This window comes from Achroia grisella, unplaced genomic scaffold, assembly GCF_030625045.1.
Source record: "Achroia grisella isolate CSIRO2021 unplaced genomic scaffold, CSIRO_AGI_Agris_v1 utg241, whole genome shotgun sequence".
In the NCBI taxonomy this organism is placed as follows: Eukaryota; Metazoa; Arthropoda; class Insecta; order Lepidoptera; family Pyralidae; genus Achroia; species Achroia grisella.
In genome coordinates this window covers 122,560-235,814 of record NW_026712734.1, presented here as the reverse complement: position 1 = coordinate 235,814, position 113,255 = coordinate 122,560, and the positions used below count along the sequence as shown (strand labels likewise).

At 31.6% G+C, this 113,255-nt stretch overlaps 5 protein-coding genes across 5 annotated transcripts; 3 read left to right on the top strand and 2 right to left on the bottom strand.

Moving 5' to 3' along the window:
- Window positions 1-4,696: 4,696 nt before the first annotated feature.
- LOC131842674 (phospholipid-transporting ATPase ABCA1-like) lies at window positions 4,697-24,472 on the top strand. The gene is made up of 31 exons (XM_059191245.1): window positions 4,697-4,929; window positions 6,915-7,240; window positions 7,449-7,622; window positions 7,940-8,187; window positions 8,829-8,939; window positions 9,030-9,174; window positions 9,501-9,674; window positions 10,636-10,842; window positions 11,262-11,353; window positions 11,712-11,841; window positions 12,037-12,266; window positions 12,713-12,878; window positions 13,749-13,982; window positions 14,065-14,206; window positions 14,874-14,986; window positions 15,337-15,553; window positions 16,083-16,248; window positions 16,634-16,846; window positions 17,125-17,229; window positions 17,318-17,489; window positions 17,992-18,117; window positions 18,193-18,316; window positions 18,873-19,000; window positions 19,658-19,782; window positions 20,830-21,010; window positions 21,811-21,972; window positions 22,393-22,550; window positions 22,647-22,769; window positions 22,925-23,090; window positions 23,338-23,458; window positions 23,650-24,472. The coding sequence occupies exons 1-31, from the start codon at window positions 4,697-4,699 to the stop codon at window positions 23,846-23,848; spliced, it is 5,211 nt and encodes a 1,736-aa protein (XP_059047228.1). The 3' UTR covers window positions 23,849-24,472.
- A 3,174-nt stretch (window positions 24,473-27,646) lies between these two features.
- Window positions 27,647-51,634, bottom strand: LOC131842471 (phospholipid-transporting ATPase ABCA3-like). Its single transcript, XM_059190995.1, has 31 exons — window positions 51,254-51,634; window positions 50,506-50,726; window positions 49,860-50,119; window positions 48,534-48,707; window positions 48,068-48,312; window positions 47,583-47,693; window positions 46,880-47,021; window positions 45,004-45,183; window positions 44,406-44,618; window positions 43,511-43,611; window positions 41,751-41,883; window positions 41,069-41,298; window positions 40,372-40,537; window positions 39,667-39,900; window positions 39,137-39,278; window positions 38,511-38,617; window positions 37,363-37,751; window positions 36,765-36,974; window positions 36,424-36,528; window positions 35,534-35,705; window positions 34,926-35,051; window positions 34,725-34,848; window positions 34,444-34,565; window positions 33,850-33,974; window positions 33,343-33,535; window positions 32,366-32,527; window positions 31,545-31,702; window positions 31,128-31,224; window positions 30,403-30,594; window positions 29,786-29,888; window positions 27,647-27,958 (listed from the first exon to the last, which is right to left on the bottom strand). The coding sequence occupies exons 2-31, from the start codon at window positions 50,715-50,717 to the stop codon at window positions 27,778-27,780; spliced, it is 5,109 nt and encodes a 1,702-aa protein (XP_059046978.1). The 5' UTR covers window positions 50,718-50,726; window positions 51,254-51,634; the 3' UTR covers window positions 27,647-27,777.
- Window positions 51,635-52,823: 1,189 nt separating this feature from the next.
- LOC131842534 (ubiquitin carboxyl-terminal hydrolase 15) lies at window positions 52,824-69,223 on the top strand. Its single transcript, XM_059191102.1, has 14 exons — window positions 52,824-53,253; window positions 60,568-60,759; window positions 61,079-61,213; window positions 61,441-61,575; window positions 62,292-62,395; window positions 62,735-62,855; window positions 63,226-63,373; window positions 64,287-64,433; window positions 64,949-65,133; window positions 65,440-65,546; window positions 66,004-66,129; window positions 66,551-66,646; window positions 66,861-67,906; window positions 68,362-69,223. Exons 1-14 carry the CDS (start codon window positions 52,915-52,917, stop codon window positions 68,400-68,402), a joined length of 2,922 nt encoding a protein of 973 aa, XP_059047085.1. The 5' UTR covers window positions 52,824-52,914; the 3' UTR covers window positions 68,403-69,223.
- A 1,688-nt stretch (window positions 69,224-70,911) lies between these two features.
- Window positions 70,912-76,220, bottom strand: LOC131842690 (major royal jelly protein 5-like). Its single transcript, XM_059191267.1, has 5 exons — window positions 76,012-76,220; window positions 75,023-75,170; window positions 73,970-74,166; window positions 71,817-72,037; window positions 70,912-71,195 (listed from the first exon to the last, which is right to left on the bottom strand). Exons 1-5 carry the CDS (start codon window positions 76,218-76,220, stop codon window positions 70,912-70,914), a joined length of 1,059 nt encoding a protein of 352 aa, XP_059047250.1.
- A 1,972-nt stretch (window positions 76,221-78,192) lies between these two features.
- Window positions 78,193-112,203, top strand: LOC131842473 (protein yellow). Its single transcript, XM_059190997.1, has 8 exons — window positions 78,193-78,326; window positions 89,150-89,428; window positions 97,060-97,257; window positions 103,727-103,871; window positions 107,033-107,219; window positions 108,380-108,574; window positions 109,256-109,388; window positions 110,159-112,203. Exons 2-8 carry the CDS (start codon window positions 89,159-89,161, stop codon window positions 110,258-110,260), a joined length of 1,230 nt encoding a protein of 409 aa, XP_059046980.1. The 5' UTR covers window positions 78,193-78,326; window positions 89,150-89,158; the 3' UTR covers window positions 110,261-112,203.
- Window positions 112,204-113,255: the final 1,052 nt, after the last annotated feature.

Genomic DNA, 113,255 nt, shown 5'->3' with positions numbered 1-113,255 from the left:
TGTTCACCTCACATACATTCCATACGGGGTATCGTAGTCCTCAGAATGTGTTTTCTTCCTACTAACCGCCATTGCACCACCTCGTTTATTTCTGAAAATAACCACTGCTGATTCCCGAGCGTAGTACAGTGGCGCCCCCATTCAACTTTCTTAAGATAAAGGCAAAAACAGTTCAGTTTCGTCAATACAACAATATTTATAAAAAATCATCACATAAATAATTATTACTATAATTAAATATATTATTTCATGAACATGAAAGTTCTCGACTAACTAAATACGAGTCTTTGACTTTATATTGATAAAGACGTACATCTATCAAAACTGAATGTCCCACTGATTAATTAATTAATATTATTAATGTTAATGATCGATTTTGCAATTCTTTTACTCCCGTTTAGGGTTCAACCCCCTTAGGTTAAGTTTCGAAGATTTCAAAATCGATTGTTTGTGAACAAAATCTTAAAGTAGGTAACATATATTATATGAAGCAGGAAATGTACGAAAGTACGTAAGTTACGTAGAACTGTATGTAGACATACATTGTGGCGAATCTACTGACAGCGCGCGGCAACACCGTTGCCTAGCTAACGTTTATAAACAACAATCAATAAGCCAGTCATTGCGGACGGAATCTCTTCTATTCTTTTATTTTAATATTTTAACACAAACAATGGAATACGCAAATAATAGAGACCATCGTAGCCGCTAACCACGTTTTAAAAATCACATTTCAATGAGTAAGCATCACATTTATATTAAAACTTCATATTACTTATGATTCATAGATGCTTAGTAAAATAAACAGTCATACCTATCATATCTTCGCTATCTTAAAAACAATAATGTGCAAAGTATCCCGTACATTCATTATTGATGACAAAAATAATTAAATGCCTTCAATATGCACTATGTAAGAAAATTAAATTAACTCTTATCCAGAAGCTATTCTTTATATTATCTATCCACACAATGTCATATTTTCGTTAAACTTATAAAATACGGGATAAGAGATATTTTCTCCCCGTAAAAACTACACCGCTGCATAGAATGAGATGAGACCCCTACAGAGTTTTAGAATATACTATCACTCTATAAGTTGGTCATAATATCATATTATAAGAATATATATAATACTTATGTATATTTCACACAAAATATAGAACTATAAGAAATACTACGCACGAAATTGTTCAATGTTTAGTTATGTGCTCAAGATATTATTAATTTGAAGACGATCTTTCATAAGAGCAGTATGTCAAAAAAACGCTATTTATTGTGCTTATGCAGAAAGTAAAGCAGTATGTTAAGCAGGTATAGACGTCGAGTTTGTCATGTATCCATACAGATATAGACACTAATGCCATCTTCTAGCTGACGTATTTAGAAATGTTCATATCTACATATTAACTGATAGCGTACTTTAGTGAAGTAGATATAAGTGATTCACAAGAGTCGTATAGTAAACTAACATATTGGCCGATACGGACATATTATTCGTATACAGGTAAGTAATTTTATTAAAACTTGTTGGAAACTTCAAATTTATTAATTAATATTACCGTATATTTTGTACGAATACATGTAAATTTGTTATATAAGAATTAAAATATTTTAACTGTTGTGATTTAGGAATATGTAGGTAGATTATATTATTTTTATAGCAAATAACGACTTGAGGTAGATGTAGAAAATGAGTCGTCTCAATGGACCTCTGTCCAGGGCTAGCGCTAGGGTCCTCAGCGCCCGCATGCAATTTTTATCCCAGAGCTCCCAATTATTTTAAAACATTTTTAATAGTTTCTTATCATTAAAATTATATATGAACTTACATTAATCTTTTTAATTACTATTTAATATATCTGGATTTAGTACACAATGGTTTTAACATCTAATTCTGCACACATATCATTCTCAATGCTAATTAACGCGAAACTATTTAGCCTATCTTGTGACATATTTGTTGTTAAGTAAGTTTAAATCAATTTCAATTTAGAAAAACTACGTTCACCACTTGTTACACTAACAGGTAAAGGTTATGTTCATCTTATCATCCTTCACTGGTGCCCCTCTAGCGTAAATCGCAGGCGTAGCGCAGGCGGGAGCACCATTCCATTATCATCCATAAAAACAGGTAAAGTTCTTAAGAAAAGCTAAATTATTGGATATAATATAAATAGGAATATCAAGGGTTTTTGAATATTAAAATATTTCTTCTGATAATATCCCGGTAAGCACAAAACTCATCAAATAACTCTATTGCATTTATATCTTTACTGTCTATCGTTCTAAATCGTTACAATATTTTCTTAAAGATTCATTATTAATTTCCGGTAATTTATCAAAAAAAATCGAATTTTTCAAAATATATCTTTAATTTAATTTTACAAAATGATCGTTTGTCGAACACATTGCAACATCTAAAAGCGTATAAAATACATTGATTTTAAATTTGTCTAGTGGAGATCGAGGCGATTCGTCGTGTCATGTCTTCTTTCATTATCGCACATCCGAACTATTTTTAAATTCGTGTTCTCCATCCATCTCTTCGCACAGTTCTTTTACTGTTTTTAGAACATCCTTAAATTTTAGATCTGATCGATAATCTTGCAAAAATATTTTTATATTTTTTATTACAAATAATATTAATATTAATATCTTGAAGCATTTTACTTACATTCTATTGAGCAAGTCATGCCAAATTATAAAAGACCAAAGAAATTTGTAGTCTTTCATTTTTAAGCATAATACTCGTGCTTCATGTTGGATTTCTTTATTAAAATTTTCATTATTTACAATATCAAAAAGTACAACGTAAACTTCTCCTAATTGAATCGTAGGGGCCGAATTGCATTAATCTTACTTTCCCATCTGTGGTATCTACTGATATCAGATTACAAACAAAATATGTATTTTATGTCTCGTGATGGCGCCCCCTTCGACGAGGCGTCCGCATGCGATGCATGCCCGTTTCCGCCGGCCCTGCCTCTGTCTAGGTAGACAACAACTAAAAAAGCACAGACAACTAGGTAAAACGGGTGTTTTAGATCATTATTCACTCCCTTTCTTACTATATGTATTATCATTCATACAATCCATTTCTTTTTCGGCATTCCTGTACCTTTATATACGCAATCATATATTTTCATTACAGGGTAATACCAAAACAAACGATTACTATTCAACCTACCGGACGCACCTGTATCTTTTTTACTTCCTCTGGTATATTTATTCTTTATCTTGTCCATTCATGTCATAGCATGTACATATATATCTGTTTTTGTACTCGTATTTCAGTTGTATGTCTCTCATTTGTCGTCATTATGGGCACGCACTCTGATTCACGCAAGATAACAGGGCGGATCATGAGAACACGATCTTTTGTCTAGTTATATATAAAAATTTAAATTGGGATTTAGTCTCTTAGTATTTATTTATTTTTAGATAAGGGAAAAATGTGTAACTTTATCTATATATCTTAAATGTAATCATTTATATTATTGGGGAGATTATTAAGATACTGAATTTTAATACTCAACTGGGCAACTTATGACTTTGAACTTCATAAATACTTTGTGCTGCGTGTCGTTTACTCGTCATCTAAGTATCTAACAATTTGTTCTTCTCTTCCATTTTTGGTAAATCATTGACTGACAGTTTTTCTACATTTATAATGTTAATATAGTTTTCATATTTTATTTTATTGCGGACGTTTTGATTATTTTATTACAGCTCTTACGGCTTAAGGATGAATATGGAGTGATGATATAGGTATTCTTATTCCTCATTCTGCTGAGGTTATTTCTTATTTACAGTTAAGAATGTCTGTTTTACATTTTATAGTCCATCAATTCGTATAATTTGCGTTCATTATTACCCGTTTTTCCTGCTATAATTGAATTAAATATTATCCCCAGTATTCAAAAAGGAGAAGGATAGATTTTAGCATAACTACTAAATTTTGTACTGGATTGTAATTACTTCATATTTAGGTAAGATGGCTATGGTGATCTTATTCCGTATTAATATGATACCATTGTGTGATTCTGCCATGAAAGCCTTTCAAACTTTAGTTTTATCTCAAATATTTTTTCTTTACCACCTTATGGGCCGTATATTTTGTTACCACCATAGTGGTATCAAAAATCGGAGATAAACAGAATCAAAAGAGGTAAACAGTAAATAAGTCTGTTAGTAAAAGGCGTGATATATATATATACATAGGTAATCGCTAACTCATTACACTTCAACCTAGTAGTGATTTATAGTTAGGAACAGGGTAATATTTTACACTATTACACAAAATATGTCTATTAAAATATTGAACATAAGATATGTTCAATATTTCAATATTCAACTTTATAATTATATACCTATATATGTATTTGTCCGTTTGTTTATTAATTTGTCCATTTAGGTGTATATATATATATATATATATATATGCGCAAAACCTACTTGTAAAGTAAGTTGTTAAACTGCTCCTTGTGGTCTTGGACCATATACCTAAGACATACAGTGACTAGAATATACTTTTATTTATTTTCAATAAAAACAATTTAATAGTACCTATTTATTCTATGGTATAAGATAAAGTAATAGCATTCAATAAACACTGATGCTACACTGTGCTAACTGAATTACAATTACTTCATGATATAATTACAGAATTCTTCATAGTTATAGAATGTTCAATATGGAACACAAGCGGGACGCTAACTCCTGGGTAAAGTTCCGCTTGTTGATGTGGAAGAACTTTCTGCAGCAGTGGAGACACCCAGTGCAGACTGCAGCCGAGCTGTTAATACCAGTTATTACTTTGTCGCTTATTCTTATTATACGTTGGCAAATAGTGCCTTATGATATTAAATTACAGGCTTTTGAACCTGTACGGGCACAATCCCTCAGCAACTCGTCTTTGATGATTTTGTAAGTAATATTTTTTATTGTAATTGGAATAGCAAACACGTTGACAGTACACCTGATATCAAGTAGTACCTAACCATCGACTGTATACATGAACTGATGTCGATCATGCCACGGACATCATGTTAACAAGTTACGCCCATGGTACCCGTCATCCAAATGCCATCCCAAATATATCTTACAAAACAGAAAACTTTGTGGCTTAAATGGTTGAGACAGAAGTAATATCTAAACGTCAGTACAAATTACCTTACAAATTAAGAGATAATAAACGAGAAGTATGTAGAAAGAGAGTAGACGAGAAGACATTTTGTATCGATTATTAGGTTTTCTATTTTCTGAACTAAATTGAATAGACTAGAAAAGAATAGAATAGAATAGAAAATCATTTATTGAAATAAACTTAATTTTAGCACTTTTGAATAGTCAACACTTTTTTAAATCTATCTCTTATTCGGAAAGCTGTCTCATCACAAGAAGAATAAGCAAGAAACTTGTGTGTTGCTCTTTTAAACGATTCTTGTAAGTTCACATTTTACAAGTCCAAACGTGTGAATACAAACTACCAACCAGCACTAATTTATTTAGGCTCAAATATAAAAACACAATAAGATTAAATCAGTCTAGTGATAAGAGCAGACCAGTCCCTACAAGCAGCACTCGTTCACGAGTATGACGGATGAGCCAGCCATCACTGCGCTCGACCATATTTTAGCCCATTGGGCTAAAATATGGTCGACGAATACCCAGCCCACCACGCCGCCACATGTCTGGACATTTTAGTGAGCATGACTACGACCACGTCAGAGCTGCAAAAATTACTATATGGTAGTTACCGTATTCGCACTTCACATGAGGATGCATGCGGCAATCAATACAAAAGCTGCTACGCTATCATATATCAAGAAAGCAATATGAAAAATAAATTATAACGTTGTCCGCAAATAAACTTATACTTGCTATATATTGCTATCATCTATAAATTCATCTATCCTATAATAGGCTTTTTTACATAACATTTGTTTAATATAAAATTTGAATTGCCTCTCTGTCAGATTTAGCGTAGATTCTGACAGTTTATTATAGAATCTTACGAAATTACCATAAAATGAACTAGACATAACAATGACTTTGTGTAGACGGCATTTAGGTAAAATTAGCTTATTTTTATTGCGTAAGTTTCTACTTGTACAGTCTTTAAGTTTCTTGAAACGATCTAAGTTTTTCCTTGTATACATAATATTACTAGAAATTAAATCTAAGAAAAATATTTTTATTTGAATAATATTGTAAATAATATAATAATAAATATATATATGTTCGGAGTGTGGAGGTCGTTTTTTCTAGGCCAAATCGTATTATTCCTTCCATTTACAAAATATATTTTTCTTTTAGTACGGACTATACGTAATCCAATAAGGACCATTCTATGATCATTTTTTCTCTATCGATGCGAGTCCTACTGATACAGCCATTTGATAAGATAACTCATTATCTAAGTATAATTTATGACGTTTCATATTTTAGGTTTTCGGTACACATTTTATTTTGAGTAATATATTGTCATGAGTAATAGATCACGATAGTGATGTCTTAACGCCTAGTAGTTAGTTATAAAGTTAAAATTTCAACTAAGGGGTAAAAGGGCACGATGTGTTAATATTCTGTTTTATGTAATTATCAATGGTTTGTATTTAGTTTCGTTTTGAATTTAGCTTGTAGTTATTTTAAAATATAAAAGATAATATGTAGGTAATACAAGTATTTTTACCGCTTGTGAGATAAAGTCTGACGAATCAGTTTGAGACCTATACCGATCAAATAATTTTACAATATGATCTTACATCTTTCTCTTGATTTCGATTTCATTATGTACTTGATGATATTGGGTTATGATCACTGTCATAATCGATTTGTAGTTGATACCTACTGCTTATCTATCTTCTGAGTATAATTAAAATTAGAGTATACCTATATTTTATTTACAGGAGTGAAATGAACCTAACTGATATATCAATTGCCTATTCACCTCAAAGTAACATATTAGAAGATATTGTAAGAAGAGCTATAGGAAATTTATTAATAGACAATGCGCAGTATCTCATGCCTATAATATTAGAATCATTAAATTTAACAAATATAACAATTCCGTCAAAATTGGGACTGAATTTAAACGAGATCAGTGAAACTATATCATCACCACTAATTAACGTTCAAGCATTTAATAATAGTGCTGATCTAGTGGGAATTTATTCTGATGAACTTTATACTCGGAAAACATTGGCTGCAGTGGAATTTAGTGACTCATTACTTGGTATGTATAACAATATAGATATCTTTATATTGATTTCTAAAATCATCTAAAGTCTGTGAATGTGTAGATAGCTATTTATATAAACTACCTAGTAGGTGAATCGTCTTCAGAGAATATATTTATCTAAACAGCAATGTCAAATAATTCTAAAGATTTATCCTGTCTTGCCTAGTATATTTATTTAATGTAGTTGAAATATTTTTTACAGGAGCAACTGATATACCAGATAAAATAAATTATTCGTTAAGATTTCCTGAGAGGCCACGATTAAACTCGTTTTTTTTAACTGGTAGTCGAAGTTGGCGTACTGATCTCGTTTTCCCGGCATTTGAACAACCAGGGCCTAGATTCCCATCCTCACCAGCAGGAGGCGATGATCCAGGTAATTATTGGTTTCCATTTGATAGGTAGATGTACCTAATATATAAAATAATTTATTTTTAAGTATCTACATAGGATTTGTCTTAACCAATATTAAATTCGTCGACATACCGTTGCTTTTTAACTTTGTTTGTCATGATTGTCGGAAAGTTATTAATGATTTTTATGACATGTTGAAAATATTACTTGGATTAATATTACTTAAATTCCATGTAAACAGTAAAAGACAGTTTCGACTCTAACCTGTATGTATAAAGTAAAAAACATCCATTTTCATTATTTATATTATTTTATTTCCATAGTTTATTTCTTTTGCAGGTTATGTATATGAAATGTTTATCATTCTGCAACACTATATAACAACAGAGTTAATACATACAATAACAGGCCAGAATTTAAGAAGTTTTAATATAAATTTGCAAAGGTTTCCTCACCCAGCTTATTCAGAGGATTTGGCTGTAGATCTGATGCAAGAACTTCTTCCACTATTTGTAGTTATAAGCTTTACTTATATAGCTATAAATATTACTAGAGCAGTTACACTTGAAAAAGAGTTACAGTTAAAGGTTTGTGTGTATTTTATTCGAACTTAGCTTGTGAAAACAGATATATTATTATTGCAGCGCAAGAGAAACCTACGCTAATAGTGTACGCTAATAATCTATACATCTATACATATAAATAAAATTGGAGTGTCTGTTTGTAATATTGAAATAACCATTTTTTACTACATGCATATGAATATAAATACGGTACAAACGACAAAAAACCACTTTTTAATTATTTTAGAAAAATAAAGTTTAATTCTACGCGGACGAAGTTGCGGGTGCAGCTAGTGCTGAATAATAATGGTATAGTGTACCTTGCGTGGATGGTGTACGCTGGTGGGACACCAGTGGAGAACGACAGGATGAGTATGCAATCAAGTCAGTTAGCCTATCATGACGAATTCCACCCTGGAACCACCGTAGAGTACTGCGTGGTAGTAGACTTGTGTGGTACATTGCTAGCAATACTCACAACTCTCCATTACTTACGATCCCCTCCCATGCTGACGGTATTCATTGCAGGGCAGAAAAATATATTTTTCCTTCCTGTCCTTTTCCCTCTGAAGAAAAGGCAAAACCTTCCACATATGAGGGGAGAAACTAGGTATATACATTAAGGAAAATCTAAAATTCTATAGTAATAAATTTATTTTTTACAGGAAACTTTGAAAATAATGGGCTTACCGACATGGATTCATTGGATGGCGTGGTTTTTCAAACAGTTTCTTTTCCTTTTACTTGGCTCCATACTTATCGTGCTTATCCTAAAGGTAAAACTTATTGCCTACATCCTAAGTATTCAGGTATATTCTCGCATTATGTTATAAATGTTATAATACATGTATACTTTTGTTTTCTAGATATCTTGGTTTTCATCTGAAGATGGTACTGGGAATACTGCATTATTAACATACACGCCTTGGCATGTTCTATTTTTTTTCTTGAATTTATATTTTTGTTGTATGATATTTTTCTGCTTCATGATCAGTGGATTTTTTTCAAAAGGTAAGAGCACTTAAATAACTTTTTTTTATTAAGGCTCGGCCCTTAGGCAACATAATACTTTTTAAACCTATGTACATATATCGTGGTGACATGTACATATGTTGGAATATTCCACAAAGGTTCTAATAGAATGTTATCACCACTATATCTGTTTAATGCCTCACAATATACACGTCTATTGATGATATGTGTGCAATGTATAAGTAACTGTATAAAAACAATATTGGAAGGTATCCAGTCGATCAACAGACAAACATTAAATTCGTTTAAATACCTATATGTACTACGTAACTTAACAATAATTAGATGTACAAAACTGTTTGCAGGAAGTACCGCGTCATTATTCATGGGTATTATTTGGTTTATAACATATATTCCTGCGATGTTGCTGTCGATGGATATCAACTTGTCAACTGTAGGCCAAGCTTTCACATTCCTCAGCGTAAATACAGCAATGTCATATGGATTTCAACAGCTGTTAGCCAAAGAAAACTCAGGAGGTATGAATCATTACTTCGCAATCCCTCATATCAATATTACATCCATAAAAAATATCTTATTTATTACATTGTAATGACGATAATCCCATCGTTTGCTTACTCACAATCTATTTTTATTTTATACTACCTGCGACTTCGTCCGCGTATCTATTAACATTTTTTTATTAAATTTATAAAGTAAAAGTAATAGTAGTAGTAACTTAGTAACTCCTTATAACATTAGCTATCTGTGAGTGAAAAAAGTCCCATCAGACCCTTAAATTTTATTTATTTCTAAAGATTTTGAAACTATTTTTTACAATGCGAAAGTAACTCTGTCTGTCTGTCTGTCTGACTCGCTTTCACGCCAAAACTACTGAACCGATTTAAATGAAATTTGGTACACAGATAGTCTAGACCCTGAGAAAGGACATAGGCTACTTTTTAATGCGAAAAAAGGGTTGTAAGGGGTTGAAATTGGGGATGAAAGATTGTATGGAAGAATAGTCATTTTTAAAGCCCTAGCCGTTTCAGAGATTAGCAAAAATGAACAGATAGTCTGTTTATTTTTGCTAATCTCTGAAAACCGGTAAAAAATATAATTAATTTGTTGGTATATAAGTACCATATATACTTTCATATTTTTAGTCACATTTTACATTTAGTGAAAAGCTGTTAATTTGAAATTACAAACAGACCCTTAAATTTTATTTATTTCTAAAGATTTTGAAACTATTTTTTACAATGTGTTCATGCACAATATTTAATGTACGGCGGTCATGAATATTATATATACTTTTTGTTACATGTATTTTAATGAAAATACGGCGGTCATGATCATACCAATACATATATTCTTTTCTGAGAGAAATATATTTCTGTATATTTATATACATATATATACATAATTTAATGGTCAGAGTATAAAACAATTTATTTCAGGGAATTAAAATATAATTAAGGAAGTACATCTTATTTTCAGGCATGCAATGGGGTGAATTTATGTCGATGACCGATTTAGACTCGACACGTTTAACATTTGGCCACGTGGTCATATTTTTAGCTGTGGATTGCGTGTTATACATGTTAATTGCACTTTATTTAGAACAAGTTCTACCAGGGCCATACGGGATACCTAAGCCATGGTATTTCCTTTTTCAAAAAAGCTTTTGGTGTTCAGGAAGAAAGCGTGAGTAACTGTTGCATTTTTAAGTACACATATTTATCTTTCGTTATATACTTTTTCAATTTAATAAACACACATACATATAAATAGTCAAAAATGATTAATAAATAGCCATTAATAAAACATATCTCGTAAATAAAGAATTTATTTGTAACATTATCATTTCCTTGCTTATAATTTTCGCTAAAATACTGAATACATACATAAATAGCGGTAGGTTTTACCACAGGACAGTATAAATTTATAAAATAAAAATATTCTCATAACTAATTTTCCGGATGGGATAGTCAGAATATAGTATTATCGATTGTTGATGATATGGTGAATTTAACACGTTACAGAATATTACATAATACATATTAATTATATATTTAACATTTGGTCGATATGGTACATTGATTAATGATAGTATTTTTTTGCAGAAAATGAAATTCTTGAAACAGCAAACTCTAGTAACCGCGAAATAACTATGGAACAGGAACCGACAGATCATACAATTGGCGTAAAAATTATAGTAAGTTAATAAAAATAGACGAATGACTCAGTGAAACCAAAAACATAGAAGAGGCCGAGGGAAACGATGTTTATATATAAGACGGTTTATGAAGGTGGAAGATACAAGATACATGAAATAAAAAGGTTCCTTGCGACTCGAATGAAAGCAATGACTTATTTAATATGTAACTAAGTGTAAAAGTGCATTATGAAAACTATGGATGCCTTGTTACATTCATACGTACTTATCATCCATATAGTGTGTAAACGTGACCATTTAGAAATTAATTCGTATGCCATGAGCTGGACATTAAAATATAGATTACTACAATACCTCTCGTTATTCTATTTATTTATAAAATAGTTTTACTTTTTAGAATCTGACAAAAGTATTCGGCTCTAACACCGCCGTGAATAACTTGTCTCTAAACATTTATGACGATCAAATTACTCTTTTACTTGGTCACAATGGTGCTGGGAAGTCTACCGTTATATCAATGCTTACAGGTATGAACCAACTTTATTATTCTTAGTCTTAGCTTAGATATAAATTTCTAGTCTTTTCCTTGGTCTGCAATTGACGCTGTGTAAACATTGTACATCGTAAGGTATTCCTTCTTTCTTTTAAAGAATATTAATCTGCAACAAAAATTAAAGTAAATTAGGTTTATTTTTAGTTCTTATTTATAATCCTTTTTTAAGGTAACTTGCCTGTGACAAGTGGCTCGGTGTGGGTTGCGGGCTACGACATGAGCTCACAATTAACCTCAGCTCGAAGCCACCTTGGACTCTGTCCACAGCACAACGTTATTTTCGATGATTTAACAGTCAGAGAACATCTCGAATTCTTTGCTAGACTAAAAGGATTCCAGGGCGTGGAACTGGATAAGGAAATAAAGACGCTCATAAATGATTTAGAATTGCAAGACAAAGTATGTTCTCATTTTATTATTCTAGTGTAATTTAACTGGTACCTAACAGCTATGTATTAGTGAAATGCGTCCATGTATTTGTACGTTCTATACGTTTTGATTAATAGGTACATTTTAATGCTAGTAGATGGAATCAGTAAATTAAGTAAATAATTACATTTTATATCAATTACATATTAATTACGAAAATAGGAATAATCACAATTATTTTATCTTTTTATCATCAAAAAAGAATCAATTTGTTTAATAAGAGAATTCAAATTTTGATAAAATGGTTCCTCATATGATATAGATTTTCTAACAATATTTAAAATTCCCATGAATGGGAAAATTTAGGGCTCCTTAACCGCGTATAAAAGTAAAATAAAATAAAAAAGAACCACTCCAGCTTCACTGCAGTTTAAATAGTGGATAACTAATAACTATACATTCTTCGATTTTATTAGCGAAATGATTTAGCCCGCGGTCTGTCTGGCGGACAGAAGCGCCGCCTGTGTGTGGGTATAGCTTTGAGTGGGCAAGCGCGCGTCGTTTTACTGGACGAGCCCACCTCGGGCATGGACCCGTCGTCGCGCCGAGCACTTTGGGACCTTCTGCAAAAAGTTAAAAAGGGCAAGTCATCCAGTAATTCTCTTACTGACTTATGTACAAAAAATAAAACTATCAAACCCATCAATTGTACAGAATTAATAGTACAAATTAAAGAAACAATATCACCTCATATTTTTACTGTTCAATTAAACAAAAAATAAAGGACAAGTCTTTTAATATACGTAAACAAGCTTATTCATTAATTAAATCTTTACAAATAAATAAAATTGTATTATCTGTTTGTACATATATTTTTAGAGATAAAAGGTATCTTATGTTCGTTCTTATAGTAGAATCTATCTTTACCACAAATTTTATTAAAATCCGTTTAGCCGTTAACTCATGAAAAGGTAACAAGTAGACTGATTCACTTTTGCTTTACAGTATTAAATATGAATTATGATGCCAGTAGTTACAATTACATATATTTTGTTTGAACATATACCTTGTATAAACAGTGTAAAGATATGAACTCTATTTTTAATACAGTAACCTATGTACAATAAATAGCTGATATAGCACGCAACAGTCGGATTATAATATAATAAAAAAAAACATTATTAAACTCGGCACATTTGTTTTCGAACCTTAGTCACGCTACCTAGCTATTTTATATCTATAGATAACTGATTATTACTAACTCATTGATTATTCATCAATTTTCCCTGCCTATCTCATAAGACACTTGATAAAGCTGTACAAATTTCTTTATTTGCTTAAGTAAATCAGGTAAATCAGGTAATCAGGCGCATTGTCAATCACTAATATGCTTGTTAATGCGCATATTTCACATGAATTTACTCTCTCAATCATAATGATGGGATAAGGACATATCATAATAATTATATACTGTAGGTATGTATAATAATAACAATGTTTTGTTTACTTTAGGTCGAACGATTATTTTAACGACTCATTTCATGGACGAAGCCGATTACCTGGGCGATCGTGTGGCAATCATGGCTCATGGACAACTGCAGTGTGTCGGCTCTCCATATTTCCTAAAACAACATTATGGTGTTGGATACACTTTGGTCGTAGTAAAGGATGAAGATTTTAGAAACGATGAATGTACTGCTTTACTAAATAAATATATTTCTAACACCGAAGTTAAAGATGATCGCGGTACGCTATTTTTTGTTTTGTGAAACCAGAATTATGTTTCAGTAAAACGAAAAGATTATAATAATATAACAATACATTTTAGGTACTGAAGTAACATACAGTTTATCAAATGACTATTCTTATATATTTGGTGATATGTTGAGTGAATTGGAAAGCAAAATTGACAGCATAAAATTCAAAAATTACGGTTTGATTGCAACCACATTGGAAGATGTGTTTTTGTCGTAAGTGCCATTTACATAATATTTCTTTTTTTTATTTGAAAAGTATATAGAGACAATCTGGTTATTTAAAACATCAATACTTTCTTCATATGATAAAACTATTTGGCTCATTTACGTACTTTGATACAATTATATTTAAGGATCAGACACAAAAAGTAAAACTATTAGGTATTTCAATTTATTTTCGGGTTTTTTTTACCAATCATAAAAGCATTCAAAACAAATTTAAACTTCGTATCAGTAATCAAACATTACTTTGTAAAATATAGCATTTTGCTCTGTTTGCTCTTTTCAAAATTATTAATACAATCCTGTACAAGTCACACAGCTCCATCTAGTCCCAAGCTACGCAGAGCTTGTATTATGGGTGACATAAATACTTAAATACATTTTTTTTTAAATAGATACATATAATATAAATAAAAAATACCCAGATCGATACAAACAATCATACTTATGTATAGAAATTTCAGTATTGTTCGAGGAACCCAACCTGAGATTTTCTGAAGTAAAGCATATATTGAGTTTTCTCTTTATTTCTTCTCTTCTTACTTATACTCAAATGTTTAAATCAGTCTCATTTAGTTAGTCACGGCATTACTTCTCTACATGTTGAAAACGTAAAAATAAATGAAAACCTTCTTCAATATTATGTTTGCTTTTTCAGAGTGGGATCTAGTTCGGAATCAATAAAATATTTATCAGAGGACACTGACTGTAATACAATTAATAATAATAATATAAATCAACATGATATGCCCACGTCCTCGATTGAACAGTGTAAGTATTAATTAATACGAATCGTTAGTCATAAAATAAATCCTTATACCATTATTGATTTTAAGATTAAGAACTAAGTTGAAACAATAATATCTTCGAAGAGTACTTAATATATTGTATATATGTAAATATTATATTTGGTCTCGGCAGATTTGAACCTTTCGCTTTTATAAAATAAAAATCGGGGTAATATTAAGTTTGGCCAAGACGCTTTTACATTTGTTTAAAATGTTACTTTGAATAACTTAGTGGCTGTAAATGATGTATTTACAAAGCAATAGAATTATTTACCTTTAAGTTTATCAGTTAGAAATATAGTATATAGGCTGGCATTAAAACAACAATTTCAGTGGACAAAGAAGAGATTGTAACGGGTGCCCAAGCGATATGGTTGCATGTTAAAGCAATTTGGATTAAACTGTGGCTGACGAAGATACGGTCATTTTCTATACTATTATTACAATTTATATTTCCGTTATTCGATATAGTATTGACACTTATTATTATGGAATACTCAGTGTCTTTAACTAATGCTATACATTCTCGACTGCTCTCATTCACTGAAGGGTGAGTCACTAATAAGTTAATAACATGACTTAATACTTTCTATTTAGTTTAAATTTTACACTATATCTACATTTAAGTAGCTATTAATTTTTAATAATGTTACCTAAATTCAAAGTAATTTATTGTCAGTAGTGCCCGCGATTTCGTATGTCGTACATTTGTACCTACATCGCCGTGGATGATAGTTAAACGACTAAAATAAATAAAATATGGTATAAATACAACGCCATCTATTATTTGATTAATAAATTCATTATTAAAATATACGTGTATTGAATATTTTTAAAAGTTAATTATTTCAGTAGATGTACTTTAGTACTCCCTTTTGGATTTGTTAGATATATGTATTAATGGTTGCAATACCAACGATCTGGTCAAGATCGCTGGAAGGCATTGTTGACCGATCGTCGTGGAATACCCAGCAGTGGACATCTTCCGGGCTGCGATGATGATGATACCATTGATCTATGCACTGAAGATACTTTCTACCTGAACCTATCGACTGATTTTTTTTTTTATTAATTTGTAGATATGCTAGTACAGAAAGTCTTTTGGCTTTCAACGGTACGAATTCGACATCCGTCGGAGCATTGGCGAAGGTTGCGTATGAAGATGTGTACAGCTTGTTAGATAACAATAATATCAATCTCACTGTTGTTGATGGACAGCCAATCGATACCTACTATTTAAAAAGGGTAATTATACAATTACGCATTATGAAATATATATTTTGATCCTTTTAATATCTACATATATAAGCATATGTTAAATCCTAATATGCTGAATAGTTACATAACTTATTCAACTTTCAATATATTATTTGTGTTAATTTTGTAAAGGTAAAAGATGTGTCTGAAATTATTTGTCTTATAAAGTTGACGTGTTTTGTATATATTAATTTAACGTAAAGTGATAGAATTTAGTTAATTTCATGACAAAAAGAAAAATTAATATTTAATGTGACTCCTTCAATTCTCGAAATAGAATCACAATTTCATTGTTAACAGACAACTTTTGTACACAGCTAAATAAATTTTACTAATTATATTTTATTATCTATCTACTTTATCTATGATTCAGGCTGAAGAAGGCAACATGGGACATCTAAGGTACAGCTTACTGGGCGGGGCTACTTTCAATGACGAGTCAGCGACTGCATGGTTCAGTAATTTTGCATACCACGACTTGCCCACCTCACTTGCTGCCCTCCATAATGCCGTGCTCAAGGCTTTCCAACCAAATGCTGAAATCAACGTGGCCAATCATCCTCTCGAAGCAAATTATGAAGATCAAGTAAGTATACCAATTGTAATACGTTTATAATTTTATTTGTGAGAGATCTATATGCGCAGTACGAGATAACACAAGATAGTAATTTACTCATAAACTGGGTACTATTTTACATTCAGTTTCATATTTTGTCATTAATTGATTTTTTACCAGAAGTTTTAGTTTATATATAAATATATGTACCTAAACCAAATAAAGCATACAAAGTTATGGTATAAATATTATAAGAAAATACATAATGTAAATTAAACAACCTAATTAAATTATTGATTTCCTTTCAGAGAGATATGAACATAATGCTGCTGATACTGTCCTTTCAGATATCATTTTCGATTGGGAATGGTATGGGAATGGTCACTGCTGTTTTTATTATGTTTTACATCAAAGTAAGTTGGTATCTACTAAGTCAGTTAGTGATCTTAGGGTGTAGTACTCTTTTCGTAACGATATCGAAGTGCATGTATGTAATTTCAGGAACGCGTGTCGCGTGCCAAGCTGTTACAAAAGGCAGCCGGTATAAAACCGATCGTGATGTGGGGTAGCGCTGCGATTTTCGATTGGTTTTGGCTTCTTGTTATTTCCATCACTATTGTCATACCATGTGTCGCCTTCAGTGTTATTGGTCTCTCTAGTGCAGCTGAAATAGGTAGGTTATCTTTAACATTTGCAACAATCGCTGACGCTTGTTTTCTATATTGATCTGTACTTAACTGTTTAATACACCACCATAGTTATCATGGTCATTAGGCTGTTTTTCAAATTGGTGAACAATAAATATTAATTCAGAAAAAATATACATTTCTACCTTATCTTAATAATATAAATACGATAGTTTGTAAGTATGGATGTTTGTTACTCTTTCACGCAAAAACTACTGAACGGATTTTGATGAAACTTTATAGTAATATAGCTGATGCATCAGAATAATATATAGGCTATATTTTTTATTGAAATTTAACGCCAGTGAAACCGCGGCCACAGCTATATCTAGCACCCATAGAATTTAAATTATTCTTTGCGCCAAGTGTTAGAAAATTATAGAGTTTATAGTACAACTTACAAGGTTGTGCTTTAACCATACTATAATGTCACTAATAGTTATAAAACGGCTTTATAATCTAACGACGATTTATTTTATTCCAATGCAGGTCGCTTGTACTTGTGTATCATGGTGTATGGTGCGGCTGCTCTGCCGCTGCACTACTTAGTTTCTATGTTGTTCAATGGGCCGGCAATAGGTTTTGTCGTCATGTACTTTATTAATTTACTATTCGGTAAGTGCTGTTTTCATTATACTCATATTATATATGGTTTCAATAACAATATTTTAATGTAGACATACATGACAGGTCTCATGGGATCTCAAATCGTGGAGGTACTGGCCAATCCATTACTGGATACAGAGAATGTTGCGAATATTATGGATGCCATTTTGCAATGTTTCCCGCTCTACTCCTTCGTTACAGCAGTTCGGTAAGTACATTAATTATTACTATTATAAATAGTATTTAGTTTCAATTATGGCTGCGATTAAGCGACAAGCAGAAGATATGTACCTATTAGACATTGTTTATGTCTAATAGGTACATATCTTCTGCTTGTTTCTAAGTAAATACATCTAACCTTATATACGCTTTTATACTTAATGTCAACGCATGCGTGACGACACATGCGTTGACATTACGTATAGAATCGTATTCTTCTTGACATTCCAAAAGACTTGATGAAATATGTGAGACTTATATACCCACACAGACGACTTTTAAATGTCTGCTTCTGGACCGACAACAAAACAAGCGAAGCAGAGATCATATTATAGGTACTAGACAACTGATATAAATAAATTGGTATATCTTTAAAATACATATATGATGAACATACATAGCAAACTTTGTTTGAATGTAACAAAATTACATTCTTTGTATCGGTATGGGTATACCGATACAAAGAATCATACTTATAAATATAAATGTTTGTATCCGAATAAAACCCGCAACCATTGGAAGTAAAATTTCTAAATTCTTTACAGTTCCATGATTTCGGTCACGATGGCAGAACATTCGTGTCTGGATAGATGCGAGCGTTTGTCGCATCTGGCACATATAGAGGAATGCAACATGCAGGTTCTTTGTCAAAACTATCCTGACGTCTGTTGTGGTAGTTAACATTTTTATTATTACTTCTTTTTAATTAGGTATTGGATATTTGTTAGTATAGAATTATTTCTTTCCTGTTCCTTTACGTTCAGGTATTTTTTTTTGTGAAATTAGTATGGTAAATAAACAGGATGCCCACCTGTTTGGGCTGTCTGTTTGGACGTAGCAACGTCTTCTATGAACAGCATCACGGTTATCACATCATGTGATGCCAGTTATACGCCTCATGCGTTGCATTCCGAAGGACTAAGAAGTAACGCTTCTGTACTCTGTAATTTAATCTTTATATCGAAATATAGCTTACGAAGCAAACTGCTTGGCAACAGAAATATATAACCCACACATATCTACGCAGAGGGCTTTGTTCAAAGTCGAAGTAATTTTCTAATATATTGTTAATGCTTATTACTGGACTTATTTTATACATTATATTAGAAAATCTTGTACAAAATATTATCTCTCTAGGTTCAGGTAGGTACTGCATCCTGAGTATAATTGTAGCAACATAATATTGCCTTGTGTTAAATATGTTATGTGATAAATAGTATCCTTATTGGAGTTTAATATAAGGACGTAATAGTTTTTTCAAATAAAATCTTCTGATACTAATATTTGAAGAGTAACCGTTTTGTACTTAAAAATATAAATTTCATTACAGTTTCCGACTCCGCTCACTTTAACTGGGAAAAGCCTGGTATTCTGCGATACTTGGTTGTTTCATTAATATCATGTGTCGTACTATGGATCATTCTTATGGTTATCGAGTACCGGCTTTTACATAAGGTGATTTTTTTTCTAATATTCCTTTACGGCTGTTTTCTCAGATGGAGTAGGGAGAGCACGGTAACCGTAACTTGACATGCCCAAATTTTGCTTATTATATTTGAATCAACAACCATCTGGCGGACACATAGAAACATAAACAGCTTTGTGTATCAAATTTTAATCTGACTGACTCACCAGCTTAGGAGACACCGTTACCAAAACCAAAAAAGTCGCTGCAGTAAAGTCGTTTAAATATATATAAAATGAGAAATTAACATAGCAGAGAAACACATATAATATATAGAAAAAGGAAAATATATTCTAACATACAGTGGGAGGATTGTCTCTGTCACATTGGATTCCAATAGTTATACCTAGCGAAACAAGGGCATCAAGTGTTGCATTCACTATGACGTCGACATTTGACAATGCCTCGGTATTTATATCACGTGCCACGTGATATGGTGTAAAATCCTCCACGTATGAAGCAGTGAAAATGCAGTTAAGAATCAAGTCGAATCGATATTAATTGTTGTGGTAAAAGGTCTCCACTAGAATAGTCGCCATCAGCAGATTGAATTTTGAAATACTAATTATATTAGAATTGATTAAAAGGAAACTTTGTCAGTCTGTCTGTTATCTTTTAACAAGTAAACGATTGAAATATTTAATACAATTCGCTGGAAAAAAATAGTAATATATGTAATTGCAACTTTGCTTAGAAACTAGTTCGCCTTTAGTGTGGTCATGTCCAGTTAGTCTAATTACCTACATTTTTATGTAAAATGCGAATAACATAGTCCTTTTCAGATGAAAAGGACAATGGATCTTCATGTAGCTCAATGTGAATATACGTTGATTGACGAGGACGTATGTAGGTATAGGCCATATTTTAAAAATGTAGACAAAGAATATAATTAGTACTGCATTTTTAATATATGTAATTGCAGATTCAGTGAATAAATACCTCTTACGTTTGACAGAACTTAACCCATATCATTACATAGTAGGTTACTAGGTACCTATGTAGTCAATTACAAGTCGTTTACTTATTTAAATTTACAGGTATTCACATTTACAAAAAAAGCACTGCCTGTAGATGAGAACACATTAGATGAAGACGTAGCCAACGAAATTCAACACGTGAAGCGCGTAAGGAACTCTGGTCTTGGAGATGACAGCTTGGTGGCGAGCGAGCTCACCAAATTTTATGGAAAACGACTAGCTGTCAATCAAGTTTCCTTCAGTGAGTATGCCTAGGTCTTATAGGTATGTCTACAAATGTTATCCATGCCTGTTGTGGTGGCATAGTGCCGATAACATATGACGTTTATTAAAATGGATCTTAGTCAAGAACAGGATGATAATCAACAACAAGCTGCGCCGTAGTTGATGAACCTATATTGAATTTATCGCCGAAACATTTACAGACAGATACAGTCCTGTTACAATATGCTATAATATACCTATATGTTATGTAAATCTTATTAATCTTGGAAATAGGTGAGAACCAAGAGGAGACCATAGAACGATATTAGAGAGTGTAAAAAGGAAGTCAGAGAGTTAACAAACAAAACTATAGACTACTCACTAAGGAGAGTTTACATTATACAATAGTTTCCATAAAGAATATCATTTAAAAAGCTAATTAATTACAACAACGTTTTGCTATTTATATAATAGAAGAACACAAAAGAGAAAGAAGTTACCTATTTACATATAAAGTTATATATTTTAGATATATTATAGATTTTTGGAGTTCAAGTTATTAAATATTTATGGCAAATAACAATCTTATGACGAGTTATGTTTTCTGTAATGGGTGATAGATTAGACAGTGGAAAATGCTAGAAATAACATGACTTGAGGTTTGTTAGCCAATTGTGACGACTAATTCACCAGTAATGAAATGGTTTCCAAGGGAGACCATGTGGTAGTCGACCTGGCATGCTACTCCGTGCTCCGCACCGCATAGTTTCAGTTAGCTATCTATATATATACATATATAGATACCTATCTACGTATAATTATATTGTTTATTTGTAGCTGTGAGCGAATCTGAATGTTTCGGACTTCTGGGTGTTAATGGTGCAGGCAAGACTACTACTTTCAAGATGCTGATGGGAGACGAGACAATGTCATATGGAGACGCTTTCGTTGGTACTCATTCAGTAAAAACGGATATCACTAATGTCCATAAAAACATAGGTGAGTCGATATTACAGTATATGTTCATGTAAATAAAGCTATCTCAGTCCCCTGTAATGACAATGTATGCATAAGTGGTATTACGGGTGTCACATGATAACGTGATGCCCAGCAATGAGATATGAACACACAGCGGTTTTACTAGATAAGAATCCCACAGTATCAATGGTTTATTTTTGAATAATTCCGCTCTTTAAAAAGAGTTGCTTTTTCATTACAAAGACATTTCTCCTTATATAGTTGGTTGTACTCATTATTATGATTATACATGAGAAGTGGAAACGACGGACAGCCGAGCAAGTAAATGTATTCAACAATATTATTATTATTCTATAAGTGTATATTATTATTGGGTGGTTTTCACCCAGATTATAATAGTCAATACCAAGATAGCAAGTGAATAAACTTTTTGGTTTGCAGGCTATTGTCCACAATTCGACGCAGTATTTGGTGAGCTGACGGGTCGTGAGACATTGTATATATTTTCGTTACTGCGCGGTCTCAAACCAGAAGACTCCTCCAAAAGGACTAATATTCTCTCAACTGCATTAGGTTTTACCGAACATTTGGATAAAAGGGTAATTTTGCGTGTTATGTTTAATGAATATCTACGTTAATTAAACATAAACAGATATTTAATCTTCACAATAACCGTATACGTTCCGTACGCACAGGTCCACCAGTATTCCGGCGGTAACAAACGCAAGCTGAGCACGGCTGTGGCGCTGATGGGCCGTACGCGGCTCGTGTTTGTGGACGAGCCCACGACCGGCGTGGACCCGGCAGCGAAGCGTCAGGTGCGTATGTGCGCAGTAGTAGTGGCAGTGGTATAACGTATGTGAGCAGTAATAAGTAAGATATATATAATAATATAAGATATATATAATAATATAAGATATATATAATATAATAAATAGTAAGAGGCAGTGGTGTAACGTGCGTATGTTTATAGGTTTGGCGAGCACTACGCGGCGCGATGAACGGCGGCCGCGGCGTGGTGCTCACGTCTCACAGCATGGAGGAGTGCGAGGCGCTATGTTCGCGACTCACCATCATGGTCGCCGGCGGCTTCCGTTGCATAGGCACGCCGCAGCACCTTAAAAACAAGTTCTCACAAGGTATTGGATTACATATACCAATGGCAGAGTTAATCATAGCATATCATAAAATGGTCGAACAATTTCGATCATTATAGGTTATATATATGTACTGTATATATGTATCTGTACCGGTGTTATTGCATTTTTTACATGAAAAAGTAATTATTGCCTGACAATATTTTCAATAGTCTTTACAAATTACCTTAATTATTAATTAAGAATTATTTTAACATGTTTACACATATTCAATTCCTTTTTATTCTAGGTTTCACTTTAACTATTAAACTTCGTTTCGTTGAATCGAATGCAAATGTCTCTTCAAACGCTACGGCCGCAGATGGTGTAAAAGATTATGTACGCACAAATTTCACAAATCCTACACTGATGTAAGTTAAATCTTTCAATATTTCTTTTTGCATCATCCCAATTTAAGTAAAATTGTGTGCTAGTAGCTATATATGTTCCCCATAGAAATACATATAAATAGTAGGTACCTAAATACCTAATTGGGGTCACTTGTCCTTACATTGCACATATATAGAAAATAGTCGTATTAAATTCTGTATATCTATTACAGGGAGGAATACCGAGGCCTACTAACATATTACTTACCAGATCGCAATGTAGCTTGGTCTAGTATGTTCGGAATAATGGAGAACGCAAAAAGGGAATTGGACATCGAAGATTACAAAATTTCGCAAACCACTTTAGAACAGATTTTCTTGCAGTTTACAAAATATCAGCAAAACCAGATTTTACAGAGTACAGAATTATAAATATACTAAACCTTGGTAAAACTTCCCAAAGCCAGAGTTCCCTTCAAGCTCTTTATCCTATAAAAAGTTATAGAGAGGGAGATTACATTGTGGGTACTTTCTACTGCCGATTTTGAAATAAGATCAGTCGTATGTCATCTAATTGCTTTTATAAAGATAATGGTAAACGATACGGTTAAGTACCACTAAAAAGAAATGTAATTGATTATCTATGTTTAGAATTATTGATACACTAAATATATATGGCTAATGAAGCGCAAGTGCACATTGATTATCATAATTATCTATGTATTATGTCTAGAGGGACAGATTACAATTATGTAATCTCTCCCTCTAGACGGTTTACTTAGCACGCATTTGTCACGTTTAATACTTGTACTTGAGGGTATAACTTTCATTGAACAATGCTTTAATTAAGAAGTTAACTACAGGCGCGACTTAGGTTTCTGGGTCTGAGTAATTATTTTAGAAGCTCTAATCATTTTGTGTCCAGGCAGAATTGAATGTCTAGGACTATTAGGAATGTAAATATCTATCCTGAATCTATGATTATCATGGATGTCATGGACGAGATCTGGAGGAGATATCATGGACTATATATGTATGTCTCCTTGAGTTTAGTTAGAAATAATAAAAAAAAAATAAGTAGATTATTATTTATAATTAAAATTAAGTAGAACAATTTTTTTACGTTGCTGAGATAACTTTTGTAAAATATATAATTCTTAGATAATAAACGCTTGATTATCGATATAATTATATTTTTATACATAAACATAGTATTTTATACATAGACAGTGGTAGTTATTAAGTAATTATATAAATTTTGATAAAATATTCATTTATTTCCAAAGCTACATGGTAGAAATGTACATATTTTAAGTAAAAATGATGACGTAAAACAAACAGTGAATAGTAGATAGTAATAATACACAAAGGCCATTTTAACCAACTCAATAAAATAGTTGATTTTGAATCACTGGCAATACGTACGTACAAGATTATTATCTCATTACATAAAATAATACTTTAATAAGTACTTTGATTGCGTAAAGGTTTCACAAATAAATTATATTAAATAATAATAATACAAAAATAATATCTATATGGCAATGTTTGTTAAGTTATACAAATTTAGATCACATGATATCACACGCTTATGTTCAACTAAAATATAACAATCTGCTAATTTAAATAACAGCCGATAAGAATGATCTTACATCATAAATAATATTTTTTGTTCCGCCTTTATATATGTGTGTATATATTATATTTTGTGTTGAAGATTATAATCACTAAGTGATTTCGTATAGACAAAACATTAGACGAAGTTAAATTACTGTAAAAATGCATATAAAAAGAAACAGCTACGCTAACTAACGGCTACTATTTAAAATTCAAGACTTGCTGATATTGTAATTATCTACTTGGTAAGCCTTGCCAATATCATGAATATAAAGATACCATTGTACCTTTGGCCTCATGTACAGTTTATCCAATCAGGAAACAACCTGTAGTATTTAGAATTAAGGAAAAGCTTAATTTGCATTCGAATTAGATTATCCAATTTAAACTGTCATCAATGTTAATATTTTGGCTTATGTAATAATTTTGCACACACTTTGACATTTTATAGAATAAAAACATAATTTTCGTCAAATCCTTGCCCGTTGTTACTTCATTATTATAATAATAATAAAATAAATATTACGTCACGCAACAATGTAATTTTATTGCTAATAAAATAAAATTTTACTAATTTAAAACATGAACAAATATTTTTTTTAAATTAAAATTTATTCTTTGGGTCTTTCCTGCGCATAGTCCTGGTACCTAGTAACAGGTCATCCTGGCTCTCAAGTAGTGTAAGGTTGACGACTACACTATCTTGGAACATAGAATATTATGTGGCAAAAGTAAGTAACCTTGTTACTAGTAGTTTACAATACCCAATATCATTGGGAGATTAACAAGTATTACAGTTTTACAATGGACTAAAAGATTTCTAAGAATCGGTACACAGTTTACGAAAATCAAACAATTGATGAATATACATAGGTACATTTTTTAAGTCGCTGTTTTAAACGACTTCAAAATGTATGTATGTATATTGCGCTTTAAGGAGGAATGTACAATTATATTAGGTATATTATACCAAATGCGCTGTAGCATGGTGCGGGTGACAGTTTCAGTAACATATGGTTTCACTCTTGAATGTTGCCGCGATTTACGAATTATGACTTAGTATTTCAGCTGTACTACAATCGTAATATTCATTAATAACTGTAGTAACTTAAATTTAACCCAGCTAGAATGTTCTAGTCTACAAATACAGACAATTGTTACCCGCACCATGCTGCAGCGCACAGAGTAGGTATATTTGGTATAAGTTGATTCAACTAATTCGCTCCAGATTTCATAGTTATAATTCGTTGTTTATATATACATATATAAATGTTGTAGTATATCCTACAATGTGATTACGTATTTCTACAAATATTTCTCTTAAATAAAATCATCAAAATTTAATTAATCATCACTGAAGTTATCACATAATATTGTTTTCCCTAGAATATACAACAGATTCTACGTGTTCATTTATGTTAGTAGATGTATACATATTATTTTCATACATAATAATTATTAAGAATTTTATGTAGAGAAATAAAGCTGCATAAAGCACGATCGTACATAATATATATGTATATATGTACAATACATTTTATACAATACAAAAAAGCACCAATGATGACTATTTTATTTTTAAAGATAACGTATTTGTACACCTCTTACCGTTAATAATATTACATTCTTTATAATTTGAGAAATGATTGTTAAGATTTAATTAGACAAAAATATTATTATATTATATTATTATATTAAAATATTGATATATTGGTATAATCTGTGCATATGTTACTATATTTTTAAAAACAAAGCGGTACAGTCTCAAGAGATCTATTTGAATAAATCTAACGATATCAAAGTACTATAGTCTGTTTTTTTTATTTCGGGGGCTTTTTGCGATTCTTAAATAGTGTAATAATTACCGATTTTATAGGTTATTCAGAAATAATGTGTTTATTTAAAACGTATTAACAAAATATAGTGTTCTTGTTTAAAAATATTATTTTCTTATTGGTAAAGTATATTTCAATAAAACATACATTCACATTTTTATTAAACAAATGACCTTAGTATTATAATAATATATATATAATATTGAATTATCATATAGCTGCAATTGTAATTCCATAAATATTGAAAACACCTATTATTTTTATGAGGTACTATAATATAAATATTAAATAACACTACTTGTTATTTCAATATATATTTAGTACATCGTATAACTAAATAGTACCAAAAACCATACCCACATACGTGAAAATCACACATTAAACATTTAAGGCGCAACGACGTATATCGTACTAATTAAGCATAACATGAAAACAACTTCATATATTAAGAATACCTACTAATACTTTTAAAATCAAACGACGTAAATACTCGTACTTAGTAACAAAACCGTTAATGTAGATTCAAATTTGCCGATTTGTTCGTTTTACACTAATATACGTATATTGTGCACCGAATTACACATTAGGATAGGATAAAATAAACTTTCAGTCTTAGAAAGTTTTCATGTCGTAATACCAATGGCACTGGTTATCGTAATAGATATTATTGGTATTAAATAATACACATTCTTGTAAAAGATCAAAAGAGATTCAGAAGGCAACATTAGCTACAGATAGTATCAATAAATATAATACTTACAAATGCAAGTACCATGTAAACATATAAACATTGAGTATTCGTGTAAAAATACTGAACAATTGATTATTCCAATTGAGAAAATTAAGTACTTTAATAGACTACCTTTTTAATATTTCTAGTTGAGTGGTTTATTATTCGTTGGTTGTCTGCTATTCGCTGGTGGTATGGATTCTTGTAAATCTCAGAAATACTTGTTCGAGCGTGGTCTGCGAGACGGAGTAGTCCTCTATTGGGAATTGTTTGCGCGCCTCCTCCATTACATGGAAAACACGCCACCACGGCAAGCCCACGTCGTTCAAATAGTAAGTACTGATGCCGAGATATGTTTCACTAGAACAATTTGTTTTCAATTCAATTATATAGCATACTAGCTGTACCCGCACCTTCGTCCGCGTAAATTAGTGACCTTGACCAAATAATGAAAAAAAATATTTATTGACCTAACCTAATAAAAGCTAAATGAAAAAGTTTCATCCTTTTTGTTTAAAAAATGACGACACTTCCATACATAACTCTTTCAACTTTTAATAGGCTAAAAATTAAACTTCAAGCTTCTAGCTTTAAAAATGTCAATATTTCCATATAAACATTTAACTCTCCTTTAAATTCTTTACAACCCATTTTTCTTTATCAACAGCCTCAAAAATAAGTTTCTGACTTAAAAAATGACGAATTTACTTAAAATCTTTCATTCCTTACTTTATTTTACTCTCATAAGGGTACATTTTTAAAAACTTTGAATATCATATTTAATCACCAACCTAAAATATAAGTTTCAAGCTTCTATCTTTAAAAATGATGATTCTTACGTACAACCTTGCATCTACCATTTTAACCCCCTTACAACCCTTTTTTCGCATCCAAAAGTATCCTATGTGCTTTCTCAAGATCTAGACTAATTGTGTACCAAATTTCACTTAAATCTGTTAAGTAGGTAGTTTTAGCGTGTAAGTGAGACTGACAGACAGACAGAGTTACTTTCACAGTTATAATATTAGTAAGGTATTTAATAAACTAACTCAAAAAGCCAATAAAAAGGTTTCATCGTTCTAATTTCAATAATGACGAATTTACATAAAAACCCTATTTTATTTTACCCCTTAAGGGTAATTTTTACAAACTTTGAATGTCATATTCATTTATATTTAATCAACAGCCTCAAAAATAAGTTTCAAGCTTCTGACTTAAAAAATGACGAATTTACATAAAAACTTTCATTCCCTATTTTATTTTACCCCTTAAGGGAACATTTTTATAAACTTTGATGGCTTATTTATTTATATTTAATCAACTGCCTAAAACAGCAGTTTCTAGCTTCAAAAATGACGAAATTACATAAAAACTTTATCCCCCTATTTTATTTTACACTCCTAATGGTACAATTTATACAAACTTAGAATGTCATATTTATTTATATTTAATTAACAGCCTAAAAAATAAGTTTCAAGCTTCTAGCTTCAAAAATGACGAATTTACATAAAAAAATTATCCCCTAATTTATTTAACCCCATTAAGGATAATTTTTTTAAAAACTTTGTATGTCATATTTATTTATATTTAATTAGCAGCCTCACAAATAAGTTTTAATCTTTTAGCTTCAAAAATGACGATTCTTCCATACAATCTTTCACCCCCAATTTCAATCCCTTACAACCCTATTTTCGCATTAAAAAGTAGCCTATGTCCTTTCTTAGGGTATAGACTATCTGTGTACCAAATTTCATTTAAATCGGTTCAGTAGTTTTGGCGTGAAAGCGAAACAGACAGAGTTACTTTCGCATTTATAATATTAAGTAAGGAGTAAGGATTTCAGACCTCTTAAAAATTCAGTAATCATTTTATAGGCGTTCTCAATTACAGTTTATTTTTATATATCTTGGGCTATTACTTTTTTTTTACTGAATAAGACTTCATTCCGTTAATATCATGCATTACACGGTATACTTCATAAAATTTCTTTTTAGATGTTCGAGACATGATTTCAAACAATTAGATAAAACATTCGAATCCTGATGAAGAGCCTGTCTCTAATATACATTTCTAGATTCGTTTGTATGTTCTTTTATAATTATTGTTGACTTCATTTTACTACTAACTATAAGATTATTATATACGTGGAGACATCTAAGAATAACAGTTATACTTATTCATACTCACACAAACTTCGCGTCTCTGAAATTTTCTATTATAAATTGATTAATTATTCGTATATCGGCCTCTCTGTTTGCTCCTGCTTTACACTTCACAACGAGAGTATAACCTGAAAATTCGTAATAACATTAAACATAATTTGTCTCTATATTTCCGGCGATATATTTCTTATTTCTGTGGTTTATTCACATACACCAGAGATTTCAGAAAACTAGCACAATAGAAATTGTGAGGTGGTGGTGAGGCGCGATATCGTCGACAAATTTTCATTATTTTTTTGACTGATAAATTATTAATACGCAATGACATTGACGTTCTTAGGGAGCATAGCGATTCTATTTATATTTTGGTGTATTTTACATTTCTTTACTATATTATCTTCAAATATCAGGAGATATCTTTTTTTTTATATTATTTAAATATAAGCGTGGGCCAGTACTTTCACGTCACCCAATGAACCTAAGTTTAGAATAAATTTAATAAATTATACTGTGTATTCTGTATGCCAATTTTATAGAATATCTATATAGTATCACATCTGTATCATCTTGTCACACTTTCTTTTACAATTATTAATAATAATATATTATAACAAGACCGAAAAATCTACGTATGTTCTTTACCTTGCGAGAATTTGCTTTTGAGGTGTTGTAACGGACCGAGGCAGTAGAGGCGACCGTTGACCATAATAGTGAGGCGTGAACACAATGCCTCGCACTCCTCCATACTATGAGAGGTGAGTACAACACTGCGGCCTGAAGCCACCGCCTCGCTTATTGATGACCATACTAGGCGCTTCGATGCCGGATCCATTCCTGTTTCAGTCATTACAAAAATAGATTCCATTTGATTTACGTCCTTGTATTGATTATATTAGAGTTGAAATCGTTTCCTATGTTACATATAATAAATGTGACTAACTGCTGTCTATCACGTTAAAGACCGCTTACCCACCGGTGGGTCACTCCGCAACGAAACTAAATTTAGGATTGATCACCCGTGGGCACTTTAATTGAAATAAATCTAAAGGTTAAATAATGTTTACCTCAAATTATTGTACACTATAACATATATAAAAAATAATATACGTAATTAACAATAAATAAAAAAATGCCAGTTCCTATGTGAGAAATAAGATTTTTCAATGCGGTCTTCAACGTGCTATACGTGGACATTATATGGAAAAAACTAAAAAATTTGGGGGTCTCTACCAACGTAATACGAAAACACAACAATTTGATAAGGTAATAAGATTACTAGATATTCTAACTCCGTCCGTTCGTCAGTCCGTCCGTGATTGGGACTCGTCATTTTACTCAACAATTAGATTTTGTTTTGTTTCGTATACCTGTGGTAGGTTCGTCCAAAAATACCAGCTGGGGATCACCAAGGAGAGCAATAGCTGTGCTGATCTTTCTTTTTGTGCCGCCACTGCATTCATGTACCTGTTAGAATATATATATATATAATTATAGTATTACATTTAATTTAGTATTACAAACTTAATTAACACATTTTACAAAGAGATTGTGAAATTTACTTTTTTAATGTAAACGACTATGAAATTTTAAATAATTTGAAGAAAATTTAAATTTATTTATATATAAATATCAGTGAATATTCAAAATAATTTATATCGTCAGGTAAATAATTAATAGCAGCAAGCATTATGAAAACCCACAAATCAATAAAGAAATTAATATTATAAAATTTTATCAAGAGAGCTTTAATATTACTACCCCACATATTTTTGTAGATCACAAACCTTTTTATCAAAATGTTTCAAGAAACCGAGACTTTTGGCGAGTTGTATAGCCCTTGCATTACCCACACGGGGTGGAATGCCGCGCAACAGACAAAATATACGCAGTGTCTCTCGTGCTGTCAAATTGTCTAATAGAGCATCGAATTGTGGACAATAACCTGCAAGAAATATCAATTCATTACAATATTATATAACTAAGGTTCATTTGTTTAATTAAATATGAAGTTTTTGCTACCAAACGCATGAGTTCTCGTTCTATACGAGAAAGCAATATTCAGCACCTTCCTCCTTCATGTGTTATAATAAAATTATCTCGTGTCGAGGGAGTGATCTAGCATAACGACGGCGTCAGGCAGTTTCTAAAATGCAAATCCATGAAAATCTGATGTCATCTGCACGCGTTTTCAATCTATAACCAAGTTTTCAAAGCTAGAACAAACATGAAACGGCCTCGGTAGTCATTTTGGGGCATTATTGCCATAGTCGCCAGGCTTGGCATGCGGGTTGGCAATCGCAGTATGGTGGTAGTTACTCAGTAGAACGCTGCTACCCGTCCTCTGGTCGATAAATACCTTAGTAGCGGTTTACGACACCCACGCGAAGAGATGAGGTGCTGTTGTTCTAACGGCGGCACCACACGTAGGTACTACTCTGATACTGGTACTATATTCGGACGTTATTACAAAGTAAAAGTAGGTATACTTTTTGTGTGCCAATATGTGTTCAAAGCTCTTCCATTATAAGTTCAAACTTTCTAAGATGTCTGGAATCGCAGTAAAATTCGTGATTTGAGAGCACTATTACAGCGTGAAAGTTCATACCGATACAGCGATGCACGTCCCGTATCTGCGTCGTGATGGAGAGGCCGTGAACGTGAGCGACGCCGGCGGAGACGGTTGTATCGCTCGTCAGCATGCGGAACGCGCTCGTTTTGCCAGCGCCGTTGATGCCCAGCAGGCCGAAACATGAACGTTTCTGCACAGCTGTTATTGAGTATTTATTAGTGAATTATAATTATAATGATAATAATAATTTTATTTATTTCACCTCACAAATATGGATGATAACAAATACATGTGGTATTTTGGATAATACCATGAATAATTTTACTTTTACAATTTCAAAACTGCTGTCTGAAATAGGTACAACTTGTAATACAGATCATCAGGCTCCCAACCGAATGAACATGTAATAATAAATTACAATATGTATATTACTACAAATAAACTATAATCGTAATATTTAGAGATAATTACTACAACTGATAGTATATATTCTTTATTATGTATAGAGTGAATCAATTATTGTGACTTTAATATTAAGCTTTAGAAAGATAAATGAAACAATAAGCGGTCATTGCCTCTCGTTTTATTATAAATATGTATACGATAAATCAATATATATCTACTTATAATAATCATTAAATCATACTTGACGACCTCTGTGGTCTAGCGGTCTAGCACACCGCTTTACGTCCGATGGTCGCGGGTTCCATTCCTCGCACGGCACAATCATTTGTATTCATGAGTATCATTGTTTGTATCGGTCTGGGTATTTTCTATGTATAATATGTATGTATTTAGGAAAAAAAAATATCTACGTATATGTATCAGTTGTGTAGTACCCATAACAGAAGCTTTAGCTAGTTTAACTTGGGCCTAGATGGCGCTGTGTGATTTGTCCTGAGATTATTATATATATAATATTTTGATAGCCTATAAATTGCAAATTATACAAACAGACAGAAACAACAGGTTTTTTGTATTTGTATCTATAGTTATAAATATATACCACTTACCGAACGTAAGTCTGTTCACAGCTAGAAAATTCTTGTAGTACTTAGTCAAATCTTTGGAAACAAGACTGTACTGCGACATTTCGGACTTCGTCAGCCCTTCAACTAAGCGCCGCTCGGTCACCACGTCACTATCCTCGTCTGAAGGGATAGAAGACCAGCGCTCTCGCCTTCGGCATCCTTTCAAGAATGGTATCTAAATTCACACATTGAGTGTTATTTTCTTTACCATCTCTTCCCAAAAGATAATTAATTCATATCCAAATAACGCTAAAAATATACTGCTCAGAGCCAGGTGCAACAAGAGTTTTATTTATATTAGACAGTATGGATGTAATGTAAGTATATGTCACAGTCATCTTGAATTCAGAGAAACTGTCACTGTGTTGTATTTATTATATAAACCCTTGCTTTAATATGTCTTACATTTAAAAAACTGTATATTTCACGAATCCAGTCATGCTAGTTTAATTTACTATAAATATTATTATAAGGTCAAATATATCTTACCTTTTTTATTAATTCATACTCTTTGATTAGGAGCAGAGTGAATGATATGACCCCAACGAGAGTCATTATAAACAAATATCGCCCTATACCGGGTTCACTCCATTTAAGGTAGGGGTCGTCCTCAACTGAAAACAGGTTGACATCTTACTAATTTTGTGATTAATACTTTATATATGAAAAATACTAATCGAGGTTTCTTAATTATGTTATAGACAGGCGAACAAGCTTGGCAAACAGACAGTTTAATTCCGATATTTACACCTAGAATATTTTTTTAACTTAGGGTAATTTATAGTTATCAGTAGTCAAAATAACTGGTTAATAATACTTATAAGAAAATTATTGCTGATCACAGCCTGACTATAACATAAACTGCCACCAATGTTTTGTTGACGTTTTTTTGGAAGCCTGTAGAACAAATTCAAGTATTGTGTAAGTACTGGACCCTATACAGGAATGTTTACTCACTAACTGAGCATTTTCAAAATATTAGATCAGAATTTCACACGGTAATGGTATATAATAGTTTCATGCAAGTCAAGAGTTGGGAAATAGCTATTAGAACAGTGACCCGAAAGTGCAAGACTCACTTACTACAACAGACGTCGATATGAAGTTCGGAGCAAATAGTATTCCGCGTGCAGTTTGGTATGTTCACGTACTGTTCGCACAGCCCATCGCACGCTAGCATCATGAACGACGACATGCTTAGGTCCCTGTTTGTTAAGAGAATTAAATTAAATATATATCTTTAAATATAACAAAGTTGTAGTAATTGTGATCGATATTGATATAATTTTATTATTAATTTTTGTTTCAACTATAGTCAATATCGATCGGTAATTATTAATACCAATATTACAATATATCTTTACCTGAAACTTCTGCTTATACAGTAGATAGGTAGAGGAGAGAATATCCAATCAAATAAATGGGCATAATATGGGTTTCCTACTTCAGGTAGTCTCAATACTTCAGTTATTAAGAAAGGCATGCATCCTAAAATTAAAAAAATATAGTAATAACTGTTACGTGTAATTTATAGATGGACTTAAATATATAACAGTAAGACTTACCACTGAATATATTAATGAAACACATTTTGGAAAAGCCGCTCGCAGCCGCTTCAAAATAAAACGAAGCGAGATAATGCAAAGGTATCGTCGCTATAGAGTATATTATGAGAACCAACATAACTCTACCTGCAAATAAAAGCTACATTCAGATAGTTTAGAAACGAACATTTAATAGAATATTTATTATATATGACAGAAAAAAAATGTTGTAACTTTGTATTACAAGTATACTTTTTAGGTAAAACTCCATAAAATAGGAAGACTGTTCTATATATAGGTAAACTATTATTTTGACAGTAATGTGAATTGAAAAATGTAACTATATAAATTTTAAAATATCTGTAAGTTAAAAACTCCAACGGCACTAAATATTTATATTTTAAACTGTATTAAAGGACGCACTGAACAGCTGTAATTGACTTATTGACATAATCTGAATAAACAACGATCTGAAACACACAACGAACACCTCCGCTTGAGAGCGAATAGGATGGTTATTAAACATCAGTCTATTCGCTCGAATATTATATTACACATTTGTCCAAGAGATGAAGTAAATATTGAATCAGAAAGAAAAAAAATTTTTTAACTATTCTTCTCTATATTACCTAATTCAGCAGGTGTTGAAAGCGTATTTTCTTGAAAGCAAGCAAGTGTGAGTACAATGGACAAGTAGACCATGAATAGCCATATCCAGTCCCATACAAACGCAGAGATCCACATCACAGCCGGTCGCACCCCAGATACTCTTTGTAGAAGTTTTGCACCGCTTATTCTTTCCTGACAAGTTTCGTACAATTAAACGTAAACAAACGGCATGATTTGACCGATTTCCTAGACCAATTTTTGTATATGATCGGCGAGCCGATTAAAAATAAATATAAAATGTGGTATTCGATAGGTTGATGTGCGCATGAGTGGAACGTTGCGTTAAACAGAGTGTGTGCGAGAGAGAAAGAGGTAGAGAGAGCAGGAAAAACAAAAGAAGGAAATAGGACGTAAAACAATAGAATAGAGACGGAGAAATAAATGGAAGATTGCAGACATAAGTAAACGCTATTATTTGTTCCCACTTAATCCTATATAAATATAATCGCCTCGTCGATTATTGTTTACATAAATATGACGTAACTTGCCTCCCCATATGGCTTTAATATAGCGCTTTATAAGGAAATTAATAAATACATTTAAATCATAATTTAAAGTTTATTATACAGACAGTAGTACATGAACTATATACTAGAAGCCACACTGTCGATTTGTAGTTTGTTTATAACTCATAGACGTTATTTGTTATTAACAGCCAATATAAGATATTACTTTTAGCTTAAATTTCGACATCGTGTTTGCGTGTTTGACAATATAAATTAGTCAACACATTGTAAGAGGTACAGTCTTCGAGAGAGAATAATCTGTCATCTTACTCTTCAAACTCAAACCTAATTTAATTGACGTATTTATTACAATGTACAAAAATTATGATACATTGTACCCTTACCTTTATGATAAATAGTACAATGAAAGAAGTGACGAAAGCCATACAGAATCCAATATTGAAAGCGAACTGAAATCCCATACTACTTCCAGAGGCCATTACTCGTACCTAAAAACAAATATTATATATTATATTGGATTTTTTTCGATTTCCTGTCCGCTTCACAGCTTGCCATTTATTGACATATGTTGCAGCTGTTTATGGTGATTTTCTTAATATAATTTTTAATGTTACTTTTTTTTTAAACTTTATACACTTCTTTTAAGTTGGAACTACACTCGATGGCGCGGTGATGTGATTATGATCATTTATTTATTAACAAGGAACTGTTTATGGTTACTAACCAAATTTTCAATCGAATATGGCAGCGGTGAATTGACGAAAGTCAACGAACTGCCTGGAGAAACTGCTCGCATAATGGCATTGTTGACAAGGGTAAGTGCAATGGCTGCGTCATGGTACCCGTAATTGCTGAACCACCCTGTTATACCATGATTTCCGAACGTAGCGCCCACCAATACTTCGTAGCGTACTCGAGCAATATCTTCCTCACTCTACAGGGACAATATTATTATAATTTAGACTGTTATTAACCACACCTTTCTAAAAATGAACTTATATTTTACAAAGTTGAATTCCTGGATTTTTTGCATATTAATATGCAAATTAAGGATAACAAGAAATATATACTTTAATAAATGTTAATAATAATGTATAGAACTAACACTAGTGGGGTATTAATATAATAAAAGAATCAATGAACCTGTGTCGATTAAAGTGAAACTTGTTAACATCCACCTTTTGAGCATTTCTTTTATCCAAAGAATTATGTTCTTAAGATTATACGAGTATACAATTCTCAAAAGGGTCCATTTTGAAAATGTTATGTAATGTTTAATAATAATATATTAATTTTAAAAATATAGTCTAGAAACTACTCACCAACTTCAAGTAGAATTTTCCCAAATTCATCGTGCCTATATCAGTCAGTGTCATGCCAGGATAATTTGTTGTTTTGAAATAATCTTTAAAAGCATTCATCGCTTTCACCTCTAGACTGCTATCTGTCAGGTTAATTCCTTGAGATATAAGTGTTTGTGTGTCTCTAAACCCACTCTCTAGACTAAGTTTCAGCGGCGGCAAATGCGACATAAATTTCCATGACCTTGCTATTAGAACTGACAGTGTTATATTAATTATAGGCGTCACGAATTGAATGAAAGACGACAGTTTGTTCCTCGTTGAATTATATGCAAGTTTAAGAAACATTGCTTTAATATGATTTTTAAGTAATTTGAATCCTCTCACCATCTCGATAGGTTCAGTTTCCGCTAAAAATAATATATACAATAATAAGGATCTTATAGATCAAACATTTCAGAGTATTATTTTATAGTGGTATTATTTTATATACTATATTGAAATATAAAGTAAGGAAACCCCCTTACTTATATTTCAATATAGTATATATAATAATACCACTATATTTAATTTATTTAGTAAGAAAAAACGTAAAATAAAATCTCTTGACAGATTTCAAATATTTAAAACTTTATTGAAAAATAAGACTCTTTCTTCGAATTCTCTTGTACTGATTTTAAAAAATATTGTAACCTTGGATCTTTTTATTCAGTATTAAGTAAAAGGTTAATTTTAGGTTACTAAAATTACTAAGATTGAAATGATTATAGTACGTAAATCCGCTTGCCAACTTGCAACAAATTAGATTTTGTGTTACAGTACGAGCTGTTCCCGCGACTTCGTCCGCGTGGAATTTAATTTAATTTTTTTTAAATAAAAGTAGCGCCAAAAACATCGCGTCAAAATCGGTACAACCATTTCAGAGATTAGCTGGAACAAACAGACAGACAGACGGACAGACAAAAACTGTAAAAAATGTTATTTTGGTGTATGTACCATATTTATATTCATATGCACGTAGTAAAAACGGTTATTTCAATATTACAAACAGACACTCAAATTTTTTTATATGTATATATTAAAAGAACTTGAGGTTACTAAAATTATTAAGTTGTTTGTAATTTGTATGTGTGTTGTAATTTGTATTAGCATGACTATGGACTACCTACGTATATCGTTATGATGACAATCTTCTGGAACCACAACGAACTCACTATACCCATTCGTATAGTTATTTCTTTTGGCGGAAGATATATCATTATCCTCGGCTCCGGCCCTAAAAAAACATTATAAAAAAATTAGGTTGAGATCTATGAGGTTGGCAAATAGAACCTTTCAAGACTCATTCAAGGCTCTTATTCCTATTTCCTAACTATTCTCATATACATTCGATAGTTCAGAATATTCATAACTTCTTCCTTAGATTAATTCATGATTGATCTAATTGTTATCACTACCTACATCCTTCCACCGGGGGGAAGGGGATTGTTAGTAATGTGGACTCATGACCCCATTACTAACAATGTACCATGTCAGCTTGACCTCCACGCGGTGTTCCTGGTGAATTTGTCACGATGAGCTAACTGACCTGACCTCATGCTCATCTTATCTTTCTCCACTGGTGCCCCGCCAGTGTAAACCGTTAGCGCAGGCGGGTGCACCATTCCATTATCATCTATAAAAAAAAAGTACATCCACCTTTTGGGTTTCCATTTCGTTAATCTATTATATCATCCTAAATTCTACAATATTTATTGATACTTTACCAATATGTGACGCGTAATTAAAAACTTACTTCATAAAGACTTCTTCAAGGCTGGTAACGGATAAACCATAGCTAGATACGCGTAATACATCATTTTTTTCTTCAAAATCCTTAAGCATATCAGGGAATCTGCTCACATAGTCATTCGGTAAGATGTAGGTTAATTCAGAACCTAAAACATATATTATAAGAATCAAAGAATTAAACAAGTATTTACAAAAAAAATCATTATAATCCAAGAATAAGTAGTCAAGAGGCAGTTTACTGAGGTTATAGTAACCAAAGTAAATTTGAGAATTTTGTGAAAATTATATACGTCTCAAGAATATATTTCCATATTAATTGATAAGAATAACTAAACAATAACAACATAATTGAAATGATGCATTCAAATTTCTGTTACATAACATCAAAGTTTATAACTACCACTTATTTGCCATAAACATGCCATATAAAGAGCAATACGAGTCTTTAAATAAAAATAAGGAAAGCTCATATTTTCATTTTGTGTTTGGTGAGAATGAAATTTCACATGTAATTCCATACGTAACTATACTTACCTATATTAGTGTTTTCTTTAATATCAGTCACATATGTATTGAAAAACTGTGTGACCTCGTCTACATTACAGTCATTCGCCTTCACTATAGTGAGTTTATAGCCAATTCCGTAATGTTTCTTGAGAAAGTAAGGTGTGCCGACGCATTGTAACTGACCGCCTGACATTATAGCGATGCGGTCTCCTAACACGTCCGCTTCGTCCATAAAATGTGTTGTCAAAATAATAGTCCGACCTAAATATACAATCACTTGTTAGAAATATAACGAGATACTATGTAACGCATGTGTAAAAACCTAAACACATTTAACATATTATAGAATATGTTGTTTAGAATTTACATTTGGATACACTATGTACAAAATTTCAGTCAAATTTGTTCATTATGTATTACGTGAAATACTAACAAACATTCATACATCGATTATTACAACTACTACTTACTGATACTTCCACGTTAATAATAGATGTTATTATTTTGGGGATGAATTGGAGTGATATTTATCATAATCTGTCGATATATGGCAGGATATGATAAATTTTACTGTCATATCCTGCTCTTCAAATTGAAATGCAGCTTATAAAGCAAGTTGCTAGAAGGCTGAAATGGATGAGACAGAGGTACCCCGCAATCTACCTCGGTATTTTAAATATTTGACGCATATTGAACAGTTACATCTATCCAAGAGCAATGAATAACTCATGCCTTTCTTTTCTTTCTGCAATAAATCCCAGAGAGCACGACGGGCGGCGGGGTCGAGGCCGGAAGTAGGCTCGTCCAGTAGAACTACGCGCGACGAACCACACATAGCAGTGCCCACAGACAGCCGCCGCTTTTGACCGCCGGACAAATTCTTTGATAGCACGTCTCTCTACAACGGTTACGATAATTATTAGAGCAATGATTAATGACAATTAACGTGGTAGTAATTTAAATGTACTTATTATATTGGTTATAAAAATTAAATTAAAACAGTAATGATAGGACGCAAGTTTTTCATGTTAGATTTTACACTCTCTTCAATAAATTATTCCTACCAAAAAAAGCGTAAGCGTAAAATCAATGGCAACATTAAATTTACCACTGAGAAACATCGGGTAAAATAGTCTGCATGGAGTGTCTCAATAAAATCTGGCGCTAAGCACCTTGATTTGTAAACTGTGTGAAAGATGGGGTACGGTAGTAATAACATAGTTTATACTATAGAGGCATTACACCTTAGTCTTCAGGAATGGTAAGGAGGTCACACAGCTATGTAATATTCATGAAGATATTCACGTATACTATTATATAGAGCCGACAATTGTAACTTTCAATCAAGTGTGCTGTTTGTTATAAAAAAAAGAACGTACAAGACATACTAATTTGTACATTTTAAGTTTTTCTATTTAACTGTACGTACCTTCGGTTCAAGTTCCAGCAGCTTAACGAAATGATTGACTTCATCATACAATTTTAATTTTGGAACGCCTTTTAACCTAGAATATAATATAATATGTTCTGCCACAGTAAGATCCGGGAAGAGAACATTATGTTGAGGGCAGATTCCAAGAGACTTCCGTGCTAGTTCTGTTTCAGTCACTATATTATAACCACTAATAGTCGCTGAACCAGACGTAGGGGGTACCATACCTAAAATAACGATTTCGTTAGCTTATCATGAGTGTATAGTAATAAAAAAATAATAACGTAAATCTATTACATTCTATATAAGTATAACAATATATTGAACAATATGTAGGAATGTGTTGGAAGATAGAAACATATGGTGATACTTATTCCAATTTCGAATTAGTTCCAAATTAATAATTTACATTTTTACAAAGCGAAATATAAATATTAGTAAGTAAAGTTTGTGAGTTTGGATGGTCGGACTAATCTCCTGTACTACTCATCCCCATTTTGAAAGTTTCATGTTGAATTGCTCATCGAGAAAGGCTACATCACTCTACGAACAACAGGGTCGTATCTACATTGTAAAAAATTGTAACAATGGGGAAAATGTGACGCGGACGAAGGAATGCGGGTCATCTAGTTATAAATTACTTTATTATTCATATAATACGTAAATAAACGTAATTCACCTGTAAGCATAGATATGGTGGTAGTTTTTCCGGCACCGTTATGTCCTAATAATACCGTGATTTCATTTTCATACATTCTGAGATTCAAATTATCGACAGCTTTTTTTCTTTTTTTATATATTTTAGTGAGATTCTGAAAAAAATATAGATTTGTAATAATTAATATTACATTTTAATCTTGCCTTAATATTTTATTATAAGTTTCAGGAAGAATATAATATTTATATTAATAATACTAATATAATAATATTCTTGGACAATTCACATAACGTAAGTCCCAAGACAAGTAGACCTTGTGTTATTTGGGCTAGAAAACCGATATAAATAATTAGATATTTTTGATTATTAGAATTTTGTACATCCATACATAATATACATAGAAAACTCCCAGACCGATACAAATTACATATGGTTGTAATGTGGTTAAATGTTTAAATGTTTGTACCGTGCGAGGAATCTAACCCGTGACTATCAGAAGTTAAGCAATGTGCTAAACCCATAGACCACTGAGGCAGTCATAGTAGTAAAATAATAAATTAAACCAGTATTCCTAAATGAGTGCACAATTAGTTTTAATTCAATAATTCGATAGCATTAGTAGCAGCTTAACTATGACGTTTACACAAACAGATTGTGATTGACGGGCAGAAGAACAGACGGCTATAGTCGCATGTCGCATGTAAGAAATTCCGATATACGTTTTGTGTTCGGAATTCCAAAAATCATTTAAACCATTCTTGTATTTACGAACTGTAATAGATTATTACCTACATGCATATAAAAATAGAAATAGAAATAATCTTTATTCAAATAAACTCATTACAAGCACTTTTGAATAGTCATATTTTGATTCTACCACTCATTCGGAATACAGATTCATCACAAGAATTCTTCTTGCAAACAAGAACTTGTGTGTTGCTCTTTTTAATAGATGTTTTTTTATATAAATAATTACAGTATAACAAGTAAGAGGCATGCGATAATCAACATAGAAATCGCTACGCACACATTATTAGTGTAACCAGATAATATTGTCATGGATAAAAAAGGATTTAATAAATAAAAAAGTTTTTCTATAAAAACATTATTATCGTTAACTAATTCTTAAATTTTATAGAAAGCTTTTTTGCAAAGGAAGTGTTTTATTTGACATTTAAATCTTTTTTCTGGCAGATTTATAACAGACTCTGGTATTTTATTGTAAAACCATACGCAATTGCCATAAAACGAATTACTAACTTTAGCCAAACGACATTTAAGTTAAAATCAGTTTGTTATTGTTACGTAAGCTTTTATTGGTGCAATCACTAACTCTTTTGAAACTGTTTATATTCTTTCTGGCATAGATGATATTTTCATAAATGTATTGAGAAGCAACGGTGAGTATATTTGATTCCTAAAAGCACTCTCGCAATGATTCCCTGGAACCCATATCATAAATGGAGCGAATGGCCCTCTTTTGTAAAGTAAATATTGTATTTATATCAGCTGCTTTGCCCCATAACAAAATACCATACCACATAATGCTATGGAAATAGCTAAAATAGACAAGTTTAGTCGTTGCCACGTCTGTTAATTGTCTAATTCTTCTTACCGCATAAGCGATAAGAAGAATTAGACAATTAACAGACGTGGCGTGACAATTAAATACGATATAAAATTACAAAGGAGAGTAGATTCATCAATGTAAACCTGACAGGTGGTAAAAACATAAATATTTTAATGTGATTGAGTTTATGATATTGTCATACGTGCGTCACCTGTATATCAACGCCCATCGGCACGCCCTTCGGTTCCTCGTCGTGGACGACCTTCAACAAAGCATCGTTATACTCCAGATCAGTGCCCTCCTTTGTAATAGCTGAAGTGGAATAGGTCAATCAATATTAGAAACTTTGTAAGCGGCTTCAATAGAAACTATGATACGATTAAATTATATAATTTGAGTTATTGGTGTTATTACAATATAAAACTTATTGTTATGTATGAATTACATTGTATACTTATAACAGTAGGAATTGTAAATAATATTATAATTCTGTATTTTTTATAGATAAGTTAATAGATTTAAGTTTGTTGCAAGGTAGGCAGAAATAACAGGTTCTACATAGAGCTAATTTCAAATCTACTTTCTTAGCTCTTTTCATACATAAATGACTTTAAAATAATAGTTCCTAAACATCTAATAGTAACAGTTACTCAGCCATAATATATTGTATAAATTATAACATAATAATAATGACGTGTCCATGCCTTCTAAGTAATACTAATTTATCATTTTATTCGATTAATCAATTTATGACTAACTACCATCAATGGTGGTCAATTAATAAATTATCTATCCGCAAAAAAGGAATGATAATATTATAGTATCACTGTTGATAACAAAGTACATTTTAGTACTGTCCGATTATATTACCGATTCATACAATAGGAATTATCTCTTTCGTAACTGCTCGGAAAACCTAGAACTTAAATTTATCAGAGGACTCTGTATGATAGTCTACATGGGTTGCAAATTTCATCCACAGCAGTCATCAAAAATCTTTCATGGTATCGTAAGATGACAGCGTTTATATAACATCGAAGCGGTAATATCTATGTTTGCTTGTCTTTCCAAACAAGTACATAAACTAATAAATTAATGTTAGGTACCTGCAACCTTCTTTTTGTTGGGCATCCAAAAGTTTTTGGTGAAAGGAAAATACCAAGGCAGTGGCACACCGTATAGACCTGGTCGTATTTTCTCCACATACATAGCAATTAACATGTAGATAATTGAGTCTAAGATGAGCATCAGGACAACATGACCTGGCTTATACTGATCATGGTAAGAAACCGGATTGAAGAAGTCACTCCATTGCAAACCTGGGGAAGAGACAGCTAGTAATTAACTTATATTTATTAACGTATATTTGAAGTAGTTACGTAAAAATCAAACTAACTACTTACGTTACGCAATCAAGTCGTGGTCCATTAATAATGATTAAAAATAGTACCTAGGTACTTTTAATACGTATTATATTACAAGAAGTTTAATATAGTGTGATGGTATTATATTAATAAATTAATGTTTACATAAATAATAACATCGTCTGCGTAGAGTGAACAGTAAAGTACATATAGGTACGTCATATACATTTTAACTGATTCAATGAAAATTGGTCCAGACAAAAATAGTATTACAAATGAAGGAAACTAGGAATCTGTTAATATTATATTATAGAAATAAATCATAAAATTTACCAGATACCTTTCGAAGTTCCTTCACACATGATAATCAATTGGAAAGCATATCCCATTGCTGTGTTTGATATTAGACTTAATAGAAGTTTGGTAGTCAATGTTATATCCTCGTATAGCATTTGAGTGAGCATGAACACCGAGTACGTAGAGAACCATGCTAATCCCATGAATGATGCGGCAGTATTTGCTATAAAAAATAAATAGTCATCCATAGTTTAATCAATTGTATTTCAATGACCTTTTTGAGGATACCTTACCTACCTTAGTCTTCGGTTACTAGGGAAATTAATATTTTCATAAATTTCGTTTGTTATAAAATAAAAGACACGCTTATTACGAATATAATATATAAATAACTATGCGCGCCGTACTCGATGATAGAATATGAATTGATTTTGATAAACATAGGGGCCCGTGATGCTACGTTGTCATCATTCTGTAAACCCGTTTCTTGAATTAAAGACTTTATTTTGGACACAAATGTTATTGTCTTAATTAGATAGATACATTTTTTATATCGGTCTTATGTAATGTCAATAGATTAACAATGCAAACCGACAAAGACATGCTAAACCAAACGATTTACTGCAAACGTGTAGTGTAAAAATAAATTCTTTATCGAGACAAGCATGAAATATATTCGATTCCCTTTATATTAATTTAGGTACATTTAGCGGTAATATGTTGTGTTAACCGTTAATTAACTTTAATACTGTATTCTCGTTACTATCTCCATTTGGTTACAAATTTATTCATATATATCATGACCTTTTAATTGACTATCGGTATGGCCCTTTCGCATAACTTTTGTTGCTTTTTAATTCCAGAGTGGTAATAATTACCTACAATTAGTGTACGTCACGCGATGACTCGACAACGAACTCCACATCAGTTTTCAAAGAAACGCCTAAATCCCAAGATAGTTCATGGTCATGCGTAAATTACAACTATTTATAAACGTTGTGATGTAGATTACTCCTATTAGCTCGTATTGGTTTATATGAAGTTAAGTTATATAAATCTATATACCATGCACAATGACCCAATATCGTGATTAGGTTGACATTTTTTATGAAAACAATGAAAACGTAGCCACTGTCGGCAACGAACGAAAGTACCTACCATTAGCGGCATTGTCCGTCAAGTTTTATAAAACTGATTGGAGAATCAAATTAGGAAATTAGAGCGATTAACCCATTTTTTAACCTTTAGTGTAGTAAAATGACTAATGTAAAACATATAGTTCTTGTAACTTTAATAGCAAGTCACGAATATTTCGTAAATATTTGTTAGTGAAATCACTGTGTGTTCACTAAATGATCTCTCAAATATACTAATATAATGAGGAAAACTTGGTAGGTTTTTGTTGTTTAATCAAAAACAAGAGTAAATATTATATACATATTTATTTGGATTCTTCCATGGGCATTATTTAGAAACACATTTTATATTAGGTACTTCGATTCATTAATTATTGTCGAATTCCTACAAGATCGAAGGAGACGAACATTTGACATTAACTTAAATGTTACCTTTATATAACGTTACACTAGGCATCACATCTGAATGCACATTTACATTTTAAATACACTTCTTCATAGTTCTCTCTTGTCTTGTCTCGCACGGGCGCTGTTAGGACCCAAGAGATTTTTGATCATAAAATTGAATGACAATTGCTTTTAAGCTTCTTTTTTTATTTATTATAAAAGACAAATTAATAATACACTTCATTATTACAGTCATATAAATATACTAACAATCCCCTTTCCTTTTAATTTGAGTATATTAGGTGGTACTCCACGAATATTGACCAGCCTAAAATAGGCGCGAATGATCGTGGAGTAAGTGTCTAGTAAACATGCTAAAATTATATTACTACTTACCCTTGGAAAAAAATATGCTGACCATGAAACAAAATGTGAGCGAGGCAACGACAAACAACGACATGAAGAATAAGAGGACTGACCATGGAGTAAAAGTAAATAATGCATAGCTCTCTCCTGACTGGGTCCAGTTGAACGGTATCTAGAATAATAAAATACGTTAAAATTTTTGTTAAATGCTGCAATAGACCGCAAATTTCGTCCGAGACACTCTTATAGTCTAATTAAAGAGGTTACAAATGTACAGGCATCGTACATATATCATGGCATATACCCGGCTTAGTCTAATTTGTCGCATGATCTCGGATTCGATGACCTGATATTACGTATCAGTATATCGAATTGCATTAGTAGGATGTTTTCTATTGAATATTACGCATGGCTTGTCTTGTGTATAAGACAGACGCCTTACCTACAAGCTCTGCCTAGTTTAAAAATATATAGTACTATGGATGATTAGTGCTTCTTGTAAATCATCTTCTTATGAAGTATATTAAGCAGACCGCCACGCAAACGGCTTTCTCTTATGGACATAATTTCCCTTCTCCATGTTATTCTTAGATATTCAGAGGTCTTAACGTTCAGCCTGCACATGTCACCCGCCCTTAAGGAACCTTAAGGAGTGCTGTGCACATATGTTTTGGGTTATAAAATTTATTAAACTACAAAAACAGTGGCTAATATTCTATAATACAATACTTACCTTAAACAGTATGACCATAAGTATAACTGATATAAATAAAAATGAAAATTGTTTGATGAACCATGCGAGCCAATGTAACCATGATGGCAAACCCATTATCGTCATTGTTTCCTAAAACAATAATACTGTAGTGAATAAAATAATAAACTATTAAAAGTCAAACATGTTTAGTAAACATATGAAAACTCAACTTTTGCTTATATAGAGCACGACAAAATTATCAACATTCCTTGATATGAGTATTAGTTATACATAATATTACGATAATAAATTAATTTCATGTAAAATTTTTAAAAGCAAATTCACACAACAGAACGTTTCATATTTATATGTATGACATAGCAATCAAGAAATTCTATCATTATTGTACTGATTCTATAGCCTATAGACGAGAATGGGGAGAATGTGATAGCAACATATATTTAAATGCAATAAATTATATTAGTGGATACAATTATTTTTTAAGTAAAACATGAAGTTTATACCTTTAGTTGTAATTCCTTTTCTGCTGTTACTACTCTCACTGTATTCACAAACGTGTAAGCAAAACAAAGCATTATAATCATTGATACAAATCTCTCGAGAGCCACCAATAATTGATCATCTCTATAAGCAAGTTGCGGTAGGCGTTGAAGGTACACTTTCGTCTTAAACGGCTTTTCATATTTCTGCTTTATTAATTCTTTAGATACAGCATGTTGAACAGCGAGAAACATTTCATAGGAGTAACCTAAAAGTAGCAATGATTGATTATAATTCAATGCATATATATAATTAATAAAAAACCAATGCCTCAATACTAAATTAGTGATTAAATAATAAATTTGTCTTACAAGTTCTGTCTATTTTTTTTAATATCGATATATGTAGTAGTAAATTAGTAGTTAGATATGAGAACCCTGATTGTATACGTTTTTTTGCCATATGATTAGGACTTGACAAATATAGAACCTGGAGTTTTGCCGCCATATATATCATCCGGATCTCGGGGTCCAGGTTTGGGAAATAATGGGAATAATAGATTCGTCCTCCAGCTGGCTCGAATGGGATGTTCAACCATTGGAGTCCTCATAACAGCAGGAAATCTTAAAGCCACCACAATGTCATCAGGCCACTTTGTAGCATCTGAAATATTTTATTTCATTAGGTACGGAAATTAATTCTCCACAATAGCACTGCATTCGCGGCTTCATGGGTGTCACGTGTTAACATAATGTCCATTGTGGTGTTAAAGTATATAAACGAATACCATCAGGCCGACAGCTAGTTTGCACTTCAATTGCATAAAATAAAGTTATACAAAGATTATCAAATAAATTTATATCAATTACATAATTTGGCAACATCACAGCACAGTATATAGTAGAGATGAGTTAGTGGTAACATTATCAATCTGTAAACATAGGTACAACTAAAAATGTACATGCAAAATCAATTAATAATGCAGGCGGGCATTTTTGGTAGCATAATTAAAGTTATTGGCATGAAACATGATGTCAATCCTTACATCCTAATAATAATATTATAATTGCGAAAGTAACTCTGTCTGTCTGTATTGCTTTCACGCCAGAATTACGGAACCGATTTCAATGAAATTTGGTACACAGGTAGTAAAGACATTGAGAAAGGACATAGGGTACTTTTTAATACTAAAAAAAGGATTGTAAGGGGTTGAAAGATGGTATGGTATGGTATGGTAAGTATTGTCATTTTCAAAGCTAGAAATTTGAAACTAATTGTTTAGGCTGTTGATTGAGTTGTATGGAATTCTGCTTTTTTATTTTTGCTAACCCATAAAGGGTTAGATAACAATATTTTTTTTCATTATTTGATCAAGGTCACTATTTTACAGGGATGAAGTCGCGGTTACTGCTAGTGACGAATAAAAAGTAAAAAGCAAATATTAATTACCACACAATGTCCTAAATTTTGTCAACTTACCTAACTTTTACTGACCTGACTGATATTTTATTGCAAACATATGTATACATCCAGGGTCGGCGGAAACGGGCATGCAACGCATGCGGGTGCCTCGTCGATGGGGGCGCCATCACGAGATTCGGATATGTAGTATAATTTTATGAAAATATAGAATCTATAGAATACTTAATAAATTATAATAAATAATGTTACTTAACTATGAATACAGAGACATAAACGCGCTAACATAAAGACGCTGAGGACCCTAGCGCCGGCCGTGTATACACCCTGTAAGGTTGCTTCTGAACTCGTTTTGTTTAAGTGTTAATATTGTATCTTTCGAATTAATTTACTCACTGATCATATTGTCATCAAATTGGATTCCTACAAGAATTTGATTCATTGCATCGGGTTGAGTGAGAGCCTGTTCCATCTCATGGGCATTTTTGTATCCTTTAGGTTGAGGTAGCATATTTGTATCAAAGAGAAATGCAAGGACTCCATTAAGATTATCCAAGGCCACTGTAGCCATTGCATCTTCAGTCACTTTTCTTGTCAGGGGGTTATCAGGTGAAAAGGCCAGAGTACCATCTCTTTTACCACTTGTTAAATTACCTCTAAAAAATAATTTAATATTTATTTTATATTTATCAATATTTCAGTTATACCTATATAGCAACATAAGGATGGACATTGACTATATTTAAATAATATGTCAACACAATTTACACAGCGCCATCTAGTTCTATGCTAAGCAGAGCTGTTAAGGGTACTAGACAATTGATAGAAATTCTTAGATACATTTTTATACATCAATACCTACATTGTACATAGAAATCATCCAGGCCAGTGTCAGAAATTGAACCTGCAACCATTGGAAGCAAGGTGGTGTGTCAAGACTATCAACTTACTATGCTAGACCATCGCTAGACTACTGAGACTCTCAAAAAAAAAGACAGATACATAAAATAGTTTAAACATAATGTAAAAAAATTATACTTACAAACGTTGTCCAGTGATATTGAAATAAGTTGGCATGAATGGTGGATATATGACATCTGGTTTTGATACTGGATCCACCAGACATCTTACTAATATAAGAAACAATGAAAAAATCACAGGTGAGACTATTTCAAATAATGTTTGCCATTTATGTCTTCGTTGCAGGAGAAAATTTTTCCAAATGAGCAGTGTCAATTTGTCAAAATTTGTCATTGTTTAGTCCTAAAAAAAGAAAGCTATCAAAATATCATATGAACCACTGAACTAGTTCTATTATTACATATTATCCGTTTTTTAACATACAAATTGTTTAACATGTCGACTGCCAACTATGTCATAGATTGCATTATTTTCTAGGATGCCAACTATGAGTTATCTCATCCTGTGTTTATTTGCCATTTTTGTGCACCTATGATTAAAAGGGAAAAGAACCAAAAAACCAATGCAAGAACAGAAAATTTATTAAAAAACAAACAAAAGATATAAATATAAAATTTAATTCAGATTAAAGAAGTAAAGAAACACTTTATTTCATGTGGAATATTTTAAAAATCTATTTTTTTATTATAACTATGCAATAGAATTAGAGTGGAATAATATATTATTAAATTAAATTGTCATTTTAAGGCACATACATATTATTTTTCAAATCTAAACAAATATATAATAATTATATTAAATATTATGATTAGTGAAAGAGCTGGGCAATTAGTTTTTAGTACTTGTATTAAAAGTTATTTTGAACATACCTCTAACTCTTCAGGTCTATTCTGAGAATAGTTATTAAGGTACATTTAATTATTTTTTTTCATATTTAATGAAAGAAAGTATCCATTCTTGTTATACTTATAATAAATAATTGTATTATTTATTAAGTAAAAAACGCAGACATTAATTATGAAATTATAACAGAATATAGCAAGTGAGGGAAAAACACGACCTTCACATTACTAGTATTATTGGTATTCTAAGTAAACTATTACCACACAGCTATTAAATTAAAGTAATAAACCCAATGGATTAATTTACATCGTTTGTAGCATTTTAATGTCAAACTAAATCAATTTATCACAAAATTGATCAGCATAATAAATAATTACGAAAGACCTGTAAAATAATTGAATAGCAATATTTATTTATGTAAGTGGGATAGGAAAACTGAAAATGAAATGAAAATCATGGAAATTCTTTACACTATTTGACAGTTACAGCAATTACAGCAATCTTTGACATAATAAAATAATGACATTATGAATAAATGACAGCTTAGATGGCTGTATAGGCTGAGTCCTTTTGCCTTTCCCTGAAAAGGGAAAAACCGAACAACTATGGAGGTATTACATTATTGAAATTTTAAGACATAAACAAATTTCTATTTAATTTGACTAAACGGTATAAGTAGGAAACAATAATGTATCACCGTATTTAGATTTTTAATTCACAGTATTAGACTTTGGTTGGAGTGACCATAATAATTAAAGTTTGCATCACAATGTTGCTTTGTTTATTGTATGCGTTCGTTCTTTTGATTGAATATAAATTATTTTATGCCTTTGAACTGTTGATATAAAAAAGAAAAGCATTAATGACATAATAATGACAATGATGGTTATGTCCGTAGTTTTATTCATATTAAATTTTAAGTCTATGTATTATTTTGAAGTATAAACTATATTAAAGTTTCATCAAAATCCGACTAGTTGTTATTACTTAAAAAAGCAACAAACTTCTATCTATTCACCTATCCATTCATACTCGCAAACTTTCGCAATTATAATATTAATAAGAAGCTTTCAGAAGAATTCATCGCCACACGCCGGAACCTATGTAAGTGGTCTCGGACAGTGCAGGTTCAGAGGAGCTTCCTCCCGCGTACACTTTGATTGTGGAATGAACTACCTGCCGAGGTTTTCTCGAGAGACTACAGCATGGGGTTTTTCAAGAAGGGTATATTAAGGTTTCTTAAGGGTCGGCAACGCGCATGTGACATACCTGGTGTTTCAGGCGTCCATAGGATACGGTAACCGTTTACCAACAGATGGGCCGTATGCTTGTTTGCCACCGGCGGCGGCACTAGACGGCACAAGAAAGCAATTTTAAGACTGAAGAATAAATTGTATATTTATTATTTGATTTCGTCAAGCAAATTTAAGGCTGTGATAACATTAGTGTGTGAAAGTGTGAAAATGTACGTAATTCTATATAGTTCTATTATTATATGACTCTACAAAGGCTAAAGAACATTTATCTAATGTCCAATCCATAGATATAAAAAAACATACTGTAATATAGCATAGACAAAAAATGGCGATTGTAGCAGTGACATATCAATGTTTTCTAATTGGTTTTTTTTTGTTATAACATAAGTACCTATCTAATAAATGTAAAATAATAAAAATTCTTTATTAATATGTCTACCAATAACTTATCAACTGTTTTAAAATCGTGTTCAGAGAGTGAGTTAATTAATGAAATTTCTGATGCTACTAATATGACACCAAAGCAAGTTGAGGGATCAAGACTTAAACGTACCTTTACATTGCCTCGCAATCCCTTTGGAACTGTTAAAGCTACATCTAGCAAGAGTAAAAGTAACGAGTGTGATAATAAACCGTCAACTGCTATATCTGAAACGGGAGAGTCTCAAAAGGATGTTGGTGTTATTGAAAGGAAGTTGTTCAGAAGGCCATCATGGAAAAGGTTTCTGAATAAAATAGCTCAACATATGAGTACTGTTAATGTATCGGGAGTAAGTATTGCATAACTATGTAATCAGAAAGTATGGGTTAAAAGTTAGAAATCAATGTTCTCAGTAGGAGGAGGTGAGAGTGATGGTATGGATAAAGGGGAGGAAAGTGCAGTAGGATTAAAAAAACATTTTTTTAAGTAAAATTTTATTTTAATCTAAAATTTTTAATCAACTTCATTTAGCATATTATATTATTAGATATATATATATATATATATATAAATATCCCCTTGGGCACTTTGTGGCTCAGACGTGCCGTATAGGTAGTTTTTTGTTGATCCATTTTCACTTGTTGATCCGGAGGCCTTTTGTTGATTTAATGCCAGCTGACCATATATAAATGTTGATCCGTTTTGAGCCACAACTGTCACGACGAGTAATAATAATAATTAAGCGATTTATACACGATTTTATACAAATCCACCTTTTTGGCATACGACCACTTCTTGATCCAATTCAAACGGGCCAATCAGGGTGCAGCATTTGCCAAGGGCTTCCTCATTGGCACGTTTGGGCTACTACATTATGGCTACAGTAACTTAATAATGTCTAGCTAGTATTTCAAGAATAATAGTCTATCTAATCTAAATATTTATAGAAATCAGTCTGGAGTAACGTGACTCCAGATCAAACTTCAATACTTGTTATTTTTGGACGGGAATTTTTCCTTTTGTAACAACATACTGAGCGAATGAAGAGAAGACGCAACAGCGGATCTAGGGGGGAGCGTCATGGAGGTCTTGGGAGTCATGGGGGGTCATGACTCTCCCCCCGCTTAGCCCAGGACTTAGGTAGACCACTAATTGAACTAAAAAATAATGAAACAGCAAAATTTTTTGCACGATCGGAGTGTTGGTGCAGTAGTATTAATTATAATTAAACATTGTTACTTAAAATATAACTAACACTTAAAGTACTATAACACTAAAAGCAAAATAAGTATTTTCAAAATACTTTTACAGAATAAATTACCTTTTGAGTTTTTGTCCAAACCTCAGATATTTTATTTATTTTAGGTATATCAATCATTACATAGTATAGTATAAAACAAAGTCGCTGTCGCATCTAACAAGTACATAAATAAAGAAAGATGACTTTTTGGCTCTGAATATATTTCAAAAGTCAATTACTTGTGTTAATCAATTTATATACTCGTTCTTATTTCATAGTATTTGTTTTGATCGAATGTATACAGATACCGTAACGGTCTATTAATTATGAATTTATTATACCTAACCTAGATATTTTATTTTGACGAGACTCCGTGTAGTAGTAGTATCCGATAAGGGTATGCGAACCCTAAGTATTATTTCAAAATGACCAGTAATTTCGAAGAAATAAGCCTTTGAATTTCAAATCAACTTACCAAACGGACGCTCAAGGTTCGATTCCCGCCACCGATTTTTTTTTTGTTATTTTTTTTTGTTTTGTCTTTATTTTATATTTTAAATTAACTATTTTAATAATGAAATGAATTTAATCGAACAAAACGTTGTTAAGTATTAAATTAATTTTAATTTACATTACCTAGAAAGTATAATCTTTCTAAATTGTAAAGCAGCTAACAATTATAGTAAGATCTTATAAATAATTAACACAACAAGTAAAACATTTTAAATGTATTTTCTTTATTATCACAAAATATTTTTTATGCATAATATAATAGTTAATATCACTTAAAATTAATTTAATACTTAACGACGTTTTTATCGATTAAATTCATTTAATTATTAAAATAGTTAATTTTAAATATTACTTTAAAAAAAAACAAAAAAAAGCCAATGGTAGGAATCGAACCCGGGATGGCTGTGTGGTAAGTTGGTACACAGGTACATTCCTAACTAGTAAAATTAATTTAATGCTTAACTACGTTTTTATTATAAATTAATAGTCGTATAAATTAAATTGATTATTAAAATATTAAATTAAAAAAAAAAACAAAAAAATAAATAATAAAAGTAAACGGACGGAAAGAAATTCGAACTCGGAGTGTCTGTGTGGTAATGTGGTATTGGTACACAGGTACACTACTAACTAGGCCATATTGGTGTTGCTTGTTATGGTGAAAAAACTAGTATATATATAAGTTACACGTACAATTTCAAAGACTTATTTCTTCAAAACTACTGGCCATTCTGAAATAAAACTTTAGGGTTTGCATATGTAATGTTTGCATATAAAATAGGATTAAAGGTTACCAGTGTATTTACACTTTTACTGAACAAACAGAGTTGTTTAATACTTAAAATATTGTGTGGAAGGCATCAATTACTTTCAGTGCATTTATAGCTTTGCTCTTTTTTCTAATTATTATTATTAAGTTTTAAAGTGGTTGAATTTTACGTAGAGTGTTTTTATACGTTATTTCTAATTTACCATTTATTTTAAGTTTTTTAAACTCTATTCATCGAGACCTATCTAATGAGTCCAAACACGATATTTCTGCTGTAAGTTTTCGAAGAGTATGTTCATCATCTGATAATACTGGTGCCAGCATGAAGTCAAGGTTAACAGATAACTAATTACTTTTATTTCGTCAAAATTTTTAGATTACGTATAATAAATTCATAATATCGCTACCTATTCAAATCAAAACAAGTATTAGGTACTTCATGTACTAGTATATAAATTCATCAACACACAAGTAAATGATTTTTAAATATATTCAGAGCCAAAAAATCTTTGTGCATTTAAAAAAAATTGCCGATACGGATTCACTATTGCAGGAAATTGTTGAAAAAATATATATCGAGTATAGGTATCTACTACTATCGACGAATACATTTGGCAACAACGCATGGTCTCGGTCGGAACGGCAACATCGCATATTAGAATACAAAGATAGTGGTAGAACGCGGAACGGCAACATGTTGCCGTTCCGCCACGCTACCGTTATAGTGGTAGAAAGAGAGAGATAGTGGAATCAGCAATATCTACGGATCGTGGCTGGATCAACTAAGTGTGCAAGTGTATATATATATATATATATATATATATATATATATATATACATTTGTCTTTAATTCAAAGGAAATGTAAATAATGAACGCATCACATTTAAAACAGTAATAAGTACGTACGTAATATTATCACATGGTAACAGCACGTATTATGGCAAAAATAAACATCGGCTGATTCGAAAAGATTTATTATAGTAATAATAGTAATCTCAGGACAATTCACACAGCTTCATCTAGACCCAAGTTAAGCTAGCTGAAGATTATGTTATGGGTACTAGACAACTGATATAAATACAAAGATTTTTTTTCGTAAATACATATATATTATCTATACATAGAAAACACCCAGACCGTTACAAACAATCATACTCATGAATACAAATGTTTGCAGCGTGCGAGGAATCGAACCCTCGACCACCAAGCAGGAATCAAAGCGGTGTGCTAGATAAATCGCTAGACTACCGACAACTAGCTGTACACGCGACTTCGTCCGCGTGGAATTTAACTTCTTATATTTTAGAAAAATAAAGTGAAATTCCACACGGACGAAATCCCGTGTACAGCTAATCATCAATAAAAAAACGCGTAGGTATCTCTAATATATTATACACTAGCTGTTCCCGCGACTTCGTCCACATGGTTTTTAACTTTATTTTTCTAAAATAAAAGTAGCCTAAGTTACTCCTTGTTACATCAGCTACCTGCCAAAAAAAGTCCCGTCAAAATCGGTCCAGCCATTTCAGAGATTAGCCGGAACAAACAGACAGACAGACAAAAATTGTAAAATATGTTATTTTGGTGTATGTACCGTATTTATATTCATATGCAAGTAGTAAAAAACGGTTATTTTAATATTACAAACAACAGGCTTCAACATTCTCAAGTACCACAAAAAAGATGTTTTTTCTATCAAATAAACCGTTTTTATTAAAAACAAGCTGTTCCCACGACTTCGTCCGCGTGGAGTTTTATATATTTTTTTTTTTAAATAAAAGTAGCCTAAGTTACTCCTTATAAATCAGCTACCTGCCAAAAAAGTACCGTCAAAATCGGTCCAGCCATTTCAGAGATTAGCCGGAACAAACAGACCGACAGACAGACAGACAAAAATTATAAAAATTGTTATTTTGGTATATGTACCTTATATATATTCATATGCATGTAGTAAAAAACGGTTATTTCAATATTACAAACAGACACTCCAATTTTATTTATATGTATAGATTATTATTTATTTATTTATTTATTCATCCAAAATAATACAAATTGTGTAGAATAACGTAATAGTAACATTACAGTAAAATTTTGTCAATAACATAATAGCAACTTAAACATTAAATCTCGGTATATCTATAGACTAGTTGGCCCCAGCGACTTCGTCCGCGTGAAATTTTATTTTATTTTTCTAAAATAATAGTAGCGTAAGTTACTCCTTATTACATCAGCTACTTGGCAAAAAAAGTCCCGTCAAAATCGGTCCAGCTATTTCAGAGATTAGCCGGAACAAACAGACAGACAGACAGACAAAACTTGTAAAATATACCGTATTTATATTCATATGCAAGTAGTAAAAAACGGTTATTTCAATATTACAAACAGACACTCCAATTTTATTTACATGTATAGATGTATAGATTAAAAAAAAAGTAACAGTCACAAGGCTAGTCGTATGCCTAATATATATAATAATGTAATAAATTCATTTAAACAGAAATTGCGGGAACTTTATTTAAATTTCTAACTTTTTTACTGTCCTTCTCCTTTTTTCACATCTTTCTGATATATCCCTATAGTTCTGTCTATATTTTCTGTTTTTCTTACTTTCAATTTGAGACTGTACTTATAATTTGATTATCGGATCATTATGTATTTATTTATATAGAATATTTATACATTTATGGGTTATATTTACATATATATTTATGTATGTATATTGTTATTTTTTTATAAAAATTTACATTTTTGCTTTGTATTTATATATCTTTTTTTGACATTTCTTATTTGCACTCATAGTTGCCTGGTAATTAACGCGGCAAGATATTACGTCCACCACATGTACAAATTTTTTTGTGCATTAAAGTTAAATAAATAAATAAAAATACACTACTGTTTAATGAAAATGCGTATTGTCTAGTGCTTTGAGATGTATCAATATAAGGTCAACAAAAAAGTCCGTGATGGTATATGTCTATCTCTTAAGGATAACCAACAATAACCATTTTTTATCTTTTACTTTTTACGGGAATTTTTTTTATCGTATGTTTCCCTTAAAATCATGTAAACTATGTTATTACGTCATAATCTAAAGAAATAATAATATTTTATAGTGAAATATCCACTATAAAATACCAAAAAATAGCAATGTAATTCGTTACGCGCGAATCAGCTGTTATAAGGTCAAAGGTCGGTGCACCCCGCGTATTTGATAAATAGTGCTTCTCTGGATGTCTTTAAGAGAAAATGGCAGTATGTACGTGTATATGTACAAGTCCTTAAGTGTTAAGTTTTTTAAATGTGCAATGAAGAATAAATATTTTGAAGTACAGTACTTACGTACATTAATATAATACCTACTTTTTACTTGTATCTATTGTTATCAAAATTAAATTATAAGTTCTTAAGTTGACCACGACTATGTGACCCTCTCTTGGCGCCAAAACGAATGAAAAAATGAACAGCATACGACGACGACGCAGTTAACTGATTCGTACCTATAGAGTGGAGCAACTGCTTATTCAGTTTTATTCAACTATTTAGTTCATAATTGATAGACCGTTACGGTATCAGAGCCAAAAAGTCTTCTTTCTTTATTTATGTACTGTTAGATGCGACAGCGACTTTGTTTTATACTACACTATGTAATGATTGATATACCTAAAATATCTGAGGTTTGGACAAAAATTCAAAAGGTACTAAAGTTTTTGAATTTTTTCAAAATACTTTTTCAAAATAAAGTACCTTTTGAAAATACCTATTTTGCATTTAGTATTTGAAATACAAAACACAAAACTATTTTTGTTTTTAGAGTGACATTTCTATGAATTCACTGTCGATGACGGTGACTGACTGACGGTGCGATGGAAAAAGATAACTGTTTATAAAAAATATAATAAATAGCCCTGTACAATTAACACAGACTGATACTGAACTGATATAAATAGATATTTTTATTTTGTAAATACATATATAATATACATATAAAACACCCAGACCGATGAAAACAATCGATGACCGATGAGTACAATTGTTTGCACCGTGCGAGAAATCGAACCCGCGACCATCGGATGTAAAACGGTGTGACCACCGAGGCAGTCGAAATATATAAATAATCTTATGAATTTAATTTATTCTAATTTGTTTGTGTGCGCGGGGTGCGGTGTACGGTGCTCCCCCCTGCCTCCACCGTTGCTGGAGCTTGCATGTATGGAGCATTGCGAATATAAAATATCTAGATTAGTAAATTAATAAATTCATAATTGATAGACCGTTACGGTATCTATATATATTCGGATTAAAATAAGTATCGCAGTAAGGACCAGTATATAAAGTGATCAACACAATTAATTGATTTTTGAAATATATATACGGAGCCAAAAAGTCTTTGTGTATTCAAAAAATATCTAATTTGTTTGTGTGCGCGGGGTGCGGTGTACGGTGCTCCCCCCTGCAACGGTGGAGTTACTGTGTATGGAGCATTGCGAATATAAAATATCTAGATTAGTAAATTAATAAATTCATAATTGATAGACCGTTACGGTATCTATATATATTCGGATGAAAATAAGTATCGCAGTAAGGACGAGTATATAAAGTGATCAACATAATTAATTGATTTTTGAAATATATTCAGAGCCAAAAAGTCTTTGTGTATACCAAAAATTTAGCCGTTCGGAGCCAGTCATGCACGAATTATTAGTAAAAAATGTGTCGAGTATATCGTACTATCGACGAATATATATGGCCACATCGCAAAATGGAATGCGACGTTGCCATACCGCCTGAGATATACGCGATAGGAGTCAAGTTATTCAGTGCAAAAGGTGGAATCAGCAAGTGTTTAGGTTGTGGCGTGATCAACAAAGTGCCCAAAGAGGTGTTTATATATATATATATATATATATAGAATTCTATAAAATTGTTTATATTAACAGTCAGCCCACAAATGGATGCTCTTAGTCTGTTTATAGTAAAAAGTTACAATGTAAATTAACAAACCAAAGAAAGAAAACTTTATTTAATAACATAAAACAAATACAGTAAGAAAAAGATTAACAGTTAGATAATTAACATATTTTTAGAGATTAAAGTTAGTAGAAACAAAAAGTATTTTTCATACTTATTAATTTACTTCAAGGTTAAATCTGCACCAGCCACTTTGAATGGCGAAAGAGTACCGTGTAGTGGGGATCCACCATGGCCTCCTGGCTCTACTCCAGCTGTGACTGGGATCAAGAATCATGGCAACACTTGTTACATGAATGCTGTATTACAGTGCCTTTCTCACACAGATGTCATTGCAGAATATTTCGTACTAGACCATTATAAAGTAAGTTTAAAGTGTACAATAAGAATTAGTTTTTGATTTGCTATGTATTGAATAAATATGTTCACAGATTTGATAATTGTGGTGATTTTATATTCATTGTAATGTGAGCCCACAAATACAAATGATAGCACCCTGTGATTAATTGAACCTGCAACCATAAAAAATAAATGTACTAAAGTGCATGTCCTCTGAGGCAGTCTGAATTGGTGTTGTTTTGAAATATGTTTATAATGAATTGAACTTTCTTTTCCACATTGAGTCTATGCATTTTATATGACAATTAAAATATGTTTTAGCTATAATAATTTTATTTTTACAGGTGGATTTACAGAAACGAAACAAAATAAATTCAAAAAAATATGGAACACGAGGAGAAGTAACTGAACAATTAGCAGCTCTGTTAAAATCACTTTGGGCTTGTCACTACTCTCCTGATATGAGTACTACCTTTAAGGTATATATGAATTTGGTATAGATATTTCACAAATTATGATCCACCCACTACATTTAATATTACATTAGTTGGTGTACTATCAGATATTCACACAAATCCTAAAACAATTATTACATTTGCTCATATCAAATAACTCTAAAAATTTTTGGGGCAGTTACAGTTTATAACTACACTGAAGTTATGTCAGCATATTTAATATTGTAAATGTAATGATTTTATGTTGTTAGGGTGCAGTTGAAAGGCATGGTACCCAATACAGAGGGAACAGCCAGCATGATGCGCAAGAATTTTTGTTTTGGTTACTGGACAAAGTTCATGAAGATTTGAATACTGCAACAAAGAAAAAATACAAAACAATTAAGGTAGTATGCATGCATGATATATTAGTTCTCTGGACTGGCAAAGCATGGGTTTTTTTATGGATGATAATGGAATGGTGCACCCGCCAGCTATAGCAGTTTACGCTGGCGGGGCACCAGTGGAGGCTGATAAGATGAGCATGAGGTCAGGTCAGTTAGCCCATCGCGACTTATTCACCAATTTATCATGATGGTTTCCAGAGAGAACTGCGTGGAGGTCAACCTGACATGGTACATTACTAGCAATGGGGTCAACAGTTCACATTACTAAAAATCCCCTTCTCCCTGCAAAGCATGGGTGTTGTCCTAGCTGTCACATGGTAATTGTGATGTGCCTAGTGCAGTTTTTAAAGGCAACTGAACTTAAGGGCCATTGGATGGGCCATAAATCTGTTGTCATACCAAGTAAAAAAAGAAAATTAGAGGCATATTTTTGGGCCAATTCGTAAATTTAAAAATATTCAGTATGAAATATGAGATATATGAATTCATCTAAAATTAAATATATATAATGTCATTAATGTGTCATGTATACAAAGTACTGTTATACCTCCTTATGTCTCTATAATTCTGTAAGTTTTGCAATGGATTTTTTATCAATATTGTAAATATATTTGTGGACTTATATTTTATATAAAAAATAATGGAATACACTGGAAATAACATATTTCTAAACTTATTTCCTATTACTATTAAAAATATTTTATTATTTTTTTCAGAATACTTGTGGGAAGCCCGATGAAGTAGTGGCTGCTGAAACATTGGCTAATCATGCTCGTAGAAATAGCTCATTTGTTCAAACTGTTTTTCAAGCTCAGTACAGGTAATATTTAAATTTAGTGGTTTAGAATTAGATTATTCAATGAAGAGTGAAAGATGAGTGAAAATCGTAAAGTTAAATTAAAGTGGGTCTGGATATTTCATATTAGGATTACTTGGTTATAATAATTAAATTTAGACAAACTCAAAGATCGCATCAAAGTATTTAACTTTGAGTTACAAAGATTTGCAAAGTTTGCATGTCAAATTCAATTTTAGCAGGATAAATGTTCAAATATTACTTTCATTATATGCTTTTTATGAAATAAATAATATATTTGTATGGGGCAAATAAATGATTTTATAATTTTTATAATACTAATACTACTATGGTATTTATCAGGTCAGCGCTGACATGTGCCAAGTGTGATCGTACGTCATGCACGTTTGATCCGTTTCATTGCGTGAGTGTGCAATTACCTTCAAGGTTGGCTACAGCACAGCCATCCCCACTTCCTGTTAATGTGAGTATTTATTGTTAGGTTTAATATGAAATTGTATATTGAAAATATTTCATTTCACATTAATGATGTTTTTTAATTGTTTATCTAAATTCCATAACAAAATGTATTAGACATACATATTTAAAACAATGAGTGCATCTGATTAATGGAAAAATAGTTTGATATTCCTTGAGGGTCATGAACTGACTGTATTTTACTTTTTACAATAGTTAGTCATATTATGTATTAACATACATAATATGACTAACTATTGTATTCTATTATTATATTTATATATATTGTTATTATTATAACTATAGTATTATTAGTCATGTTAAGACTACAAATTGTAGAAAGGAACATAAGTAATGCAAGGTGTTATCACTCACAGGTAGTTTACGTCAATCAGCAACCTCGCCAAGTGCGTATTGGCGTAGAACTTGCACCAACCGCTACTATGGAGGACTTGCGGACTACATTACACAGTGACACCGGCATTGATCGCGACCATATAATATTAGCAGAAATTAATGAGACAGGTAATTGAAATAGAAATAATCTTTATTCAAATAACTTAATACCAGCACTTTTTCTTCTTCTTCTTCTTTATTTTAAATGGCCGCCACCAATTTCGATCGGTGATTTTGCCAATGTCATGGTTTGAGAAACACAGTGTAATTTGTAGCTGTGGCTTATTTTAGTATACTCGGTTAACTTTGACAGTTTCGTTCGGGTTCGGTATATTATAGTTAAGGACAGCACAACAACTGAGGGACAACAAACAATTATTAGTAGGGTTTATTATTTAAACATTATTAGGTGGACAATACTAGTTAGTAGGACAATACAAACGTAGACACTTAATATTAAATTGAGGGGAGCCGGTTGGGAATTACAATTTCAGATTATTGTTAGTTATAAATTTAGCTAGTATTCTGAACCAGCACTTTTGAATAATCAGTGAATAATAGACACTATTAATTGCTAATTACATTTCAAACAATAAAAAACAGGGAATATAGAATTTGGATAAGTTCTAATTTAAATTTATAAGTATATAGTACAAACACATCTTTGGTTGGATTAATAATAATGGATTAATGCATATTTAGTTTTTTGGCTGTATTATTTTCAAATCACCCGTGCGATGGACCAAGTCAAAACAGAGTGACATAAGTGGTCCTCTCTACAGTACCAGAATGGCAGGCAGTAGGGAGAAATGGTGCATTGTCTTAAGGCGGATGACATCTGCCTGTCACTCCATTATATAATGTCCACAGTAGTTCTGTCAACAGTATACAAATAAGAAGATGGTTTTTCAAATCCTACTGTTTTTGAAAATGCTTAATAATTACTATGTTTAACTAAGCTAACATACGACAAGACATTAGACATTAGAAATAAGACATAAAAAAAACAAATATATAATTTAAAATGTATATTCTTTGGCAGGGTGGTGTAATGCCCGAGCGAGTTGGGAGGTGGCAGGCATTGATTTCGGCGCTTTGTATTGTATGGAGGCACCGCCACTATTACAAACTCCAACTACGCCGTATTTATTGCTATTATGGGTTAATATGCTTGATGGCGAGAGATTTGGTGAGTATTCTTTAATTATGATTTGTTTTGTTTTATGCTTAATCAGGGCTCTGTTTACTGTTGCCTTTTGTCTTTGCCTCTGATTTACTTCTGATCTACTAATTTTTGTTGTTTGAAATCAATTATTCTAGTAATTATATTGACAGTCTCAATGTTACAGCAGTTTAGTACTCTGCTTCATTCTGATGGTTGCGGGTACAATTCTTTGGACAGTAAAAATATTTATATTCATAAGTAAGATTGTATGTATGTATTGGTTTGGATGTTTCCTATATATGTATATCTTTACATATAAAAATTACTCTTACATCTCAATTTGTAGTCGCAATATTTATTATTGCAAATAGCCACAGCAACGCATTGCCGGGTCTGCTAGTATAATATATATGTATTTGTAAAAACATGTATTTAAGTATTTCCATCATTTATTTAGTAGTTTATATATTACATACATATTTTAAGACTAAGTTTTGCTGTGAATTGTTTTGGGTAATTTTTATCATTATTATTTCCAGGTTCACCTTATGCAATGCAAGTACCTCGTGAGATTTCTTATGAGGATCTTCAGAAATTGATGCTAAAAGAAATGTGCCAAATAGTGGCGGAACGAGTTTTGGAGAATGTGCAGGGTTCTGATATATTTAAGGCTAGGATTGCTGAAGCACATAGACCTAAAGATCCAGCATATTTGCAACCCGAGGTAAACTAAAGTATTTGTTGATATACAAACATCTATTATATATTTTGATCTCTTGCTCTGTTATTTTTTGTAATTGTAATAATATATCATTGCTCCGTGTATGTGTATTGGTACCATGTTTGCTGTAATGTGGTACATCTAATAATTTTGTTAATGGAATAGACTTTATAACTACAACAATACATAATTGAAAAACTATAAAATCAATAATTCCTATATTAATTAAAATTTACCATCTGATTTTTGTGCTGATTTGCACCATGTATAGTTAAACAGTAACTTATCTCAAAATTTATTCATCTTAAGTTGCCGCACCCGTTGTTCGCGCTTGACGTGGAGCAAGCTCTGTGCGCACACGACAAACACTCTCACCTTCGGCTTGAACTACTGTGGGACCCCGCGCATAGAGATAGGTAAGTATCTACATTCATAAAAAAATGGGCTCAACATTATAAATAAAACTGTTAACAATTAAATTTGATTAAAGAAAGTCGATGTTGTAGTATGGTTATAACACTGAAACGGCATCAAGAAAAATATTACAAATTGTGCATGCATATTATATAGAATTACAGTTTTTAAAATATAAATTTCTATTTTTAATGCTATTTATTATATATTTACAAAAAGTAATAGATTCTTATACTGATGAAGTTAAATAATGACCACTATAAAAGAATTTAAAAAATGCGTTTATTACAAACTTCAACAATGAAACAGTCATACTAGTGTCAAGATGCATAAATTGCCGAGGGAAACACAAAAGTTACTATATTTGCATTTACAATTCTCCCCCGTTTTTTTTTAAATATATATAAAATACATGTAATATAGAATGTGTGTGTATGTGTGTGTGTGTGTGTGTGTCAGCATAATCCGGTGGGTGGGCGAGGCGTGCGAGGTACACGTGTCTGCGGGCCCGGCGCCGCTCACGCTTGACGCCTGCCTCACGCACTACACGCGCGCTGAGCGGCTCGCACAGGAGGATGCCTGGAGGTTCTTCTTCTTTATTAATACCAGTTCTATATTTCAATTCAGAGGGTATTTATTCCCCTATTTGCGGCTTATACTTTTTCACGCAGGAAACAATGTATATAGATAAGGAGAACGAGAAAGATCTCGTGCGCTGCCAGCTCGCACATTCTCGCGATTTTCAATATAGCGTGTTTTAGCGCCTTTTTTTTAATAATTAATTATAATTTAAAAATGGTGGACGTCTGACTATGGAAGTTAATTATGGAGTTCCAAATCTTAATAAATCTTAAATGTGATTAATGCTGTAGTAGTGTGAATAATTATATATTTATCCTTTTTAGTTTTAAGTGTATTATCAATTTTGAGATTTTTTTTAAATGGTTATAGTTGTTTCATACATGTTATGCTGCTTGCTATTATAACACATTATTTTTTTATTCAGATGTCCTCAGTGTCAACGATATATGCCAGTAGTAAAAACCCTCGGTCTTTGGTCACTACCGGATGTTCTAGTAATACACTTGAAGAGATTTAGACAGTAAGTATATATATTTTTAATGCAGATTAATAAACACAACAAACAAATATATTTTCAGCCAGGACTTTTCTGGATAGGTACATGGTGTTGAAAGCCTTTGTGCTTCTGTATATATTTGGTTTAATTCACTTCATAATTCAGCTGATAACACTTTACATAAGAAATAACGTAACTTGCAGACCTTACACATACATATTGACTTATGTTTTTTTAGGCAAGCCAAAGGTCGTACGAGTACAAAATTAACAACTATGGTAGAGTTTCCTTTGAACGACTTCGATATGACGCCGCACCTTGTCACACGGAACTCGGCGACAGCTGAATCACCTGGACATTCAAGGTCACCACGTAGAAGGCATTCTAAAACGCCAACCTGCGGTTCAGATGAGAATATGTATGATCTGTACGCCATTTGCTACCATCATGGCGATGACTTGGAAACTGGACACTACACCGCAGCTTGCAAGAATCCGTACGATGGTCACTGGTACAAATTTGATGATTCCAGGGTAACCCTGGTCAATGATGAGAATGCATACAGCGAATTGGTAGATAATACGGCATACATGCTATTTTACAAACGGAAAAAACCCAACATATCACATTCTTATACTACAGACGATCACAGTAGTCATTGGGCGTTACGTATGCCTAAATACGTAAAGCAAACGAACGACACATTAAACGAGCTTACGGAAGTCAAGGAGGAGCATGTTGATGACCTAAAAATTGAGATACCGAATAATGAACCGGAGTCAGAATCTGACGCTACCGCTCCGACAAACAGCCCTTTGTCCAGAAGTGTTGAGAGTCTGCCCGACGATAATATGAATGTACCGCCGTCTCCAGCGAAAGTAATAACCACAGTTGTTCACAATACAGCTTCTATAATACAATCACCTACTTTGCAGCGACCATTGATAGTCGAAGTAAACGGGAATAAAGCGAACGATGATGCGAACGAAAACGAGTTAAGTGTATCCATTGAACCTTACATTCATAAAGACGTACACGTAAACCCCAAGATGACGCCAGTGGACACTAGGCGACCGCGGTCTGTCGATTATCCCGCCAAGTCAAACGCGACGTCTACTAGTCGAGACTCGAACAGAAACTATGAGAGTTCACCGTTGGTCGCCAGTATAAATGGAGTTGAATATAATCCAACTACAGAAAATCTGATGTTGTCCATGTTTCAAGAGTCCAAATATATTGTCCCAAGGCATGCCAACCACATCGCAGGGGAATCTCATAGAGCAGGTTAGTTTGCATTATATGTATACTCCAAAGATCTCAGCTATTACTTATTTAAATAGCATAAGTGGATTTTCACCATGTGAAGTAATTAATTTTGTTTAGTGCAAATGTGTTAAAAGATAACTAAGAGCATTCTTTAGTTGTTAAACCACATTTTAGTATATAAATTTGAATGTTGTCCTTTCAATTTAGATTTTTGCATGTTATAACTCTATCCAGTTCTTCAGTTGATGTACATAATAAACATTGTGGACATAAAATAAATAATAAGACGCCCGCATAGCTCAGGACCGGTGCTCGTAACCTACCAAAAGCGCTAAATTTTCTCAGAAATCTTAAGTATAATTACATAATATCTATTTAAAAATGTACATATTATAAGCATTATTCGTGCATATAAATTTCTAGCCATATTCGTATAATGTATAGGTACATATATTTACTTCAATATTTTTCAGGTGAGAAATCATCTGTGTGGAAAACTCGAATATCCACATGAGAACAGATAGTTGTGTCTGATGGATGTGACCAGCCCTCTCCTATGTTAACTCTATGCCCAAAATTAGATCTGGTTCCAAATAGTTGACAGTTAAGTCATGATTAATTAAGGCGTAAATGCTGTGAGTGTCAGTGGATCCGAATACGACATCTTTATAACTGCCTTCCACTTAGGGATGTACGATATTGGAAAAAGTATATTTGTAATGCTCTATATGACCATAGGCTTGTTATAATGCTGCTTGGCTTATTTATTGTGATTATTTTGATATGCAAATATTTCTTGGTTACTTGGATTTTTAATATTTTAAGATTTTTGTATTATGGTCAAGGATACTTTAACATTATTACGACCTTTTATGGTAATTTTGTATTACATACCAAAGATTGGTTGAAAATATACTCATTATGGGGAAGGCAAGTAAGTAGCGTTCAAGTTATATCATGTATTATCTATTTATAATAATATTATACTCCCTCATGGTAACTTTATCCTAAAGGACCAAGTTTACACAGTACCTATGTGATTCGTATGTTCTGCTTGTCTTCCTCAATATACTAACAAATTTGATAACATGTGTGTTGTAGTGCTGTTACTGAGAAATCTATTTATACATTGTGTAGATATAATGTCACAGAGTAACTAGTAGGGTTATAGTTAGCGGGCGTAATAAACGAATTTTCGTAACACACTTGTGCCTTGGCCCTAGGGATGTTGTGATTTTAAAATTTAACCAAAAGCATGATGAATGCATGCTACAATAAAATTTAATTCATAATTACGTGTAATTAGAATACACATGTCATGGAATACTTCATAAATAGATTGTGATACCTGTATCATGGGATTTGAATATAACACGACAACTATTGTTTATATCTTTTAGTTTATTTAAATTATTATATTACGTAGGCATAATATTACCAATTACACAGATAAGAAAAAGTGATTCGAATTGCAATTTATTTGTGAAATATTGTATATATATAATGGTATATGTGTAATGGTTTTATTATAAAACAATCTCTACAAAAATGATACTCGTTTGGGAAAGTGAAGGTTTTGTAAATATTGAAATTGTAATTCAAAATGCACATAATTAGGTTATAATATATATAGCACTTTGTGATGAGATATTTTTTTATAATTTATATTTGATTTGTTTTTTTAAAAGACATTGTATTTATGGAATCACGGTTATTATTCAATAGCAAGTGAATAAGCATGTATACCTGTGATCTATTATTGCTTTATCGAGAAACGAGCGCTTACGTTAATAATTATTAATCAGCAATAGATGTATTAAAAGATAATCCAAGCGTCATTGGTTTTAAAATACTGCACAAGTAGCAATATTTGTCACTATATCCCAGAATTATTTTCAATATCTATTTAAGTAATTATTACTTAATCAAATTGTATATTGCGCTAGCGTAATTAAGTATTGATTGAAGAAAATTTATTGAGTACTTGAACAATAAATTTAATTAACACATAATTGATTGATAATGATGTGAGCTTTAAAGTCAAAGTAACTTTGATGATCTTTTCTGACACGCTCACATGCGTAAATTTAAAAATTTGTAATGAAAAATAATTTTAGTTCCCATTGCATTTTTTTAAAAGAAGATAAATGAAATGCTGCCAACTTTACCTATTTAAAGTAAAATACATTTTGTATGATGTCATCTCACATTATCTGTGGAGTGACCAAAATTGCTAACTTGACATTGTATTGCCATTAAATTTTACACATTGTAACCAAAATACAAATTAATAGTATTATTTTATTATTTTTTAATCTTAATTCTTTTTACAAATGGTTCATATAATCTTTTAGAAAAACATGTTTGTCGCCACGGGTCAAACATGTCGTTTATTCTTAAACGACTGAAAAATAATAACATTAAATGAAACAGTAGTGTATAAAACACTCACAAACAACTACTGTTAGAATTTTTGTTATTATTTTTTCACTTTATATATTTACACATTATACAAACACTTATATAAAAATTTATTACCGTCATGTTGTTTTTAATTATAAAATAACAACCCATATAACCAGCAGTCGGCCTACACACAGGCAAGTTGCGTGAACTAAAAAGCGCTCATGAGCTCTCGAATTTATGTAAACTTAAAACTGTCGTTCCATCTTAAATTTTGTATTATGTTCGTTGTTTAATTTAAAGATGTTTATTATAATTTCATAATGTTATGTTTAAAATATAGTGTTGTATACACATATCAGCTTTTTATTGTCTCCTAAACATACTTTTAAAATAATTTTAACATTAATAGAACTGGCCTAATTATATCAAATGAATAAAACTGTTATTTTGCGGGTTGCATTATTAGAGAAAAACACTACTTATTGTTGATTATTTAATTACTTATTGTCAGTTATTCAACGTTAAGCAATTTACAATAGAAATATATAGATAAAACAATTTGTCAGTACATAAGTATTTATCTGTAATAATGAAAAAATCTAATTTATGTGAATAATTTAAATTTTCCCTATATAACTAATTCTATGGTAGGTAGCTAGGTTACTATGTACGGTGTCACCGTAATTGGAGTCGAGGACTATTAAAATCTGCTTCAAGGGGTCCGCAGTTACTGATGTGGGAGTCAGTCTTGGGCCCGGGGAGTGAATGCTGATGAGATTAGATGCATTATACGTCTCCCGGGCGTCCCATGACAGAACATCTGCGCATTCAGCATGTCGCAGATAAACGTGGTGAATGTCGAATCCAAGGAGTACTACTCGCTTGGAATGCTCGCTGAATACTGAAAGATATAGATAATAATATGAATTATGAAATAAAACTAGTTATAAAAAAGGTAGAGTAGAAACAATGAATGGGCCAAGTATCATACTTATATCGCACATCTGTTCATTTGTGTAAAAGGATAAAGTAGATAAAAATAGACAGATATACCTACATAAAATACATAATCTGATTGAGTACTCAATCAGATGAGATTTTAAATCAAACCCAAGTCATGATCATGTAGTAAATATATATACACAAGAATCCTTCTTTCTGAAGGTTTATCATAATGCAAATCGCGGAATATAAACTACAAACAAGTTACAGTAACTTGTTTGGATTTTATATTCCGCGATTGCATCTACAGCAAGATTGGTTATTGTTTTTTGATGATGATAGTGGGACGCTGCACATACAGCGGGGCACGGGGGCAAATCTGTCTATTAGTACGACATCGCGAATTCACTTGGAAATAACCACAATCGCTTCTGCAATAGGGGAAACAAATTGAGGTTAGCATGATAGCAATGGGGCTGCTAATTACCGTTAATAACAATTTAAGCCAAAGCCTAGGAAAATGCTTCAAACACACACAAAAGTTGGTTGACTAAGGAGCAATAATTATAACCGCAGTTACCTCTCAGTGCTGCAATTGAATTCTTCCTTCGTAGCGTTGCTGTGTCTAGTTCTAACAATCCTTGATTGTGGAGTCTGACTAGAATTAGTATAGTATTTGCTCCTCTCTTCATGAGGGCTAATTGTAGACCAGTTACTGGGGCGCATGCTAGTACAGACCACTCGGCATTATATGTGACATCATAGACAATAATTGCACCTCTTCTAGGATCTGATATATATCTAAAACAAAATAATAAACAGGTAGAATTGTAAGTTATTAACATAATACCTCTAATGATTGAAGTCGTAAGTACTTGCACAAAATTGTACGTAATTATTTTTCTAATGGATAATAACGGAATAGTGCATCCGCCTGCGCTAACGGTTTACGCTGGCGGGGCTTCAATGGAGGATGATAAGATGAGTATGACGACAGGGCAATTAGCCCATCCTGGTAAATTCATTGAATTTATCATGATGGTTTCCAGAAGAAACCACGTGGAGGTCAACTTGACATGGTACATTATTAATTTTCATAGTTGGAAAAAGAAAATTACGACCAGATTTTGTGGGCATGTGAAACAAACTCAAATCCTCATTATTATTATTTAGATGTCTTGTCAACATTGTACACAAATTTTTTAAAGTTTCACCTAGTAGATTTGACATTGTGGCGAAAGTGAGTGAGATTATCGTTTTTCTTTCTTTAATTCGTTAACGGTAGTTCTTTCTTTAATTATCTTAAGCAGTTAAGCTGGGCTCTAATATATCTAAATCTAAATATATTGCAGAAGTTCCGCCTGGATAACAAACTGTCTAGCACAGGGGGCTTGGTTAGTATTATCAATCCTCAAATAACAAATAAGGTATGTACCTACTTCCTAAAAACTCGGAATAAGCCATTATTAAAAATTTTGTATGTAGACATTATTATCGAAACTGCTGATTTGCATTTATCAACTTATTACAACACGTAGGTACGTAAATGTCAATGTAATTAAATTATATATATAGGTTGCTATAAATTAGGTATAAACATTGGCTATCAAGAACAAAATATGCGGCAACATATTTAACGCAACGCTTGACTGGTCAGTTGAGTCCCCAAGATCGAATTTAAATAAGTAATTTAATCTATATTAGAAAAGAACTTTGTGGTTCTGGCCGGCAAAAGAAGAATAAAAAATAACAGTCGAATAAAGGAGGAAGTTATCTAGTTGAATAAAAAGATTTTTTCGGACTACTCTACTGCTGTTGGCCGCAGCTGGCCTTTATAGCTTCATCGGATGAGCGGCTGAAGGCCTGACGGATACGACTTTAGTCTGAGGACATCGTTAGGGGTTCGAACCTCCGCTCGTCGTAATTTCGATCCCCGTTTGAATTGGACGGGGGATCGATATCCGATCGATCCCCCGTCCCGTCCGATCGGGCGAATAAAAAGTAGGTATAGATGATTACTTACTACATATTTTTAATTAGTAGGTAAGTACAGAGGTACAACACTATAGTTCCTTGGAGTGCATATGCATATTCGAAACGGTTATTATTTCAGTTAAATAAAAAGACATATATGTAAAGGTAGATAAAAGTTACCGAAGTAAGTAATTTATTTTTAAACTTAAAATCTTTCAAATCATGGTAAAGGCGAAAACGGATATGTACATAATTATAATTAAAATAAATAATTAAAAGAAATCATTGTGGAATAGTAGGTAAAACTAATTGTTGAAATTATTGTAATGCATAAGTATAGTTATTTTTAGCGCTCAGTACGCACTTTCTACAATAGAAAGACTGATGCAAAATGTAAGCAAACAGACGCAGATTCGCGAGAACTACGATTAGTAAGATATACTTACTTACTTAATTGGATAAATGTTAAATAGCATACTTTCTTTCAAAATATAATGAAGACTAAATATTTTCATAGCTAAGGTAGGTAACTACACGTTCCTTTAGTACTGGCGATTATAGATAAAGAATTAGTTCAATTAGTTCTAGATGTTTCTGAATTTGCTTACTTATAACGTTATAACATTGAAAGTATATTTTAAAAGTACTACTGTACCTAATATTTAATTGAATATTAGAATACATTATATTTGCTAGATTAATATAGGTATCTAATATATATGTATTTTGTTTTTGTAAATAGGTACATTGAAAACTTACACAAAAGGTCTCAGTCCTAACTCATACTCCACTACTATACTCTGTAATTGTACTGATAAGTCCGTCAGCGATGATAGAGTCATGTATTTGGTTATTTTCCCCAGCACGGTGTTAATGACCACAACTTTAGGTGGACACATGCATCGCGGCGATTCTAGAACCTCTACAACACCGGTATCTAGTATCCATAAGTTACCCTGAAAATATTATTTCAATTATTGTAAATTTAAGCTTGGGACGAAAACATTCACTAACCTTGCGGCTAGTGAGTTCGCTTTGTCGCCGGTATCAGGCTTCTGCGGCATCCAGTCACACCCAGCCGGAACCGTAGGTCGGACAACCTCGTATGCATGGCATGTACTCTTTCAACCCCTTATAACCCTTCTATCGCATTCAAAAGTATCCTATGTCCTTTCTCAAGATCTAGACTAATTGTGTACCAAATTTCACATAAATCTGTTCAGTAGTTTTGGCGTGTAAGTGAGACTGACAGACAGATAGTTACTTTTACAGTTATAAACTAAATTCAATAAAAAAGTTTCAATAAAAATTTGAAAACATTAATGAGACAATTGAGTAGTACTCTATCATAGATCTGGCTCCAAAAATGGCGTATTTACCTAAAATTTTTCATCCCCTATTTTATTTTACCCCATAAGGGTAATTTTATAAAAAATTTTGAATGTCATATTCATTTATATTTAATCAACAGAAAATCCACACGAATTTTTAATTAGTATGTTATATTTATTTATATTTAATCAACAGCCTCAAAAATAAGTTTCAAGCTGCTAGCTTCAAAAATAACGAATTTACATAAAAAAAATATCCCCTAATTTATGAGACAATTGAGATATTACTGAAGAAGAACACACATTTGTAAGTTTTGATCTTAAAGGAATACTGCTCCGTTTAATATTTTAGAGAAATTATAGGGTAAGAAGACAAACAAAGGGACGTGGTGTCCGTAATGCACTTTATGCATAAAGGCGACGGTTTTCTACCAGGTGAGCTGTCAGCTTCTTTGCTATTTTAGTAACAAATAAAAATTACCAAATGGTCGAGGTGCTCATCAACAGCATTTTGAATTGCATTACAGTCTCCAATTTTATTATAGCTGAGTTCTGGGTAGGCTTGCAACTCTGGCCCGCGTCGCCCTGCCACTAGCTGCCACACAGTTGATAGTATACCGTGTTTGAATCTAGAATGTACACTTATAAAATTAACATTAACACGTCTAAATCAATAAAATCGAATAGAAATAGAAATAATCTTTATTCAAATAAACTCATTACAAGCATTTTTGAATAGTCATATTTTGATTCTACCACTTCAGATTCATCACAAGAAGAATGAGCAAGAAACTTGTGTGTTGCCCTTTTTAATAGATGTTTTTTATATAAATAATTACAGTATAACAAGTAAGAGGCATGCGATAATCAACATAGAAATCGCTACGCACTCATTATTAGTGTAATCAGATAATATTGTCAGTGTTATGGATTTAAAGTTTTTCTATAAAAACTTTATTATCGTTATCTAACGAATTCTTCAATTTTGTAGTAAGCTTTTTTGCAAAGGAACTGTTTTATTTGACATTAAATCTTTTCTGGCAGATTTATAACAGACTCTGGTATTTTATTTTAAAACCTTACGCAATTGCCATAAAACAAATTACTAACTTTAACCAAAAAAACTTTAACTTTAAAAACTTTAAATGTGGTTTACATTTAGGTAAAATAAATAATAAATGTTATATACCTCTAGCTTAATCTACTTAACTAAAAATGGTACCCGGTAGTGATATAGATACATATTACTTAGTGGTATTTTTACCGGATTTAGATATTGTAACTATAAAGTCGTCTCCAAGTTTCCAAGTCTCTCTGTTTCAATAATTTCAGTCATCAAGCAGTTTGCTTTGTAAGCTTTGTTTAAGGTGAAATTATAGCTCCATATGAAAAAAGTTATTCTACAGGACTATTTGTAAATCAATATTCACTAATATATAAATCTGATATATTTTCCAATTCTTTAAATACCTGGGAGATATAACGTAGATATTATCTCTAAATGTAACAGCTTTAGTGACTATCACATGTTCTTTTATATATTGTCCGCTTCCGATAAGAAAATCTGCGCCGTTTTCACATTCCGAATGTATAGGTCCACCGACCCATGCTAAGTTGTTTGGATGGTTTAAAACAATTTCTAATATAGTAACAAAATGAATTAGTCTAAAAACGATCATTGCTTATGTTGAAAATTCTACACTGCAGTGCTTATAAAATTATTACTGATTGTTTTTCATAATGCGAATTTGCTTCAATAATTAAATTATCAAGAACTTAGTGTCGAGGTTTTCGGAAACGGTTATGAAATATTTTTAGTATACACTTGATAGGTACATTACATTAATTACATATGTATGTCATGTAATGTCGGTACATAAAAGTATTTTGTTGTATACATTTATGTACAAAACATTTTAAATTCTGAATCTGTCAAATACAGTAAAAATAAAATTTTAATGAATCGGAGATTGTGTATCAGTAATTTTTCATATAAGAGAAGTCGATTCTTGATTCTTCAATGTCATAGACACTTAATATCACTGTTGTAATAATTTTTGATATAGATATATGCTTTGCAGCTAGATTTTGTAATTGATATATGATCTACAATATGAAAACAGATACTATCCAAATACGGTTCCGCTCTATTTGTTCTTGTAGGAACATGAGTACGAATGGTACGAATTTACGAGTGCGATCGAGTTCCGACATCGAGGGTTGGGCTCATGTTTCCTGTTGATTGCACAGTCGCCTATACCTTGCTATTATATCGATCGAGGACAAAAAGATTTGATTGTGCGCGCCTGGGAATCAGTTGCATAGTGCTGCGGTATTTAGCACGACTAAGGTAATAAGTAGCGTTCTCTATTCTGCTACTAGTAAGCATTATTAGTACTACTAGTACTAGTAGTCATTTATTGACATAAATAAAAAATACGCTTAAATACTCTTTAAGTAAGGTAGTCACCTTACTTAAAGAGTATTTAAGCGTATTCGTTTAGACAAGACAAGGCCTGATATAGGTATTATATTTAAATAGATGGAGGTCAATAAAAAATCGTTTGAATGTTGTTTTGGAAGGACACAGTTGGTTGCCTGTGTTTTAAGAATATAAATTTACAAAGAAAGTTCTTTTTTATATGTCGGCCAATTCAGAATAGGGTAGTAAACCAGAGTTCACTAGACCAAGTCTCTCTCGGTTAGGTAGTTTTTTAGTATTTCGATTTATGATACACACAGTGCAAACTACTTTAGATACATGTACTGATTACTTGGGTTACGATCAATTGTATGAAATATGGTCTGTCTCCAACATTATTTAATGTTTTACTACAACAGGATTACCATTTTTGTAAATAATTTTGGGTAATTTGCACCTTAATATTACTACAATACTATATAAATTATTTTTTTATTGCTATTGTCTACTATTTAATTGCCAGCTACTAATATAAAAGACTTTTTAACCCATCTGCAATAAGGATATTGTCTTTTCAACTATGTACTTGTATACTCGTATGTTTCAATGTAGAATGATATGTCCGAATCGAGTGTAATCTAGATGATTTCACACAAATTTAATAGCTGCCTTTCATATTTTAATGAAGTTGTCAAAAGCAGTAATTATTTAATTAATTCGTCAGCTACTTGTATCCTGTACACTATACCGACAATCATTTGTCAAATATGTTTTTTTGTGTATCTCTCAGTCGATGACTTTGCTAATACTTAATGATTGCGATTATTTATAATTAGCTACATTTTTCTAAATAGTTTACTGTAGTGCTGTCCTATCTATGTCTAAAGTAGGATTTGTAATGATATTATTTTAGTAATAAATACTTCTGATTTCTCACATTGAATATGTTTTTAAATTTAAGAAGTATCTATACCTACCTATAAAATTGTGGTGTTATTATTCTAATTGCTTTCACGCTAAAATATAATTGAAACGAAGACCTTGACATTCCTCGCCTAAAAAATCGTGGCTACAGTAAATACGCACCTTGATAATAAAACAATACTGTTTAGGGTACGTAATACCGAGTCATGGCTGTTGTCAGCCGCCACGCCTTCGGGATTGACCACTTTTACTTTCAAAGGTGTTAAGTTGTAGAGGGGCGAGTAAATTTTGTGTGAGCGCGCGCGTGCGCTGGTTTTCGCGCGTCAGTTCAGTTTACAAGCGCATAGCTATCTCGCGCACTCTTTTACCACGCGCTCGATTGTCACGTGTTTTTTTCAGTAAGGATTATTGAACCATTTGTAGACGTTAATTTGAGACAGTAAGTTTCAGTTAATATTTATAATAATTTTACAATATGTGGATTGTTAGATGGGTACCTAAGCAATCGGGGAAAAATAGAAATGTATTTAATATAATTAAATTTATATAGGCATTGTAGGGACATATAAAACCGGATTGTGTTATAAGAACGTTGATGTTGAGGTAGGTTCTATAACGGATTTCTAGTATTTTCAACCTACTAATTTAATATTAATTAGGTATTACTTAATAAGGTTTTATAAAAAATAAGATTAAGCATTCCGTATTCAGTTGGACCACATCTGAGGAAAATGCTTAGCAGTCATGGATAGTCGCCCCGATTTTCAGTACTAAGATAAATCCAAATTTAAAAAACGAGGATTTTTTAGTTGTAAAAACAGGACAATTCGATTTAAAAACCGGACGCATTAATAGAGTATATTTATAGCAATATTATATATTATAATAAAATATAATAAATTAATATGTATTGAAAATAGGTGATTAAATTATATTTTTAATAAACGTATTAGAATGAAATTGTACGTGTTGAAAACCAGTTATTAAAGGATGTGCACGAATCGTAAAATCCATAAGACAATCTGAATTGTTTTTAAGCAGCGTCCTGCTTTAAATCTATTCTGGATGTCCTAGGACACTAGAAACATTAGGGCAGGAAAAACAGAACAACTTTCAAGTTTAAGATAAAAGAAGAAAAATATCAAAGCTCATTCATTAGTATGACTAAGTTTAGGTACCTACATGCATACTGCTAAGAGATTTTCTAGAAGCTTGTCATAAATAATTTTCAAAGATCATTAAAATATTCTGATTTTAATGATCATTTTGGAAAGATCATGTAATTAATATTACATACTCTAATAGTAACATAATTGAAGAGATTCGCAATTCAACTATAATTGGATAACTGGGTAGACTTTAACTAAAAAACAGTTTTATTAGTCCTTGTCAAGGTTAGGTGGTCTTAAGATATTTCTTCGCCTAGAATTAAAGTATTGTCCATACAATAAAAACCATATAATGCAAAAAAAATGAGCATCTTTTAGTTATTTATTATAAGCTGACAGAAAGGGTCATGTATCGCCATTTTTTATTCCTGTGAATATTTAACACTTTGTTCCATTCAAATAGAGATCGACAACCTGAGATGAGGTTCACACCTCTAGTCAATCTTTTCGATTAAAAGCGTGTCAGTCCGACAGTAGTTGGTCCAGCCTTCCTGCAAGTTTGTAGTACCCTCAGTACTCGTGCCATAACCGTGCGGTGAAGATGTAAAGACGACACCAACAGCATTCGAATTGTACGGAAAAAGCAATGGAAAGCATTCTAAATATAAATTTATATACAAATTCAAAATATTTATTCATGTAGGTCTATTATCCTATGATATGTCAAATCTACCGGCAGTTCGGAATGATTTCGAGATGAGAAGAACTGACAAGAAACTCAGCTCATGTTTACAAAAATACTTACATTCATTTATAAATTCAAATTTGGGAGAATAGAGTGACCACTCAGCATATGCTATTGTAAAAGCAAAAAGTCTAATCAGTGTTCGTAACCCGCACAGACCAGTCCAGACCAAGCTATACACTATGTATAAATCATGCGTTGTAGCATACCATGGTGTAGGCGACAGGTATGCAAATTATTAAAACTATTGTTCACTCGTATTCAACAAAACAATTGCTTGTGAGAAAATTGTGACTAAGATTCATATAGCGTCAAAAAAGTATTTCATACAGTAAAGTGTGAGCAGTTACCAGCATAATGCTATAGCGTGTTGAATGTATTAGAATCGTTTTGCACTTAAATGAAAATTTGTGCAATTATTTATAATTACTTATTAGCACTATAATTATGTTATTATTATTAATCATTAATCACAGAATACAAGGATATTAATTCAATTATTTTATGAAATAGGTAGAATATATTATAAAGTATTCAATGTTGAAACAATGCTTAGGTATACCTTGCATGAAAATATGTACCTAGCGACTAGCTATTTTACTTCGAGTTAAGTCTGTAATAAGTAATAGACAAGAGTAATGTGTAAGCACTAAGTATAAGCCTAACCCGTAAGAGGCATGGCTTAAAGATAGATATAATATTTTTATTTACCAACCTGTTATACCCCTACTCGTCTTATTCTATTTTTAGCGCTAAATAATGTCATAGTAAACTGATTTATTTATTTTTATGATATGAAAATAATACCATAACCATGATCTACTAATATAGTGTCATTGTATAGGAAATAAAACGTGTTAGTTGTGGCTAAAGCAAAACCACCTTAAAGCATGTTATTTCAATGATGTCCATTAATAAAAATTACGAAACAAAGTACAGCATAGTTTGAAAATATATTTATCTGAATGACTATGAGACGAGGAGATTGAAGAGAATAGATTTGCTTGAAGTAAACACAAAGAACTCTATCGGCAGAAGGGCTAACTTTGATGTTCCTGGATCCGTATCCAGGAACATCAAAGTTAGCCCTTCTGCTTAAGTTTCTAGAGTCCGTACTCTAGACACTTAAGTTATAATAGTAATTCTATTAAGGTGCCAATTAGGTAGGTATCTACCTAGAAACAACATCTGCTGCTTGCTGCATGATCAAATAAGAATAATTGCAAATTGTAGCAAACTTTCTTATTAATAAAACAAATACATTTATGTAATATCAAAGTACGCAATTGCAAAACAAATACTGAAAAGCAGGGGAAACTAGGGAATTGTATATTTAGTAATATCTTAGGGACTGCAGTACCTACTGTAGTCTTTGGTAGTAGTCGCGGTCGTGTTTTGGTATAGTAATATAAATTAAGATTGTAAATTGAAAATTGAATCATATACTACAACACAGAGAAATTACTGTTGCTCATGCGTGTAAAATTTTAAATAGGTATTGCATGTTGTGTCTACTAGCTGTGTCTGCAACTTCTTTCAAGTGAGTAATTATTAAACTTGGATTAAATACTTAAGTACAAAACCAGTTTACATCTATTTAATGTTTATAAATAGATATAGATAAGTAAAAAAAAATACGTTGATTTAGTGTTACCCGACATAAAATATGAAAGTAGAAAATAAATTCGAAAGTCGAAATTTCGAAAATGTAACCTTTAGACGTATACAGATTGATTGGGGTTTAACGATCGGAATTAAAAGTATCATAACTTCTAAAGATTATGGCTGCAACAAATTTTTTTCGGTCTATATTTTTCAACTGCAGGTGTCACGTATAGATATTAGTAAGTTTTATAAAGAAGTTCTCCGTCATTAAAAATTATCTTAGTATTAGAATAAAAATGTAGAGTGAAAAATATAAATAAATTAACTCCACCAGGCGGCGGTGGCTATTAAAATTGTTCACTACTTAAGCTTCACTCACATACATGTACATACAAATAAAAATTAGTGCAGCCGTTTGTATTAATTCTATAGTTACTCATGGCTATTGTTAGCGTTATTAAGATGGTTGATGTTGGAATTGGGTAATACTCTATCATTCAAGTTAAACAATAGTTCATTGTCCGATATTAAGCGGATAGCTGTTTACAAACATGTAGACAATGATCGTGCAGCAAGTAGCGGATGTTGTTTCATAGATACCTACCTAATTAGCACAATATGGAGATAGCTTGTTAACAATGTGCTGCAATACAGCTACCTTTTTTCCACCGTACCACTCACGCCATCAACAGGGAATTTATTCCCACACACTGGAACTTAAGTGGTCTCGGACAGAGCGGCTTCCAAAAAGTTTTCTCCCGCATATATTTAGACTATGGAATGAAATTCCTGCGGAGGTTTACTCTAGAGACTGCAGTGTGGGGTTTATTAAGAAACCCTTCTTAATAAACCCCACACTGCAGTTTCTATTCTAGTTTCTATTCATAGTTTCTTAAGGGTTAACAACGAGCACGTGACTCTCTTGGGGTTTCAGGCGTTCATAGTCTAGGGTAACTGTTTAGAATTACTAGATATTAATTTTAATATTGGCTAGCATGGTGGTTTACCACATTGCATTACCCTCTGATGGATGTAAATTCTGTCTGTTTCTTGGTGTCTTCTAGGTGTTTTCAAGAATAGAATAGAATAGAATAGAATTTTATTTTATTTAATTATGAATATCTAACAATTTCAATTTGAAATTGTTAGATATTCATAATTAAAATATATCCTTTGCATAAAGACTTTAGGAATATGTTATGTGACGAAGCCCAAGGGCCATTTCACAAGCATATATGGCTATATGTAATTTTGTTATTAATCAATATTTTAGATTATTTGTGTGAAGTTTTCTAACATTTTTTTAAATTACTCAATCTATACTGAAGTCTCTGCTTTAAAAGTAATGATCTGAATTAAGAGGGCCCAGATCAATTAAAATAATTGGTTTACATATCACGCACAAATGTGAAGTAACTAAATTAAATTCACACATGACGTAAAAATAATAATCACAAACCACAAAATTCAGTCAACAATCTTATTCGCTATGTATCATTAGACAAAAATCCATGTAGTTAACTAGTGTTAGCATTACGCTAACTGGGGCATGACACCAGTAAGTAGGTACGGAAATAATACGTTATTTAAATTAATGCAATTTTTTGATAGGCATACAAACAGTGGATACTTGGTAAATGTAATTTAGCCTTGAATGTTTATGTTTCTGCTCTATGCTGCTCGGATCTTTTTCCTAGAACGATGTAAGGCAATCGATTAGATAAATATCAAAAACAGTTCATATCTAGTTTATACATTAATAAAACATCGATTATTACTTTTACAAATCTACAGTTATGGTGCCAATGATTAGGTGTCCAATGATTAGCACATTACTTTTAAATTGAAATTAAGATATTTGTTAAAATTTCATAATCTAATAATAAATAAAATAATTTTCAACTACTGTTTGATAATTATTGAGAAAACAAATTTATAACTCTTCTCATATTCGTAATCATATGACATTTCAACGACTAAGATATCGGCTAAAATTGGTAGACAGAGCTACCCACGAAGACGATTTTTTACAAAGTCTACCTCGGTGTAAAATGTATCTATATATACACAAAAATACTATTTACACCAGTTTAGAATAAAGTTGTTAAGCTAATTAATAAAATAATATAAATCACTTTAAAATATATGTAACAAGGTAATATTAATGCTTTACTACGACAGTTACGACAAATTAATTCAAATAGCAAGCTAAAAAAATTTGATTGATGGCTAATGTTTGTTATTAACACGTATATTATTGTAACAAATCACATAGCTGGACAAATTTATGAGGTGTCACCTATTATAATGTACTCGGACGCATGTCCGTACGTTATGTTTTGTTTTGGAGTAATTGACTATGACAGTAATCTACACTTAAAAAGAGACTTGTTCTGATTTATCTTACAAAGCCTGATGGCGACTAGATACTTGGTATGCATCTGTACTTTGTGTTGCCCTATTGAGACCTGCATATATCTTCCATGGCAATTTCGGCAAATTCTAAGAAAGAATTTCCCGTGAAATGGTTATCCAAGGAAAAACGACTTTTTACAGTATCCAAGTTTAATATATTTATAGTTCACCATTAGCCTATATAGTTAAAAAATTTCTTTATTTTCTTGATGCTTGGGTATACGCCTAAATTTTTAAATAATATTGTGATATAATACATATTTACCTACATTTTTAAAGAATTTTAATGTTTTACGGAAATTGTTAAATGATTCACTGTTGAGCCGGGATCGCCGATTTGTAGTGTTGTTTGAAATTATCGACAAAATATAAGGTGAATGTTTAGGAGATATTAAAAATTAATATTAAACCACGTTAATTTGTTATTCACAAGTTAACAGTACAAATTGTTACTAATATTTTCGTAGTAAGAAAAACGTCAATGCTGATTAACCTTGCGTACATGCATGATAGTAGGTACTCTTATGACCATTCTCAATTTATACTTTGGAAACTACTGTACATATAGACAGAGAGAGGGAGAGAGACAGAATTTGATTCTGATTTGTTAGTCTCAAATATGTAGGTACTAAAAATAATCATAAGTATCTAAATAAAAAAGTACACTTTTCTACAAAAAAAATTGTTACAATTGAGTGTAACAAATTTTAATTAATAAAATAAGGTATCGCCAAAATTTATTCTATTTATTCATCTATAATGAATGAACAAGCGGACATAAGGATAATGTTAAAGAAGAATCATTTACATTGTGTCTCTATTTAATGTGATTTAAATATTAATGAAGTGTATATATATGTGGTAAAGCTGTCGTTTGTGATAGAAAGTAGATAAACCATACGATGTTATCTAATATTACCTGCACATTGCATATTAAGTAAATAAACATTTGGTTTCATAAATAACTATTCCTATTAATGAATCTTGTTATTTTCCGTTGAAAATTTTATTATATAAACTTTATTTGTATTACCTAGATTAAGAATGTCGTTTATTTTAATGTACTTTGTCATTTTTGTTTTTAATATTTCATTTAGGCTTACCCACAGAATAGATAGATATCTATGTATATGTAGTATCTTCTTTATCCCCTTTATATATTTCTCTGTTCTTACTGCTCTGCATAATCAAAACATGAAAGACAGATTTTTTAAATATTTATTCGTTACTTTTTTAAATGGTACATGCAAATGGCAACATGTCCTATTTGATTGATAATATAAATATAGCAATAAAATAATTTTACCGATGTAGAGTTTGTGAAGAGTCGTCTGCATGGTTGCCTCAGACTTAACTAATATAGACGCGAAGCAGTTTGCTTTGTGAGCGGAGTTGCGGCTAAAGTGTGATACAAGCACGTGAAAATTACAGGATAAGACATATGACTATGAATGGCAAGACATAAGATACAACACGGTCGTCACATGATAACGTGATCTCAGTAGCTCTTCATGTATATAGGTGAGGTTTACCACGTTCCATCATATGGGCCGTCACCTTGCTTGACATTCCAATTACATGAAAAATATATATAGGACTGTAATAAATATGTCGGTTCCATTCTCCTCTCATATTTCACCTACGACTGGTAAAACTGGTGTAACTGCCGCATTGTCAGAATTAATAACATTATGTTGTATTTCGTGAATGTAAGTATAAAGTTATAGCAGAAAAAATATACAAATCATCTATCACAGGAGTAGTCAAACCCCTACAGGAGTTTTTAAGAACAGTAATTGTGAAATAAATAATTGGAAAAATAAAGCTTTTTATCTATCTATCTATAACGTAGTAGAAAAAAAATGTGATAGAAACTCTTATACATAGATCACAATGAAACCTCATTAGATCCCTACTTAATATAAATGATTTCTCGGTCAGCCGGATAGTAACATACCTATGTACCTATTCATTATTATTCAAGTATTAAATTGCGTAATAATCGTAACATTGAAAACTTTACTGTCCATTATAAATGATCCGATTATATGACTGTATATGGTTCCTTGTTTAGGTATCTTTTTATATTGTACATAGTCTGCATTATTGTCTTTACAATTTTGATAAGTACACATACAATACGGAGTTTATACTAATCCTTAGATTTAAAATAAATATTTTTTCTGATTAATAATCATTTAAAGAGAAACTATTGTTTAAATATACTGAACATATCGATCAATTAATAAAAACTAACTGTAGTATTTTTAATAGTTAATACTATTCATCTGAAACTTTTAAATTATTTTATATATTATTTTATGAGATGAAAGTTAGCCTATGTCTGTCCTTATTATAAAATTTATGTTCAAGACAAATTTCAGAAAAATTCTTTTCTATATCTAATATATGTTTAACGAATAATTTGAGAAAATATAATAATCCAGAATTCTATGACATAAATACGTCATATTTTTTTCAATGAGAGATATTACGCCTACTATTAATTATTGTGCCGCATTACTAGTAGGCTTCGTGTCGGCGTGTCCGTCTAGGTATTACGACACGAGGCCATTCAGCATTCTCCTTAGCTTTAGGAAGTTGTCTTGTAATACAGACAAGACTATAACGGTATAAAACAATGACAAAGCGCTATATAAACTACTAACTGAGCCATCGATTTCAATCGGGGGAAATTTATAGCCTATGGGTTATTCTGATGTACTATATTATTGTAAAGTTTCATTAAAATCCATTCAGTAGTTTTTGTTTAAAAGAGTAACAAATATCTATCCATTCGTCCTTACTCACAAAATTTCAAGTTTGTAATATTAGTATGATTTGAAACAACATATAGATTAACGAATATTTCGTCTAATTTTATTTAGATATAAATATAGTGTTTACTTTTCATCGTAATACAATATATCTTCTCGGAAAATATCATTAAAATCTGTTCAAATTTTTCACATTGTAATATTAGAAGGTACCTATAAGAATTTATTGTTCAATTGGTACGAAGACAAGTAATGTTACCTATAGAAAGATAGTTTATCCTTGTTATCCTTAATACAAATTAATCCCAGTAGTTATAAAAAGACACATGAAACAATCTTCAAATAATTTATACCCGCAGGTCACAGGAAGGTGTGGAAATGAATAATATTATTCATTCAGTAGTCTGATATTGTTCAAATCGGGTATTATCGATCTTACGAGTAAGTCATCTAAATCTATTTACTAAAATGTCTCTGTGCTCTAACAAACTGTTGATATAGTTGTTAAATTTCCATTTTATTATACTACAGTGGCGGTAATAGCATAGCATAGAGCATTTTAGTATACATATATATGTATTATATTCGTATATTATTAAAATCGCTATAAATGTCCTATTAATGATGTTTCTTACTACAAGATTCATAATATTTTGTACGTAAAATATAGTAGATACTTAGTTTTTTTTTTTAATGTTACACTTTGACTATAGTATTTACTTTCACTCGCGATCCACGATGTTGATATCCTTGGCTCCTTATGTCTTCGCCGTGATCTTTGTAAAGGCTTTGTAAGGCACAATAACAAGCTATTATTTTATGTTGAAACTGAAAAGGCTAAATCTAGATTATTAGTTGTTTTGTTGTATATTAATCCTAAATAAATCATTAGTTTTCATATTTCGCTTATTATATCAATAATTAGAGCACAGTATAAAGGATAATTAGAAGTTCTTTTCCGTTAATGAAAAATAAATTTCAATTATTTCTTGAAGATTGTATTGAACTATTTATTGTTTCATTTTAATTAGCCGGTACTATTACGTACTGATAGACTTACGCTACAAGTTTTATTACTAATGAACATGCATATACATACATATACCTAATTCATAGATACCTGTGTTATATTATATTAAACATATAATATCAATTACATCACATATGTTTTATTGATATTGAATAAGAAATGTATTTTTTTGCTGTCTGTATTAGGTACGTACCCTTAAATACTTAGACCTTCGAGCATCTGTTTAACTAGGTAAGTACATATACTCGTATGTGAGAACCTCTCAACCTGCCTGTCTGCCAATATCTTGCAGTTTAGTTATTATGCTATTTATATATACAAAAACACAATCGTGTAAAAAAACCGAATATGTTAATATAATTTTGATAAATATATTCATTTAATACATAATAGATATAGGTATGATATAAGTACTGGCAATTGAAGATGTGACAAAAACAAAGAATATATATAGAAGCTAACTTTGCAAATTGATTTATGACTATTTTCTTTTTAACAAAATACCAATATAATGTTAAATAATTTATAATGCTTTATATTATAAATATAAAATAACACCATTCGCATAAACATGTGTCCATTTGTAATTTTCCCTTATATCTCTATGATGTTATGACGGTTAATAATATAAATCTCAAAAACTGAATCTTGAAAAAAGGTGGCAAATTTATGGTACCCACTGGTCGATTCACCACGCTCTTGGCCCGCATTTTCGGGTTAGTCGGAAGTGTCCTTGAATAATGAGTAAAAGTCGGTCGTGAGAACAGCTTTAGGTCACTGTCTTGCTTGTGGTTTTGTTGTGATAGCATCGACTCTACAAAAGATTATGTACACTGATAAAACTTATTATAATACTAGTTATTTATCGCAGTTTTGCTCTGAATATCCATAAAAAACTTAATATCAATAAGTAATATACTTATCTAAACATATTTTTTGTATCAATCAAACAATTTTTAGAAACTCTTCTATTGTTCCAATAATCACTCTATTTTATTTCAATCCGGGAATGACTTTTCAAAAATACTGATAATGTCATGTTAAACTGAAAACATTTATGTAAAAACATACCTATTTGTTAATATAAAGAAACTTTCCCTTACACACGAAAAATTATAGTTAGATAAGGTGTATCTAGTTATAGGAGGTCTATAGTGATCATTTAATAACATAAAAACCTACGATTTCGTCACGAGCTGATAATTTTTAATTGGTATCTACTATTCTATATAACGTTAAAGGGTTTTCTACGTTTGAATAAAATATATAACACACAATATACCTATGAAATATAATTTAGAAGGAGTAAGAATGTAAGATCTTTGGTTATTGTCATTTGATATAGGTATCTGAGGTCAATTAAAGTACATGATGCTTATTAGAATAATAAGTTAATTTACATTTACACGAGATTGTATAGTTTCACGTGTGCATATTTTCTCATGGGTAGATACAAATAGCGCATGGGAAAATATAATATATAGAACGTTCTCATACGTTTGGTTACATAACTAAAATTGATAGGTTCTTGCTTAACTACTCCATTCATAAATGGTATCTGATGATTATATTTTTTTACAGGTAATCACGATGGGGACCCATGCGCTTTTTCTTTGTGCATGGTTCACTGTGGCCCTAGCGACCTTAGAGGTCGTGAACCAATGGAGTTTGCTACAGTTCGATTTTCCTCCAGACCCCGTCTTATTGGAAAAGTTTCAACCTGAAAACACTGTTCCTACAGGTTTAGAGATAGGTTGGGAGAAAATTTACTTGGGTATTCCGCGCTTGAGGGCAGGAGTTCCAGCTACAATGGCTTGGGTACCACGCAGTCTGCCTCCTGGCGTGAGTCCCGTACTACAGGTAAAGCACTACTTTATAGAAATTTTATCATTCTCAACGAGGTGCGTAGATGTATTCGTTGTAAATAATTATAAAACACCAAATTGTAAACAAATCGTAATTATATATAATTACTAGCTGTCCCGGCAAACGTTGTTTTGCCATATAAATTAATAACGCTATAAAAAAATAGGGGTTGATGATAGAAGGGTGAAAATTTAGGATTGTATGTATTTTTGTATGTTGTATCATAAAAAAATGGAAACTAAAAATGTTGTCTAAAAAATAAAAAAATTTTTAGGGGTGGACTACCCCTAACATTTAGGGGGATGAAAAATAGATGTTGGCCGATTCTCAGACCTACTCAATACGCTCACAAAATTTCATGAGAATCGGTCAAGCCGTTTCGGAGGAGTATGGGAACGAAAACTGTGACATTTTATATATAAGATTCAAATGTCGATATAATTAGCGAAACTAAATATTGAAGAAGATAAAAACAAATGACAATTGTAATCAGACACAGCGTTCTATATTTGAATATTATGAGTAAATTATCAAAGAGGTTTTAACGCTTATTTTTGTTGAAGTTTCCAACAGAAATTTTTTGTCCAAATTGACAGTAAGTACAGAGTACCTAGTATGTCTACCTAATGTCCCGCCGTGTATTAACATAACAGACTAATAAGCATCCCTGAAATAATGTATGTTTTCCGTAATTTACTTTCCTTTTAAATAATGCGCTCTCATCTTTTATAATATTACTATTATATATAAAGTGAAAAACTTCCTTATATTGAAATGAATATTTAATAAAAACATATAATATATGCAATATTACATGTTTTTATTCAATATTTTTATTTACAGTAGTAATTACAAAAGAAATTAGTAGAACTTGTCACGGAATCTTAATTATAAATTTATTTATTGACTAATGATGGTGCTTAATTTACTTAAGACATAACAAAGCATTATATATGTATATCAAGAGTGGCAAAATAAAAAGAGTAACAGTTATCTAGTTTTAGATTGTTATTACCCTGAATTGAAATAGAAATAGAAATAGAAATAATCTTTATTCAAATAAACTCATTACAAGCACTTTTGAATAGTCATATTTTGATTCTACCACTCATTCGGAATGCAGATTCATCACAAGAAGAATGAGCAAGAAACTTGTGTGTTGCTCTTTTTAATAGATGTTTTTTTTTTATATAAATAATTACAGTGTAACAAGTAAGAGGCATGCGACAATCAACATAGAAATCGCTACGCACTCATTATTAGTGTAATCAGATAATATTGTCAGTGCTATGTATTTAAAATTTTTCTACAAAAGCATTATTATCGTTAACGAATTCTTCAATTTTATAGTAAGCTTTTTTGCAAAGGAAGTGTTTTATTTGACATTTAAATCTTTTTTCTGGCAGATTTATAACAGACTCTGGTATTTTATTGTAAAACCTTACGCAATTGCCATAAAACGAATTACTAACTATAGCCAAACGACATTTAGGTAAAATCAGTTTGTTATTGTTACGTAAGCTTTTATTAGTGCAATCACTAACTCTTTTGAAACTGTCTATATTCTTCCTGGCATACATGATATTTTCATAAATATATTGAGAAGCAACGGTGAGGATATTTGATTCCTTAAAGCACTCTCGCAAAGACTCCCTGGAACCCATGCTATAAATGGAGCGAATGGCCCTCTTTTGTAAAATAAATATTGTATTTATATCAGCTGCTTTGCCCCATAACAAAATACCATACGACATAATGCTATGGAAATAGCTAAAGTACACAAGTTTAGCCGTTGCCACGTCTGTTAATTGTCTAATTCTTCTTATAAGCGGCAGAACTAAGTCGACTCGCTAATTTAGTAATATGAGCGCCCCATTGCAACTAATCTAATGTGATACCTAGAAATACAGTATCATCCACAAAATTAATAGGTTTATTGTCCAACGTGATTTTTGAATTACGTTGGCTATCGGCCTTACATTGGGGAGAGTAAATTTGATACATTTAGTTTTATTTGCATTTAGTAACATATTATTAGCCGTAAACCATTTTAAAACATAAGAAAGAGCACCGTTTACTTCGTCCAAATCATCAATATGTCGATTGACTTTGAATACTAATGAAGTATCATCAGCAAACAGAACTATGTCAGCTATCTTTTCTACCATATAAGGAAGATCATTTATGTAAACTAAAAATAAGAAAGGACCTAAAATAGAGCCCTGAGGAACACCTATTTTAATACTAGTTCCCTCAGACTTTACACCATTTATTTCGACAACTTGTATTCTATTATCTTCTATTATTATATTGAAGACCGTAAAATGAATTTCAAATAGGCATATTGTCACGGCTGACGGAGTCGGCTGACGTGATGTTCGAAGATTACTAAGTAGTAACTATTATGGTAAAAAAATGATGACCATCTAAGCAGATTGGTAGTTGATACGGACACAGCACAAACTGTGTACGCAAATTTGTATGAGTGATATGCAGAATAACAATAGTTAAGGGGTCTTCCTATGTGATGGGTTGAAAAAATCGATTTTTTTTTTTTTTCATAAATTGCTCCCTTAACATGTCTAGAATACGGTAGTAAAGCGATTTTAGAAAATTCGAAGTCGTTTTAAAGATACAGCAGGTAAAAGAAAGAGCGGTTCGGAGCGGTGAGTTGGCAGTTAGAGACCGGGCCTATTGTGTACCGTCGGCTTTATACCTGGCCTCCCTTTTATTAATATATTTGTTTATACAAGTTTAGACACGTTTCTACAGACTTAAACAGAAATTTCTATTGTTATAATATTTTACCGAAGTTATTTTAGTTTTGGTTGAACTTCGAAGAGAGCAACAGCTACAAATTATTTTTTTTCATAATGAGTGGACGGAAAGGAAGTACGAGTGGAAATGTTCATCCTGGTCGTAGTAAAAAAAGAAAGTTTTGTGGAAACCGTTTTACCCACCAAAAATGGCGTAAGGCTGAAGCTAATAATGAACTGGACCAATTTCATCACCATAAACCACCTCTAATTCCGCAAGTCCAAGAAGCTATCAAACCGGTTTTAGAAGATTTATCGAAAGACGAATTATTAATTCGTTGTTTAGGAGCAGAGACACAAAACAATAACGAATCTTTGAAATTTGGACTTTCGCTCCTAAACATCTTCATTCTGGTCCCAAAGTTGTTGAAATTGCTAGCTACTTAGCAGTTATTATCTTTAATGAAGGTTTTCAAGGTATTTTAAAAGTTATGTCGATTATGGGATGCCCTGTTGGTCGTGAAGCCCAAGCGTATGTTGAGAAACGGGATGAAAAGCGAATCTTACGCTCTGAGCGGCGCGTATGTGTCGTTAAACAAGCCAGGATTGACTCAAGAGCTGAACAATCTGCTTTAAAAGAGTTTCACGAGGAAGAGGAAGGAATACTTATGGACCAGGCATCGCCGATTGAGAGTAAGTTGATATTTTAATAGTTTTTAACGGACTTGAAACTTTAAACGCGTTTTTCTCAAAACTGTGTTTTTCAAACTTTCCTCCATTGTATCTCAGAAACGGCTGGACCGAATTACTTGAAATTTACAGGGCACACTCAATATATGTAAACGCATGGAATGAACTATTATCAATCGAAAATTTTCAAAACTTCGATTTTTTTATAGCAAAAAACAAAAAAAAAAACGCCTAATTTGCAACTTTTATTTCAAATGTCTATCAAAAATCCAATTTTTTTTATATTCATTTGATTATAGGTCATTCCGTGCTTTTAAGCCTACAAATTAAAACGCCGTTTTTTTTTTTTTTTTTAAGATAAGCCGATCAGCCGGAATCGTGGAGGAAGTGGGGGCTCTTTTTTTGGTGGCGGGGGTGTTCAGAGCGCTGTAACTCTAGTTTGACTGAATATTTTTAGCTGAAATTTTATATTTATACTGTCCAAATATGTGTTAATAAATGATAAAAAACTTGAAGCTCTAAATATTTACTGGTCGTAGAAAAAAAATCCTAAAATATCCCTAAAAAACAGGCCGTCAGGAAGACCCCCTTAAGACTTTTTTGTTGTGAATAATATAAAACAGTAAATGTTGCGACAAACTTGCTACAACACTTGTTCCCGAGATTACCTTGCACAAATGATAAGAAATCAGACAAAATTCTATGAACTGTTTTGATCCTTGTAATATAATTGAAGTATAACGTAAGCAGTTTTTTTAATGTACAAATTAAAATCATAAATTAAATAGATGCTTCTGAGTGGCATAGTCATATCCTATACATAATCAGTACTTATGCAATTAGCTCGTCAATTACATATCTAGTGATTTACAACTATATGACTTTAATAAATAGTAGGTAATATAGGAAACAGCAAATACGGTGGTGGTAAGTGGTAGCCGTCCTCTGTATTGATTATTACACATGCCAATTCCACGGTTCTTGATATTTTCCAATGTCAAATATATTTCTACTATTTTCTGTATAGGCTAAGAATGTTTTAATTATTGTTTTGCGGAAGTCCATTACACCAATTGTTATGCTATCAATGTTTGTTAATTTAATTCAGGTACTATTAGGGCAAGTTTACATGAGCATGAAATAAGAATTTATTTGATTTTTTTATTATTATTTCAGTACTATGTAATGATTTTCTTGTATTTTTGCAAAGATACCGTTTTATGGGTGGGGAAAATATATTACAATATAGTATTTATCAAACTTGCAAGCTGTATGTTTGTTACATATTATTTAAAGAATTATAACAACACACAAAGTAAGTTTCCGTCACTAACTTATATTCGGTTATATTTCTTAATAATTATTATCAAATGCTATTTTGTAAAATATAATTTATTTTTGGACAGGTTGGTAGAGGCCTAGCGCTCAGTTTGGGTATTAACAGGTATCCAAGCACTTCTAGAACGTTTACCTGAACATGTCTCACTTATAGGCAAGGCACGTGTCAACTATCTATACTGAATGCTAACAACATGAACTAATACATCTAAAACCATGCCTTAAAACTGTTTATAGACGCCAGGTGACTTCTATGTGCATGGTTAAAGTACGAGTATATTTTTTTAGAATAATAAATAATTATTGCTACTAGTTCTATATTAATATAAAATTGATTGATCATTGATTTTTCTCTATCACTTATTCTATATGTAAACAAAAAAAATATTTACCCAATAGAAATAATCATGGAATAAAAAGCTCGCTAATATACCTAATCAAATTTTAGGTGTCAAGTGAACGAATACGAAACGGTTAATTGATCTGCAAAAAGAAAGTTACCTATGTATAATATAACTTATATAAGTTTTTTTGAGATACGCTACAATATTCTGTTTCTATCTGCAACCGCATTCATTTTGCGTTACTTATTTTTAGTATAACAAACAGGATTTTTTAATTCCGTCTTAAATCAGGTATTGGTGAGAATGTCAGATCGGCAGTACAACCCTCAAGGTTGCTATTTCTGAGACCTAAGTTGTTATGCCTCCGTATATCCTACAATTTCGCTCTTTATAGTTACACTTACTTTAAGTACCCCGCGCAGGCAACTTTGTAAAAAGTCTGCTCCATTCAAATAATATATACCCTACATTCTACTTTCACAATCGAAATTGTAACAGATAGCTATACGAATACCAGAAACTTTACATACGTTTCATATATTTATTTTCAGTAGGTACTCTAATTATTGATTGTAATTATTAGGACTTTAAATCCCTTAGTTTTCAAATAAATTATGTTACGAACAGAGGATCCGTTACATAAATAAATATATTAATATATTTATACTATTGTATTAACAGTTTATCCGATTGTGGTAGTGTGTGCAAATAAGGACACAGTCGCAAATTCCAAGTTCTAATTGGCATCGAGTGCATGTCCGCGAAGCAATTTACTGCCCTTCACGATTTCTCATGTCTGCGTACAGTGAGTATAGAGTGTAGACCGTGAATCGGAGTATACCGTCGAATTAAACTAAAAATATTCTTATATGGTCTGTGGTACCGAGTAAAAATGAATTCATTATTCTATTTAATAAAGATTGTTCTACACATATACATATACATGTATATCCAAGTAGCATTGCACGTAATTTTCTTCGTTGACACGTGTATAACAATATTTTACAGATGGATCAATGGATGAATAATTAAAGTAAAATCAATAATAGAAGTAAAGCCTAACTGTACTATGAAACCCTATCACTCATAAATAAAATTATACGTTCCAAAACAATTAATCCAATTTTGATGAAACTTTGGTAAGTTATCTTTCTGTTTGGTTAAAAAATGTTTGTATCATAAAAATATATACAATATAATATGTATATTTGTAATGCGAATGTAATCGTCTGGTAAAAATCCAGCAAATGGTAAAAATATAATAACAATTGATAGAAACTGATTGTCATTCCGTCATCATAAAGAAAAAGTATTAGTTTACAAACAGCGTTTAATACCAATGTCACTGTATTGTTTTATGCGATCATTAACCTAATACGAAAATATAATTCTTTGTTCCAAAGCCTATTAGTATGCTATGGTTGGAAAAATGCAACGCCATTGAAATACAGCCTTAGGTTAACTTATTTCCTATTTGCGGTCACGTTTCATTATGGAAATTATGGTTTAATATTTTATGGATTAGATGGATATTCGAGTATATAAATTACTAGATATTTCCCCTAACGCTGCCCGTGAAACACTCCACAAATTAGGTGTGAGGGCGATGGAGGACTTGTGGAAGATGAGTCAAAAAACGGTTAAAAAATGCTATGCTATTTATTATATGATTATGCACAGTACAAGAATAGATAAAGTGATAGGTATTATCAGACTATAATATATAAAAAAGACAGTAAAAATTCATACAAAAGTAAATATATAAAGATGTGCAATTTGTGTTTATAATAAAATATATATCTTGGTACCAGGTTTGGATATAATTTATATAAAAATAACTATTATAAATGTTGTCCTGTCTGGGAAAGCAGTCCCATAAATCCAGTAACCAATTATGATTTCAACATCCAGGAATCCATTAAAATATACAAATCACTTAGAGAAGATTTTAAGATTATTGAATTATTTTTTATTTTAATATAAGAATATAACAATCCGCATCACTTTATACAGTTTTATTAAAATGATATCTGTGATATTAGTATGTCGAGGTAGACCGTAAAAGTCGTCCGCTATTTCAGAAAAATTGACAGAAGCATGACATCATCTAGTATTCAAAAATGGCAACGCATGAGTGTTACCACGGGCGTCACGTGATAACGTGATATCCTTAGTGCTGTTCGCCACAGTTACCATTTACCATCAGATTCCTTGTTTGCATTTCCATTTATTTTTATTTAGTATTTATATAATAAATAAAAAAAAATTTTTTTTGTGCTAATAAATTCATCAACACTAAGAAAGACTGTCCTAAAAGAATAGAACGCAACCTGCCATTAAAAAGTTTCCAATGATGTATTATCTTTAAACTGTTGGGTTTTTGCAATGTCTGTAAATGTCTGTAAATTGTATTTTACAGAGTAATATAACTTTATGGATATTGAAATAAAATTTAAATTAATTTAGATCTCTTTAGATATAAATTTTTTGTTGACAGGCGTATCCGGATTGGTCATGGCACAGTGCGGGCCGAGGTGACATCAATTGTACCGGACTGGTGTCTGTGTACCGCATACGAGCCGATCGATGCAACCGCCTCTGGGTACTAGATGCTGGTGTGATCACCAGCATTGATGACTTCCGAAGAGTCTGTCCGCCCAAGATTCTCATCTTCGATATGGCTACAGACCGTTTGGTGAGATATTATTTTAAAAAAATATATTAATATTTGACGGCCTCGGTGGTTTAGCGATTTGGCATACCACCTTATTTACGATATTTGCGGTTCGATTCCTAGTACAGCACAAACATTTGTATTCATGAGTATAATTGTTTAGATTGGTCTGGGTGTTCTAAATGTATGTACCTATTTACAAAATACTTACGTATTTTTTTTATCAGTTGTATAGTACCCACAATACATGCTCTGTTTAGCTTGGGTTGGTTCTGATGGCGCTGTGTAAATTATCCTGGATATTATTATTATTAATTTCTTTTTTTTTTGTCAAGACGGGCCTTGAATGCCTTCGTTAAAGTATTATTAAAAGAAATTGAACATATTTCAATACCTCTTATTCCGATATTCCGATATTGAAATATCAGAAAGTACCGTTAGTACTTGTTTTTCTTGTGGATGACAATGGAATGGTGTACCCGCAAGCACTAATAGTTTACGCTGGCGGTGAACCAGTGGAGGATGATAAAATGAGCATGAGGTCAGATCAGTTAGCCCATCGTGACAAATTCACTAAGAATTTATGACGATGGTTTCCAGGGGGATCTGCGTGGAGGTCAACCTAACGAGGTAAATTCCTAGCAATGGGAACATTAATCCACATTACTAACAATTCCCTTTCCCTCCCTAAGGGTAATAGTTAGAAACTTAAGTATCACCTCATTTGATTTGATCCAGATTAATTTATTACTATTAATTTCCAGATAACCAAGTTATAACAAGTTTGTAAATATAATTAATTGTTTGTATATTAGCAACAACAGTTTATTACCGTTAATGTCCATTTCGACAGGTATAATTATTGACCGTGTACTGCGTCAGTAATTTCAGTTATTTATGTGTTCTATAATAATTCGCTAACCTGTTTGATGATATGTTCATTCACTCGTGGACGTTATTACTATTATTGATCGATGAGATAACTTGTTTGGTCAATCAAGATTCCACTAATTATATTAAAACTTATTACATAGATACCGTTTTTAGGGTTCCATCGAAAGAGAAAGAAATATTGTTTTAAATATTTTTATATGGCTAAGGGCAACACAAACCGCCGGAGCCAAAAGAAGAGAAAAGAAAAAAAAACTATTTTTATTATGCTAAATGAAAGTTCGAAATTTAAAAGCAGGTAGGGCAGGCTAACTTGAATAAAAATTATTCTGGTACTATCTTGGATATTGTGCATTTATAAAAAGGTTGTGTTGTGGAAAAGTACTCTTTTTATTAAGAGAATAAGTAGCTATGATTCCCATAGTTATTTATCTATGGGAATTGGAATTGTATTGTGGTTATAATTCTCAAAGTAATAAAGAAACAACTTGCTTTAATTATTGTTCTAAACTGTGCAAAATCAATTTGACATAGTTTATTTTGCCCGCACGGAGTACGGATGTTTAGAAAAAAAAAATTGAAGCAAGGGCTAGTGAGCGTTTAATTTGTATTGCGTATCGATAGAATAATAAGTAATTATTTTTTTATCGTATCTATTTGTAATTAATTTTAGCCACAATACTACAACTGTTATAATTCCGTTTTCTATTTTAGTCGTGTTTGATTGAATCGTTTAGATCACAATCATATTTCCGTCTATAGGTACGTTTATTGTTTAGCAACTATATTATGTTGGTGCCTATTTATATAATATCTTCAATCAAATGTTTATAACCTCACAATCTTCATCAATACTTAATAGCTTATATCAGTGAGTGGGGAAATAATAAACTGTGGGCGGCCTAAATTTCAAACCCGGGTAACTCAGAAACATACACGTATGTATGTATATTGTACCTAATTGCAGTTAGCATATATTGATGGATTAATTATATACAGAGATATAAAAAAATGATAATAGTTGTGTGTGTGTGTGTTGTAATATCATAGAGATATTTTAGTATATTTTTTATGGATGATAATGGAATGTTTCATCCGCCTGCGCTAATGGTTTATGCTGGCGGGGTACCAGTGGAGGAGAATAAGATGAGGATGAGGTCAAGTCAGTTAGCCCAATATAGCTCATTCACCATTCACGATGGTTTCCAGGAAGTACCGCTTGGAGGTTAACCTGACATAGTAAATTGAAATGGAAATATTAGTCCACATTACTTACAATCCTTTTCCCGTCTGTGTTTAGTATTATAATAAAACAAACCTGGCATTCATCCAGGCAGTAGAATTAACATTCTTAATTATTAGGAACAGGAGTAAGAATAATATTGGTGTATTTTAAAGGAACTATGATGCTGCTCGGTATAGATAACAATTCCCATGAGATGGATAATCTACTCTTTGATTAATCCCCTGTCCCATTCAAATGGGGATTAAAATTACGACAGCCTGAGAAGAGTTTCGAATCCCTAGCAAAGATAAAAGTTGTATCGGTTCGCGGGCTTGGAGTGCCCTCTGTCCTTACCCCAATTTTCGTTCGGCAAACCTCAAAGGTCAGCTGTGGCCAATAGGTTCTGAATAGTTCTCAAAAAATATATGTATACAGTATTATACAGTAGCGTACACTTGTTTAGTACACAATAATAGGCACACAACAAAGTGCATCTATTTATATGCAGTGCAGTTTGATGTTGATTAATGTTAGAGTCGTTCATGCGTAATTCACGGACAGTAAATAAAGTAAAAGTTAAGTGTGGAAATGTAAAACGCAAGTAGGGTAATAGTGTATGCACATAGTTGTGCACTGTGCGATAGTCTTGAATTCTGTTCTAATATTATATAATGTTTTTTTTTATGAAATGAAAGTAAATAACTAATTGCATAGTAGGTATATACATTACTTATGTGCCACATACATATATAGGTATATTTAGTTTAATAATACCTGCAGTATATTTATACGTGTAATTAGAAAGAACCATTGTCCACGTTTTATTTTTATTGAATTACCGATATGTCGGCAGTGTTTCAACCGCCGTGATAAACTGAAGAGCAGCGGGTAAATAAAATCTTTTATGGCCGTCTACTTTCCCATAAGATCCTTTGATTCTACTAATTATATGTATAAATAATGATACGCGGTCAAATTTAAAACTGTAGTTATTTTCTTATATGTTACGTAATTTTTTTTATTAATTATTATTAAATTATTATATTTTTTTATTATTATTCATTTTATTAAAGAGGTGATGGCTTATTTATAATGTGGGTACTGTATTGATACACCTTCACGGACATCACGTCGTCATGTTATGTGAGTGGTAAATACCCCTCATACATTGTTATTCCTGAGGAATGTCATGCTTCTATACGTTATAACTTTCACACATTTCGAACCGAAACAAAACTTTAGAAGAAACTTTTTTGACGGCTGATTTACATGAGAAAGAGAACAGAGAGATTGTTGTACACAAATCTTGTTTAAATATAAAATTTAATAGCCAATCACTTAAATTTGTTATTAAAACAAAACATTAGCCATAATGAAGAATAGTCTCTTGGTGACGTGTGAATAAGCTGCATTTATTTATAATTAAAGTGTAATTAAACTTAAATAGTACTCATTCACACAACACACACACACATACTGTTTGAGTTATAATGCTTGCATATTGTCGCTGTATGCTCAGTAGATAATCATACTCTGTCATACTCGTAATAGTGAAGGCGTGTCAACATTACTACACAGTTGTGACGAAATTAGAGGTACATTTAATTTCAAGATCGAAACGCGATCTTAATTCGATCATGGTCGGCAATTTGTTTTATTGTTTCCGTTATGACTATAAACAATGCTCCATTCATAAGATGCACTTGATAATTTGTTGTAAGTACTTAGTCATCTTTATAGAGAATTTTATAATGATTGTAATTAACAGTCTATTTTATTATAATACATACAATTTAAGGCAAAATTATTTAAATAGAATAAGTATAAAAAGGAGTATACCACATCGACTCATATTTTTTATATAGTTCTGTGTTTGAAAAATAATTCTATTTAGAATTGATGTGTTTTGACTTAATAGATGTGAAGTCTAGTCGAGTTAATAATCGATGGAAATCTTTACTTAATCAATAATTGTTTAATGAAATCAATCACTAATGATGAATAAACCTCGTAAACTTAAATGAACCCTTGTAAGTTTAGAACATAATTAGAAATATTCTTTTCCATTAATTTAGAGGAAGTTCAATAATAGAAACGCAAACTGGTTTCGCGTTGGTTAATTAGTTTAATTTCCATTACATTTCCCAGAAATTATTAAGTAGCTATTAAAATTGTTTAATATTTTATATAATTTATTGTATAATTAAATTTTCATTTTGTCTAATTATTGTGAAATATTTACGTTATTAGTTAGTTATAACACGCATTTCCCTAGTATTAAATCGACCTACTGCATACATATACACATAACAATAACTTCGACATATCGAGGTTTCAATTCAGTATTACCATGGTTTGAGCACAAATTCTTTTAGTGCTATGAATGAAGGTTATATAGAAAGTATATTTTGCTTTGTTCTTGGCACCCTAATAGCTCAACAAATCATATTTGTTACTTTATATCACCATCAATGATATAATGTAGTGAAATATATAGTATTTTAATTTAATTTGATTAATTCCTTGATATATGATGTACACATACATCATATAAATATATGTACATACAGTAAGTTATTGTTCTATATTATTAGATTACATCACAATGTGGTATAGGGCTTACAGGGCTTAGGTAGGAGACATTTGTAAAGTGAAAGCCTGGTGGAATCCAGTTCATAGTTTATATAAATAATTCGATTACGTGTCTGGCGCATAGTATAATATATATAGTTAATTCTATTGATCCGTAACAGGAACTATAATTATACTTATATTGTGAATGGTTTATTTAGAAAGGACAGTAGTTATATCATGCGTACCTATAACTGTACTTAAAGGTATAAGAACGTTTGTTTGAAAAGTTTAAATTAACTATCCTTGAGGTGTCAAAACTGTCACGTCCTTAGACAAGCATCGACAGAAACTCAGAACAGAAATACTAGATAGTACTGTATAGGTACAGATAGTAATCTCAGAATACCTAATAAAGTATTCTATCTGTACCTAGACGGTACTGTGTAGTAATAATAACTTAATTAATTGAAACGAAAAACCTAGCTAAGAGTAATTATTATTATTAGGTTGTTAATACACAGCCAGACAGTTATTAGGATGCCCGTATCTGACTGACTTCCGATGTATTGGATTTTTCAAATAAATGATGATGAATTTGTGCATGCACTAACTGCTTAGACTGGCGAGGTAGGTACCAGCGGAGGAAGATAAGATGAGCCTGAAGTTAAGTCAGTTAGCCATCATGACGTCATCATCAATAATAAAAAAAAGAAAGTTATAAACTATAGAATATCAAATCTAATGATGTGTATACTAAAATATACTCTAAATATACTCAGTCACTTCGTTTCCAGAAACAGGTAATAGTTTATTACCAATGAAATGGCAACTATCTAGTATTTATGACCAATCTGTGGTTATATACCATTGACAGTTGAAAACCGAGGCCGTTTGTTAGATGAAAAGGCGTGGTCTGTCACGGTTGCAGCAATTGTGCATGCCGGCAGATACTTATTCACGATAACTGGAGGCGATATTAATTATATAAATTATGATCAGTTTTTAATTAGTCAGATATTTCAATCTATTGAAAGTTTTAAGAAACTAATGAAGTAACTTTTTTTTTTGTTCTAGAATAGTAAAAACAAAGAAATGTATAATCTCTATCTATCTAATTTAACTTAATATTAAATTATGTACAATAGTATTTAATAAATGGTTAATGGATTAGTCTAAAAAGACGAATTTACTACGCGATTAAAATGAAGGCTCGTTTAGGCATACTGAACTGAAACAAAACATGAACTGACTTACTAACATTTTAAGCTTAGATTTAATATAAATAGGACAAAATGGATGAACTCGTTTTTGCCCTTTGCAAGCTTTGTTTTTTATATTATTTTATTTAAGTCTATCGTCCGTTTATATACATATATCACCTCAAAGTTGTTAGGAAAATCTAATAAATGAATGTAAATGTTAAGACCGATGATGAAAATGATTTTCAGTACCTTGCTTGTGTATAGAATGATAGCGGCATGTTAGTGGAAAGGTGGCAGCGGACATAAATGTAGAGATTATCTCATCTCAAGTCCTTATAAATATGGAGATTCCTTATGTCTGTTTAATAAAACTCTCCATATTTTATATTATGGGTAGTGCAGCCATTTTATTGATTACGATTGTACCCTTCTATTTATAATTGTAGACTCGGATAATAATTCGCTATTTGGTTCGATCCTAAACCACTCACCTTGCAAACATACGTCTAATTTATCTATATTTACTTATCCTGCGATTCTTATATTACATTTAATTATTAAACCGATGTCTTTAAACCTTTTTATTAAAATATTTCAGGTACGAAGTGTCTACTTTCCCCGGGAGCTGTTGCGTCCAGCTTCACTGTTTACCAACATTGTATTAGATGACACAAGGACACCTTCTTCCCTCCATTCAAATTGTGACAACATATTTGCTTACATCAGCGATACTGTCGCTCCAGGTATTTTATTTTAATATATATATATGTAAATAGGACCTTTCGCTTGTCTAAGAAAAAATAATCTTAACCATTGATTATGCGTTTACCTGTGAAAGCACAGGGTTTCATAGGCTCTTTTAAAAACTAGCTTTTTGTTTAGGAACTTACATATTTTTCACATTTTTTTAATTACTTGTATCGTGATAAGTATTATTATTTGCTTTAATCATTGAGTAATTCCTTAAAACCTAACCTAAACACACAGGTCTAAGTCTCCATTAAATTATGAATTATGCAACATATATCATTCGTTCACGATTCTCGTTGTTCTCACCGTAAAGAAAAGCACGTGTGGAGTAGTACGTAGTAAGTGTGTCAACTCGTGACAAATGATAAATTAAGACGCACCTGCTAGCTAAGCCTAAAAGTGGGTGAATATTATGCAAGATGGCTCACTTTCTTTGTATGTCATTAAATATTATGTTGGCATTAAAGTATGTGACACTTAAACTGTAACTTAACTTTGTAAAAAATAATTTAAAGCAATATTTTTATAAGATTATAAATTGAAATTTACCTGTATATGTACCTGATTAATAATAGTAGTAACCCTGGACATTAACTCAGCGCCATGTAGTCCCAAGCTAAGCAGAGCTTAAGTTTTGAGTACTTGAAAACTGATAGAAAAGCTAAAATACATTTTTTTTAAATACCTATACATAGAAAATACTTTGACTAATACAAAGAACCAAATTCATAAATACAAAATGTTTGCACTGTGCGAGGAATCAAACCCTCGACAATCGGAAGTAAGGCAGTTTGCTAAACCGTAAACCACCGACATTGTCATTAATGGAAATGAATACTTTAGAATTGTGTAATGACCTTTAAAAGTCTTAGCCTGTCTGTTTTTATTGGAGATTAGGAGAGTCGTAGCACTCATGACCTAGTAGCTTACTTCCCTAACTTATAAACCACAAAGGTTGTAAGATCGAATCTGGCTGACACCAAAAACCTTGAATATCAATTTAAATTTCTCTCTCTGCTAATCAATACAGTTAAAACACAGATAATAAATTACATCGATCCGAGTAAGATAGAACGTCAGTAAAAGTTAGTAAAAAGCTTGATGCAACGGATTTCACTAATTGTAAGCAGAAATACATTTAGACATTCTGAAACCATAATTTGCATACGCAAAAAATTTACTCCGACCTGACTCTGACACATTAAAATGGGAATCGATATAGCTAGCCTAAGCCAAAGTTATGATTCGAACTGGTTGTGACGGTAAGTCTCAGATTAAAGTAGTATCTTTCGGGCAGGTTGGTCTTCAGCCACCCCATAATTTTTCTGTGGATTTGAAGTGCAGGGGAAACTCGCACCAGGGAACAGGGGAACTTTTCGTCCGTTAACTGTAAAGGCTGGTAGAATAGTTAAACTACTTTATTTTTATAAAACGACGCATTACTATTATTAACGATCGGAAAAAGGTTAGATACTTTTGGTCGTGTATTAAATTGTTGATGCAACTGTGGAAACAGAACTTATTCAAATTACACGGCCATGTAGCATGTGGGTGTGCGTAGTATATTTTCACTAATAAGAGAGTACCTACAAACTTCCGATAACACATGAATGGTGATAGGAAGATTGCTATGTTATTTAATGCATTATTACTTGTTAATTCGACAAAAAGTGGTTACGGTTCCGTAAAACGTATACATATGTTTCGGCGTATGGCGATCACTGACGTGTAACATACTAATGTTCGAGACAATGTGCTTTCTCTTAAAATGTGACGTCAGTAGGGTTACCATTGCAAATGTCTGGAATTTCATCTATTATGACGACTGACATATTTCTTTTTCCAAGTATTTTCATTGTTAAAATTACTTTCATTCACCCCCCGCAATGAATATTACTTGACTTTGAAGATTATCATACAGTCGAGTTAGTATCTAAAATATTTTTGCTTTTACACTCAACTAAACTAGCACTAAACAATAACTTTTATTGACTAATAGCTACCTATTATTCATTTATAATATAAATGTGCAATTTTCTTTTAAGTGACATTTCTTTTAATACAGTCGTGTAATATCCAGAATTTGGATGGATGTTTATTTATCAATCAAATGTTGATGGTAACCCTAGACGCTAGTTACTTGTAATACACCCGGCAGCGACGTACTTGCTAATTAAATTGATGAATAGGTTATTCGGTGAAATTGTAACATTGCGTAATGCGTAAACCAGTTTGCATGTTAAAAAATAATGACATGGAATTTGCGTTATTTTTTCTATTCTGACATGAATCAACTATTACCATGGGCACTATCGAGATCACTTGTGTTATACGTGGTATTCTTTTCATAAGTAATAATAAGTAACTAATTTCGATTATATTACGTTAACTTGTTTCGTTTTACAAAAGCCTGGCTGCAGTGTAATTACTGATCGGAAAATCAGATTGCAATATGTTAAATAAATTTAAACAATTATAATTCTTTAAAAAGCTTGTTTTCTAATATAAAGATCAAAGCAATGTTCAAAAGGAATCCAATTTATGACCTTTTAAGCCGTGACAAAGTCATAACCCTTAATAATTAATCATTGCAGATTATGCAATAATTGGCAATTGCAATTCACAACATTACAGGGTTGCATAACATCTAAGTCCTTATTGATATAGTTAATATTTCTATATAGACCATTCCATTTCAGGCCATTTATTAACAAATACTGTGACACAAGGTTTTTATTCAATACAAGTAAATGTGTATGTTTGTTTTGAAATTTTGAGTTTATATTTAGTACTTTAGAGAATTGTAGGCTATAAAAGACAGACTTCTAGACGAAAAGTGTAACCTAGAATTTTTTTTTATAAGAAGTAGTTTATACCTATGTGTATATAAAATATGTTATACAATTTTAATATATTGACACAGTTATTATGTATAGTTATTGGGTATATATTTCATATATCAGGTTATACAGTTTTGTAGTGCCATTCATATCAATTGACAATGCTGCCATTTTCCAACCTATAGGCAGTATACTTATTTGCTGTTCTATATGTTTTATATAAAAATCTTTATTGGTCGGTGTTGTTATCTTTGATCATATTTATAAACTTAAGTAATAACTAACTTCATTTAAACAATTCTAACATGTTTCAGCTATTATTGTGTACGATGGGCATCGTGACAACGCATGGCGTGTGACCCACGCTTCTATGTACCCCGATCCAGACCTGGGAGAATACGACATCGCTGGCGAGCGATTCACTCTTATGGATGGTATCGTGGGGCTCGGGCACTCGCCCACACAAGGACTGCTCTATTATCAACCACTGGCCACAGACAGGTAATTTTTACTAGCTGAACCACCGATGCATTGGCGTAGTGCAATGGTTCTTGTCTAGGATCAAATTATAGCATCAGTAAGCGACAGCAGTAATGGAAATTTTATAACAAGAAAATGATGAAGAAGTTTCGGTGTTAGGTAATCCTGGATAAATATTAAGACTATATATAACTATTGCGATATCGATATGACCATATACTTATTAGGTGATACAGACTAGTAACTTTAATGCTACGAGTGTCACTACTATACCTACTAATATCCTGAACCACTAACTATCTATATTCATGTATAACATGTGGGTAACATTGTAAAGCGTATGGTACCCACCAATTATTCGTTGCCATTCTTCAGGACTAAGGAGTTATGTCAACGTACCTTATATTACCATATACCGTTATTCTATCACCATTATTACACTTCTAATTAGAACACCGCTTACACAGCAACTCCTGCAGTTGTGAATAACTTCCTAATTAGCAATAGTTGAAGAAGTAGTACCTTCTGCATTTAGAGCACAAAATAAATAACACGTATTGTTGTAAAAACTTGCATGATGCAAATAAGACTGTCGGTATTGATTTACTTTTCTCCGATTTCAAATTCAATACTTTTAGTTTATCTTCAGCCTTGGAGCTTGCATAATGTCGCTTTCTCACGATATTCATAACCCGTTTGTTTGCAATAATTATAATTACACCTAAGGCTTATTAATCAATAAATAACTGCTTTTAAGGCCAGTATGGATAATATTGGCTCGTATAGTTACTATGATACAGATAACAAATCTTAACAAGGTCAAGGCTGCTTGTTAAGCTTTACCTAATGATTAATTATTGTGTACAAACTAAATAAATCATCAAACTAAACAAATAAAAGCCTATGTAACCTATTTAACTTTTATCCCTTATACTTTCAAAGGACCTACCTTACCTACATATATAAAAATAATAACAATGTCTGGATATTGCAGTAAAAAATATAGACAATATTGTTGTTCATAATGATGGTGTATTTGCCAATCAGTAAAATAGATATTTTGTTATTTAAGTATATGTAGATATTATTTTATACAATTGATACAATTTATATGTAGTTTTTGTTATATTTGGTCGTTATAAATTTAAAGTATAATAATCAACAACCTAATTTCATTTCAGATTGTTTAGCGTTTCTACAGCGGTGCTAGCCGCTGGACCTCCAGCAGAAGGTACAGAGTTGCCAGTCAACCTAGTGGGTCGCAAGTCATCGCAAGGTCTCGGTCTTGCAGTTGACCCGAGAGATGACACGATCATTTTCAGTCCCATCACTGAAACCGCTATTGCCGCATGGAATCCACTCACCAATTCTCATAAGTAAGTTGTTTAAGCTCTAAACGTTAAAATATAAAAACTGTAAACGTTGTTATTAAGGACATTCTGTAGTAAACCTACCTATACAGATGCAATGCTGATACTACATTTACATTTTATTATACCCGTGTATAGTAGTAGCATTGCACCCGTGCAAAACCGGGGCGGGTCGCTGTATATATTATAAAAAATCTGTAATGTATTTAAGTATTTATATTACTTGCCTAGTAGGTACTAATACCAAAAGTTCTATTTAGTTTTACTAGATGGCGAATAATAATTATGTATTATTGTAAATAAGACTTTTTTATTCAAGCAAATAAATCTGGGTATATTATTCAACTTAGATCTAAATTATATAGTGTTTATACTACGAGTAATAAACAGCAAATAGAATTACATAAATACATTATTTATTACATAGATACTTCTGTTCAATTAAAAATGTTTGTATCGTGTGGGGATCCAACCTGCGAACATCATATTATAGTTTCACCGTATACGTTTCTTGCAACTGTACGTCAGTAATATCTTCAAGGTGTTGTAGATTATCTTTTATTTGTTATTCTAAAGCAAATATAATTGTACTGTTTGTGAAATAATGTATCTGAAATAACCTATCTTTCTAAATTAAGGAGAACTGATTGTACATTCATACATATATATGTATGTGATGTTGAACAGATTGTTGGCAATGGATCCTGAGAAGCTGCAATTTTGTGCGGAAGTCCGGTGGGCGGAAAGGGACCATGGTTCCGTGTGGGCGCTATCCACTCGCTTCCACAAGTACTTCCGAAGATCTGTGAACAAGAACGAGGTAATCATACTAATATTAGGCTCGTCAGTTTATCTGTTTGATCCGTTTTCATGACTAAACGGCTAAACGGACCTTAAAGATTTTTGAAATAGGCTACCTCTCATCTAAAGGAAGGAAATAATGAATCGTTGATTAGTGTTTGAAATTTCAAACACTAATCAACGGATTACCAAGAACCAACAGAGTGATTGCCGAGTAAGATTTAAGGGTATAATATAATATTTTCCTTATGCGAAGTCAGGGCGGGTTACTAGTTTATAATGTATTATATATTGTCTGTGACCCGACACCTGTCTCTACAATAAGATAAATAACTCGAGCCGATAGCCAACTAGTACATTGTGCTTTATCAAGTAAACATAGTAACAGCTTCCGTTCCTAATAAGTATTTATATTAAATATTAATGTAATACAAAAAGGGTCATCAAAATTAGTAAATAATATTAATCGGTACAGGTAAATATAAACGTTGCAACATGTCTAAATTACGTATATGTTAAGATTTTGAAGTTCTTTAATCCATAATAATATTATAAATACGTTTGTCTGTTACCGTTCATGACTAAATGGGTAAATAAAAGATAAACTGAATTATGAGGAATGCCATAGACTAACTTTAATCTGCGAAAAAAGCAGACGCAGTCGCGGGTTACAACTTGTATTACATTATCGAGATATAAATATATATAGATATGTATGAGCAAAAACATACAGAGGTTTTATTTGTAACAATTTTTGATTAATATTATTGTAATGTTATGTAATTTCAGATTAATGTGCGCGTAGTGCGTATACCAGAAAACGGATTCCCATCATTACAGCCACATATATTACGCCGATCGGCGAGACTGGCCAACTCTACTCTACACTGAACAACTAGCCAAAGTCTCATGCTTTACAATTATTTCTCATTCTTAATACAAACTGCCTTTTATTTCTAAAAATACAAATTAATTTAAGTGAATACTTATTTACACAATTTTTATGTATATAATTATTTCATTATCATCATACCTGTTGAATTGAGATATTTTTATACTCACCGCATCACAATAATTTAAAATCCGCAATTTACTTATGTATTTATGTTTAGTGCTAACTTGCTAAACGAATATTTTATGTTTTTATTATACGGCGAAAATGAATAGATCGCTTCATATAAAAATTATTTGTTTCCAAAAAATTGATTAGTTAAAATCGAATTGATTTGAGATACAACTGACAACAAAATAAAAAAACTAATATGCCATAGGGCAACACTACTTTAAGTATCTTCTATTAATTTTAGAAATATTATTTGATTTTGTTACCAATGTTACTAAAATTTTAAGTACTTATTTCTTATATACATATTTTAATAATCATTAAGTATTCCTATAATTGTACAATATACTTATAAAATATATTGTTAGGTATTTAGAACATATTCACCGATTACCTTTTAAACTTTTGAGTGTATTGTGAGAATCTTTTTAGTATAAATGATTGTATTATTTTGAGTTACCATTAATATTTTATTATATAATATTTATACAACAGGCGAATATAAAATATATTTCAAGTCGAATTATTAGAATTGATCGCATAGATGGCGACTAAATTGTGCCATATGGCTATTTAGCTCACTATTGATTTATGTCCAGTGCATCAGTGATTATAAAATAAGATTAACCATCCCAGTTTACATAAAAACAAGGTAAATCAGATTAAATTATTTTAAGATTTTCGTATCTACGTCGTAGAATAAGACTTAAATTTATTATATTTGCCAATAGAACTTGACGAAATATTTTTGTTTCATTTTGTATATATGCTTTTAATAATTAAAAAAGAAAATACTTGAATATTTCAAATGTCAAAACAAGTATTTGAACATGAAGGGCCGTAGATTATAGATATACATAGATATACAAATACATAGATGAAATGACTATTGCCTTTGCAATTATGTAAAGAAATACATACATGAAATAAATAAATATAGATACATATTAACTACTATTAGTTAATATAATCATATTATTTTTTATGCGTCATAGTAATGTAATATATTCTATATGTTTCTATTATTTTATACTAAATATTGTATTGACCAGATTGTGGGGCCTTATACATGTTGATAATGGTATTATATTTATTATTATATCTTTTATCTTATACATATAATTGGATATAATAATAATCCCCACCACAATAAGTAACTAGATTAATTGTATATGATTGTATACAATAACAATATTAATGTTATTTTGATGTATAACGAAAGTCGTTCTAAAAAACTAATAACGATAAAATGATGACAGACAATGGAATTGATTTATTGCTTTTTATTATTTCATCTATACCTATTATCTACCTAGATAAATAGGAGCAATACATATTTGAAAACTGGAAAACTGAAATCAAAAGGAATATTATGTGTAAATAAGAACTGTGTTAGCCGTAACTTTTTAAATATGGTACGTAACTACAGTAGGGTACATACAGTATCCAGTATTATTCAAAAGCATATACAAGTTTACGAAAAACTAGTAAGTAAGGAATTGTAAAGTTTAAAATTATATAAATTACGGTTTTACTTTGTAAATAGTTGAAGGCCCGCCTGATGCAGAATGGCAACTATTTATTGCCAAAATTAGCTCCATAAACAATAGAGTGTACATTATGGCACTCTTGATGTCACTAATCTTAATTTATAGGCATATTTGTACTATAAATGGTATGATATTTATAAAAGTCACAATGGGTTTAGATACTGTTGCAATGTAAAGTTGTACAACTGGTGTTGGTCATGGAATGCAAAATTTCACTCGAAGCAGTCAGTAGCATCTTAGATTTTGGAGAAATTTTGTTGTATAAAAGTAAGGTGACGTATTTTCATATTTGTAATAAAATATTTAAGAAAGATATAAGTTTTATTATTTTGATAGATATAATTTTGAAGTGTATAATAAGTATTTTATTTTAATAAATTTAATTAATAGCTTTATTATTATATATAATATATAGAGTAAATGTTGTATCAATCTACCTATGTGGTTACAGTAGCTTACTGAAAAATCTTATGTTGTGTTATGGACAACACCCAAAAATTCATAAGAAACCGTATATTATAAGTAAATACCCAATGAGTGGTAAGTTATACTATTAAGAGTATTTTGGCTGATTGATATATTCAAAAACACTTATATTAAGTTAATCTTTGTTTCTACTACTGATAGGCTAGTTAGATATTAGCGCTATCAATTCTCATTTCTTTCCAGGTCAGTAGATAATTTAAATAACCGCAACTATGCACATTGCTTGTCAAAATATATCTGAATAGGTAAGTTTATAAATACTTGTTTAATTTTAAACGTTTGTTGACAACACCAGATTACTTACTAGTTATCTGGTGTTGTCAACAAATGAGGGGACTTTTTCTATCCTATGAATGATTCATTAACATAACATTGCATGTTTTGAAATTATTGTTTCAGAATTTACGAGTGTGTAACCAGGTATTACAATATGAATTGCCGTCATAAATTAAACGAGTGAATCGTGACCGAATGCACGGCTCACAACATCATCAAATCGTGTCGTCGATAGGACAATCCTGTGTAGTCAGGTTGGGGAAATACTCGAGCAGTTGCTAAACTTAAAACACTTAACTACATAAAATAAAATTAAAATTGTGTAAAATATGTAATCATACGTTCATTACCTGAATTTGGCTCTCCTAACCTAATCATAGTAATCATAGTTGTTTGACTGATTTTCGTAGTGCCAAATCTCGTACAACTGTATGAGGATGAAAATGACTAAAATAGATACATTTATTATTTAAAAGTATAGGAAATTCATTTACCGTTCTCTAAAGGGCAA

Bases quoted from the DNA above. Each gene is read 5' to 3' on its own strand.
- LOC131842674 (XM_059191245.1), top strand. From the start codon at position 4,697: ATGGAACACAAGCGGGACGCTAACTCCTGGGTAAAGTTCCGCTTGTTG. The intron at 4,930-6,914 runs GTAAGTAATATT...TTTTATTTACAG, and splicing joins AACTCGTCTTTGATGATTTT to GAGTGAAATGAACCTAACTG. The intron at 23,091-23,337 runs GTATTGGATTAC...TTTTTATTCTAG, and splicing joins TAAAAACAAGTTCTCACAAG to GTTTCACTTTAACTATTAAA.
- LOC131842471 (XM_059190995.1), bottom strand. From the start codon at position 50,717: ATGACAAATTTTGACAAATTGACACTGCTCATTTGGAAAAATTTTCTC. The intron at 48,708-49,859 runs GTGAGTAAATTA...AAAATATTTCAG, and splicing joins ATTTGATGACAATATGATCA to ATGCTACAAAGTGGCCTGAT. The intron at 36,529-36,764 runs GTTAGTAACCAT...ATTTGTTTTTAG, and splicing joins CATATTCGATTGAAAATTTG to GTACGAGTAATGGCCTCTGG.
- LOC131842534 (XM_059191102.1), top strand. From the start codon at position 52,915: ATGTCTACCAATAACTTATCAACTGTTTTAAAATCGTGTTCAGAGAGT. The intron at 60,760-61,078 runs GTAAGTTTAAAG...TTATTTTTACAG, and splicing joins TCGTACTAGACCATTATAAA to GTGGATTTACAGAAACGAAA. The intron at 65,134-65,439 runs GTAAACTAAAGT...ATTCATCTTAAG, and splicing joins CAGCATATTTGCAACCCGAG to TTGCCGCACCCGTTGTTCGC.
- LOC131842690 (XM_059191267.1), bottom strand. From the start codon at position 76,220: ATGATCGTTTTTAGACTAATTCATTTTGTTACTATATTAGAAATTGTT. The intron at 75,171-76,011 runs GTATTTAAAGAA...TGTACATTCTAG, and splicing joins ATCTACGTTATATCTCCCAG to ATTCAAACACGGTATACTAT. The intron at 71,196-71,816 runs GTAACTGCGGTT...TATATCTTTCAG, and splicing joins TTCAATTGCAGCACTGAGAG to TATTCAGCGAGCATTCCAAG.
- LOC131842473 (XM_059190997.1), top strand. From the start codon at position 89,159: ATGGGGACCCATGCGCTTTTTCTTTGTGCATGGTTCACTGTGGCCCTA. The intron at 97,258-103,726 runs GTGAGATATTAT...AAAATATTTCAG, and splicing joins ATATGGCTACAGACCGTTTG to GTACGAAGTGTCTACTTTCC. The intron at 103,872-107,032 runs GTATTTTATTTT...AACATGTTTCAG, and splicing joins CAGCGATACTGTCGCTCCAG to CTATTATTGTGTACGATGGG.